Below are 144179 nucleotides of genomic sequence, written 5' to 3'. Positions count from 1 at the left end.
AGAACAACCACCTCTGGCCGTAACAACGGCCTTGATACGCCTGGGCATTGAGTCAAACAGAGCTTGGATGGCGTGTACAGGTACAGCTGCCTATGCAGCTTCAACACGATACCACAGTTCATCAAGAGTAGTGACTGGCGTGTTGTGACGAGCCAGTTGTTCGGCCACCATTGACCAGACGTTTTCAATTGGTAAGAGATCTGGAGAATGTGCTGGTCAGGGCAGTACTCGAACATTTTCTGTATCCAGAAAGGCCCGTACAGGACCTGCAACATGCGGTCGTGCATTATCCTGCTGAAATGTTGAGTTTCGCAGGGATGGAATGAAGGGCAGAGCCACGGGTTGTAACACATCTGAAATGTAAAGTCCACTGTTCAAAGTGCCGTCAATGCGAACAAGAGGTGACCGAGACGTGTAATCAATGGCGTCCCATACTATCACACCGGGTGATACGCCAGTATGGCGATGACGAATACACGCTTCCAACGTGCGTTCACCGCGATGTCGCCAAACACGGATGCGACTATCATGATGCTGTAAACAGAACCTGGATTCATCCGAAAAAATGACGTTTTGCCATTCGTGCAACCAGGTTCGTCGTTGAGTACACCATCGCAGGCGCTCCTGTCTGTGACAAAGCGTCAAGGATAACCGCTGCCATTGTCTCCGAGCTGATATTCCATGCTGCTGCAAACGTCGTTCAACTGTTCGTGCAGATGGTTGTTGCCTTGCAAACGTCGCCATCTGTTGACTCAGGGATCGATACGTGGCTGCACGATCCGTTACAGCCATGTGGATAAGATGCCTGTCATCTCAACTGCTAGTGATACAAGGCTGTTGGGATCCAGCACGACGTTCCGTATTACCCTTCTGAAGCCACCTATTCCATATTCTGCTAACAGTCATTGGATCTTGACCAACGCGACCAGCAATGTCGCAATACGATAAACCGCAATCGCGATGGGCTACAATCCGACCTTTATCAAAGTTGGAAACGTGATGGTACGCATTTCTCCTCCTTACACGAGGCATCACAACAACGTTTCACCAGGCAACGCCGGTCAACTGCTGTTTGTTTATCAGAAATCGGTTGCAAACTTTCCTCATGGTAGCACGTTGTAGGTGTCGCCGCCGGCCCCAACCTTGTGTGAATGCTCTGAAAACCTAATTATTTGCATATCACAGCATCTTCGTCCTATCCGTTAAATTTCGTGTCTGTAACACGTCACCTTCGTGGTGTGGCAATTTTAATGGCCAGTAGTGTATTTGCGGCACCCTTCGGTTACGTGACTGCAGAATAGGTACTGAGAATTCTCATTCTTCTCTTCTTTGACTTCCACTCTTTTTTTAAGTTTGTGTCGGTACATCGCTAGATGGCCTCCTTTTGTACAAACAACCACTTGTAACGCAACCTAAATTTTTGTGCTGATTTTTCATAAATTTTTCATGGTTTACGAGAGAAATTTCTGATGCCCAACGTTACCCTTGTATCAAAGGAAGCCATGACACACAAAAAGTGACGTCTTGCAACATTTAAATGAATATAGCTACACAATAATTATTAATAGCTCTAAACCGTTTATTAATTGTTATTTTCTGAAAGAAATGACCGACGCTATCTCAGGTTCAAGAGTTTACCTTCAATAGAATAAAATAAATGCAGCTATGTAGGTGATCCACTTTGGATTTCTTTTCGACGGACAATGTGTCCTTGTGTATCCGAGCCATGTGCAAAGCGGGTGTAAAGACAAGCTGAAAATTGTGAATTAGTGCTATCAGTGCTAATATCCGTAAGTGGTAGCAGAAGAGAGTTCCTGCAATAATATTGATCTCAACGTTAGGTGCGGCTACCATTGGCTTAATGATGGCGACGAGCAAAATGGCTTGTTACAAAAATAGTCACTCATAACGAGGCATGAAGAAATCATTCAGGCATGAAGACCTCTTTTATCTGCGATCTCGCCTCAGCAGCAGCAACACACCGTCTACCAGTAGCGTTTGAGAGCTCCGTCAGTGTTTCAAAACATGTGAAGCAGTTTGAAAAACTGACGTTAACTTACTGCTTTAAATTGTCATTGCTCTTAAATAGCTCTTGCTTCCACTGTTCGAGTAAGTTGGAGTAATAATTTGAGTATATAAAAGCTCTCATTTGAAGATTACAATTACACCAAACACTCTTCGCCTTAAACATCACAATAATATGGCAATGAACGCTCCCTCAGAGCCAAGGAACCATGAATAAATTTAATGGTCGTTTTTCTTACTTAAATTTGCTGAGAATACGTTTCAGTTAAAGGAAATTTTAATGGGAGATTTTTTAAAGTGATTGTTAACATAATAACTTTTTTGAGCACATTGCACATTAGAATTTTGTATTAGTTCCGAGAGTGCTGTAATTAAAGAGAAGTCTGATGATCCATCTCGTGTCTGAGTTTAGGGAAAGTTTAATATAGAATATGTAAATATGTCAATAAAAATAAAATATTTTCTGTAAGACAGAGAACTCAAATAAATTCAAATTCAAAATTTAATTACATTCATGCGTTCTTCACCTTTCCTTCGGAAACGTTGAATAACATTTGCTCCATCAGAGCTGACTGTCAACCTTCGTAGTTTTAGTTCGATTTGCAGGACATTCCTCACGGTAAGTGACCACCGCACTTGTCAAGTCTCTCTGAGGCCATGTACTGTTGCAGAAGCTGATTGGAACCTCAGTGCAGTACGGTGTAAGGTAGGCAGCGACGATTAAAGCATTGTTCTATGGCAGATAAAACTATCCAAACAATTCTTAATTTTGATATAACTTTTGATAGGACAAAGTGTTCTATTAAATTAGGAAAGAACATTAAGAACATCAGTCAAATCTTCAGTAAATATTTTGAAGCGAAAAAGGCAATAGAGGTTTAGTTTTATTAAGTACAGAAATACGTATACGCTCAACTGGGCGAATAAAACTGGAAGCTACGCGCCAGTGACACGCACACGGCAGGGCAAGCAGCTAATTATTTGTGATGGTTATTTGGCCAACCTTAGCAGCAAAAAACCGTTGGACACACTGACCAAGTCTGGCTGCGCAAGGCCAAGTTTCGTGCCAACTCACTCCAAACCAGGGTAAAATTCTTCACTTAATACAATTATTTTAATGAGTGTGGGAATACGCGCACAGGTGTGTAAGCTATCGTCTTTTCGTAGTCAAAAACAGAAACAGTACTACAAAAGATGAATTTGGTTGCTCTTACATGAACTTGAAATACTAAATTCCCAGTTACGAAAACACATGGGAATTTAGGAAGCAATACACATCGAACCCATGAACTTGCTCTAAAACATGAATAAATAGTGAAGCATATACAGCGCTGACACACCATTGTGCCAACTGAAGAAAGTCGTGCCGACAGAAAAATGACGAACAAAGTACTAGAAGAAACAGTGCTAAAAGAAATGTCATACTTTACTGAGTAGCTCGAAGAAGGGTCGAGAAAAGCCGAGATGTGCTGAAACAGATAGAGCCTTGGACCGCGTGCGTGCAACACAACACGCATGAGTAAAGTTTTGCACAACAGGAATGATCGTGGTTTACACGCTCACGATGGTGGAAACAAGAACGCGCAGGCAAGACAAGATGGCGGTACGCTGGTGCATATGGTCCACGGCTGCAGTATGTGACATAATTCAAACTGTGAAGGGGTGAAAGATGACAGTCAACATGTCTCCCATGGTCTGCGAAACTAAATATTGCTTTAGACCGGAGACAATGTGATTTTATGTCCCTTCATTGTGATGGCATCGGAAAACACTGGTTGAAGAGTGAACAAAGCGTTGAATGGTTCCACCATATTTCACCTTGATGGGGCAAGACATGGGCGCCCAGAGACAAGTTGTCTGCGAGCTGTCCAGGTGCCACAGCTGATGGGGCGTCTTAGTGACCCTGTTCTTGAGGAGCCCGACACAGTTGACCGTGATAAGTGGAGGTGGGGCACGCATGTGGTGAAGGACTTGTGCACAGCGCCGAGTGACCTCTACTTTAGCAGGTCTATACATCATGACATTTCAGATGAAATCTGGTTGGATAACACGTCCGGCGTATCAAGGTTATTTAGTGAACAAGCATACAATGCTGTAAAAAAAGAAGGAAATAAAAGAAACTTAAGTTGGCAAGAAAGGGATTTTTGGGCTCCAAACCTTTACTCAGAAGAAAGTGTGGTTGTGAATGTTTACAGTCTGTAGAACTTGATAAATTGGAAGCATAAAAGTCCTATGGAAGAAAAACTATTATTTACAGGTCTGTTTTTGACTGTAAATCCAAATATAAATAGCTCTTTAAGGGGGGGTAGGACGTCAAACGGGCCGACTTGGAGCAGGAGAGGCACCACACGACATTTTAATTTCCACTGCCTATAATTTTACAAATAAATTCATAAACCTTTGACAACACGACCAGGAAGGATTCAGGATTCAATCTCATAGCAATGTAAGTTCAAAAGTATAACTAAATAATTTTTTTACGTGTGAAATTTCATCATTTTTTTAACTTACTATTAGCTGCATTTGTTGCTATAGGTACACTGTTCTTACAAGTAAGAGAGATTCTTCGATGAGTTTTGCACAGCATACAAACCATACTTACAGGTGTATAAAACTCTAGAATTTATTTAATTAATGAAAAAATGAATGAGTTGTTACATTTTACACTTCATGTTTAGAAAAAAACTCATATTTTATGGTTAATTATCTTAATTTTTAGCACAGTTTTTAATAGATTTGGAAAATTCTAGAGTTTCATACACCTGTAAGTATGGTTTGTACGCTGCGCAGAATTCATCGAAGGATCTCCCTTACTTATGAAGAAAAGTGTACCTATAGCAACGAATACAGCCAATAGCAAGTGAAAAATGATTACATTTCACATGTAAAAACAATATATTTTGTTATATTTTTGAACTTCCACTGCTATGAGCGTGAATCCTGAACCCTTCCTGGTCATGCTGACAAAGTTTTATGAATTTATTTGTAAAAGTATAGACAGTCGAAATTAGAATGTCCTTTGGTGCCTCTCCTGCTCCAAGTCGGCCAGTTTGACGTCCTACCCCTCTTAAGTTGAATAATAATGCTGCATTACCTTCTAATATACATGCAGAGTGGTACAGATGACATGTGACCAATTATTCTTGTTAGGACGTTGAAAGAGTTCCATTGGTTGCTACGGGGAAAACAAACCTCGAAAATTCACTGCTTAAGTCAGATTAGGAAGAAGATTGAAGATTTATTGCGTGAGGAGCCATTGCCAATTAGGGATGGCATAAAAACCAATTAAGGATGACGTAAGTTCTATTGTAATTGAAGGAGCAAGTGAGGTAAGGCCGAAGTTTCTCATAGACAATTGGTCTTAATTTTCTGCAGTTTTGCTGGAGTCTTTTGAGGCATTGCCATTTGTCTAGTATCACGATTTTCAGAGCATCACAAATGTTGTCTAAAACTGTTAGGTAAGAAGTGCCTTTGCATTTTCGGGGCATCATGATACAACATACATTTTAATTATTATACAGCTTTGAGTAAATATGATTGTAAGTAAATGTCTGTTGTAGCAAACTGGATTTTTATGTGTGTCATTTGCAACTGCCACTAGAGGAAAGGCTTGTAACGGTGTCTTTCCTAAAACAAAAGGATGGACGTGTGGGTACTTTGGAAGTTAAATACGTACGAGAATTAGATTGAGAGCAAAGGATGGGAGCAATTAATGTACAGAAACTTAGAGTAGAGACAGTGCTAGATTCTGATCAAAAGACAGAGAGATAATAATGTCTTTTCATGAGGGGTGCAGGGAACTAAGCCGCAATTAGGTGAATATGCCAAGAAATACATCGACAGCAGAACTGGAATGAACATCTCAGATAAGTCACGAAAATATCATGTTCATAGAAAACTCACTAAGGTGAAATTTCATTACAAAATCCATTATGGTAATTATACCATAATGGAATCCTTGTCTGGCAAAGAGAAGCAGACAGAGAGGCCTGGAAACTGTACTTATTTAATCAGCATGTAGAAATTTTGATAGAATTGATTCATAAGAGCTGTGGTCACAATAGAGTACACAAATGTATTGCTAAGCTGCAAGACACAGTCATTTTTGAAAACATGTGATTGCGTGTGCAATGGCAAATGACAGAATTTGATAAATGTCAGCAAATAAGGGCAGCTTCTGTACCGATTGAACGCCTCAGACAGAGTATACAAGTGGAGGCACATAGTGGATGTTTTTCGTCCATGCCAATGTCCAGAGGCAGGTGCGTCCACTTTTCTGTCAGACGTTTTCTTCAAACATGTGCAATCTACCCTATCAGATGGACAAATACTAAGGTATTGGTGGCAAAAATGTAGAAGGACTATTTCGTACAAAAAGGTTAAGTGCAGTCTTTACTGTCCGATAGTGGGTCACAGTTTACAGTGAACATATTTTAGGAACTGCTGGAAAGAAATAAGTTAGACATGTATAGGCAGCCCCAGTGGGTGCTTAATGAATGAGTTGAATGTTATGACGTATGTTCTATCATCAAAGAAACACTACTGGGCGAACTTTATTAGTCATTTGGGGAATTATGGCTTTAGGCCACTGGTTTTGTATCATGTGAATTAATATTTGGTAGAAAGCCCGTCAGTATTATTGACGAGGATGTTAATATCTTTATGAGGCTAGTACTAACTGGGGATGAGTCCGGCCCTCTTGGTTTAGTTTTTCCGTGATCTCCTTAAATCGCTTATGGCAAATGCCAGGAAGGTTCCTGCGGGAGCGCACGGCAGCTTTCTTTCTCCATCCCTTCCTAATCTGAGCTTCTGCTCCCTATTTAATAATGTCGTTATCGATAGGGTGTTAAACACTAATCTCCTCCTCCTTCTCGGGATGGGATAGAGAAATTGGCCACGGAGCTGATGCTGCTGAAAGCAAAGCAGAGGAAGAAAGTGCACTATGCCAAGGCTGTGCCATCCATTTTTAAGCCTGGCGTCTTTCTGTTGAGAAAAACAAAAGAGCCTTTGGGAAAGGTGTCAGACGAAATTAAAAAGTTTTTACTATTATATCATGGTCCATTCCTGGCAGCAAGTTCTCTACATACAAGTGTCTTTCGATTACTATATCTCAAATCAAAAACGGGTTTTGGGTTAGTAAATATCTTAAATTTAAAGAGGTGTATTCAGTAAATTCAGATTCCACCTCCGGTAGCTGAGTGGTCAGCGCGACAGAATGTCAATCCTAAGAGTCCGGGGTCGATTCCCGGCTTGGTCGGAGCTTTTCTCCGCTCAGAGACTGGGTGTTGCGTCGATTCGCAAGTCGCTGACGTGGCGTCAAATCGAAAGACTTGCACCCAGCGAACGGCCTACCCGACGGAAGGCCCTAGTCACACGACATTTACATTTAGTAAATGCAGAAACAAGCGTAGGGGTTTTTCTTGTCTTTAGGAAGCTTCTCAGTCGAGCGACTGTGCGCATTCCAGCTGTATAACACACTTCTTCCAATTCTTCTTTTCCTTGTTCTGCTGTCTTCTTTATTATATTCTCTCTAGAGTTTTCCTTTTTTTTTAGCCAGTGGATAGTTTTTGTTTTGGGAGTCTTTGGTGTTGCAATTACAAGGGGAAGCACGATAATTTTGAGTTTTTGAAACGAATTTACAGGCAAAAAATATGAAACCTTAAAGGTCATAGGCAAGAAGGGGTCCTAAGTTGGGGTCTGAATATACAAGTGGATAAGACAACCTAAGTGGTAAGTTAGAAAGAACACTGACGAATTTAGAGATTGTGGCATAGACAGACAGAGACCACTGGTGTACGTGAGTTGAAAACGCACTGGTTGGAGAGTCGAGATGAAGTTTCAGTTCAACATGAAAACCACAATAAAATGTGATAAGAGACAGAATATCACTAGTATTGATACAAATATTCATCAGTTAAATAAGGGCGTCATTAACGAGCAACTTTATAAATGATAATGATGGAATCTAGGAAAAGAGACTAAACAGCTACTAGCGCTAGGGCTATACGTACAATAGTGTTCAATCTTAGATGTGTAAGAGAATGGACTTACCAGCCTTGATCGCTAGTGCGGGAGACAATCGGATTTTGGTGTTGTTGCGAAGATAGGTGGACGAGCGCCAGCTAGAACAACACATTTTTGATTTACATACATTTAAGGAAGTAGATACATAGATGGAAGTAAGAACCTATAAAGTGTGATCCTCGTTAATTGAAAGTGTTTCCTTCCAAATGTTTGAAAGAGTACGGTATAGAAAGGTTATATTATTGGCCTTTTTTGATAGAGGTTTGGAAAAATTAGGGAAAGGCTCCCATCCTCCTTACAATACAGTCGAAGAGCATCGAGCCGATATAGTGGCAAAGCAGAGAAAGAAAGGAGACTGGATATAGGTCGCAACAAACCATGTCACGAAGATCGGCAATTGTTGGCCACAGAACAATCATTGGACGGCCTATGTTCTGAGATTTGTGAACATAGCCCACAGTTGAGAAAGAGACGAAGTTAATGGATAATGGGCAGTCGCGGCCATCGTCCGCAACAAGGAAGGAGAGGATGTGTCGAACAGGATAATCTCCTCTGTCTCGTATCTTTGGGTGGATCACAGCACCGACAGAAGCGACACTAATGGAAAGCCAAAAGTCCCTCCATAAGGGTCTCTAAATACCGTGAGAAGAAGTGTCATGAATGGGTTTTGTAAGAGCGAGAGAGAAATAAAAAGTGGGTTTCAAAGTGGAAAAAAGGGAGGGTCATTAGTGACGGAGCACGAACTCGATTTACGAAAAGATGTGAAAGGAAATCAGCCACGCTCTTTTCAAAGAAAACATTCCCGCATTTCCCGTGAGCAATTTATGAAAATCACGAAAAATCTTAATCTGGATGACCTGACGGGGATTTGAACCATCGTTACCCAGAATGAGAGTCCACTGAGCCAAACATTGTGCCATCTCGTTTGGCATTCAAATTGGAGGAAAGGAAAGGGTAGTGGGCATAAAGAAGTGTGTAGCACTGGTCTAGTAGTCGGGTCGGGTCGGGCCGGGCTGGGGTGGGGTGGGGTGGGGTGGGAGGGCGTGGGGTGGGGTGAGATGAGGTGAGTTGGTGTGTTAGGTTAGGTGAGCTTAGGTTAGGTTAGGTTAGAGAGGAACATATCCTCACCATATTCTTTGTTTAAGCTAATACTGTTTAATGCAAATGCATCTTAATTCGACAAACAGAGGATGTACGGCTGGATTACGGTGAGACGAACCAGTAGGCAGTGAAAGGTCTCAATATGGGCCAATTCACAATGTTTTACCCAAGTTAAATTCATTTTCCATACCATTAGCATGTCATACTTTTGGTGAATTTACAAAACCATGGCGGGATAAAGAATGACAGCCACAGTTTCATACATCTTCTGGAGTCATCTGATTTACACGCTTTTATGTAGGCTCATTGAGTATCTGTACTTCCTCAACCTTCCACACCCTTGTTCATGATGTGTTATTATTCATGCATAAGGCCGATGGGATCATAATTTTTTTCCGACTGTAGGTGATGATAATCTATATCCTAACTCTTCTAGTTTCTTTTCTTTTCTGTATGATCCTAGTGTGGATGTGAAGTGCGTGAGTGATACTGGCTAGTCAGACTGTCCATATTTCACGAATTGTCAAAGGTTCAGGTACCCATGATGCAAGGTAGTTCAGTTAGTTGTGACAGATGATGATGTGTGCCAGATCAGAACTCGAACCCGGATTTCCCACTTATCGCCAGCGCTCACCTTAACCATTTAGGCTACACGAACCAGCCTCCATGACCGACCCGACTTCCATATGTCCCAGTGTCCACAATCCTTATGCACATTTCGTGATTCCCGCACAGGGAGAGAGAAATACTGTATCGTCAATTTAGCCTGTTGAGGCATTGGTACATCATTGATGGCCTTGTAACTAGGCTGTTTAGGTGTAAGTAGGCTGTTTAGGTTTTTTGTATTGGTAACGCCACGTAGCGCTCTGTATGAAAATCACTGGGTGTGCTGTGTGCAGTCTGTGGCTGGTTAGCATTGTTGTAATATTCGCTATTGTAGTGTTGGGCAGTTGGATGAGAACAGCGTGTAGCTTTGCGCAGTTGGAGGTGAGCCGCCAGCAGTGGTGGATGTGGGAAGAGAGATGGCGGAGTTCTGAGAGCAGAGGATCTGGACGTGTGTCCATCAGAGACAGTAAATTTGTAAGACTGGATGTCATGAACTGATATATATATTATGACTTTTGAACACTATTAAGGTAAATACATTGTTTGTTCTCTATCAAAATGTTTCATTTGCTAACTATGCCTATCAGTAGTTAGTGACTTCAGTAGTTAGAATCTTTTATTTAGATTGGCAGTATTGGTTCTCGCTGTATTGCAGTAGTCGAGTAACGAAGATTTTTGTGAGGTAAATGATTCATGAAAGTTACAGGTTATTGTTAGTCACGGCCATTCTATTGTAGGGATTGTTTAAAGTCAGATTTCGTTGCGCTAAAAATATTGTGTGTCAGTTTAGTGTTGGTTTCAGCCTGTGTTTATACATCTACATCTACATACATACTCAGCAAGCCACTGTACGGTGCGTGGAGGGGGGTACACTGCACCACTGCTAGTCCTTTCCATTCCTGTTCCACTGGCAAACAGAATGAGGCATAATGATTATCTATATGCCTTCGTGTGAGCCCTTATTTCACCTATCTTACCTTCGGGACTTGCGCGAAATGTATGCTGGCGACAGTAGAATCGTTCTGCAGTCGGCATCAAATGCCATTTATCAAACTGTTCTTCAGAAAAGAACGTCACCTTCCCTCCATATGAGCAGCTGAAGCATCTCCATAATATACCGTGTTGTTCGAACCTTCCGATAATAAATCCAGCAACGCGCCTGTGAATTGCTTCGATGTCTTCCTTTAATCCGAGCTGGCGTGGATTCTAAACACACGAGCAGTACTTATGCACAGGCCGCACCGACGTCCGATATGCGGTCTCCTTTGAAGATGAACCACACATTACCTTAGTTCTCCCAAAAGCCGAAGTTGACCAACGCCCCCCCCCCCCCCCCCCATGACGATCTTCACATGGTCGTTCCTTTTCGTGTCGCTTAGCAGCGGTACACCTAGATACTGAAACGACGTGTGACTGTCAAAAGCAGGACACTACTAATGCTGTTTTCTAACATTGCGGGCTTGCTTTTCCTACTCTTTCGCATTAACTAGCATTGTTCTACGTTCAGAGCTAGCTCTTATTTATAACACCAGCTAGAAATTTTGTCCAAGTGATCTTGCACAGTCCTAGAATCACTCAACCTCGACGCCTTTCGTACACAACAGCATCATCAGCAAACAACCACAGATTGCTGCCCTCCGTGTCCACCAGATCATTTACGAATGCAGAAAACGATAGCGCTTCTATCACATTTCCCTGTGGTCCTCCTCACGATACCCTTGACTGTGGAGGTCAATGCACTGGGTTCTATTACTTAATAAGTCTACGAGACGCTCACATATCAGGAAACATATTCCATATGTTGGTATTTTCGTTAACAGTCTGCAGTGTGGCGCCGCGTCAAATGCTTTTCGGAATCTAGATTGCCGAGCGGTTCTAGGTGCTTCAGCCCGGAACCTCGCGGCTGCTACGGTCGCAGGTTTGAATCCTGCCTCGGACATGGATGTGTGTGATGTCCTTAGGTTAGTTAAGTTTAAGTAGTTCTAAGTCTAGGGAACTGATGATCTCAGATGCTAAGTCCCATAGTGCTTAGAGCCATTTGAACCATACAACTATTCTTTTGTAGTATGTTTCACTCCATTAAGTTAAATTCTGACAGTGTGAACATGTAAAAGTTCCGATGAGTGTCGTGCTAAACAACGACAATTTGCCCAAACATCAGATCTAAGAAAATATAACAGCACTTTATTCACAGTATTTCCTCAGGCAAGCTCCATCTCAGCGATTAATTGGGAAATATGTGATCATAAAATGTATTCTCCGTTGCGAATAACAACAACTTTTAGTTGTATATGGGAATAACGACAATGACAATTTGTGCCGGAGAGGATATCGAACCCAAATTTCACGCTTTAAGGGAGCGGTCGCTTTAATCGCTTTGCCCTGTCCATGCACAACTCATAACCACATCCAAACTTGCACGTGCTGTCGTTCCTGCGTCACAATCTGTACTCGTAAACACATTATGTAATCCCGTACAGGGACAGATATTTTAACCGAAAGATGTTACCCGGTATCGGTGGATAATTTCGATATTACAGTGTCTGTGTTGTTAAGCAGAACGATGGTCATGCATGTATGTCCAAAGGAACGTTTCATTGTTCTTGTTAACACAGGTACTGTGAGAGCGAACTATCTCATCTGTAGACGAAAGTTCACTCCCAGTGCCAAGCTTCTAGAGGACCACATGCATTACAGAACGCGGGAGATTGCGAAGTCCCACTTATGTGACAGGAACTTCGTCGCCAATATAAACTCTGCAACTCCAAAACAACAGGGAAGAAACTGAAAGACGTTGTACACCCGATTTAACATGGAGAGCATATGCTATAAATTGTTAACTTTTTGGCACCATTCCGTTTAGCGTACAATAAAATGGCGTAACACTACATGTGATAATTTACGATGCTGACCGGAATATTTTGATGTGTAACTATTCTGTTGTTCGATTTGCTCTGTTAGTTGCATTTCGAGTGACATCCATTCGGAAGCAATAGTTCGCAAAAAAAAGAAAAAAAAAAGAAAATAATCCCTATCTCTAAAGAGTACGAACGCTCCACAAATTGCTGGACGCACCCAGTTGGCACACTCTTTTTAACCACAGTAAAAAAATCGGCGTTATCTCTTATTGCCTGATAATCAACTGACAGCAACCATAGTACTCTGTCATAATACAATTATCTTAGCCACGTGACTAAAAAGCTCGTAATGCAGCTCAAAATTGAGTTTTCTGTGCGAATTAATACCTCATCTCTCATGTCTGATGCTGTAATTAAAAAAAGAATCTTCCTAAAGACTGATAGCTCTCAAGCTTAAGTTCAAATCTAAACTGAGTCGATCGCTGTTTGCGATTTTGTCGCACGAAATAGCATCAAAACTGTAATCCGAAAGAAAAGAATAAGTAGGATAATCACTACAAATCGTAAAACACATAAATTCAAAAAGTTGTTGAATAATTAATCATGCGTAACGTCCCATTTCAAATACGTTTTTCAGTTAATACGAATATTTTACAACACTATTCGTTGTCGACAGGATGTGTTTTTTCTCTCTTACACAGGGTATTTCACAGAGAAAATTATTTAACGTTAAAAGTTGTTGTATATCTTTGACAAAATTGACTATCGAAATGGGACCATCCTACATAAGCTGCGTCAAAACGTGCTTGTTCGTGCGCACCATCTGTGTCTCAGAAGCACAACATATGTGCTATGTTTAGCTTATGTTTGTCCAAACTCGATAGAGATTGTTCCCTCAGACTTGAAGAAATAGTTGAGGTGTAATGTAGAGCGTAGAGAACAACGAATTAGAATAATTCGAAAATCTGGATTTGGTACCTTGTCAGCCATGTAGTTTAGTCTGTTACTGAGTGACAACAATCTTCGTACCTGTAAAAAAAAGTACAGCCAGATGCGCCACGACAAGGACTGGTAGATAACAAGGCATTGACAGTAAACTCGTCTTCCCTCACTTTTGCTGCATAACCCTACTGATATTTTGAAAGAGCAGCATCGTAATTACTTCCCGTTCTCGTGGAAAAAGTAATGTTTCATCTATAAAAATTATAGTAAGTTCTTGAAAAACGTAGATCTGTTTTTCTTCTTATCCGTGAGATATCAATTAACCGTCCGTTAATTATTATTTAACACTCATCCGGTTTAATTTCTCTCCACTGTACACAGGCAAATGAGCTAACTTTTTTATGTCTTTACAGCCTCCCAGTACTGAACTTTATTTTCTCGGCAAACCTACGTAATTTTTGATCCGTCTCTGTGAAAATCTTGTAGTAGCGAGAATATCTGAAACCGACATGTGTCTTACAGGCTTTCTTCACATGGGCAAAATACTCTATCATACAAAAACTAGAAACGTTTTCCTGTAAAACTCACCATCAATGTTACTTGCCTCCAATTCCTTTCGATTTGGCGTTATCAGACCTCTTTTACCTTAATTTACTTCGATTTATCTGATCTTCATTGTGAGATAACATTTACAACTACTTACTGACAGTATAGATCCAAACAAAGGAACTTGTTGCAATAAACATGATATAGTCCATTCAGAGCCCAAGTTCTCTAAGAATGAAACTAATAATATCCAAGACTGCATGAACATATTTGCGAACCCACGACAATGTAAGAGTGTAGGTAGATCATTCCGTGAGTCACTGGTTTGTAGATAAATCTTTTTCTGTGTTCAGCGTTTGTCACTGACGACAGCTGAAGCTTAACTGCCATTCCACAGTATACTGAACCCCCCTAAAAAAAATTGTGAAAAATTCTTTCTCTGTTTGGTGGAAGGCAAGGAAAAATCACCTCCAGTAGAACTATGGATAGTGAGGCAGTTTACTGCCTCAATCAAAATTTTGATTGAGCACTACACTATTTAATATGATTGGAGATGTTCTGTTCATCTAGTTTCTACGATCTCTTGAAGGATTGTAACACAAAGAACGATTGATCTTTAGATCTAAACCTCTATGTTTTTTTAATGGCACGTCTGTTTTCCAATGAAGTTTGTATAAAACAAATATTCATTATTCCTTCTTTTGTTTCGAGAGTGAATTTAGTAAGACTTACAGTAACACTGAATGAAAAACTTTTTTATTTAATTTCGATGGCAAAGTGTTGAGCAGTATTGTGGCAGCGCTGTGTCGTTTGTAGGATGGCCCACTTAGATATTTCAGAGAGCCAGATAGCTGGAGGTAACAGCGATGAGCCCGTTTTGAAAGTTTAAAGTAAAATGTCTTAGATATTAAAATGGGATAAGATTGAAAACAGTAAAGAATGAATTAGATAGAGATTGTAAATCATCTTTGTATAAGGAAGGATACAGTTAACTAGAGAAATGCCAACTGAAATAAACGTATGGATGCCGTCGGGGAAGGTAAGCCAATAGCATACTTTAGCCATAGTGAGGCATATAGAACGTCACCTAATGGGATGCCAGAAGTGGCGGAGGGGGGGGGGGATGTGATGTGTATGGTACGTGAGTCCGCTGGTCTCGTAGTACGACGTTCTAAAAATTTAGCTTATCATAGGATGCCCGTCGTGGAAGACAATGTGCATGTTGCTAGTTGAGCGAGAAGGTGTAATTGAGCGATCTTTAAAAAACCGGTTCTGAGTTCCGTATGACACATGGAACGTTCGCAGCCATACCATACACATCAAAAAATGTTTTGTGTCACCCCGGTTCCCAGAACTCTTGACGATAATCGTTGACTGTGGATGAAGTATTGCCTGCCGATGTGGCCGAGGGGTTCCAGACACTTCAGTTTTGAACAGCGCGACCGCTAAGGTCGCAGGTTCGACTCCTGCCTCGGGCATGGATGTGTGTGATGTCCTTAAGTTAGTTAGGTTTAAGTAGTTCTAAGTCTAGGGGACTGATGACCTCAGATGTTAAGTCCCATAGTGCTCAGAGCCATTTGAACCATTTTTGATAAGTATCACAGACACAGTCCCTTTGACTATTCAGAGATGTCCCTCAAGCCGCCCAAAGATGTAAACAACCATGCATGAGCAGCGCCTATTAGACGGAGGGGGTCCGACAGCCTTTCAGTTCCAGCCATTTCACCAGGAACGATGTACACGGCTACTATTGTCTGTAGTTCAGCCGTGCCTAGACGGTCAATACCGCGGTTCGGTCGCGTGCCCATTGTTACTTTGTTCCAGGAAGGGCTCTCAACGAGGGAAGTATCCAAGTGTCTCGGAGTGACGCCAAAGCGATGTTTTTCTGACATGAAGGCGATACAGAGGGACAGGAAATGTCGATGACATGCCTCGCTCAGGCCGCCCATGGGTTACCTCTGCAGTGGATAACCGCTACATACCGAATAATGCTTTTCGTGTACCCACAGGACGTCGTGTTACGACTCAACCTGTGTGCAATAGGCTGCATGATGCATAACTCCACTCCCGACGTCCATGGCCAGGTCCATCTTTGCAACCACGACACCATGCAGCGCGGTGCAGATGGGCCAAACAACATGCCCAATGGACCGCTGAGAATTGGTATCACGTTGTCTTCACTTACGAATGTCGCATATGGCTTCAACCAAACAATCGACGGAGACGTGTTTGAGGCAACCCGGTCAGACTGAACGCCTTAGAGACACTATCCAGCGAGTGCAGCAGGATGGAGGTTCCCTGCTGTTTTGGGGTGGCATTAGAGGGGTGGGGCCGAGTACGCTGCTGCTGGTCACGGAACACGCCGTAACGGCTGTACGATACGTAAATGCCATCCTCCGACCGATAGTGCAACCATATCGGCAGCACATTGGCGAGGCATTCATTTTCATGGACGACAATTCGTACCCCCATGATGCACATCTTGTAATGACTTCCTTCAGGATAACGACGTCGCTCGACTAGAGTGGCCAGCATGTTCGCCGGACATGAATCCTACCGAACATGCCTGGGATAGTTTGAAAAGGGCTGTTTATGGACGACGTGAACCACCAACCACTGAGGGATCTACGCCGAATCGCCGTTGGGGAGTGGGACAGTCTGGACCAGCAGTGCCTTCACGAATTTGTGGATAGTATGCCACGACGAATAGAGGAATGCATCAATGCAAGATGACGTACTACTTTGTATTAGGGGTACAGGTGTGTACACTAATCTGAACCACCACCTCTGAAGGTTTCACTGTATGGTGGTACAACATGCAATGTGTGGTTTTCATGAGCAGTAAAAAGGGCGGAAATGATGTTTATGTTGATCTCTATTCCAATTTTCTGTGTAGGTCCCAGAACTCTCGGAACAGAGGTGATGCAAAACTATTTTTTTTGTGTGTAGTATTTGCTCACTGGCTACGAAATCTTACAGACTAAGTCGTGGCAATGGTCTAGATCCAATACTAAGGAACTCGCTGAAAAACCAGACGTGTTTACTTTCAACACCTCATTCGATAGGTATTGTTTTGTATTGTTTTGTGCATTCATGTTGGATTGCCCTAATGAGATAATGCAGCTGTTGATTGTACATCAAACGCATTTTTCAATGATTATAACAGTACTTCCGATGCTCCCACGAATATCCCAGTTTGTTATCCTTCTCCAAACTCAAAGCATAATGCCATTTCAGTATGCAGATAAAATGAAGTTCAAATAGGAGTTTGTGCGGATGCAACATGCAGCAGTCGCCGTGCCGATGATGCTGCTCGTTAACATCATCAAGAAGCGGATATCGTCCATCAGAATGGGAAGGAAGGCTAGTTCTCGGCGAGTTGACACTTAATGCATCAGTTTATTCATTTTATACATGGTAACCGACTTAAGATCTGAGAAATTCTAGCTGGCCGTTGTGGCCGAGCGGTTCTAGGCGCTTTAGTCTGGTACCGCGCGACCGCTACGGTCGCAGGTTCGAATCCTGCCTTGGGCATGGATGTGTGTGACGTCCTTAGGTTAGTTAGGTTTAAGTAGTTCTAAGTTCTAGGGGACTCATGACCTTAGAAGTTAAGTCCCATAGTGCTCATAGCGGAACCATTTTTGAGAAATTCTGTTTTCAGTAAAACAGCTCCTTCTAAATAAAACTCATTTTATTTCTTTGAAGGTCTCAGAAACTAAAATAGGCACTGTAACTGACACTATTTTCAAAAACATGAACACTGTGAACTTTCTACTTTTTCTTTAGTTTAGTGTACTGGTGTGCAAAAGTTAACTTTCGCATTATGCATCACTGCCAACTACCTTAACTCGATGAAACTTGTGCCATACATAGAAAGAACTGCTACGTTATAGTTCAGAAAGTAACAGAAAGAAATACGCAGTGAGACGAACAGAAACGACACTTTTGTTCGAAAACAATAATTTCATTGAAGTCGTCACATTAGAAAAGACGGAATAAGGTTCTTAACAAGGTGGAGCTCCTCCACCTACGCAGCTGGATGCTGTTGCACTTTGTCATCCAAAAAAGGAGTCACGTCTGAATAGACCCCTGAAAAGACGTACATGGGGAAGGGGTACAGTTCTGTAGTGAACGTGTGGGTGCTATTCTGTCATTCTGCGCATCGAATTAATCTGAGATGTACCCTTTACCCTGAGGTTCCTGCAAGATGCAATTCCACACCCATACTACTGCAGAAGTGAGACAGACGCTCCTAACGTTCTAAAGAGAAATGCTTGAATAACTTTCAGCAATAAATATCTGCTCGAGTCGTCCGCTGTAAGGAAATGACACAAAAATTCACAAAATTTCTTATTTAACTAGTGGGAGACTTGGTACTGGAGTAGTGCTATTTAGTGTAAATAAACATGAAACTAACGAAAATTATTTTTTTTTGCAAAATTTCTGAGAAATCACAATGGCACTTTTAGTTATGATCTTTTCGGAATGTGAACTTACTTCTTAAGAATAGAATTCACTAATGAAATTTCTATACAAAGTTTAAGATTGTTATTGATTTGGCAGAATGGCTTAGAGCCACGCCTACTCAACTTGAATAATTATCCGTTAGAATGTTGCTAGGTATGGTCGAGGCTGTCGCGTGTGAAATGCAGTAAAGTGTACTGTTCTGGAGGAAATATGGGACTCGCAAGAGCTTGGTTCAAATGGCTCTGAGCACTGCGGGACTTAACTGCTGAGGTCATCAGTCCCCTAGAACTTAGAACTACTTAAACCTAACTAACCTAAGGACATCACACACATCCATGTCCAAGGCAGGATTCGAACCTGCAACCGTAGCGCTCGCGCGGTTCCAGAGTGTAGTGCCTAGAACCGCTGGGCCACTTCGGCCGGCTCCCAAGAGCTGTAGCACACAATACCGTAAGCTGTGATGACTGCTGTCTGCACTGCTCACTGCTGACAAGTAAGATAACTCTCGTTCTATCTGGATTGACCTTCGCCAATCAAACTCTGCCTATGCCTTGATGAAGTCAAGGATTCCTATTCGCCCCTAGTCTAACTGTTGGCGTGGTACACCGGTCAGATAGCTAGTCCACCGCAAGTCCACTCAAAAATTCGCTCGCAGGCGTTTAACTATAACTCTGCCTGTTCACAGCGCACAATACGTGTGGTGGCCAACACAGTGAACAACGCTTAATCAATATAGAGTCGCACTATGATTCGCTCTCGACAGAGGTGCTCTCCCAGTGAAGTACTGAGGAAAGACTTGTTCCTCATTCTTTGAGTACACATACGAGCACACACGCTCTCGTTACGTGTTCCCGTTCCAAGAGCGAGTTCGTAATGGCCCCTCTCCACACCAGGCGTGAAGGGATTATCTTTCGGTCTCTTCCATTACTCCTTCAGCTCAAGGCATCAAGAATATCGTTTGCCAATGAGCATTGCTCTTCTAAAACGGAAGAATGACATTTCGTTTAAGACGACCAATCCAGAAATCTGTAGCATTGGCGTATGGCGTTTGCTGTCTCCCTGTGAAAATCTCTGAAACCGCGTGCTATGTTTGTAAAGGATGCATAGGCTGGGCTCTCCCACACAATGTAGCGGAATTTGTTTTTAAGCCGAACACGAGGTCGTTCTCCCTTTCACTCAGGCAAACGCTGTCTGCTCTACGGGCAGTCGCTGGCCGACGTAGATAGGTTGACTCGTCCTCTAAAGGGACTGGCCTCCTGGCATGCGGTTTGCCTCTCCTGAACTAAAAGCTTTTGTGACCGTCATGTCTTGAATGTGTGTGTGTACGCCAGCCTCGAGTATTTCAACCATTGTGTGCTTACTTGTTATTTGCATATCGTTTACATGAATTCATACAACATTGACTTTATCTTTTCGAGTTTGGGTTCAAATGAAGCATTTTGATGTGCCGAATATGATTCTGAGGGCGGAATATGTAAGCAATGAAGGTCAGGAGACCACAACGTCTTACACAGTGTCACAGTAACGTTGACCAGCCAGTGTACGGTGTTGAGAGATTTGGAGTTCAGTATGGGCTTGCTACATTATGCCTCCCGCACCGTAACTCCTAGACCACTGAAACAATGATGTTCGACAATTTTCCTATGTGCATTACGTGTTCCCTCCTCTCATCCTGTGAGACCTATTTAAAAAAATCCGCAATATTAGTAATCTCACGCTAATGGTGTATTGGAGCGAAATGCGGTTGGCATCCCTGCATACGCCTGTGTTCAAAGTGTAACTGCCATAAGTTATATTATTATATGTCTTTCAGTTATCGTTCAGCGCTGTACGCGGTGTATTCAAGTTCTAAGGCCTCCGATTTTTTTCCTCTGGACTGGAAAGAGATAGAAACTTGCGCGTTATTTTGAAATGAGGCCGCTTTCATTGTCAATACGTCCCAGAGATGGCAGCACCGTACGGCAGATGGAATTTTACCACCAGCGGCGAGAATGAGAACTGTTTTAAATACTTAAAATGGCGACGTTTTCCTTACTTGAACAGCGTGCAATCATTCGTTTTCTGAATTTGCGTGGTGTGTAACCAATTGAAATTCATCAACAGTTGAAGGAGACATGTGGTGATGGAGTTATGGATGTGTCGAAAGTGCGTTCATGGGTGCGACAGTTTAATGAAGGCAGAACATCGTGTGTCAACAAACTGAAAGAACCTTGGGCTCACACAAACCGGTCTGACAACATGATTGAGAAAGTGGAGAGAATTGTTTTGGGGGATCGCCGAATGACTGTTAAACAGATCGCCTCCAGAGTTGGCATTTCTGTGGGTTCTGTGCACACAATCCTACATGACGACCTGAAAATGCGAAAAATGTCATCCAGGTGGGTGCCACGAATGCTGACAGACGACCACATGGCTGCCCGTGTGGCATGTTGCCAAGCAATGTTGACGCGCAACGACAGCATGAATGGGACTTTCTTTTCATCGGTTGTGACAATGGATGAGACGTGGATGCCATTTTTCAATCCAGAAACAAAGCGCCAGTCACCTCAATCGAAGCACACAGATTCACCGCCACCAATAAATTTCGGTAATCCCCAGTGCTGAAAAAATGACGGTGTCCATGTTCTGGGACAGTGAGGGCGTAGTCCTTACCCATTGCGTTCCAAAGGGCACTACGGTAACAGGTGCATCCTGCCAAAATGTTTTGAAGAACGAATTCCTTCCTGCAATGCAACAAAAACGTCCGCGAAGGGCTGCGCATGTTCTGTTTCATCAAGACAACGCACCAGCACATCGAGCTAACGTTACGCAACAGTTTCTTCGTGATAACAACTTTGAAGTGATTCCTCATGCTCCCTACTCATCTGGCCTGGCTCCTAGTGACTTTTGGCCTTTTCCAACAATGAAAGACACTCTCCGTGGCCGCACATTCACCAGCTGTGCTGCTATTGCCTCAGAGATTTTCCAGTGGTCAAAACAGACTCCTAAAGAAGCCTTCGCCGCTGCCATGGAATCATGGTGTCAGCGTTATGAAAAATGATTTCGGGTGAGTACTTAATTAGAAAGAAAACGGAGGCCTTAGAACCTGAATGCATTTCGTATTGAGAAGAACGTTGCGCCCACAGTTTTCGAAGTTCCAGGTGGCAGAGCTAAATTTTGCTTGAGACTCAAGAAAATCTTTACAGAGACACACCAAAAGATGAAGAAAGTCTACGGTGATGAGTGCTTAAGCCGTAATCGGTATCAGGAAAGGTTCCCAAGTTTTAAAAATGACCAGACAAAAGCTAAAGATGACCCTCGTTCAGGACGGCCTTCGATGTCTACCTACAACGCTCATGTCAGGAACGTCAACGAAATTATGCGTGCCAATCGAAGACCGAATGTCCGAGAGATTGCCGCAGAATGTAACATTTCAACTTGATCACGTCATGAAATCCTGACGCAGCATCTTGGAAAGCATCGTCTTGCCGTAACGTTCGTCCCACGGCTCATTATCAAGACCAGAAACACCTTCGCCTCGCAGTCTGTGAAGAGCTTTTGGATCGCGCAAATGGTAACGAGATGTTCCTTAAGGGAATCGTACCACTGATGATAGGATGTGGGTCTACGGTTTTGATGTTGAGACCATGGCTCTATCTTCACAATGGGTCGGGAACGGTTCTCCAAGACCAAAAAGGTATCGTCAGGTCAGGTCAAAAGTCAAAGCTATGGTGATAGTTTTCTTTGACATTGAAGGATTAGCTCATCACGAATTCGTGCCACAGGGACAAACTATTAATCGTTGGTGCTATCGGGACGTGTTGCGACGCCTGCGAATGAATATTGGAAGGAAACGGCCTCAAATGTTTCGAGACAATTCATGCCTCTTGCATCACGATACACACCTGCACATTTATCCCTGTTGGTACGTGACTATTGCACAGAAAACGATATCGCTATGCTGCCTTATCCTATATACTTTCCAGACCTGGCACCTGCGGACTTTTTTTTTTAATTAACGTAGATGAAAACCCCACTGAAAGGACGAAGATTTGCAGCGACAGACGAGATAAAAGATAATTCGCAGACGGCGCTTCGAGTGATCCAGCAAGAGGCGTATCAAGACTGCTTCCGGAAGTGGAAACGGCGTTGGGAACGGAGTATCAATTGTGTAGGAGAGTGTTTCGAAAGAGACCATGTACAATAAGTAAAACATTAGTGTAGAAAAATTTTGTGGAGAAAGTTCCGGAATTTTCTAAACAGCCGTCATATGAGGGTACGTCCAGAATCACTACTCAGACTGAATCTGCATCTGAGAAGAACACGAAACCCTACCCCCTGTTGTTGTTGTTGTTGTGGTGTCCTGAGACTGGTTTGATGCAGCTACTCTATCCTGTGCAAGCTTCTTCATCTCCCACTACCTCTGGCAATCTACATCCTTCTGAGTCTGCTTAGTGTATTCATCTCTTGATCTCCCTCTATGATTTTTACCCTCCACACTGCCCTCCAATGCTAAATTGGTGATCCCTTGATGCCTCAGAACATGTCCTACCAACCGGTCCTTTCTTCTTGTCAAGTTGTGCCACCTTCTCATTAGTTATGTGATCTACCCATCTAATCTTCAGCAATCTTCTGTAGCACAACATTTCGAAAGCTTCTATTCTCTTCGTGTCCAAACTATTTATCGTCCATGTTTCACTTCCATACATGGCTACACTCCATACAAATACTTTCAGGAACGACTTCCTGACACTTAAATCTATACTCGATGTTAACAAATTTCTCTTATTCAGAAACGCTTTCCTTCCCATTGCCAGTCTACATTTTATATCCTCTCTACTTCGACCATCATCAGTTATTTTGCTCCCCAAATAGCAAAACTCTTTTACTACTTTAAGTGTCTCATTTCCTAATCTAATTGCCTCAGCATCACCCGACTTAATTCGACTACATTCCATTATCCTCGTTTTGCTTTTGTTGATGTTCATCTTATACCCTCCTTTCAAGACACTATCCGTTCCGTTCAACTGCTCTTCCAAGTCCTTTGCTGTCTCTGACAGAATTACAATGTCATCGGCGAACCTGAAAATTTTTATTTCTTCTCCATGGATTTTAATACCTACTCCGAACTTTTCTTTTGTTTCCTTTATTGCTTGCTCAATATACAGATTGAATAACATCGGGGACAGGCTACAACCCTGTCTCACTGCCTTCACAACCACTGCCTACCTTTCGTGCCCCTCGACTCTTATAACTGCCATCTGGTTTCTGTACAAATTGTAAATAGCCTTTCGCTCCCTGTATTTTACCCTGCCAACTCCAGAATTTGAAAGAGAGTATTCCAGTCAACATTGTCAAAACCTTTCTCTAAGTCTACAAATGCTAGAAACGTAGATTTGCCTTTCCTTAATCTTTCTTCTAAGATAAGTCGTAAGGTCAGTATTGCCTCGCGTGTTCCAATATTTCTACGGAATCCAAACTGATCTTCCCCGAGGTCGGCTTCTACCAGTTTTTCCTTTCGTCTGTAAAGAATTCGTGTTAGTATTTTGCAGCTGTGATTTATTAACCTGATAGTTCGTTAATTTTCACATCTGTCAATACCTGCTTTCTTTGGGATTCGAATTATGAGATTCTTCTTGAAGACTGAGGGTATCTCGACTGTCTCATATGTCTTGCTCACCAGATGGTAGAGTTTTGTCAGGACTGGCTTTCCCAAAGCCGTCAGTAGTTCTAATGGGATGTTGTCTACTCCAGGGATCGTGTTACGGCTCAGGTCTTTCAGTGCTCTGTCAAACTCTTCACGCAGTATCGTATCTCTCATTTCATCTTCATCTACATTCTCTTCCATTTCCATAATATTGTCCTCAAGTACATCGCCCTTGTATAGACCCTTTATATACTCCTTCCACCTTTCTGCTTTCCCTTCTTTGGTTAGAACTGGGTTTCCATCTGAGCTATTGATATTCATACAAGTGGTTCTCTTTTATCCAAGGGTCTCTTTAATTTTCCTGTAGGCAGTATCTATCTTACCCCTATTTGTCCTCTAGCCATCTCTGCTTAGCCGTTGTGCACTTCCTGTCGATCTCATTTTTGAGACGTTTGTATTCCTTTTTTCCTACCTCATTTACTGCATTTTTATGTTTTCTCCTTTCATCAATTAAATTCAATATTTCTTCTGTTACCCAAGGATTTATATTAGCCTTCGTCTTTTTACCTACTTGATCCTCTGTTGCCTTTACTACTTCATCCCTCAGAGCTACCCATTCTTCTTCTACTGTACTTCTTTCCCCCGTTGCTGTCAATTGTCCCTTATGCTCTCTATGAAACTCTTTACAACCTCTGGATCTTTCAATTTATCCAGCTCCCATTTCCTTAAATTCCCAACTTTAGGCAGTTTCTTCAGTTTTAATCTACAGTTCATAACCAATAGATTGTGGTCAGTCCACATCTTCCCCTGGAAATGTCTTACAATTTAAAACCTGGTTCCCAAACCTCTGTCTTACCATTATATAATCTATCTGAAATTTTGTAATATCTCCAGGGACCTTCCATGTATACAACCTTCTTTCATGATTCTTGAACCAAGTGTTAGCTATGATTAAGTTATGCTCTGTGCAAAATTCTACCAAACGGCTTCCTCTTTCATTTCTTACTCCCAATCCATATTCACCTACTATGTTCCCTCCTCTCCCTTTTCCTACTCTCGAATTCCAGTTACCCATGACTATTAAATTTTCGTTTGCCTTCACTACATGAATAATTTATTTTATCTCATCTTACATTTCATCAATTTCTTTATCATCTGCAGAGCTAGTTGGCATATAAACTTGTACTACTGTAGTAGGCGTGGGATTCGTGTCTATCTTGGCTACAATAATGCGTAAACTATGCTGTTTGTAGTAGCTTACCCGCACTCCTATTTTTTTATTCATTATTAAACCTACTCCTGCATTACCCCTATTTTATTTTGTATTTATAACCCTGTATTCACCTGACCAAAAGTCTTGTACCTCCTGCCACCGAACTTCACTAATTTCCACTATATCTAACTTTAACCTATCCATTTCCCTTTTTAAATTTTCTAACCTACCTGCCCTATTAAGGAATCTGACATTCAATGCTCCGATCTGTAGAACGCCAGTTTTCTTTCTCCTGATAACGACGTCCTCTTGAGTAGTCCCCACCCGGAGATCCGAATGGGGGACTATTTTACCTCCGGAATGTTTCACCCTAGAGGACGCCATCATCATTTAACCATAGAGTAAAGCTGCATGCCCTCGGGAAAAATTACGGCTGTTGTTTCCCCTGGCTTTCAGCCGTTCGCTGTACCAGCACAGCAAGGCCATTTTGGTTATTGTTACAGGGCCAGATCAGTTAATTTTCAAGACTGTTGCCCTTGCAACTACTGAAAAGGCTGCTGCCCCTCTTCAGGAACCACACGTTTGTTTGCCTCTCAACAGGTACCCATCCGTTGTGGTTGCGCCTACGGCACGGTCATCTGTATCGCTGAGGCACGGAAGCCTCCCCACCAATGGCAGGGTCCATGGTTCATGATGCAGACCATAAGCTCCCTCTGCCATCACAGACGATGCTGCTGGCGTACGGGTGTCAACGGAACACAACATACTGGTCATTGGGCAGAGAGATCACCCTCATGAAATCGTCGTGGCTCTGTGGAGCGTGAGATTGCGTGCCTTGTAGCTCTGTTATATGTGACTGGAATTGCACCCACTATTTTACATGGGTCCCCTCTTGCCTGTTGCTGAATGTAGCGGTCATCTGGCTGCTGTAGGTGACCATGGACGTTCACAACCTCTCCTTCAAACAGAAGTGTGTGTTATTCGGAACGCTCCCCATGCACGTAAAACAATTCTGTGAGCAATACTAAACTCGTGAGCTACACTCGTTACACTTCGTCTTGCTTCCAGTTTCGTTTGTTGTCTCCAGGCCAAGTTGCTACAAAGAACACCACCACATTGCACCGTAACCACTCACTGACACACACTACCTTTCCCCCTTCATCTCCCTCGCGTTATGGGGCCAGCACCATAGGGCGCTATAGTCACGTTGACCTCACGCCATGTGGCGTCCAGCTTTCTGTGCACGATTGTTGGAATTGTGGCAACAAGCTGCCGCGTTTTCATTCATTCCCATCGAGTAGTTAATATGCTAAATTAATGTATATGTCATCCTCAAGTTTGCAAGCAGGGTAGTCAGATTATCTTTTGATTTGCAGGCTTGCCGTTCTACACTTTTCCAAGTGTGAAGACTGGTTTTTTGGGTTGCTGCTTCTCCAGTGCATTGGGCGTGGCGGACATGGTGACAGTGTTCTTCCCTTGGAATGGCTTGTGCGGTAATTCCGGTGAGTGCGGTAATCGGAGGCTGTCGCCCCTCTAGAATAGATGTCTGATTGTTTGTGAGGGGGGGGGGGGGGAGGGGAATATACGTGGAAGGAGCGACGATGTCTCGGGTGAGAAACAGTAAAATATATCATCTTGGAAAAAGATTAAGTGCGAGAGATCAGACGGGAGCGACCGTTACATTATGAAGTTCGTGACATTACTCAGCCGTCTCATTAGTAGCACACAGGACGACTTACGATACTGACAACTCTAAAACGGTAACACTCTCAACAGAATCAGTTAAAAAAGAAGAAAGTTAGCCTGTTCCTTTAAGTGACATAGGGATGAGAAACAAATCCCAAAGAAACAAATGAAATTGTTCTATACTTCAAACACTATAAATTCCTCCCTTATAAGTGAAAGTATATTGTTTTTGACCTCAGTAACATCTTAGGTTAAGAAGGATTCCCGTTTCTCTTTTTATTGAGGAGAAAATATAATGCAACAATTACAACGAGTTAAAATATGTATTTTCATAATTTTGGCAACATGTTTATTCACTATACAAACATCACTGTCACATACAAACTCATAAATGATACTAGAGCGGTATTATTTATGTCTTTGAGACATTTTTACTGTTTGTAAGACTAAATTGTGTACTTATGATTAAAGAGTCACTTTGCGTGGTAATCTTAAATACAATATTACATTTGCGATATTTTCCATGAAGAACGTTTGAATAATTTAATTTTTAATAAATGTTTCCTTTCTGGTGAAGATAACAATACTGATAGTTTCATATTTTTAGATGTTCTCTTTTATTTACACCTAAGAAATAAATATTATACCTCACAAGTCAGTCAATCTGCGAAAGCAAATACAATTGTTACTATGAAGAAATACTGAAATGCTAACTTCTGAAATGATAAACACATTTAAAAAATGTTAATTAATTTTCACATTTGAATTAAATTATAGTACAGTATGTTGTACAATCATAAATAGGCAATTTGCAAGATTTAAATTTATTTTATGTCTGGTAACAATCTAATGGCTTTTATCTGAGTGTTACTGGAAGTCTAAAAGTATTTTTTGACTAACATGTACTCTTGCTTATTTCCTTACTTTGCCAACAAAAACTTTTAGTCTCAAAAGTCATAATAAAATTGTGGATTGCAGAAGGAATGTATTACGCTAGTGCGGATGGGCAATTACTATGCCCTCTTTAAACCTGCTGGCGTCATTTTCAATGCCACAAAATTAAACAGAAGGGAGAAACCTGAGTGGCATGTACCTATAGGTACAAGTAAAAAGGCAATCGAAATCAAGACTTCCTTAAAGCTTTTGACATTCGCTCTGAACTAAAAACTTGTGTACTGAAGTGTTGAAAATCAATGAAATCATTTAATTAGCTGATAGATGTAACCAACCTTCTTTCACACATTTGTGGATTTTGTCAGATATTCGTACGGTTGGTTCATTGAACGCGATGCAACGTCTGTTAAGCGACTGTTTTTGTTAAACCTAGGGCGTAGAGCTCAAATCCTGGAAGAATTAGTGTTCACAGGTCTGAAATTTATGTAATGCTACGTATATTTCTTTTACGATATGAAAGGGGCGATCAAAAAGTTTCCGTTTGAGGGCGTTGGTGCAGCGTATACGCAACGTAGCGCGACTCCGATGCCTTTAAATACCCCTTGACATGTAGGCAATGGAGTAGTGTGGCGTTCGTGACTTTCCGACATGCGTGCAATAAACGTGGAAACGTGAACTATGGCGACGTTATTAGTAAATGCGTACAGACAGGACCGACGGGAAGTTGTTCTTTTCTTGGCTTCCGAAGGACAAACACTGGTAGACATCCATCGGAGAATGAAGAATGTGCCTCGGACAGCATGTCTGTCGGAAAACACCCTTGTGGAATGATGCGCCAAGTTCCGTGCTCGTCGTCATTCGATCTAGGATTGCTTATCGATTTCAAGGAACTTGGTGTCTCCAACTTTAGGGAATGGTACTGCGCAACGCTGGAGAAATTACGGCTTACAATTAAGGCAAAATGACCGGGAAAAACGGCGACAAGAGCTGCTGTTGCGTTACGATAACACACATCTCCACATCGCAGTGTCGTAACACAGAAACAGTCAAGTGGGAGGCACTCTATCACCGGCCATAGAGTCCTGATCGCTTTCCATGCGATTATCGCGCCTTCTGTCCCTTAAAAAAGACATTGAAGGGTTGGCGGTTCCTGTCGGACGATGATATGCAGCAGGAAGTTTAGGACTACTTCACGCAGTAGGAGGACAAGGGCTTAACCAAACTGTTATCTTCAACCTGGTGCATGATCACCTCAGGGTTCACGGCGGTTTTGCCTGATTGGCATACCATTTCTGAGCTATACGGCCTTCGAACGGAAACTTTTTGATTGCTTCTTTAGTTACACCACTGAACATCAAAGAAAAGGGAGTATTGTAGAGCTCACAAAAATATCTCACTAATTCTGAATAAGGTAATTCAGAACAATAAACGCAAGAGTAACCCATTTTTCTGCGTTAGCATATTGGCGTAGGTAATTTCATTTTATGTAGTGAAAGACTTATAACTCCGATTATGAATGATAGCATAATTTTACGAGTGCTTCGTCCTTATTTATCAGTTTTTACAGTATCGTATCCCAGTCGAGAAGGAACAGTGGTAATCGAATTTTAAAGAGACTGGCTCAGCTACGATATTTGCAAAGCAGAAGAGATTCTCATAGCTTTTCTTACAATTATACTAAAAGAACATAATACTAGATTTTTAACAACAATTAACGAGCATTTACTCTAGTATTAGGGAATATGTCGGAAGTACGGATGTGCCAGTACCAGAGCAGTACATTTTTAAGCGTGCTCTTCTGTCACTGCTCGATACATTCATCTCGATCTGCTCACATCGCTGCTAACTTTTGCAGAAACAAAGCACTAATTTACAGAACCGTAACTGTTACAAAAATATTATTAATGGCAAAGACTGATAAGAATTGTTGCTTTTCACGTGTACTGATTAATATTCAGTCACTCAGCGACGACGACGTCCTTTTGACGTTACTGTATTCCTCCTAATAAATGCATCTGGACAGAAGACGACTATTTTCATACAGGTTTCGGCGGCGTTTTGCTACCTCGTTTGAAGTACACAGCGTCAGCATAATTCGGGATCATGTTTATGGGCCCGTATTCTGTTTCCTCTTCTTCTCTCTGCGCTCTTCCCATTTAATTTCGTGATTGTCAACAGAACCAAAAATGAGGAACACGAAATACGGTATAAATGAAATTGTCATCGCCACGTAGAAGACGTACTTCCACTGCTGCACTGTTTCCTGTAACAGAATTCCAAAACAAGTGCTCTTTAATGCCTCTCGATCAAACAAGATATTTAAGATAAATGTGCTAATCGCAACTGCCTAATCGCAATTGCATAAGATAACTGCTGCAGTTAAACAGAACAAGTATCATTCAAAGCAACAGGCACTTAAAGAAAAGAGTGTATAATAGCGAGAATTGTCAAGGAAAGGTCTGGAACAGTAAATAATGTGACATGGGTAACAAAATTAGAGTTAAACTTTTGCTTAGTTGTAGATGTGCTACATGCAGTTCTTGGTTGAGTTTTTCCTTATGATTTAGTTGCTCATCATCTGCTGTTTCATTCAAATTGTTGAATCAACATTTCTTAGGCATTCCACCAGATTAGATCTTGCATTCACTTTTATGTGTATGTAATGTGGTATGATTTTGTACTAAGATACAGTGTATAATAACGTATGCTGTATGGGTTTCATCACTTTGATTTTTAGGCGTAAGAAAAGCACAATGTCCCCCGTAGTTTCTCTTGATTTTACACATAACAACTTGTTATCTGGGCCCGCAGCGTACACGATGTCAATTTTTCTCTTTCAGGTGGTACAAGGTTAGCTGCAGATTGTTTTATTTGACTGATCTTGATTATACTGATTCAGAAATACTCCGTTTCGGCAGATCTGTCATTTTCAAATGGTCATGTTTGGCCTCCTCATACAGTTATCAAGGGCCGTCAAACCAACCTGTCTTGCATTTCTAAAATATTAATCTGCATACAAGCAAATTAATGCCATTTCACTGCAGTATTACACTGTCAAGCAAAGTAGGTAATCGAATGCTATGTACTGGCAGGTACATAATTGGGAGTAAGATGCATGCATTTCATTATTCTGCTCATTTCATCAGGAGACGAGCGGGAACTTTTGCTCTGTGAGGTGGCCAGCCACTCACAATAGCCCGAGGTGGGGGGTTATCCACTCACTGGGAACTGCGGACAGAGACCCGATTCTTGGCTGGAAGCTTTCTCTTTCGTTTCGGCGGAACCGTCATATTCAAATGTTCATGTTGAGAGCTATAATAGTGCAAGGCGGCAAGTCCTCACATCTCTTCAGACACTTATTAAGGACCAACAAACCAGCCTTTCTTGCATTTCTAAATTTTCGGGTCTCAGTTGCCAAGGCGACAGATGCTGGTGTTTCTACAATGACTGGGGGGCAGTTTTCTCGCGAAAGCCTCATGTACTGAGCAGGGATGTGCCAGCTTCGCGCCACAACTGTGCTGTTGTTTGGTATGTTTCAGGGAAATAATCGCTGAGCTCCATGGGATAACCGACAGAACAGCGCCCCACGCTGCGCCCAAATCATCACATTGTGTTGGTGCCTGTCACCAGGAAGATATCTGCACAAAGACCTTGCAGAGGCTGTGATAGGCTACACGGCTGATCACACGTTTACAGTCACCGCCGGGAATTGGCAGGAAGGAACAGTATTGATGCCTACGGGTTGACGGAGTACGGTAATGGGAGTCTCGACGAATTTCTTGTAAGGCCATAGTTGACGAAAGCTTTGTTTGTTCGCGATGACTGGCCGAGATCTGGCACAGCGGAGCGGTCTCTCTCTGGACGCGGGGCCCAAGAGAGTTGAGAGCTCGTTCCTGTCGGCCGCAGTAGTAGGTCGCAAACTTTGCCACCCTCGTTCTAGAGTAATTCAATTCGCAGTGTTAATTGTCGAGACACACGGAAAAAGTGATATAATTCGCAGTTTAAACTTTCCCAGACACATGGAAAAACGCTAAGTTCTTTGCTGCCCTCATTCTTCCGCGGTCTCCGAGGTAGGGCCCGTCAGCAGATGGTAGAGCCAGCATCAGCACGCCGCCTTGTGCCGTACTGCCGGCAACATACGCAGCTCCGGTCTGTAAGATTTCAGTTGATTTTTAGGCCGCCCAAAGTTCGAAATGAGGTTTCTTAGCGGTAGAACCTGTAGAACACTTAGCCTCCTCAGGTGATTTCGTGGTACTGCATCCGATTACCCACTTGTTTATCGACATTAACATTCTAACTGTTCCCTTTGACCACTTTTCTCATAGGGGAAAAGCACACTAGATTTCTGGTAGTGTCGTTTGTATTAAGTTATTTCGATCACGTCTATCAAGTGAGGACTATTTGCATGTTTGGTTTAATTTAACATACATGTTTGTTACTTGTAGAAATTCTTGATCAATTTTGTCTTCCATTCAAATAAAGTAAATTTAATTGTAAACTGTCAGGACAACATTTATCTACCAACAGTCATACTCACCAGAATACTTTCCCATAATCATTTTCGGAGTGGGAACTTTCATCAATTAATTTAATAAATAAATTATGAGAGATGCTAGCCATCCCACGTAGGATTTATATCAGGCCGTCATAAGACTGCGTTACATATCGTGTGCAGATTCAGTATAAACCCGCTTGGGTGTGATTTGCAACATCGTGATTCTGCCCCCTGACTTGGATATCATTTAATGCCCCCACGGTAGCAAACATGAGGCTAGTTTCCAGTTGTTATAGTACACTTGCCTGTATGTATTTTCGATGTAACATTACATCATAATGTACTTAAGTCTAGGTGCAATGACACCCGTAATGCATACTGGAGTGATTTTAATAACATGTCGTTTTTATATATCACACAGTTTCTTTTGTATAGAGGTTTTAGTGATTTTATATAGTCCTTTTTGAATGTTGTTTGACCGTTTTCACTCACAGGGTGCTTTATAATTACAGAGTAATTATATGGAAGAAATTCAGGAACGGTCTTTGCGTTTCAGATACCGCAAATGTGAAGTTATGCAAAGCTTAAGATTATCAATTGTTTATTATTTGTTGTGTAATTTTTGTTCATATTCTTTTTCTATTATTTCAAAAAAGTTTTCTAAGTAGGTTATATGTTTCAGATCTATATGTTCCTTAAGCATGTCGTTCGGATATTTTTTCGTATGTGTGTAAATTTCCAGTTCTTCTAAGATGTTCAAAGTATGACCTTTAGGTACTTTATGTAGAATTTTGCGAAGAATTGTCGATTTTTTTCTGTCTTAAGAATTTGTTCAAAAGAATGGCTCTGAGCACTATGAGACTTAACAGCTGAGGTCATCAGTCCCCTAGAACTTAGAACTACTTAAACCTAACTAACCTACGGACATCACACACATCCATGTCCGAAGCAGGATTCGAACCTGCGGCCGTAGCGGTCGTGCGGTTCCAGACTGTAGCGCCTAGTACCGCTCGGCCACCCTGCCGGCTAAGAATTTGTATTTTCAGATGTAAGTTTCTTGTATGTTCTTTTAATCTGATACCAAAGTTTCTTCCTGACAGTCCGACGTATTATTTAGTGCAGGAATTATTTTAAATGCACGGATAACAAAAAAAATAGGGACCTCATTCTTGCCTGATATTATTGTTGTTTGTGTGAATTGAAAATCATAAAGAAAAACTCAACTGTACGTAGCACATTTACAGTCAAAAAAAAAAGGGTAATACCATTCATACTCAATTATGCTACAACGTTCATACATAGATATGTTTGGCGTATCAGTCGAAACCTACGCACAACATGTAAAAAGACATTTGACAAACACTATAAACGGAAACTAACGACTGAAATTGTATCATCAGTAAAGCTCTACATGTGTGTAAAAATTCTTACCAATATAGAATTCGCAAATGAGAAAATAAACTTACTCAGTACAGGACTAAAATACAACTTGAAATCAGAGTTTTACAGCACATTTGTAAAACAACTCTACCTACAACAAAGCTAGCAACTGACATGGCAAAATTACCTGTACATGAACAAAACAAGCTAACAGTAGAAGTAGCAGAAGTCAGAGAAACAAAAATAAAATATAGGAAAATCTACAACAAACAGATTTACTTAACAAAATACTCTACCAAAAAATAGTGAACTATTAACAGAAAATGCAATAGAAATGAAATCAGATAAATCAGATAGTATAGTCATAAAAAATAACGACTATATAGATAAAGCAATAACTTTTATCAGTATACCATCACACAAATACAGCACAAACCAACCAATAAATATAAAGCACAAATAAAAAAGCAATAATGTAACGGAAAATTAGTTTTCAAGGACAGAACTGGAAAACGACTGACATGCAAAGATATAGTGCGGAGAAGTGGAAGGGGAACGTGACAAGCCAGTACAAGTGCGATCATACGCGCAGTAAAATAAATAGAGAAACAAGAAACAATCTATCATTACATCCATTATGGAACAGTAACTCATCTGTTGTGATAAAATGTTCAATAACAGTGTTACTTGTCACACAGACTAAATCTGTGCATACGGTCTCGTTCCAATTGCTGTTCACTCCATGTTTATCGAACTGGTTTTCATTTTTCAGTGCTTGAGCATTACTTTTTATCATGTGTGGTACAACACGAAGATAGCTCTGAATTTTCGTTTCCTTATAATGTTGCGTGAATTACTGAAAACTTGACATAGATCTGCAGTTCAAAGCAGTTATCAGCTGCTACTGGTATTCGCTTGCTCTAAGAAGATTTTTGGTGAGGTGTCTGGTGAGATTAGTCACGGCCTACTACAAAAATAAAGTTACTTAATGAAAGCCGTGGACTAGCTAAAGCAATAGAACTTGACTGATATCAACCAGAACTGACTGCTTTGTGCTCACTGCCGACTTAAGCCACGACACAGCTATTGATTTCCACCTCAAATCGATGTCGAACTGCTGCTTGAGTGTTCAGGCCGAAGATTCTCATATTTCGTTTCTTGCCTACGATAACATGGCGGCCACGAAGCGTCGCTTGAACGCAGTTTCCGATTCTACGGTTACACGACCCTATGAGATACAGTGGATCATATTTCTGGAGAACAAAATAAATTCTTCAAAAACTAGTGCAGTTTCGCTGTATCATTTCAAAACTCAAGGGAGATCCGAAAACTATCAGACTGGCCAGAAAACTGTTCAGTTAAGCTTTATCTATACTTTCTGCGGACGTGAAAAACAGCGTGATGAAATGCAGCAGGAACTTATAAAATATGTACTGTACTATCCAAAGTTTTAAATATACCGAGGTGACAGAAGGTCATAGGCCAGTGATATACACATACACAGGTGTGTATCGCATACACAAGGTATGAAACGGCAATGAATTCGTGGAGATGTCACTTTTACTCAAGTGATTCAAGTGACAAAGTTTTCGACTTGATTATGAACGCACGACGGGAAAGTGTTAGAGTTAGACGCATGGGACATTCTATTTCGAAAATCGTTACGGAATTAAATATTCCGAGATCCACAGCGTCAAAAGTGTGCTGAGTAAACCAAATACCTCTGACCCCGGAGGACGCAATGTTCAACGGTCATCACTTAACGAACGAGAGCAGCGGCGTTTGCGTGCAGCTGTCAGTGCTAACAGAAGAGGAACATTGCGTGAAACAGTCGCAGAAACCAATACTGGACGTACAATGAACGTGTCCCTTAGGAAATTGCTGCGACATTATCGATAGTAGGCATCGAGTGTGGCACAGGCCTCGCGGAGCCATAGACCGAAATTATCAACAAGGCACTGGAGTGGTGCCTCCATAATGTATGGGCTGTGTTTACGTCATCGGTCCACAGCTGTCGGCGATTGGTTTGATGAACATTCTGGAAAGTTAGAGCGAATGATTACTCATCCAGATTGCCCGAAATGGAGCCTTTGGGAAATTTATGGGGCATAGTGAAGGGGAACACATGCACAAAATCCAGGACCAGCAACACTTTCGCAACAATGGACAGCTGTACGGGCAGCACGGCTCAATATTTCTAAAGGGGACTTCCGACAACTTGTTGAGTCCATGCCAAATAGAGTTTCCGCACTACGCCGATCAAGAAGAGGACCGGCAGGATATTAGGAGGCATCCTATGAGTTTTTCTCCTCAGTGTAGTGTATGTTTACATCTTATAATAAAGGGCGATGAACAATCCAGACACCTATTAAACGAAGCTCAGACGTACCTCTGCCGATGATAAAAATTATGAATGAACCACGGAAATAGTGATATTAAATTGTCGATTTCACCTTAATTCTGAATCTAAGACAAAATACGTTTTTACATTATTCATATATGAAATGATTTAATGCTTACCAGCATTTATGCTGTCTACGTCACAGAAACACGTACCGAATTGCAAATGAAGCAGTAAATTTCTTCAGCATAACATTTAATACTGAGTTTTGAGGAAGATCATCGCCATGTCTGAATACTACGTGTAGACAACTTGAACACACATATGAGTAAGGTAACAAACTTCGGATTTGGGGTGTAGTGTTCCAAATACTTGTCAATTTTCTGTAGATGCCCAGTAGGCATACGACTCACTCGAAATATTTCTGGATCACTAAGTTTTCTGTTATCATTTGGAGCAACAAACCCATATAAGAGATTGTAAAATTTTGTAGCTTATGTGAAGGTAGGAATTATTTCGATTATGTGACCATCTTCTGGTGAAGTGTTGCAATATTTTACTAATCTGCTAGTTCCCTGCCTCAGACGCCGAGCCGGCCACGGTGGTCTAGCAGTTCTAGGCGCGCAGTCCGGAACCGCGCGACTGCTACGGTCGCAGGTTCGAATCCTGCCTCGGGAATGGATGTGTGTGATATCCTTAGGTTAGTTAGGTTTAAGTAGTTCTAAGTTCTAGGGGACTGTTGACCACAGATGTTAAGTCCCATAGTGCTCAGAGCCCTTTGAACCATTTTTTCAGACGCCGATACAGTAAGGCTACAGCCAGAAATAAATAAATAGTTCTTAATCGCGTACAGACCGATAGTGACTTTTTTTTGCCTGTCGACGACACGCCGGCCGATGCGAACGAGTGGAATTCACAGGCATCATGATGTGCTACGCACACAACCCAGAGTTCTCCATTGTTGTATTGTAGAGCTCAGTGGAAACAACACTATGTTAAATGTGACTCTGTCTATAAAAGCATAAGTGACATGTGGAAGTAGCGATCGTTGAAATGTTATTTAACACGTTTTTATTAGGTCGGTTTCTTGTCTACCTGTCTTTTCAGTACCAGGCAGTTTGTAAGTACTTACCCGGCCCGAAACAAAAGCGCTGGTGACAATCGGAGTGATGATCCCTGTGGAGTTTCCCAGAGTGAGATAAAGACCAGCCGCGCTTCCATAGGCGCGAGGGAACAGGTAGATGTGGTTGAGGTAGGAACCGCCGTAAATGGCACAGCGGAATACCATGGTGAAGACGAACAGCGTGATGATGGCTGGCACGTCGCAGTCGATGAAGGTCAGCGCCAGGAAGCAGATCGCAGGTCCAAAACAAGCTGCCAACATTTGAAGTGCACTGTTGTAATCAAGTACACTCTTATGTTATAACCCAATGCGATGCTCAACTTAAACTTAAATAATGCAAAGGACCATTAATCAGTCATTATGTTACATTTAATGAACTTAAGTGCATTAGTCAAAATCGATTAATTCAGAGCTAAATATAATGAAATTAAATTCACTCTCTCACTCAAAAGCTATAGAGCTGTACTCATGTACTCGTTCTGCACCTTACTCAAACATGCAAGAACAAGCATCAAGAAAATTAATTAAACGTAATTTTCTTACGTGAAATATACACAAATCTAAAGATTTTTTGCATCATCCCGGATCCCAGAACTTCTGGAGATATACGTTCACTGCGGATATTATATCACAGACACCTTCCATTTTACTATTCTGAGATGTCACTAAACCCACTGAAAGATGTAAACAACCATGCATGAGCAGCGCCTACTAGACAGAGGGGGTCCGACATCCCATTAGTCACACTCATTCCACCAGGAAAGAGGTACACGACTCGTGTTGTCTGTTGTTCAACCATGCCTAGACGGTCAATACCGTGGTTCGATCGCGTCCGCATTTTTACTTTGTGCTAGGAAGGGCTCTCAAATATGGAAGTGTCCAGGCGTCTCGGAGTGAACCAAAGCGATGTTGTTCGGACATGGAGAAGATACAGAGAGACAGGAAATGTCTATGACCGGCCTCGCTCAGGCCACCCAAGGGCTTCTACTGCAGTGGATGATCGGTACCTAATGATTACGGCTCGGAGGAACCCTGACAGCAACGCCACCATGTTGAATAATGCTTTTCGAGCTGGACAGGACGTCGTGTTACGACTGAAATTGTCCGCAATATGCTGCATGATGCGCAGCTTCACTCCTGACGTCCATTGCGAGGTCCATCTTTGCAACCACGATTCCATGAAGCGCGGTACAGATGGGCCCATCAACATGCCGAATGGACCGTTCAGGCTTGGCATCACCTTCTCTTCAGCGATAAGTGTCGCATATGGCTTCAATCAGACAATCATCGGAGACGTGTTTGGAGGCAACCCGGTCAGGCTGAACGCCTTAGACACACTGTCCAGCGAGTGTAGCAAGGTGGAGGTTCCCTGATGTTTTGGGGTGGCATTATGTGTGGCCGACATCCGCCGTTGGTGGTCGTGGAAGGCGCCGTAACGGCTGTACGATACGTAAATGCTGTCCTCCAACCGACTGTGCAACGATATCGGGAGCATATTGGCGAGGCATTCGTCTTCATGGACGACAGTTCGCGCCCCCATCGTGTACATGTTATAATGACTTCCTTCAGGATAAATACATCGCTCGACTACTATGGACAGCATGTTCTCTAAATGAACCCTATGGAACATGCCTGGGATAGGTTTAAAAGGGCTGTTAATGGACGACTTGACCCACCAACCACTCTGAGGGGTCTACGCCGAATCGCCGTTGAGGATTGGGACAGACTGGACCAACAGTGCCTTGATGAACTTGTGGATAGTATGCCATCACGAATACAGGCATGTATCAATGCAAGAGGACGTGCTACTGGGAATCAGAGGTGTCGGTGTGTACAGAAATCTGGATCACCACCTCTGAAGGTCTCGTTGTACGGTGGTATAAAATACAATGTGTGGTTTTCATGAGGAATGAAAAGGGCGGAAACGATGTTTATGTTGATCTCTATTCCAATTTTACGCACAGATTCCGGAACTCTCGGAACCGAGGTGATGTAAAACTTTTTTGATGTGTTTAGTTGACACACGTATATAAAACCAGTGTTGCTGATTAATAATCATGCATACACCCAGAAATGCATTCATTTATTCAAACTATAAACACACAACCACCTCACACAACCACGTCATAACAATTCCTTTTGATCCCTTCTGCATCATGGTTGCAGGAAGTCTGCGATATTAGCGAACAAAGAAACATGGCTTTCAGTGCAACGAAAAACCAGCAGAAGTTGCAAATTTTACTTTTTTATTTACGCGATGATTATTTTCGGGCCGGGACTCATTTTCAAATCATGGTAACAATCAAAAATGCTATTTCCGAAAACGCAAATACCATGTCAAAAATGTGAAAACGAACAGTTGCAGCGCATACCTACAATTATTCCAGCATGTTGAAAGTTCTTAAACGTGCCTTTGCCTGTAGAGACGTTATGAGGTTTACTGTGTTTCGTTGATCATCGTTTGTGGTTCCACTGTTTCATTTTTATTCAAAACAGCATTGCCATTGGCAAAAACTTTAATGAAATGTGCACCGAGACATCACGTCCACATTAACCCTAGCAATAGAAAGAGGGAGGAGGGCGAGGTGTGCTCTATGCCCACCTTTTATAAACATTTTAAAGTAGCCGCATACTTTATATTTTAATATTTAAAAAAAAAACTTTTTCTAGTAACTTCTTGTAGCAGGTTCTATAACTGTTTTAAATTTTTTCACTTAAAGTTAATTAAAAATCAAAGGCTCATTGAGGTGGTAGTAGATGTGACTTTTCACAGTGAATGTCATATTCACTATTTTCAGTTTCATCACCCTACTTACATATCAGTACCTCTGCAGAAAGTCTTAAGGGACCCCCACATTGGTAATATATGTTATCAAAAATGTGTTGATATTGATAGGTTTAAAAGCACTTAGTGGGCGAAAAATATGCCAGTGATGATGTTTTAACTGTTTAAAACGAAATATTTATCGCAATGAAAAAGAAGCATTTCAGTAGTTGTATGCATTGTACCAGTGTTAATACCAAATGCGCACAAATTTCGTCAATATTACGAGTATTTCTGAAGTGAAGAGGGTTGGACGATTTCACATGTTTACGTCACTTAAAACTCTTCAAGTCATCAGCGCAGTTGCAACAGCATTCAAGGATATGTTTGTAGAACAGAGCATACTATTCCATTTAGGCCAAGTCATCTATGCTGGAAATCCACTCCGTCAGCAACTGATGTGAAAGTGCAGTTTCAAGATCGAGTAGCTGCACCCACTGTCAGATTACGGTGTTAGAATACTATTTCACTTCCGGATGCCTATTGCTTGTATCAACTATCATTGCCTTGTCTGTTTAGCTCTGTAGTTTCCGTAGATAAGACTTAAAGACCTGATGGAAATATGAAGCCATAATCACAATCAATATAAAATGCTGGTAACCTGCTGAAATGAAGGAGTCCTAGATGTTAGTAAATCATTTACTGTTCTGACGCTTTTTGGGCAAAGTCCATCATCGGAGCGGCTAGTAAAAATTACAAAAAACGATACAAATAATAGTACATACAGCGACTTAGTATTTCAACTTGTTGAAATCGAGTAGAGCAACTAATCAAAACAAAATACACACCACTCCTTAGAAAAGAAGGTAGAGTGGATTCATGATGACGTCCATACAAAACTGACAAAGTTTTGTGAGAACATTAATATTTGTTGATTAACATCAGTCATACACAAATTGGGACAAGAAATAATATTTAGTCAATCTAGCTTGGGTCAGGCTACCAAGCGGTTCGGACGCTAGCATGAAGTGCGGAGAAGGACGCGGAAGTGTAACAATCATGGATTAGAGTAATTTGATTTCTTGAACGAATATTCGTTATTATGGCGAGCGTATCGAACTTCAGAGCAATGGCTATTTCATTCGTGTGAGTGGAACTGTGAGATGAATGAGAGGTAGGTAACTCACAGGCATTTTCCTTCGTAATTACAGCACAGTATGTTTAATGTTCATTTAAACTGTGACTAACTTGAACAGATCTCCTCGTGATTTTTATTTGTAAGGAATGATGTTCAGGAAGTGTAGGAGTTGCATAGGGCACGTGTCACTCGGCATACAGTTAGAAATGTTCATATTTGTGGTGCTTGTACCTTGGGTGCAAGTCTGTCCCCCAGTGCTGTCCTTAAAATGCAATCCAATGCCAAAGTTACGACAGCACGCTAATCAAAACAAACTTTTAATAACTTTACTGGAGGAGGCTTACGATATGCACCATCAACAGAATGTACATGACAATGTAGGATAACATCTGTATCAACCAAAGCTGCTACAGTGCCACAGGAAAATGCAGTTACTGCTGTTTGTGTACTTAACGTGATGTTGGTTAAGACGAGAAGATCGGCATTATCGTTTCGGGCATTTTTCACATAGCTAAACCTGGATTTATCTGTTAACACGGCACTACATCCACTTTTCCTGGTTCCACTCACAATGACGTGTCCCCATAGCCAAATCTCAGGTACGCCTCGTCGGAATGTTATCTGTGATCGCGTCTTTGCTTGCGAGAGGGAAGGGAATTAGCTGACTTCAGACCTTAGAACCCCAAATACACTGACAGAAAGAAAGTCACAAAGCCAAGAAGGAGTCATACGATATAAACAAAAGTTGGTAGGCGTGTTTCTACATCTGAAAGGTGATGTCTATTCAAATTTCGAGCCCGTCACCTAAGAGTGACGCTAGTGGAAAATCAGATTTGCTTTATATACGCACTGTAACGTTTGTGAGCGTTAGTTACTTTTGAACATGGACGTGGTGAGTTTTTGTTAGTCAAGAATACATTTAAGGCGACAAAGGCGCCATTATAAACATGTCACTGAGTTTGAATGGGGTGGTATAATAGAGCTACAAGAAGCTGGATGTTCCTCCTGCAATACTGCAGAAAGATTTGACAACACTGTAGCCACTGTACATGATTGCTGACAGCGGTGGTCAGGAGTATATTGTGGTGTCACCGCCAGACACCACACTTGCTAGGTGGTAGCCTTTAAATCGGCCGCGGTCCGTTAGTATACGTCGGACCCGCGTGTCGCCATTATCAGTGATTGCAGACCGAGCGCCACCACACGGCAGGTCTAGTATAGAGAAACTCCCTAGCACTCGCCCGAGTTGTACAGCCGACTTTGCTAGCGATGGTTAACTGTCTACATACGCTCTCATTTGCCGAGACGACAGTTTAGCATAGTCTTCAGCTACGTCATTTGCTACGACCTAGCAAGGCGCCATATTCATCAAGAATGTATTATGAACAGATAATGTTGTGAATCATGTACCGTCAAGAGCGACGTTCATCATTAATGGGTTAAAGTTAAGTATCAAACTAACTACGTCCGCTTTATGAATTCTAATTACTTGTCATTTTCCAGACCTCACGTCAGTATAGTTCTTCCCTCCTCACACCAGCCTGCGTGAGCTAAAACTCGTGCATTTCGGCCTCCATTCGTAACACGGTGTTGGCTCTTCTTCCAACATAACATATATATTGTCAGTTCATGAAAGGGCAGGGTGGAGGGCTCTTGTGTTTGCTAATTGCCGGACACTGTGGCCGTGAGATTCTAGGCGCTCCAGTCTAGAACTACGCGACCGCTACGGTCGCAGGTTCGAATCCTGCCTCAGGCATGGACGTGTGTGGTGTCCTTAGGTTAGTTAGGTTTAAGTAGTTCTAAGTTCTAGGGGCTGATGACCTCAGATGTTAAATCCCATAGTTCTCAGAGGCATTTGAACCATTTTGTTTACTAATTGAAGCTGATTCAGCCTCATTGCCAGTGATGGCCATGTTGGGCCCAATTGAGGGCCTGCAACCAACCTGTTTGCATGCTAGACACACCGGACCGACTGCAGCTGGAGTTATGGTCTGGGGTGGGATTTCGTATGACAGCAGAAGAACTCTCGTGGTTATCCTACGCACACTGTCCGAAAACACATGCGGCAATCTGATGATTCGACCTGTTGCGCTGCCATTCATGAACAACACTCTATGGGTGTTTTCCAAAAGAATAAGCTCGTCCACATACCGCTGTTGTAGTCCCACATGCTCTACAGAGTGTTGTGTTGCCTTGGCCTACTAGATCATCATATCTGTCTCCATTCCAGCACATATGGGACATCATCAGATGATAACTCCAGTGTCATCGACAAACAACATTAACCGTCCCTCTATCGACCAACCATGAGCAACAGACTTCGAACTCCGTCCCAAAAATTGACACCCGGCACCTGTCTAACACAATGCATCACGTGCGCAAATTTGCATTCAAAATTCTGTCGGTTCGTCGGGTTATTAATGTACGAGCATTTCACATTTGCAGTGGCTTAACTCACACTTACATTAACCAGTGATCTTCCAGTCTTAATCGCTTAAATACATTACCTATATAAATGTACTCGTATTCCCGAAATTTCATTACTCTAATTATTTTTTAGTGGTGCGATTTTTTCCGTCAGTGTATTTTAATAATAATTGGCTTTCAATAAGATGAAAAATTCACATAGAGTGTGATTTGAACTGAGCAGTATCGCCCTGCTAATGTGTTCCAGCATACTTTTCTGTTTTTCTAATCAGATGACAAAATGTCGTATACAACAGAATACAATTATTATTCACAGTAAATACGTAAACTCAGTCTACTTGTTTATAGGCGAATAATAAGTTACGTAAGACTGAAATCGAGGTACATAGTAAGGTCTTAAAACTTGGGATATACGACATATTGCACAGAAATAATTATGCATACTAAGGAACTATAGTTAAACAGAAAAGCACATATTTCGCGACAGATAAGGCAGATGACAGCAAAGGTATTGAGTTATAATAGTCTTGTATTCTTATACTTTCTTTCACTAGATTCTGTTGTACACTATCCGGACTAACTTTCGTAAATTTCAGCTTGGGGACTGGCGAGTTCTATTTGCAGTTGCTGTGACTGTTCTAATTATAGTTAAACTCTGATACGTAATAAAAGGAATAAAAATATCGTTTACTACGTTGTTCTGTAGCAAGGCATAATATGGTAAGATTGCTACTAAAGAATCACAGAATTGTTTTTGTACTTCCTGATTTATAGCAGTTTTATAGTGTTTGTTGTCAAATTATACAGGTAATCTTTTATACTGATTTCAGTTTTCTTCTTGGATTCGGATTGTTTGGTGGACTAATGAATACTTCTTTCTGCCTTGTCCATCGCCAAGGAACATGGTAGAACAATCGTTATAAAATTACAACGATTACAGTTTGGTCAAGGGCAGAATTTTAATCCATACAGTTTGCTTGTTTGCTGCACTCTCCAGACGAATTAATCAATGTCACAGAGGTAACGTATTTAAGGTGATTAGTGGATTGCAGTTGTTATGATCGGTTTCGTATTTCTTAATACTTTGGTTTTATATATACTGCTTTTCTATCTGTTTGTACGAGGTTAGCAGTTTGTTTTTCAATAAACTTGTTTCCACCTATACGGCTGTCTTAACTAAAACTCCTTTCACTTCAGGTGAGGTAGCACCAGTTTTTAGCATATCGTTTCACATCGGACTTGACTGTTTATTCAGACATTTCTGATATTTTGCGTAGAATTCTACTGAAAAGCTGGCGGAATATATCACTTCATTCCTAGAGCTCTTTCTAACGACGTAGAATACATTTTATCGCATTTCTCTCATCAGTTATGATGTATTTCCCGTTTTATAGCAGTTTCATTAGTCAAGTCTTCAGTATCTAATGATAACAGATCCTCTTCCAATAGTGTCACTATTTTTAATGGTTTCTGAAAATCTTCCACTAAGTTTATTTTAATGTCAGACATCAGTTCTGTTTGGTCGGAACGAAGTTTCTGGCCCAGTTGAAAAGTGAACGAATATTATGCTTGTGTGGCTGCCGCCACCGTACTACCACATGGCAGCCTAATGTTTGCTGTCGTGCTAATGAAATTAATTTTGCCACAGAACAAAACCTGCTTTGCGTTGTAGTGTCGCAATGAACAAGATGAACTAAGTTGATGGTTACATCTCCAGAACACTACGCAGAACAGACTGACCGGATCAGCTTGCGCAATATACATGGCAGTGGTGTGGGTTGCATATCTCTTAAGAAACTACGTATTTGCCTTCCACTTAAAGGTGTTATTACTGCGTCAGTAGTGACAATTAGGTCTTATTACGAAACTGAGCCTTTCGTATTCCTGTTTGCTCGCTCCCTAAAACCTCAAGTAAACGTACTCGAAGTCCAAAGTTACGAAGTTGTAAGATTTTTCTAATCGTGTTTTCCTGTTTAATGAATCGAGATGTGTAATCTCTGTAACGCCATTGTGTTGACGTACCTTGTGAACATTTACTTGTAGGCAAATTTACATGGTCTTATCACAAAAAGGTTCTAATTTATCATTGGATGACAATTCGCTCACATATTTGAAATCTTACGCTGCTTTGACAATCAGAAGCGAAGGATGTAACACACCACCTGCCATGAAGTGAAGGTACGCATCAGCCGAGTGTAGGAACGGCGTGTGCAGGCTGCCGCGGCATGTGTGTGGGTCTATCATGGCTTGGGAGTGTAATGGTTACCAGAGTCAGAAGACACTGATAATTGTGGAAAGAGGTTTTGCTGCAAACCATCAAGCAACTTGGTGTTTAGGTCTGTAGGTGAAACTTTGTGTTGCAGTAAAGAATGTTTATACTGGAGACAATGAGGGTAGCCAGTGGATGGAAGGAAGAAGCTCTTGGTCAGATAATATTTGCTGGATGATTCACGACATTTGGAGACATTGTGAGGGCGGTACTTGCCGTGGATGGTGCTTTGGGGAATGTGAGGCGTGGTGCGTCTTCTGTGGCTAAAAATTACAAGGTCCCAGACTGTGATTGTACACTATGGTTACAAGTCACGGGGTAGCGATATGCACATACCCAGATGGCGTTACAATCGCGCATACAAGGTTTAAAAGTGTGGTGCATTGGGGAAGCTGTCGTTTCTACCCAGGTGATTCGTGTGAAAAGGTTTCTGACGTGGTTGTGGCCACAGGACGGGAATTAACAGGCTTGGAATGCAGGATGGTAGTTTGAGTTAGACGCATGGGACATTTCATTTTGGAAATCGTTAGGGACTTCAGCATTCCGAGACTCATAGAGTGAAGGGTGTACCGAGAACACCAAGTTTCAGGCATTATTCCTCACCAAGGATAACGCAGCGACCGACGGCCTTCTGTTAACGGCCAAGAGCAGTGGCGCTTGCGTAGAATTGTCGATTGCAGTGTTCGAGTGTGGCGCAGGCCCCACGAAGCCATGGAACCAAGTTGTCGACAAGGCATTGTGCAAGACGATGGTTGCTCCATAATGATGTGAGCTGTGTTTACATGGAATGGACTGGGTCCTCTGTTCAACTGAACCGATCATTGAGTGGAAATGGTTGTATTCGGCTACTTGAACATAATTTACAGCCATTCACAGATTTTATATTCCCAAGCAACGACGTGCGCGCTGTCAAGAATATTTAGAGAAGAAATGGTCTGTAATGTTAAAGAATGAAATGAGTGTTGGATGTAACAATTACTTATGTGCTGCCTGGGATATTGAAGTAACTCCATGAAGACGGCTATTGCCTTATGGACCAGACTGGAAGGTACGATTTATACCTGGAGAATAGATTGTGTGTTTGACCCTATGGTAGACTGTCTACGGGTATTCAATGCCAAAAATCAGTATTTACAATATACGTCCCTGTACTCCGTGCCAACAGTTTCTATGTGGCGTAAATTAATGGACGGCTTAGGGCACAATTGCTGTGTTGCGTTTAACAGTATCCTGTAGCATGTCTACTGGGGCAATGAGAGTACATGAAACTGGACTGGTGAGTAAGTAACCTTCCAGATAAGGAAGACCAGAAGAAGATTATAAACTATGTTCTGGTTTCTAATAAACACTAGTCTGCATGGTATCAGATGAATGAAAACTAATATGTGATACTATCTCAACTTTTCATGCTGATTCCAAACTTGTTTTCAGTTTTTTCCTATCACGTACAGTGTCGCCGCATTTTGAATTCAAAGTTATACTGCTGTGCCAGTAGATTATGCGTATTGTTGGAGGGAAATTTCTCAGTACGACCCTGTGTACCTTTAGGTTGTTGCACCTATTGATGCTATTAGTTGTTGTGTGAACCTGAAAGTATATCTTGTCACACAGGCTTGGATTAACAGTTCTATATTGTGATTATTGAGTATATTTAGGGCAGTATTAATAAAATACTTCGCCTACTGTTGATAAGTACTACTATGTCAACACGCAAGTGGGCGAAGAATCTAAATACTTTCTGTTACTCTTGGGAATTATACAGTGACTAAACAGAATTTGTGTAAAAACCTTACCATGTTTATTCTAAAATGAAACTTGGTGCCCAGCACAAGGGATGGGCGCAAAAGATAGTTTACCGCTATTGTGTGGGAAGTTTAAGATTGTGGACAAAAGTAAAGAAAACATGCATGCCCTCTGGAGGAGGAGGAGGAGGAGATTAGTGTTTAACGTCCCGTCGACAACGAGGTCATTAGAGACGGAGCGCAAGCTCGGGTGAGGGAAGGATGGGGAAGGAAATCAGCCGTGCCCTTTCAAATGAACCATCCCGGCATTTGCCTGAAGCGATCTAGGGAAATCACGGAAAACCTAAATCAGGATGGCCGGAAACGGGATTGAACCGTCGTCCTCCCGAATGCGAGTCCAGTGTGCTAACCACTGCGCCACCTCGCTCGGTGCATGCCCTCTAATTCCAGCGGTGTGGAAGGAACCTAAAAATCACCTTAATGACTGTTACTTCTGCTTAGTTAATGTTCAGGGGTGCAGTTCGGAAAATAAGAGGCAAATTGTGTATCCAAGCATTGATTCAGCCATTAGGCCAGTCTGCACATGGAAAAGATCTCATTGCTCCTCTTCTTCCAGCTGTTATAGAGAACGTGGCAGAAGATGATGAAGAAAGTGAAGGTGATGCAGTTACCGAAGACGATAGTGATGTCCATCAGCCTGAATTCGAATTTACTCCCTAACTTTTCTCCCAGAGTGAATGCTCCGTACGAAATTTGAATTTGCCTAAGGAATCTGCGGACCTACTTGGCTTCCGGTTAAAAAGTAAGAACCTTCTGGAACCAGGAACACATTACTTGTGGTGCAGACAGAGGGAAAGAATTAATTCATTTATTCTCACAGAAAGAATTAACGCACTTCTATGGCACTGAACATGATCCTACACAGTGGAGACTTTTCTAGACTCGTCAATGAGGAGTTTCAAAGGCGTGTTACTGCTTATTGGATGCGTGTATGGGTTCATTCTTGTGGCCCATTCAGCTCAAATGAAAGGGACGTATGAGAACATGAAGATACTCTTAACAAGTATCCAGCATGAGGAATACACTTAGCTTACCTGCAGTGACATCAACGTTATCGGAATACTATTAGGACAACAAGATGGGTTTGCAAAACTGCCTTGCTTTGTATGCGAATGGGAAAGTCGGGCAAGGTGAAGTCATTGGAGTGTAAGAGTTTGGTCAGAGCAGATAAATTTTGTGCCTGTAACTAAAAGTACTCTGCACGAACCGCTTGTAGAACAAAAAAGTCATGCTTCTACCTCTACAAATAAAACTGAGCCTGATGAAGTAATTTGTAGAGGCTCTACCACAGGATGAACCCTGCATCAAGTACCTTTCCAAGAAATTTTCCTCCACCACACGAAACAAATTGAAAGGTGGAATTTTTTTTTTATTTCTCAAATCAAGAAATTGACGAAGGATGAAGATTCTGAGAAGACAATGAACAAAAGACAAAAAGGTGCCTGACCGCCTTCCGATCAGTTACTGAGAACTTTCTATTGGATAACAAAGTTCCTAATTACAAGGTCATTGTTGAAAAAAGTTGCAAAGTATCAAGAAGATGGGTTGTTAAATGAGCGTGGAAGTCCACTTTCTACACTCACGTATCGCCTACTTTCCGTAAATTTGGGACATTATATTGAAGAGCAGAGTGAACGTTTTCACAGAAACATTAAGAGGAGGTATCAGGGGCACTGGACAGCACCTATGTTGAGCGACTCTGTTGGATGTTGAAGTGGGACAGTCATCACATACAAAGATTTGGAAGGAAGTCAATGAAGAGTTTACTTCTTGTTTTTATAAATGGTATCAAGACACAAATTAGGGGAGTTCCGAGGAGTGTTTTCAAATATATTTTATTTTTTTAAATGTAGTTTGATTAAAAACTCACGTTGTGTGAAATGGTGTTAGAATGTATTTGTGGGCTCAGAAGTGAAAATCCTCAAAATATTACTTTTTATTTTGTGTAAAAACCTGACATGATGGACAATAACGGTAATTATTTCTAGAATCAGTATAAAAATTGTTTCAGGAATACCTACTTTCAACAAATAATCTGACAAAAAGTTTTAAAATGAAGACGTGTAATTTTCGAATGTGCAGCCGGATCTCGTGGCCATTCTGTCACGATATTTCGGCCGAGAGACATTCAGTCATCTTCAGGGTGAGTAGACAAGTACTGAAGAGCCCGCTTGCATTCAGGGTATTTACGCCGAATCTCGCACTTGCGAAGTTTGCTGGTGTCTTCGGTGCATGCGTCAGGCGACAACATGCGCGGGACAGCTGAGTTGTGTGTGCTGCCCACAATGGTGGGAGAGAGATATCATCATTTATTATCGACCGACCCCGTCGATTCCACTAAGACAGGATAATTTTAATTATATGATTCCAATTTTCATCCAGTTGAAAACCGTTAACATGATTTGTAAGATTATCGGCAAGACGTATATCTACCGATTCCTTGATTACTGAATCCCAAAGACTGGAAACCGGAACTAAAATATTTGTTCTACTGTATTCCGTTGAGTGTCCCATGAAAATACAGTGTTCTGCTACTGCTGATTTTAACGTTTGCCGAAGATGGCTGTATCCTTCGTGTTCCATACAACGCTCCTGGACGCTTCGTGTCGTCTGGCCTATATATGCAGCACCATACATAGGGAATATCGTAAATACCCGCTTCTTTCAGGTGTAAGTCTTGTTTAACTTATCCAAATAGGACCAAGCTATTTCCTGGTGGACGGAAGATAACCTTGACTTTATTTTTCCTAATCAGTCTGCCTGTTTTGGAAGACACATGCCTGGCATATGGAAGGAGCGTAGTTGATTTATAGTCGTCATCTGCGGTCTCAATGTGTTGCTTCTTGTTATTACAACTGTGCAAGTCCTTCTTTATTTGGCGTGAAGAATAGCCATTGTCCTTAAGAGGGGAAAAAGGGCTCCCCATTGATTAGTACTATTATTGAATGTATATCTATGTACTTTGATAAAAAAAGACCGACGATTTTCGGTCTATTTACAGTTCTATTTTACTTCGGTACAAAGGTCGAAGCACAGTGAGATTTTAGTGGAGTTCCAGCGTCTTGACGTATTTTGATAAATAAGACAGACAGTTTAGACTTGTAAATAACATTGTGGCAATTAATTTGAAGGTCTATTGTGCTTTGCAACAAGTGGGTACCAAGTTAAACGCCATCTTTGGACACCAATCAGGCTAACAGGACAATTTGGTCTCCTCTGGGGTACATACTGATTGGGTTTTCCGTTTTTAAAGCCTGTAACATACTCAATTGTAATTGCGCTACATATGTATATTGGTTTAGAAATTCTCTGACTTGTCTAATTGGGAAAAGGTGATATGGATGAGATGAATGAGTGGGGTGCGGTAGAGCGAGAGGGGTGGGGAATGATGAAGTCATGCATTTGCCTCTGCCACCGCATGTAGTTGAGCTGATGCTTACAGGTCATTTTATATGCAGAAAGCCTTTTGCATTCCTCCTATAGTTGGCGTTCACTTGCTGTTGATTCTGAAGAGAACAATCCTGTTACTGAGCTGTTCACAGTAACTCACTTTCTTCCCTAATAAAAAGGAGGAAGGTGCCCTGAAACTTCGTCCACTCCTCCGCCTTCATTGACAAGGCGGTTGTCAAACAAGGGTGACTGCTTATACCGAAAGTCACCGGCCGTGACTTATGACCTTTTGATTACTTGTTAAAGACCGTACCCATAAACAACACTGCACTGGTGGTAAAAGTGCCAATATTTCACGAAAACGAAATATAATTGCCTCTTAAGTTAAGTACAGTGTTACCACAGCTGTGCACTGAGAACGAGGCAAGACGAGTTACATAAAAAAGTACGAGACTGATTTTTGATCTACCAAAGTTTTTATTTTATTAAACAACAATAACAATATTGTCCCTTCAGAGTAGTTAACTTCGGCAACTATACACCGACGGAGTAGTTATTCCCAGTTTTGATAGCAGCGCTCAAAGGCTTCAGCTGATACGGCCTTTAACATGTCAGTTCAAATGTTTGTGAATTCCTAAGGGACCAAACTGCTGAGGTCATAGGTCCGTAGACTTACATACTACCTAAGCTAACTAATGCTAAGCACAAAACACACACACACACACACACACACACACACACACACACACACACACACACGCCCGGGCGAGGAATCGAACTTTCCGCCGGGAGGTGCCGCGCAATCCGTGACATGTCGCCTCAGACCGAGCGGCCACTCCAAACGGCCAACATGTCAGTCACATTCCTTTAATGTTCTCTACATTTCCAAAAATAATGTCCTTTTAAGACGTTTTTCAATTTGGTGAATAGAAGGAAGTCACTAGTACCCAGATCAGGTGAGCAGACGGACTGTGGAATAACAGTAATGCTTTTCGAGTTCCAAAATTCCGTGACAGAAGTGTCAGTGTGAAATGAGGCGTCGCCATGATGCAGCATCCACTTGTCTGCAATGTCTGGTCTCAGTTGGTCGCCTTACAAGAATATATTTGTAAGAAACCTGGTCGACAGATTGTTCTGGAGGTCTGATCCCACAAGAGCACACACGTTCGACGTCTTCGTCGGTTTTTGCAGTTGAAGGTCTGCCTGAGCGAGTTCACATAACGTGTTCTGGGTCTTCCAAAAATGATTTGTTTCAGCAGAAAACTTGTGCTCTTGATAAGGAATGTTCGCCACAGGCCTGTTTCAACGTTTCATGGGTCACACTCGCGGCTTCCCCAAGTTTAAACTCGATGGCATAACGTCGCTCTAAATTCCGTTATTCCATTTTCGTAACACGGGACAAGAACACACCTTCACTGATGGTGCTCTCAAAAACCAGGTGATGACTGTAGAGAGCTGAAACTCGAACTGAATCTGTAAGGGACGAACACACCGCTCTACAGCAGCAGCGGAACGCAGCATTGCCAGATCGCTCGCAGTGTTGGGAGTTTCATTATTTTTCGCACACACCTCGTAGGAAACTGAGAATCTCGTTGAGCCATCATTGAGCGAATAAACTGCGGTGGCAGTTAAGGGGAGAGTGAAAGTCAGAGATGACAAAATGCACGTTCATCCATCTGTCGTTCATTGATTGTGTCAGCAATTGCTAACCATGGATTCTCCGTCTGAAACGTTTAGCGGGGACAGTTCTAGCGAAAAACGCGACCCGTGAACTACACTTCAGGATTCCCTTCTCAGAGTGACTGCGGTCCTATCCGATAGGCTACTGGCTAGCGGACTGATTAGCGAACAGGAAGAGGCAGGCAGAGATAATTCGCCTGCCACCTGCGAACCCGCGTAATCCCCTCCACTGTCACACGGCAGGCGTCGACAATAATTAAATTACGCAACATTCATTGTTACAGTTTAGTTTTCTTTTTATTCTTACAAAGTTTAATGTGTTTACGTGTAGCGTGTGGCGCACCACACCTCCTGGAAAAAAAAGACATGCTTCGTGTACAGTTGATCTTTCTGGAACATTTACATACGACGGAAATTTTTATATTGTCGAGTTTACGAGAAACACGATTCGTGAAAAAAAAGTTCAGATTGACTAACATGTCAAGAAAATTCTTCATATCTCGGGAAAGGCCTATGACAACAACTTTTGATAGCGGCAAGTAACAGTAGCAGGAATGTAGCTTCCAAAGGTAACCGAAAAAATCGCTTTAGCATGGATCAATGTGAAGCATTCACTGAAAGTATGCACCATCACTAGTTATTGGTTAAGATATGCAATAACTGGCGAAAAGCAGCCAATTATGCAAATTAGTGGCCTGCGTGAAACTTCAAGAAACAAATGATTCTACAATCGTCAGATTTGTGAATGAGGCTATTAGAAACATTTTTTGAGGAAGATAAAAGGGTGTTGGTGTCTCTCTCAGAAGCTGCTTCCTACATGATAAAAGCAGGGAAAGCCATCCAAGCATTTCATCCTAGTTTGACTCATGTGACGTACATTGCTGACGGAGTACATCGCCTTGCTGAAAAAGTACGGTCCACTTTTAGCAATGTAAAAAGAAAATGATTTCATCCACGAAAAAAGTGTTTCTTAAGGCGCCTGCTAGCATCAAAACCTTACAACGGAAAACTGCCAACTGTGCCGTTACTTCCCGAACCAATGCTAAGTCGTTGGGATACGTGGGTTGAGGCTGTGTTTTAAAATGAACATTTCGAGGCCACCAGAGGCGTAGTAAAGGACTTCGACAGTGCCGAGGTTTTGGCAGTGTGTCAGTACAAGGAGTCATTTAATTATTCCAGTATTTAAAAAAAACGTTGCAGTGATTAGCACTCATTTTTCCTTTATACCTGCGAGTATGAAAAAGCTTTAAACTCTGGGTTTGGCATTAATTAATCTACTCAGCTAATCAATAAAATTAGTCTATTGAATTCATCATGCTGAAGGTATGCCCGGGAAAACTTAAAGAAAACTTTGAAAATATTTTTAACAATAAGCAAGGCTTTGGACCCTTGTACCAAATTGATAGTTTTATTAATGGAATGGGTGAACTTTTGCCAGAAAAAATAAGTGCCTACATAGCACCCAGATTCAAATATGCCTATGTGCCTCAATTGGAGCAGAACGGTCCTTTACAGCTCATAAAAATGTTTTGAGTGATTGAAAACACAATCTTACTACCGAACAGTATATGAGCGTTAAGCTTTAAAACAGAGGTAAAATCCAAAATAATTTATATAGGATACTTTAGTCCAATAACATTAATTAAAAGTTACTGTATGTTGCTTTTGAAATAAAATATGACGGAGTTCTTGTGCGTGCCCCTCCATATGCGATATATCTCTAAGTTGCACCTGTGCATATCGATTGTTTAGTGGCGGCTAACTCGCATCGTTTTCAGTTGTTACCGACAGTAGTAGAAAAAAAGGAATAGTATTTGAAACACAGTGTGCGTCTTATTTTTCATTTTTTTAAAAACTAGTATCAAGAGGGATCCTGCCCAAATTCTACCACAAAGGACAAGGATCACGAAATTAGCATTCTAAATGTCCTCGCAGTCGATATGCACACGTCCAACTTCGAGAAATATCGAATGCAGTAACTACTTTGTTTTTCATTATTTGATCTAGCATCACTTTCCATGCATATTTTAAGCATTTTTCATGTATTATTACATGCATATTTTGAGCTTCTTCTGTTGCATCTAATCCGGTCTCTAGTGTTCAGTTTGCATTCGTCACCGTTATCCGACCCTGTGCCTGATGTGATACGGAGTCACAACACACAACACAACACGATCACTTCGTTTTCACATAGTTGGCAATCTGGATAGCAGATGTTTCATTTATGTCTTATCGTCGAGGCAACCGTATCGTTATTTTCAACAAGATAACGCAAGACCGCATGTTGCCCGGGCCATCCTGATCTATCTCGGTACAGAGGGATTTGGACTGTTGTCCTGGCTAGCTTCTTCGCCAGATCTCTAACTCACTGGAAGCATCTTGTCATGGGTTGGTCATAGACGGATACGCTTCCACCAGTCGTCAATCCCGACGACTGAAGAGCACCATGAAATTACTCAGTCTGACTTGTTGCCCTTCTGGAATGGCTCCGTGGCGTGTTATTTTGAAAGATGCTACTGTCCAGTTATACGGAGTGTTTCACAATTGTTGCTACAGGTTTCAAATGCTTGCAGAAGAGAATTAGTAGACAGAGTTTTGATAGGGAACACATGTTCGAAAGTGCACCCTTTTGGATGCGAAATAAGTTTAAAGGTCAGATCACTTTCAAATATCCCACTCCAAGGTATGCACACGGTGGATATGAGCTGTGATCTTTTTTTTCTTTTTTTTTGCCGAGCCGGGAGTTGTACTCAGATTTCCAGCTTTACGCGAGATATCCCCTTAACAGCTTTTTAAGATATTTGTTTACCATTTAACAGTTTCACATAACAGAAAACAAACTCATCTGAAAAATAATGATATAAATTACAACGTTCGTAAATCTGCAAGACATTGTCCATCGAGTTTGTAGAATTCACATCATACTTCCTCTCTTCTTTTTCTTCTTTTTTTTTTTTTGTTCTGCCATGTGCTTTCATGTCAAAATACTACTATAAGCTTTACATACTGGAATCATGAGAAAATCCACGTACGTAAGCCTCTATTTAGGGTGACGTGGTCATCTTTTAAGTACGCCAGGTACTGTAAGTTGTCCGTTAATATAAGTCCAAAAATTATATGAAGTGCATGTGCCACGATCTACGTTGTTGCGTATCGCTTTGCTTCGGGAAACGTTTTCCACACTGATATCACGGCGTTAGAAACCTGCATATTATGTATGTCCGTTCTACTTATCAGTCCAATCATGTCCCTTACTGTGTGCCATATTTCGACAAATTTCGGGCGCTCAAAACGATGTTCGATTGTGTCCTCCGAATTACAATATCCACATGCGGCTGACGGTTTTAACTGGATGGAGCAAAACTAGGGGGTGTCGCTACTGTCTGGTTTATCACTTTGTATCCAGTCGATCTGGCACCTTCTGCTACCATTGTCATCGCTAAATTTTGCCACACGATTTTGCAGTTGTGCTGCGGTAGTCACAGCTACCATTTGTTAGGAATTGGTATCCCTTTCAGATATATGGCCATGTTACAAACTTTTCCTTTTCTGTGAGCTCTAGGGGATTCCACGACATGGGAAATATTTGGAGAATTCGTCGTCGGGTTCTCTTCTGCGTGACGAAGGACACTAACTTCAATGTCGAGAGTGCAGCGCGTCCGCCGAACACCAAAATCAGCCCTGATAGTTGCGCACGTAACAGTTTTTCGCAGCCGTTGTAATCGGACAAAAATGGTACGACATGTCATAATTGCAACAGGGGCTCATGACGGCACCCTTTTCTCAAAAATGGTTCAAATGGCTCTGAGCGCTATGGGACTTAACATCTGAGGTCATCAGTCCCTTAGAACATATAACTACTTAACCTAACTAACCAAAGGACACCACACACGTCCATGCCCGAGGCAGGATTCGAACCTGCAGTCGCGCGGTTACGGACTGAAGCGCCTAGAATCGCTCGGCCACCGCGGCCGGCTCCCTTTTCTCGTTTTCTTTGCGTAGCGTGAAGCGAAAGATTTGAAAGTCTTCCGACCTTCAAACTTATTTTGCATCCAAAAAGGTATACTTTCGAACATGGGATCCCAATCAAAATTCTATCTGCTAATTCCCCTCTAAAGTTCCCAGAAATCTGTAACATCATTTATGAAACATCTCGTATAACTAGGAAGTCTACTTACATACTGCGTCCCATGCTCTGAAGATGGTCATAATGTGCACTCCTCTCTGTGTTAATTTCTCAGTCAGAAAGCTGTAGATACTGCAGCTCATCCAACCAAATAGATAAGGCAGGGCTGAGATGAGGCCAGCCTGAAACATGGGTGAAACAGTGTCAAATAAGCGTTGTCACGAAAATCGATAATGCTCTCACTTCCGCCCAAAGTGTGGAGATACCCACCTCGTCGATGTCGTAGTGTAATATATTTTCCATGTAGGTTGGCAATTCAGACAGCAGGGTGTAATTGACCCACCCTCCTCCAATTCCAATTAGACAGTGCGTCCACATAGCAGGGCACGTCAGAATGGCGGGCCACGGGTTACGAATGATTTCATCCTGTTGAATTAAGAATACGTATAATTTTATCTCTATAGAGTACAGTATTTATTGGCTATACTACAATCTCCTAAAGCTTTGCTTGTAGAGAGAAGCTTCAATTGTTTAGCCATCTGAACTGCTTTTCCCACGCAGTTTTAACCTTTTAATCGAATAAAATATAACATTTAAAGAGTAAACTACATGTAAAGGATATTAAATAGCGCTATTACAACAACATCGTATTTACTTCCGTTGTTGGCTTAGCTGAACGTTCCTCTTCGTAGAAGTGGTTGGTGGAAATATCTCAGCCTCTATTTTCATCTGATTGCTGAAATTTCGGTTTTTTGCACTAGTCACGAGTTTTATGTTTCGTTTGCTGCCAATTTACATATTGAATGCCCGTTAACACCGTAAGTTGTCGAACTTAAATGTGCGAAGTTCTCTTCTTCATCCTTAGAAAGTCTGATTAACGGAAGTGATACACATGACTCACAAAAGAACTGGAAGCCTGTTCTTGAGTTTGTTTAGCTAGCAAGGAAACGCCAGAGAAACGCTCTGAAAACTCAAGTAGCTGCACTCCAGAATGCAGCAGTGTATCGCAGAGACCTTTGCTGTCAATATGCGAACGCTAACACTCAAATACGAGTCAACACGTCCTCATATTTATTTACTGCGAAGTAAGAGTGAAAATAAAATTGGACACATGTGGACGAAGACAGTAGAGTTCCGATAATCTTCCCTCCCCGTGTGCCATCTGCGAATGTAACAGCAGATGGGAAATGGAAGTAGAAAGGACACAGGGACAACATATACCCTCCGCCACACGCCGTGTAATGGCACGTGGTGCACATATGTACATGGACATCTACTGCTCATTTTTCTTGTGGTTGGGGGAAGGTGGTCTTTATGGCTCTTTGATGACTGTTGAACGTTTCTGAAGTGCTGTGATACTACACAAACAAACGCATCACAAAACTGTCTTCTCTTCTTTGAATCTGACCACTCTTTAGAGTGAAACCGATTTGATAAGTGCCGCAGAAAGATAAACGTTACTTGAGCTTTCAATAGACGAGGCTCCTTCAGTACAATCTAAGGTTTCTTTTAATAAACGTCTGCCTGTGGTTTACCTTCTCCAGTGCGCTGTGATCCTTCCACATCACTTCACGTAGTACACTCATTGAAGGAAACTGATTTGTGCAGTGAAGGTACTTTATCACGCTTAAATATGTCCAATTGCACCATGACTCGAAACTTCCGGCACGCACTGACACAAATCACCAAACCAAGAAGAAGAGGTGCAACATAAATGGAAGTTGGTAGATGTGTTTCTATAACTGAAAAATGCGATCTGTTCAAATTTCGAGCCAATCGTATAGCTGGTAGCGTCACTAGAGCATGTCAATCAGGTTTTCTGCAAATACACACAGTGACGAACGTGAGCTTTAGTTACCTTTGAGACCGGACGTAATGATTTGGTGTTAGTCAAGAACGCCTTTAATGTTTCACTGAGTTTGAAGGAGGTCGTACAATAGAGCTGCGAGAAGCTAAATGTTCCTTCTGTGGTACTACGGAAAGACTTTCGATGAATATAGCCACTGCCCAGGATTTCTGACAGCAGTGGTCACGGGAATGTACGGTCGTAAGGAGACAGGGCTCTGGATTGGGCACGTGCCACTACCAAGAGGGACCACCATCGTGTTCGGCGTATGGTTCTGTCGCATCTGCAGCAGCAATATGAGCAGCAGTTGGCACCACAACGACACAACGAACTGTTACAAATCACTTACACAGTATCACTTCCAGGCGCCCTGCAGTGTGCATTCCAGTGTCCCCAAACCACTCCATTTGCGACTTAAACGGTGCCAAGCAAATGCTCATTGGAGAGCGGGGAGGTCTGTTGTGTTTTGTGATGAAAGCTGCTTCTGCCTCGGTGTCAGTGATGGCTGTGTGATGGTGAGGAGGAGGCAAATTGAGGGCATACATCCAACCTGCCTGCGTGCTGGACTCAATGGGCCTACATGTGGAGTGCGATTTCATGTAGCAGCAGAAGTACTCTAGTGGTTATCCCACGCACCCTGACTGCAAAAATGTTCGTCAGTCTGGTAATTCTACCTGTTTGTGCTGCTTTCATGAGCAACATACGCTCTCCCATTTGACGCAGTTGTAACACAACATTCTCTACAGAGTGTTGACTTGTTGCCTTGGTCTGCTCGATCACCAGATCTGTCTCCAACCGAGTTCGTATGGGACATCATCGGACGACTACTGCAGCGTCATTCACAAATATCATTCACCGTCCCTGTATTGACGACTAAGAGTAACAGGCATGGAACTCCATCTCACAGACTGACATGCGGCACCCGTACAACAAAATGCATGCACTTTTGCATGCTTACATCCAACATGCTGGCGGTTACACCGGTTATTGATGTACCAACATTTCAGATTTGGAATGGCTTATTTTGCGATTACATTAACCTGCTATCTTGCAATGTTGATAGCTGAAACATGGTGCCTAGACAAACGTATTTCCGAAATTTCACTACTCTACATTACTTTTTGGTTTAGCGATTTCTTTTCCGTCCGTGTATTTTAGGGTGACTCGTGAGTAGGTTCAAAGATCTGAGGACCACACGTAACAAGCGCTGTTGTGTTGGAACCATCTTTCGAGCTGAGGTTACCTTTGCACTTTACCTTATTTAATCTTATATGTATGTACTTTGACGGGCAACTGCTGATCCCTACAACAAGCGCTGATGCTGTGCAGAAAACGTACGTCAGGAAAGAAGGTTCACTGAAATTTTAGGTTTGTAAGTAAAATTGCGCTTGATCCAAATGTGCACCATGGTAAAACTGGAAAGGAATAATTTCAAGTGAAATGTTATGTTATACAAATAGAAACATAGTAGATAGGTAAAGCAGAAAGTGAAGATGTGCCAGAAAGAATGTCAGAGGCAACACGTATATTAATGTCTTAATACAAGCAAGGACATACTGATGGTACATTTATGTCGGATGTGAATTAGCACTGGGGGTAACAGACATATGGTAATATGGTTTGATGAACCAATGTTTTCCACCACATTCTGTCGCTTGTCGGCTCTCCAGCTTCGTGAGAGCAGACATCAAGATTTATCTACTCTCTTTTAAGTGCCTGACAGTAGTTTTCCATGCGTTGCCTTGCTTTCTTTTTCATTGAGGTGACAATCAACACAGAGCCCAGTTTGGGTACCATATTTATGTGTGGGTGTGATGAATCCAGAAAGCTGCTTTCGGTATTTGGAGCGATGTTTTAGAGCGTCACCTCCTTGCACAGAAAGTAACCCAGCTGTAACGGCTAAAACCGCTAGGAAGCACCCTAAAAATATAATGTTGGACCTTTCTGAACAGCTATCAATACCATTCTTCTGCAAAACTACGTGTGCGTCTGGATGTCATTGCACTAGCTTTATTGTGTTTTAACCGTACACACATAAAGAGTGAGACAGTTGCTGCGAACTAACGCCTGATATGCATACGCTTCTACACGAAATGGTACGTTGAATTTACTCACTGCATAGTAAAATATTTAACTGGAGCGTAGGGCAGATCGTTTACATGCACGTTCTCATTTTAAAGAAATACTACGGGTATTTTATGGAAATACATATCGACACTCTAGAGATGAATAGAGACTGCACCTGGCGTAGGTGGAGAAAAATCACATGCGTTGATAGTCCCAACATACACGTTGTATCCAGCAAATGAAGGAACTGCAAGTTAAAGGGAATATACGTATTCACCCTCAGAATATATCGCGAACAAGTACGCGACGGAATGTTAATAACTGAACACTGAGCAGTACGTAGGAGGATTACAATATCCGCTATTACATTTCTTATACTGCGGCTGGTCCCGGCGGAGGTTCGAGTCCTCCCTAGGGCATGGATGTGTGTGTTTTTCCTCAGGGTAATTTAGGTTAAATAGTGTGTAAGCTTAGGGACTGATGACCTTAGCAGTTAAGTTCCATAAGATTTTACACACATTTGAACATTTTTTCAACATTTCTTATACTAAACTAATGAACCGTTATAGCTGCATTGATTGGAAATTTTTCTGCAAGATTATTTTAGATTACATGACGCACAAAAAAGGCAACACGCAGATCACTTAAAAGGACAGACGAAATCAAAAGTGATTCTTTAAAATACACTGTAAGAACATCGTTTGAGAGAGCTAGAGACAGTGTATTAGTAGTCCACAATTGGCACATACGGGCGACGGCTCTCCACTATTTAAAGTTTCTTTGCGTCTCGTCAGTTCAAAGAAAATAAATATTTTGTCAACGAATATTACTGTGAGCATCAAGAAGGTCATATTTTTTATGTAGACAGCAGAAGTATTTGGCAGATACACTGCACAAGAAAGTATCACGTATTCTCAACACTGTAATTGTCTCCCATAGGAACGGCACCTCTGACACACATTTCCCCCTTCTTCTGACGTCTCTGCAATGGAGGTCAGTACTGCGACACCCAGCTTTGAAATCACGTGGTGTCCTTATGGGTGGCTAAGGAAAGCAGTTCAGACATACCGCCGTTCAGAAATGTCCTTAGAACATAACAGGCGTCAATGGAAGCACTCATTCGCTTGGGGCTTTGATTCTCACACGTTACGCGGTCGAAAACGACAATTTGCAGTGTAATGAACAACAGTACAACCTTCTTGATGACGTTTGATGCTGCTGACACCCTTCGGACGATTCAACTCTTTTCTAAGGACATTGTGGGGCAGGATCCCTACTGAACGTGACTTGACCGCTTTGGAGTGTAGTGCAACCAAAATTTTTGCACTAGTATGCAGGGTACTGTATAAGGGATTATTATATACCATTCAACGAAATCTGAACGTGATGTAAATCAGAAAAGGATGTTTATGCTTTTTCAGCCCTCTTGACCCGCGCATTCCTGAGGCGTGATGAAGGATTGGTGCAACATTAACATGTGTGCGAAGAAAACTGCCAAGGACCTCTCCAAGACTCCACCGCCCTCCCAGTTTGGCAAGACACTTAGTGCCACCCACACGCATTGGTTGAGCACATTAAAAATGTACCTGTCAGAGACTTTGTCACCCAACTAGCTGATTGATGCCTTGCAACTGCTCTAACGTCTGAGACCACGCAACCCCACCTAAGACACCACTGAGCTAGATAGGTGACAAAATCTCGGACGAGTACATTTATAATGCGCTAATCAAAGGAGTGTGAATGGTACTGAGGGTGTTGTCAATGTGGCAGGTGTTACAGGAGCCCTTCGCTGCTTTATTCATGCTAATGCCAGCGATCGAACCATAATCAGGGCACAGGAAGACGTGAAACAGTAGAGCTAAAAGAGCATAAACAACCTTTGCTGCTTCACGTCACGTTCAAATTTCGTCGAATAGTTTTGAATGGTCCCCAGTTGTTCCGAACCTGTATACCAGAGCAAAATTGCGGTTTCACTACAGTCCAAAGAATGTTCAGTGGGGTTGAAGATCATTATATTCGTGGGGTGGAGTTCAATCGACAGGGGGTGTCAGCAGTGTCGAACGAACGTTGTTAAAACGTCGTTCTGTTGCCCATCGCACTGCAATCTATCGTTTTTGACCATGAGATGTTGGGAATCAACGTCACAAGGAGAGGCATGGTTCCATTAACGCCTTTTATCCCTCCTTCTCAGGGCTTTTCATGTCTATTGTGAGCGGCGGTTTGTCTAACATGTTTACCTCGGCCTTCCATGAGAAAATAGCGTTATTTCAACGTTAGGTGTCGGGATTCTAACCTCCATTGCGGAGACGTCAAAAGCAAAAGGGGAAGGAGGGGGAGGGGGTTTAATGTGCACAAGAGGCCGTGTGGCGCGTGCACGAAGCCATTAGATTAGGCAGAATTGTAGTGAAATTTGGTGCCAATGTCACATTATTAACCCACCTTACACATCTCATAAATTTCTAAGAAGTAATCTTTTCTTCTTTTTTTGGATGTATCCGCATCTAGCTGTTCCTAGCATCGCCAAGACCAAGGACGACGTCGCAGAGCGCCACGCTTTCGCACCATTACAGAGGAAGTGGAGGTTGTAGGCATATCTGAGCCAAATTTCAACTTATGCATTGCAGTGGGAGACGATTGCGGTGTTTCGAAAAAGTGTAATTTTTATTTTATCTTATTTTATTTCTATTTATTTATTTTTTGCACAGTGTATTACCATGTGCACTAATACAAAAACGTAAGTAAGATAAGCGTACTGAATAGCGAACACGGCTAACATTTTATGTATTATTACATTGCGAGAGCCGATGGACTGAGTCAAAATAGTGTCATGCGCATACTGCATCGTCACCGCCTTCACCCGTTTCATGTGTCGCTACATCAGCAATTACATGGTGATGACTTTAATCATCGAGTGCAATTCTGTCAATGGGAATTAACAGAGAATGCGTTGCAGTTGTACCTGTTTACCTATAAAGCGGGTTTCACAAACCACGGGGCAGTGAATCTACGGAACATCCATAACTGATCCGTGGACAATCCTCGCTGGCTCAGACAGGTAGAGCGACAGCAACCGTGGACTGTAAATGTATGGTGCGGAATCATTGGCGACCACCTCATTGGTACTCACTTCATTGTAGGGGCCCAAACAACTGCAAAATACATCGCGTTTCTACAGAATAATCTGCCAACGTTGCTCGAAGATGTCCCACTGGAAACGCGTAGACGTATGTGGTATCAGCATGATAGTGCACCAGCACATTCTGCAAGTAACATTAGGCTGACCCTTGACAGGGTGGCGTTTCATAGGACGTGGAAGACGCATAAATTGGCCAGCCCGTTCTCCTGATCTTACAAAAAAAAAAAAAAAAAAAAAGGCTCTGAGCACTATGGGACTTAACATCTGTGGTCATCAGTGCCCTAGAACTTAGAACTACTTAAACCTAACTAACCTAAGGACGTCTCAAACATCCATGCCCGAGGCAGGATTCGAACCTGCGACCGCAGCAGTCACGCGGATCCGGACTGAGCGCCTAGAACCGCGAGACCACCGCGGCCGGCTCCTGATCTTACACCTGTGGACTTCTTTCTGTGGGGTACGTTAAAGGAGAATGTGTACGGTGATGTGCCTACAACCCCAGAGAATATGAAACAACGTATTGTGGCAGCCTGCGGCGACATTACACCAGATGAACTGCGGCGTATACGACATTCATTACGCCAGAGATTGCAATTGTGTGCAGCAAATTATGGCCACCACATTGAACATCTATTGGTCTGACATGTCTGGACACACTCTATTCCACTCCGTAATTGAAACGGGAAACCACGTGTGTACGTGTACCTCACCCCTCATGGTAATGTACATGTGTGTCAGTGAAAAAGACCAATAAAAATGTGTTAGCATGTGGACGTAATGTGCTGTTCCTGTCTCTTCTGTACCTAAGGTCCATCACCGTTCCCTTTGGATCCCTACGTAATTCAGTGCTCTCCGATACACACGATCGAACAGCGGAGGAGTGGTACTCAAGCGTCAACTTTACGTTACAATATCTCCGGATGTAATTAACATTTTACAATGCAACAAACGTCACTGATTACGTATTTGCTTATATGTTAAGATGTGCTAACAAAACTAACGGGGTTCCATTTAAAAATTCGTAGGTTTGTGTTAAAAAACATACTTCCATGCATTTTTTATGGTTTGTATTAACCAATTATACTAGCCCCTCTCCTCACGTTCGGTCTGTGGAATCGATTCGTCAGTATTTGATGTGGTTTACGAAATATATCCAGCGGTAATGTTAGGTGACTCACCCTGTATATATGAGTTACAGAATGCCAATATAAAAAGACTCCTGCAACTAGCAAAATTTACTTAAAAACAATATCTGTACTAGTAATAATACAATCATCTCATGTCAAAGACCATGATGTGGTAAAGTGTAATATCCATCATATCAATTTTCTTTGTGAAAACATCCAGTTTTGACTTTCTTGAATCAGTGTAAAGCCAACTGCAGCTAAATACAGTGTATATTTGTATACATAGCTTGATAATGTACATTATAGAAACAGGTTTGATATGGATACCTACGGCAGTCCACTTTAAGTACCTAAAACGCAAGAAACTTTCGGTTTCATACACGTTTCGTTACCGATTTCTATTCATTTCATTTCATTTCCGCCAGCAGCATCAGCACAGCATCTAGCTAGCACTTGGTTCATTGCATAAAGTTCTTCTAACACCTCCATCTGATAACGTCTCCAGTGGTTCGAAAACATGTTTATGGTTGAATAAATAGAACCAAAAAATAAATAAAGCGACTGGTTGCGTGTATATTACCATATAAATCGCCAAAGAAGCTTTTGAAATGGCTACTAAAGAGAAATCCTAAAAAGTAAATAAATAGTTCGAATGACTGATGATAGAAATTGAGACAGACTAGGAAAAAGATTGCTGATATGAAACATCTTGAAGCATCTGGGAATCATCAATTTCGTAATGACACGAAATGTGGAGCGCAATAAGTATGGAATGAGACCAAAGTTAGAAAATAATCAGCAGGTTCAAATAGCGGTGGGCTACTGTAGCCATAAAGAGGCGAAGAGGCTTGCACAGAATAGACTAGTATGGAGAGCTGCATCGAAACCGTTTTACGAATGAAGACATCAACACCAGCGACTATTGCAGTTAAGCTCTGCATCGTGTTTACAGAAGACAAGTTACAGCTTGCTTCAAACACCGCGACAGCTGAGGGGAGCACAACATAACTTTCAGTAATCGGCAGACTTACTGATTACAAATATCACATGAGGAGTTGTGCTAGGTGAAGCTTTATTCATAAGACCATGGAGGACGCAGAGTTTAACCTGATTATCGAGGATTACATGCAAGGCCAATGGTTTTTTTATGTTTGCTTATTTGACTTTGCAGTTCCAGAGTTCTTAGGCAACTGAGAATACAATATCATTAAAACATAAATCTGCTAATGGTGGCCCATCCTGGGCAATGAAACTGCAACAAACCAGACGATATCCTCAATTTATATGAATAATCACTACCTGTACCAGTTCAGCTACTCAGAAATCAACCACACCATTGAAATGCAAAATTCAAGCATTAACTTCTAGTGTAAAAGAAAACTGATCACATGTATTGTTGATATAAAATACTTAATACGGTATTACAGAAGAGTCATGAAGATTAGATGAGTAAATCGAATAAGCAGTAGAGGAACTGAATGGAACTGGGGGGATTAAAGTGTTATGGCACAAATGAACAAAAAGAAGGTACCTGTTGATTGGACAGATCCTGAGCCATCAAAGCGAAGTCTATTTGGTTAAGAAAGGAAGCGTGTAAAGGGATGGGGAAGGGTATACTCCAGGGCTTGACTATAGCAAGCAGATTCAAGTGGATGCAGTTTGCAGTAATTATGTAGAGATGAAGAGGCTTGTACAGGATACTGGCATGGCAAGCTGAATTAAACCAGTTTTCAGACTGATGAACACAATTTCAACATTATTCTGAAATAAATGATTAAGTAATTTGCAAGAAAATTAATATCTACCGAATAAAAATCTATACAATGACAAGTGGGATGTCAGTGCATGAGGCTTTTCCGCTGCAGAATTATCAGAGATATACACAATTAGCCATTATATGGGGTAAATCGCTAACGAACTATGGTTTATAATTCACAAATAGATAACAGTACACACACTAACGTTAAAGTAAGCAGTGTTATTAATAAATAGTAATAATAAAACAAGTCTAATTTCATAAATTTTTTGTACATTCTAAGACAAAAAATGGATGCACAATGAAGGAGTTATCCGAATGGGATGGAAACCAGTAGATGTGATGGGCATTTAGCGACAAAAAAAAGGCTACAATTTCAGAAAAACTGGATGATTTAATCAAGAGAAAGAGCTTCACAAATTGAGTAAGTCAATAACTCGTTGGACCACCTCTGGCCTAAATGCAAGCAGTTATTCGGCTTGGCTTTAATTGATAGAGTTGTTGGAAGACCACCTGAAGGATATCGTGATAATTCAGTCCAATAGGCGTGTTACATCGTCAAAATCTGGAGATGGTTGGAGGGTCCTGTCCTTAAAGCTCCAAACGTTCTCAACTGGGGAGAGATCCAGCGACTTTAGTGTCAAGATAGGCATTGGCTAATAGGAAGACAAGCAGTAGGAACTCTCGCCGTATGCACTCGGGCATTAACTTGTAGAAATGTAGGCCCTGTATGACTTGCCGTGAAGGACAACTGAACGTGGCTTAGAGTGTCGTCGACGTACCCCTGTCCTCCAAGAGTGCTGCGAAAGACAATCTAAGGGGTCCTGCTATGAAAGGAAATGGCACTCAAGGCTATTACTACTGGTTGTTGTGCAGTGTGGATGGCGACAATCAGGTTGGTATTCCACAACAGTCCGGGGCGTCTCCAAATACGTCTTTCTTCATCCTGGATTCTCACTGATTGGAACAGAATTTATCTTCAGTGATGAGTCCCGCTTCGAATTGAATCCCGATGACCAACAAAGACTTGTGTGGGGACGCCTCGGACAGCAGTGGGATACCAACTTGCATGTCGCCCGTAACACAGCCCGAAAACAAGAGCTGATAGTCGGGGTATCATTTCCTGTCATAGCAGGGCCACTCTGGTTGTCATCTGCGGCGCCTTTACACTGCAGCGATACGTTGCAGTATACTGCGCCCCGTTTGTTGCCCTTCATGGCAAACCGTCCTGGGCTTACATTTCAGTAAGATAACATCCACCTGCACACGAAGAGCTTCTACAGCTCGTATTCGTGGCTGCCAAACCCTACCTTGGCCAGCAGGATCACTAGAACTTTCCTCAACTGAAAACGTTTGTAGCATTATGGGCGAGGTCCTCTAACCCGCTCAGGATTTTGACGATCTGATAGACTAATTGGACAGAATTTGTCACGATGTCCCTCAGGAGGACATCCACTAACTCTCTCAATCAATGCAAAGTGAATAACTGATTGCATAAGGACCAGACGTGTACCAACGCGTTAATGACTTGTTCAATTTGTGAAGGTGTTTCTCTTGAAAAAAATCATCCAACTATTCTGAAAGTGTAATCATTTATTTGTCCCTATATGTAAATCACACTCATCGATTTTTGTCCCATTCGGATAAATTCTTCGTAGCGCGTACTTTTTTCTATCTTAGAGCATATTTAATTCAGTAACTGACTCTGGGAACTTAATAATGCTAATTATCATAATTAAGAGCCAGTGCCACTAACAAGTAAATTTTGAGCCTGCCGAAAGAATCGGAATAAAAAAAAATCGTTTCACAAGATCAAATTTTATCTTTGTGTGCTGTTAATAGTAAATGATTTTCTTTTATTGAACGAGGGGGTGAGGGGTTGTAATTAGAACATTTGTTAGAACACCTGATAAAATAAGAACTAGTCCTTGGCACCGTTTTGAATGACACAGCTAGAGTCTTTGTTAGTGTTTGAATAGTTTAAATGTTGTGAAATAAATTGCTTACTGGTGCAGTGAGAGTGTTTCGTACCCAAATATAATATGCAGATAGCACTATATAAGGGTTGCTAGGAGCCAAAAAGAACACATCAGTGCTGTGGGTGTAATTTGGGTGGAAATAAAACTTCACACTGGATGTAGCGTGAATCCTGGTCGTAGATACATTTCGTGAGATTTTTGTTCCGTCGTTGGTATACTTTTTGCTGAAGGTCAAGCGATTGACAGAATTTCGTGTGTGATACCGTTCATGTACTTACTGTTTATACCAGGGCGGGCAATTGTCTACAGACATTAAAATGGTAATCCGCCTTCGTAATCGGGGTCGCTAACACACACGTGTGACTCGGAGATGAGCCGGTTCCAGTGCTGGCAGTCGATGATGTTTTCGCTGCCAGTATTTGGTCGGCAAGTGAGGGAGAGATGGTGGAGTAAAATTCTCGTCCCCTGTCTTTGCATCAATGCCTTGGATTACTTTCCAAACCTCTCCGCGATCGCTCGTGAAGTGAGGACTTATGACAAATTTTACGGTGATCCGTCCAACAGATGAGAACGATAAGCTCGGTGCCTCCTTGGTTCTATTTGAAAGGAGTAGGTTATGAGTGGCACCAGGTTTCACCCTCTCCCTTCTGGTATGATCACACAACGTAAACATGACACCACAGAATACAAAAGTATCCATTATAGAAACCTACACTCAACAAACACACTTCAGACAAAACTTCCATACCCCGAGAGGAATGGGGCCATTGTGCGCCGTGGAACACAATTAGGACGCTGAATGGTAACATGGAGTCTCTCAGACAACAATGCCCTGCGTCTCTCTCTCTCTCTCTGAAATAGTTTTGAACTCATAATATACGTCTTTAAAAATTTTCCGTAGTGTTTGGACTTTGAATATGGACTTAAGTTATTTTAGTGGATCTTTCGTCATTTTACCAGAACTGCAGCACATGCCTATTACTTTATTTATAGTTAATGTAGTTGCAGATAATAAATTACAGGCATATATTCCTGTGGCGTATATCAAAACGATCATATATTGTTCCACTAATATCGTAGGAAATTACCAGGTAGCTGGTTAATTCATACAAACATACAACTCTGTCACTGGCATCCGACTGCTTACCTCCTTTCCAAGCTCCTTCTTCTCTTTGGTTTCTGTCAGATCTCTACCAGTGTGAGTCAAAAGAAAGTCCTTTTCTTTCTCTGTGATCCTAGGGTGCGACTCAGGCTCATCGTAGACAAAGTACAAACATGGAATCACTAGAGCTATTGCGATGCCGCCGAAAATGTAGGAAATTACCAGGTAGCTCGTTAATTCATACAAACATACAACTCTGTCACTGGCATCCGACTGCTTACCTCCTTTTCAAGCTCCTTCTTCTCTTTGCTTTCTGTCAGCTCTCTACCAGTGTGAGTCAAAAGAAAGTCCTTTTCTTTCTCTGTGATCCTAGGGTGCGACTCAGGCTCATCGTAGACAAAGTACAAACATGGAATCACTAGAGCTATTGCGATGCCGCCGAAAATGTAGAATACAGAGTACCAGCCCAGGTTCTTCACAATGGTTCCAGACAATGCCATTGATATCACAGTGCCCAGGTATGACGCTGCAAATAGAAATAAATAAATTAATTTTAAATAGAATGTATTTAAAGTGAATATAGAAAATGATAGCACTGATAGAGTAGGTCATAAAAAGCATATTCCACATAGCAACCCGTGTCGCTGTTGTGCTTAGCGGGGCAGGCTCTATTGGGAAAGTTGTGTACGCGCTGACTATGCGGAACTATGTACACAATACACCCTCAACAAGCTCCCATTGTGTTACACGGGAAATGCATGTAAGCCATTCCACAATTGGGTGCGTGTGGCATGGATATGATTTGCACCCCTACCGCCTTCAGAAGTTTCACACCCTTAACCTAGACGATTTTCCACGTCGAGCTGAATTCTGCCTGAGCTTTTTGCAAAGGTATTTTATTCAACCGGACTTAGCGAACTGCGTACCTTTTCAAGGATGAAGCATCCTTTACACGAGAAGGTATGTTCAACAGCCACAATCAGCACGTGTGGGCAAGGGGGAAATACAGACGCCGCCTTTGTTCATGGTCACAAAGACCACTTTGCTGTCAACATTTGGGCCTGCTTAGTAAGCGACAATCTGGTCGGTTCATACATATTATACCTGCGACTGAACGCATACAGATACTTAATCTTTTTACGAGAAACTCTGCCGGAGTTGTTGGAGCATGTTCCACTAAGTGCGACAGCAAATGAGGTTCCAACACGATGGTGCACCTGCGCAGTTCGCATTCGCAGTGCGAACGCATTTGGATGAAACCTATGGAGAGAAGTGGATAGGGCGCGGTGGGCCGGAGGCATGGCCTGCAGGTTCCCCGACTTGACTCCCATTGGTTGTGTCTTCGGAGGTCACCCGAAATCTGTTGTCTGTGAAACACCCAGTGAGGCTGATGAAGAGCTGATAGTGCGCAGTGTCAACTTACGATGCAATTTAAACTTTGCCACGAGTGTTTGGAAGAGTGCGACAGTCACTCCAGCGTCGTTGCATTCAAGCAGTGTCGCACAATTTCGAGCACTTTTTGTAATTGCTTTTAAATGACGGTTATAACACTTCACCCCGACTTCTCATTTACCTTCAGGCCACAAAATCATTGAAAACGTAGCCCTGCAGACGTGCTGCCATGACGGTTCAAATGGCCTCTTCGCGGCGCGCGGCGCTGTTCAACGACGCCTAGTGTCGTATGCAAGGGGTTGCGGACATCGTTTGCTAAGTGAAATATGGTTGTTATGACACATTCTGCCACCCCATAATTTTTTTGCATTTGTTATATGTATATTCTTTTAAGAATACATTTTACACATAAGAGTTCAACACACATTAGAAAACTGACCAGTTGTGCTAAACTACTGACTAATATCTTCATTCCGTTGTTGCCATAAGCTTATCTGTTTTGTGCAAAATTGTAATTGGGACATTACATGGTCACAGGCGTAACATCTGTTCAATTTACATTGAAGTATTAACGTGACAATAAAACACAGCTGACTTGAATATGAACAATATAGGGCAAAGTTTTGATGTTGCGAGCTGTACTGATTATGTTCAGAAGAAAACAAAAAACATAACACTTCAAACGACTGGAGACAGGACGTTCATATTCACAGAACATGTATGTACGTCAGTATGTTTTGCAGAAATGATTAGCATTTAAACGGTGCCGGCCCGCGGGTTCAAGTCAACATCGATAACGAGGCGCAACACTACATACCAGATAAACGAGCCTGCGGCTCGAAGTTAATGGATCAGTGTGACCCGAGCAGAGGTGCAGGATGCCTCGCAGACATATGCCCCAACCATACTTTCAAATCAGTGAGTTTGAAATGGCGCATTATTGGCACGACGGTAATGTGATGCATCCACCCAGAAAACTGCTGCTAGTGTGGGTCGAAGTGTTTCGGCAGTGCAACGGGAATGCGCCTTGTGCGCGACGATGCCATCACGCAGTCGTTCAAGGTGTTCTGTTTTTTTCTGAACGTGAGTATATATAATTTCCTTTCAGAGTATGCTGATCCTATTACTTCAAACTTAATACTCATATACAACTGCTCACTGGACGAAACATCCGTATCCAAAGACAGGAAAACTGCACAGGTCACACCAATACTCAAGAAAGGCAATTACAGTAATCCACTAAATTCCAGGCCCATATCATTAACGTCGATATGCAGCGGTATTATGGAACGTATATTGTGTTCGAACATTATGAAGTACCTTGAAGAGAACGATCTGTTGACATACACTCAAGACGGATTTACAAAACATCGTTCTTGTGAAAAATAACTAGTTCTTTGCTCACACGAAGTGTTGAGTGCTACCGAAAAGGAATTTTTAATTGATTCCGTATTTCTAGATTTCCAGAAGGCATTTGACAACGTACCTTACTAGCGCCTTGTAATGAAATAGCGCGCTTATGGAATATCGTCTCATTTACGCGTTGGATACGTAGTTTACGGTCATAGATTGGTTGGTTTGTGGGATTAAAGGGACCAGACTACAGTGGTCATAGGTCCCTGGTCATAGATATCACAGTTCTCAGTCACTGACGGAAAGTCATCGAGTAAAACAAAAGTGATTTCTGGCATTCCACATGGTAGTGTTATAGTACGTCTGCTGTTCCTTATCTACATAAAGATTTAGGAAACAATCTGAGCAGACGCCTTAGATTGTTCACAGATGATTCTGTCGTTCATCGTCTAGTAAAGTAATCGGAAGATCAAAACAAATCACAAAACGACTTAGAAAATATATCTGTATGGTGCGGAAATTGGCAGTTGACGGTAAATAATGAAACGTGTGAGGTCATCCACATGAGTGCTAACAAGAATCTGTTGAGCTTCGATTACTCAATGAATCAATCAAATCTAAAGGCCGTAAATTCAACTATATACCTAGAAATTACAATTGCAAACAAGTTAATTTGGAAACGACACACGGAAAATGTTGTGGCGAAGGCGATTCAAAGACTGCGTTTTGTTGGCAAAACACTTAGAAGACGCAACAAGTCTACTAAAGAGACTGCCTGCCCTACGCTTGTCCGTCCTCTTCTGGAATACTGCTGCGCCGAGTGGGATCTTTACCAGATAGGATTAACGGAGTACATCGAGAAAGTTCAAAGAAAGCAGCACATTTTGTGTTATGGAGAAATAGGGGAGAGATGGCCATGGACATGATTCAGGATTTGGAGTTGACATCATTAAAACAAAGGCGCTTCTTTTGGCGGCGGGGCTTTCTCAAGAAATTCCAATCACCAAATTTCTCCTCCGAATGTGAAAATATTTTGTTAACTGTTTAGAGAGAAACGGCCTTCATTATAAAATAAGGGAAATCAGGGCTCGTATGGAAAGTTATAGGGATTCTATGTCAATGCGTTGCTTCTGTTCGCACACTACTGAAACTCTAACGATGGAGAAATCCGCTTTCCCGTGCCATGCTTTACCGTTATGATGGTAGGTCACACAGAGCGAGCCTAGCCGGTCTTGCAACAAATCTACATTGCCTTTATGTTACCCCAAGTGACGAGACGCTGTTGTCACCAGCTACCGGAGGCTGAGGCAATTTTCCACCACATCCTCTCACAGATTTTGCCCCACAGTAGTAGTGGCGAGCCAGCCGGTGTGACCGAGCGGTTCCAGGCGCTAACAACAAGTCAAACTCTGTCGAATTGACGCCACCACCAGTCACATCTTTCACAGTAGTTTCTCCCTGCACTTACCTCAACTCAAAAAGATATTGTTCGGGATATCGAAAAACGGGACTCAACTCTTTGTGGACAGTGTCATGAAGAGCCCTTGTCAGCATGTCATTTTCATTCTCGTGTCCCAAACACTGTCCACTAGCGAGTGTAGCAATCTTGTCATGGTGACTTTTGGATTCAGCTGGTCTACTCCTGCCTGCATAATCCTCGGGTCTCGATTCACAGTGTCCTCTAATGACTTGGCGTAATTCATAACCTCACTTTTCTGCTTCTAAAGAATACGCGTATTTCTATGCTGAAGATGTGTCTGGAGACATCCTAGCCTGACTGTCTCTCACCATGCAGCCTGACAACCAGGAGTGATGGTCTGGAGTGCCATTTCTTTTCGTAGCATGACCCGTTTTGTTGGCACCCTTACAACACAGCGGTGGACGATATTCTATTCTATGCCCCAATTGTTTGCCTTTCATGGCAAAAATGGGCTTACATTACAGCAAGATAATGCCCACCCACACAGAGCGAGAGTTTCTACTAATTATCTCCGTACTTGCCAAAACCTACCTCCACAATTGAGAACGTTTGGTTATTTATAGGGAGGGCTTTCGAACCAACTCGGGATTTTGACGATCGAAAGCTCCAGCTGGACAGAATTTGGCACAATATCTCTCAGGAGGATATCCTACAACTGTATTAGTCAATGCCGAACCGAATAACTGCTTGCATAAGGCAAGATGTGGGCCAACGCGTTATTGACTTGCTCAATTTGTGCAGCTCTTTTCCTTGAATAAATGATCCAACTTCTCTGAAATCATGATCATTTGTTTGTCTGTACATGTACAGCTCATCTACCGACTTGTGTCCCTTTCGAATAATACCTAAGTAGAATTTAGGTTATCTTCTTTTAGAATATACACTCCTGGAAATTGAAATAAGAACACCGTGAATTCATTGTCCCAGGAAGGGGAAACTTTATTGACACATTCCTGGGGTCAGATACATCACATGATCACACTGACAGAACCACAGGCACATAGACACAGGCAACAGAGCATGCACAATGTCGGCACTAGTACAGTGTATATCCACCTTTCGCAGCAATGCAGGCTGCTATTCTCCCATGGAGACGATCGTAGAGATGCTGGATGTAGTCCTGTGGAACGGCTTGCCATGCCATTTCCACCTGGCGCCTCAGTTGGACCAGCGTTCGTGCTGGACGTGCAGACCGCGTGAGACGACGCTTCATCCAGTCCCAAACATGCTCAATGGGGGACAGATCCGGAGATCTTGCTGGAAAGGGTAGTTGACTTACACCTTCTAGAGCACGTTGGGTGGCACGGGATAAATGCGGACGTGCATTGTCCTGTTGGAACAGCAAGTTCCCTTGCCGGTCTAGGAATGGTAGAACGATGGGTTCGATGACGGTTTGAATGTAACGTGCACTATTCAGTGTCCCCTCGACGATCACCAGAGGTGTACGGCCAGTGTAGGAGATCGCTCCCCACACCTTGATGCCGGGTGTTGGCCCTGTGTGCCTCGGTCGTATGCAGTCCTGATAGTGGCGCTCACCTGCACGGCGCCAAACACGCATACGACCATCATTGGCACCAAGGCAGAAGCGACTCTCATCGCTGAAGACGACACGTCTCCATTCGTCCCTCCATTCACGCCTGTCGCGACACCACTGGATGCGGGCTGCACGATGTTGGGGCGTGAGCGGAAGACGGCCTAACGGTGTGCGGGACCGTAGCCCAGCTTCATGGAGACGGTTGCGAATGGTCCTCGCCGATACCCCAGGAGCAACAGTGTCCCTAATTTGCTGGGAAGTGGCGGTGCGGTCCCCTACGGCACTGCGTAGGATCCTACGGTCTTGGCGTGCATCCGTGCGTCGCTGCGGTGCGGTCCCAGGTCGACGGGCACGTGCACCTTCCGCCGACCACTGGCGACAACATCGATGTACTGTGGAGACCTCACGCCCCACGTGTTGAGCAATTCGGCGGTAAGTCCACCCGGCCTCCCGCATGCCCACTTTACGCCCTCGCTCACAGTCCGTCAACTGCACATACGGTTCACGTCCACGCTGTCGCGGCATGCTACCAGTGTTAAAGACTGAGATGGAGCCCCGTATGCCACGGCAAACTGGCTGACACTGACGGCGGCGGTGCACAAATGCTGCGCAGCTAGCGCCATTCAACGGCCAACACCGCGGTTCCTGGTGTGTCCGCTGTGCCGTGCGTGTGATCATTGCTTGTACAGCCCTCTCGCAGTGTCCGGAGCAAGTATGGTGGGTCTGACACACCGGTGTCAATGTGTTCTTTTTTCCATTTCCAGTAGTGTATTTCAACTCGATACCTCCCACATAATATCGTAAATAAGAGTAATCACCGACACTTACAATATAAAATACCCATGTTACTTCCTCGATCTTAATGCATATGGCACCTTTCAAGCAGGTGCCTCTGTACTCTCACTTGTACTTTTCCGCTTTTCCCACTTTCTGTGCCTCCACGCTGACTACTCCTGGGATCAACTCTGGAATGCTTCTAAAAAGTCGCAAGCGTCCGATATTCACTCTTGTTGACCTCGCCAGCAATTGTAGCTGAACGTTGTCAATTGAAATAGTCTCTGTCACTTGGTAGAGTCCATGGTAAATCATGACAAAATTCTTTTTCTTGCGCTTTGGTGTGTAAGGGCTGGATTAGATCATGCACTGGCCTGCTCTATAATGCATTAAGTTCACCATACTTTTCAAAGCTTCCTCCTGTTTCCCTAGGACCTTTGTGTTTGCTTCTGCTACCACCTCCACACCTCTAACAGTACTCTCGCGAACGCGTCGTAGTTACACCGCTACTGGTCCCTCGAAGTTCAGTAGGCATGGTAATGAGAATGTACCCAAGACATTTGTCAGAATTAGTGTAAAGAATAACAGGCATAGTGGGTGAAATATCAGGTTTCAGATAAATATGACGAGGAGGAAGTGGTATTTAGTAATAGGAGTTGAATTAAGGGTGCATAGGTTGTAGCGGGTAGAGCGCGTGTGCTTGAATAAATACAGCAGTAGTATTGCACTGCTCATGAAACACCATATGCTCAATGGGTCTCTCGGGGATGTTGTTGTTGTGGTCTTCAGTCCTGAGACGGGTTTGATGCAGCTCTCCACGCTACCCTATCCTGTGCAAGCTGCTTCATCTCACAGTACCTACTGCAACCTACATCCTTCTGAATCTCCTTAAGTGTATTCATCTCTTGGGCTCCCTCTACGATTTTTACCCTCCATGCTGCCCTCCAATACTAAACTGGTGATTCCTTGATGCCTCAGAACATGTCCTATCAACCGATCCCTTCTTCTAGTCAGGTTGTGCAACAATCTCCTCTGCTCTCCAATTCTATTCAATATCTCCTCATTAGTTATGTGATCTACCCATCTAATCTTCAGCATTCTTCTGTAGCACAACATTTCGAAAGCTTCTATTCTCTTCTTGTCCAAACTATTTATCGACCATGTTTCACTTCCATATATGGCTACACTCCATACAAATACTTTCAGAAACGACTTCCTCACACTCAAATCTATACTCGATGTTAACAAATTTCTCTTCTTCAGAAACGCTTTCCTTGCCATTGCCAGTCTACATTTTATATCCTCTCTACTTCTACCATCATCAGTTATTTTGCTCCCCAAGTAGCAAAACTCCTTTACTACTTTAAGTGTCTCATTTCCTAATCTAATTCCCTCAGCGTCACCCGACTTAATTCGACTACATTCCGTTATCCTCGTTTTGCTTTTGTTGATGTTCATCTTATATCCTCCTTTCAAGACACTATCCATTCCGTTCAACTGCTCTTCCAGGTCCTTTGCTGTTTCTGGCAGAAGTACAATGTCATCGGCGAACCTCAAAGTTTTTATTTCTTCTCCATGTATTTTAATACCTATTCCGAATTTTTCTTTTGTTTCCTTCACTTCTTGCTCAGTATAGAGATTGAATAAAATTGGGGATAGGCTACAACCCCGTCTCACTCCCTTCCCAACCACTGCTTCCTTTTCATGCCCTTCGACTCTTATAACTGCCGTTTGGTTTCTGTACAAATTGTAAATAGCCTTTCGCTCCCTGTATTTTACCCCTGCCACCTTCAGAATTTGAAAGACCAAACACCAATGGTGAACGAGAGTTGAAGATTAACGCACCCCAGCCGAAAATACCTGGTATGGGGCCAGTGTGTTTTGGACAAGTGCGCTTTACTGGACAGCGCTCATCAGGGGATGAGGGGATGTATTTTCAGGTGCTGCCCCTCAGCTCGTAAAAACACTGCCGGAAAAAATTAGTGCATCATTTTACAGGTTACAACTTTACTCGAGATTTATTGTTACAACAGTGTACATGGAGTACATGAAATTATTACATGTACATATCAACAGCGCAAGCGGTTCTGAGGTACCAGGTATCGACCCATGCTAAAACAGCCGTATTAGCAAGTAGTGTAGCCTCCAGGGACTGCAATGCAGGCGCTGACTCCGACATCCAGGCGCTCAGTCCGGAACCGCGCGACTGTTACGGTCGCAGGTTCAAATCCTGCCTCGGGCATGGGTGTGTGTGATGTCCTTAGGTTAGTTCGGTTTAAGTAGTTCTAATTTCTAGGGGACTGATGACCACAGAAGTTGAGTCCCATAGTGCTCAGAGCCATTTTTTTGACTCTGATCCAGTCGAGCGAACAGATGGCGAATATTATCCTCGGATATGTTATTCGATTTCTGTTCGATCTCTTCACTTAATTCTTTAAGAGTTATTGGTTCATTATTAGCCTGAGTCATTTCTCGGCCCACCATATACCACAAGTGCTCGAATGGAGACAATTCCTGAGATCATGCTGGTCAGGAAAGTTGTTGCAGAGCACATTAAGTTTCATGGGCAATGTCCGAGCGAGCATTGCACATCATGTTCATGTTGTAAGAATGGGGAAAGTACGGGTCTAACAACTTTCTGCGCGTACCGCTCTGGTTGGCATCCCCTCTAGAAAAACCAAAGGTGAACGAGAGTTGAAGCTTAACGCAACGCAGCCGAAAAGACCTGGTGTGGGGCCAGTGTGTTTTGGACAAATGGGCTTTACTGGACAGCGCTCATCAGGTCTACGCCATACTCGCAAACGACTATCACTTACGTGCAGGCAAAATGTGCTTAAACCACTGAAGACCACGGCTCGCCATTCCATCTTGTGTATATCACAATATCCGTTTAAGTAAATTAGAATATAACGGCGCCGGTCGCAGTGGCCGAGCGGTTCTAGGCGCTTCAGTCTGGAACAGCGCGACCGCTGCGGTCGCAGGTTCAAATCCTGCCTCGGGCGTGGATGTGTGTGATGTCCTTAGGTTAGTTAGGTTTAAGTAGTTCTAAGTTCTAGGGGACTGATGACCTCAGATGTTAAGTCGCATAGTGCTCAGAGCCATTTACAACCAGTATAACGGCATAATAGGTAATGCTATGAAATGGTTCAGTTCCTACATACCTGATAGGAAATAAATGGTGTTATTAGGAAAGATACATGAATTAAGCTATCATCCATCATCCAACTGGGAACTAATTACGTCTGGCGTCCCACAAGGTTCCATCTTAGGGTCCTTGCTTTTTCTTGTGAATATCAATTACCTTCTATAAGTAATATTACCGGATGCCATGGTGTTTTTGTTTGCATGATACAAACATTGAAATAAATGGCAAATCAATTGTAGTTATAGATAGATCAAGTAAAGAAATTTTGATGGACATTAGAAAAAGGTTCCTAGCCAAGTCTTTGTCACTAAACTTTGAAAAAACACACTACTTGCAATTCAGAACTTGTAGGAGGTTTCCAGTATACGCCTAAAATATGACGACAAACAGATAGAAGAAGTTGACAGTGCTAAATTCTTGCGATTATAGATTGATAATAAATTCAGCTGGTGGGAGCACCACAGAACTGCTAAGGTGCCTAAATGCATCTCTATTTGCAATGCGAGTATTGTCAGACAAAAAATGTAAAAGCTCACATACTATCCTTATTTTCACTCCATAATGTCATACGTCATATGGTTTTTTTTTTTTTTTTTTTTTTTTTTTTTTTTTTTTTTTTTTTTTTTTGCAAAACGCAACGATTCAAGCTCAAGTAATCCGGATACAAAACATGTAATAAGAATTATTTGTGGTGCGATCTCAAGAACATCCTGCAGAGAACAGTTTGAAATCTAGAGATAGTAACTACTGCTCACCAACATATTTATTCCTTAGTGAAGTTTGACATTTAAATATATGTCTTTTACAAACCATCAGCTCAGTTCAAGGAATCAATACTAGAAAAAAGAGCAATCTTCACAAAGGTTTAATGTCACTTACTTCGGTCCAGAAAGGTGTCCATTATTTAAGAACACACATTTTCAATAACTTGCCAGCTGCCATAAAAAGTTCAACTACCAAAAAAATTCAGTGTTAAGAGGAGCCTAAAGAATTTATTATGGCCAACTCCACTTACTCCACTGATGAATTTCTTAGCAGAAATAACTTGTGTGTGTGTGTTTTACTAAATATATAAAATAATGCGAATATTAGTACAATCTGATCTCCGTACAAATTCAGTGCAGCAAAGTGATCATTGTAAGTATGTGTTGTAAAATGATTCTCCTATTCAGTGTTTATTACCTCATAAATGAAAATCTGTTTAAATGTTTTTTGACTCATTCCACATCCATGACGATCATACCGCTTAGCATCCTCATATTTGTTTTCATTGTCAATATTTATTGTGTATTCTTGTTATTCTGACATGTTCTACACCCTGAAGGATCTTCTCACTATGGATCACCTGGAACGAAACGTACATATAATCAAACCTAATCCTCTGACGTCACCAGTCGATCCCAGCACGTCGATGCTTTGGCGTGAGGGTTAGGACGGCTAGAGATGTGATCGCCTTGTCTCCCACTGCTAATAACTGGTTCGCAATAGTTCGTGTTGACATGCCCTGGCTCGTAAGCCCTTTTGTAAGTGCCGTGGTATCTGTACTATCTGCCTCTGCTGCCCTTACAAGACGACAATTAGGGCGGGCGCTGAGATCAATCTGTTGTAGAATTATGGAACATGTTTCGTGCTCAAGAATTATAGCGTTATTGGAAAAGGAAAATCTCGTCTAAAAACCAGCAGGGATTTCGCAACAGAGATCCTGCGAAACTCAGCTTGCTCTGTTCCTCCAAGAGACCCACAGCGCCGTAGACAATGGCGCTTAAGTTCATGTCGTCTCCCTTCACTTCAGGAAAGCATTTGACACCGTACCGCATTGCCATTTAGTGAAAAAAATACGAGGTTATTAATTATTGGAGCAGATTTGTGACCGGATTCAAGACTTCCTTGCAGACAGAACTCAGCACCTCGGAACAAAATCGACAGATGTAAAAATAGTTTCCGGTCAACACCAAGGCAGTGTGATAGGACGGTTACTGGTTACAATATATATATAAATGATCCAGTAGAAAGAGTCAGATGCTCTCGAATTCTGTTCGCAGATGATGCGGTTGTGTAGTACAAAGTAGCAACGTCAGAAGATTAACGATTTTCAGCATGACCTACAGAGAACTGATGAAAGGTGTAGGCTCTGACAATTGACCCTGAACGTAAGTAAATGTAACATATTGCGCATACATAGGAAAAGAAATCCACTACTGTATAGCTACATTATTGATGACAAATCGCTGCAAATAATATCTTCCGTAAAATATGATACCTTAAGTGGAATGACCACATAACGTAAATAGTGGAAAAACAGTTTCACACTCAGATTCATAGGAATTATCTTCAGGACATGTAACTCATTCACGAAGTAAGTGGCTTAAAATGCGCTTGTTCGACCGATTCTTGAGTATTGTTCATCTGTCTGGGACCCCAACCAGATACGACTGATAGAAGAGATAGTGAAGATCCAACGAAGAGCGGCACGTTCCGTCACAGGATCGTTTAGTCGGCATGAGAGCATTACGGAGATTCACAATAAACTTCATTGGCAGACATTATATGAGAAGCATTGTGCATCACGGCGGGGTTTGATATTCAAATTTCGAGAGAACACTTACCGGGAAGAGTCGGACAATTTATTACTTCCCCCCCCCCCCCCCCCCCCCCAAAAAAAAAAACGTCTCGCGTAATGACAATGAAGAGAAAATTCGAGAAATTGGAGCCAATCGTTCTTCCCATGCACTATTAGGAAGTGGAACATGGTTGGAGGGCTCAGAGGTACAAAAGGTACCCCCTGCCGCACACCATTAGGTGGTTTGCGGGGTACGATGTAGATGTGTTTGTGGACTCCCAGAACCTCGTACAAGGGTGTGAGAATGCTGCGTGACCACTGATACCAGCGTTGTTTCACAACCGACGCAGCACATCCAACTTGAGTAGCAGTTCTCCGTAAAAAACATCCCGCCCTTCAGAAAACCAAAGCCTGGCTCCTTTCAAACTGTAGGAGACCGGAGTGCATATCCATGGCATGGCTGCCTGCTTGCTTCACACGATTTATACATCTGGCCCTCTGGCTGTCAGCATTCCGTAATAAAGAATAGACAGAGATGACGCTCTAGCAGCTATCTGTTGGCGGATGACGCTGAAGCCATTATCAGCACATCCACTGTACCCAAGTGGTATATGCCACCATCGGATCATTTTCCGGCAGTGTGTTTGAAAAATGTCATGTTTACTACTGATAAAATTCCTTATTCAAACAGTCAGTACGGTCGACTGTCCATCATCAGGTGCGTTAAAGTATTCATAGCATCATATTAGGGGAAATAGAAAATCATTAACACCAGATGATAAAATCATTGTTATTGTTGTTGTCATATCGTAATATAAATTACAGCGCAAATCCACAAAAGAAAAACACTGTCTGAACAGGCTGTGAAGGTCCAGCGGTACCGACCGTCCCTCGTATCATCCTCAGCCCTTAGGTGGCATCGGATGCGGATACGGAGATGCATTTGTTCAACACACAGCTCTCCTAGCTGTTGTCAGTTTTCGCAATCGCTATCGTCAGTCTACAGGGTGAACGTTAATAAAACCGACAAACTCCAGGGACGGATTCCTGACTGGAAATAGAGACAAAAGATTCTATGAACATGTGTACGAACAGTGACGGTGTGCTTGCAACGACAACAAATCGCCCCGGAACACAGTACAGAGCTGCATCACACTCACGTCACAACCGATGTTTAAAATGATCTCCATGGGACTGCAGGTGATAGGGATGTCACTTAGGACACATGACCGTACTTTGGCTTACTCCGCGTTGGCGGGCGACTTGCATGGAGCTTGTATTAGCGTTCGTCTCAATATGCTGTAGAATCCGGTCCTCCAAATCTGGTGTAAGCACAGTCCGCCGCCTCCCTGCACGTTCGCCTGTCTAATAGGGACTATGATCACACAAAGGCCCTAAGAGGTCTTGAAATGTTGTGATGGGAGATGTGGTTGGTGTCTGTGAGGGTGCAGACGGCCCCTGTTGCCGAACGGTTCTAGACACTTTAGTCCGAAACCGCGCTGCTGCTACGGTCGCAAGTTCGAATCCTGCCTCGGTCATGGATGTGTGTGATGTCCTTAGTTTAGTTAGGTTTAAGTAGTTCTAAGTGTAGGGGCCTGATGACCTCAGATGTTAAGTCCCATAGTGCGCAGAGCCATTTAACCATTTTTTGCTAACGAATGGTGTCACCCTGTGTTGAATCGTAGCTCTGCACTAACGCTGATGTACAAGAACGAAGAGGGCGGGCTGCTGTGGCCGAGCGGTTCTAGGTGCTTCAGTCTGAAACCGCGCTGCCTTGGGCATGGATGTGTGTGATGTCCTTAGGTTAGTTATGTTTAAATAGTTCTAAGTCGAGGGGACTGATGACCTCAGATGTTAAGTCTCATAGTGCTTAGAGCCATTTGACCCATTTTTCTGTAAGGGTGCTATTTTGGTATAGCCATGCTGTCTCTCGACCATTTCCATCTGCTTGGCCGTACACAAACACCATCTCGGCTTGTTCCCGACGTAAATACCGGATCATTCTGCTGTGTACAGTGCGCTGCGTCAATCACATAGCCTGGAAGACACAAGGACCAAACGGCACGTGGTGTGTACCATTCGTCAGCGCCATCTACTGTGGCAACGATGCATTTCCGGAAACATGTCCACAGGACCTTTTTTTATCCATTTGAAGTCAGGAATCCGTTTCTGCAGTTTGTTGGTTTTAACGTTCTCCCCGTATTAAAAAATGTGCTAGGTAGTGCACTCATTCGTACTGCAACTGCAGTTGGCGTTAACGGTATTACGAAATCATAACAGTGTCTAATTCTTCATTTTATAATCTGAAGTTAATGATTTTCTATTTCGCCGAAAAGGAAGTTGTGATTATTTTTATGAAACTGATGATAGTCGACCGAAACTGGCTGTGTAAATGAAGAATTTTATTGGTAGCTCAAGGGGATAAGATTGGCATTTATGAAAGAAGAGAGGATAAGTTTTAAAGTTTAAGCCAGGCATGAGGAACCTTTGGTACTTGCTTAAGATCGCGGTTCACCTCATTACGTAACGCAACAGCAGCGCTCTTAACGCCTGAATCACAACTGTGGCGTCCGTGACGGTAATGTTTAGGGGTAACGCAACGATGACAATGGCACCTCTTTTCCTGTCACGCCATGCGAACAAAATATGTCTCAAGATACGATTTATTGATGGTACATTCTTTTTACGTCTACCCCTCAGCAGATGTTTACATTTATTTACGCGTCATGGACATTCCTCCTTTACTCACGACATTTGAAACCAATCGCGGGCCACATCTGCAGGGCTTGCCGGTTGACCACTCGTGGGTTAAGCGGACGTTCTCCAGATGTTAGGATCAGACACGTGACAACAGTGACTCTTATCAAGTATTCCTCTTTTGAAAATAATTTATGCCATATTCCTGTTGTTGAACACTTGAGTCGTTTCCATATAGTGATAGGACGTAAGGGGCTATTATGATAATGTGTAACATCGAGAATAGGACGACTACGTTGATGGAATTAGGTATAGATTTAAGGAGAATAATTTGTGAAAGACCAAGTACGTAATTCTGTGATATTACACAAGTCAAGCAAAAGTACTGTTGTAGGACCACTCTCGGAATTAGAAAAAGCGTGTCCCTATTGCAAAAAACCCTATTCCTGCTATCGAATAGACGGGCCAAAGTCTTGCACTGTAAAGGTGAATGGAACCCTTGGCGAGACAGCTTGAAGAGTAAATTTTGTAACAGTGGACTTAAGCATATACGACGTGGACAAATCTCAAAGTGTGAATGCACATCTAAAGAAAGTTTATCTGGCAAAATCAGATCGGGTGCATTACCAAAACACATGTATGAAAACCAGAAGTTTTCAGCACTGTCACATCGTGCAGCGCAGTGGAATGTACAGAGGATGTGTATCACACCACACTACTGTATCACGCATCGTGGCACACTCAGTAGACAGCTGTGGCATCAAACCCACATTAACCATTGAGGCATGTTTCAAATTCTCATTAGATTCCATTTTTATTTTGTAGACGTCCATTCCCTAACTCTCATCATTTACAGGCAGGACATCATTTCGTCATATTACAACAGCCTATCATACGAGAGTGGGATCCATTAAACTGCATTCATGTGTCTACTAACCGCGCAGAGCGCAACCATAACTGGTTTTGTCAGGTTCTTGTTGAGCGCTTCAATACACAAACGATGAATACGTCGGTATGCTTTTGGTGCTGGGTTCATTCGATAACGAAGCTGTTGGTGTTGCCGCTGCTGGTGCTGCACGGTACCCTCAAATGCACCATCGCGATAAGAATGTTTTTTCGTAGCGTGGAGCAACGCCTTCGTACGCAAGTGCTGGACAGAGGTCGTCCAAGGACTAAAGGTACTCCACATACCACGGACGCGATTCTAGAAACCGTTCAGTAATCACTGCGAAGTACCCGTGATATTGCAAGGCAGTTCCAGATATCTGGAAGGCACACTGTTGGAGTGTTGCACGATGAAGAACTGCCTCCATATCATTATATGTTAACTCAGAGCCATCGGCCTGAAGACCGCATTCGACGAGTACAGTTTTGTGCATAGCTTTTGAAGCGAGTGGAGCACAACGAACATTTTATAAATAACGTGATCCGGACTGACGGATCGAGCTTCACTCTTGAAGATACTTTCAACCTCCATAATTGCCATTATTGGTCGAAACGTAAACCACATGTCACCCGTGAAAGTAGATTTCAGGCAAGCTTTGGCAAAAACCTTTGGGCTGAAATCGTGAGTGGAGGGCTTTTGGGTCCTTATCTATTGCCGGACAAGTTGAATGCGCCCTTGTATCGTATGTTTCTTTGCAATACGTCGCCTGACGTATTAGAAAAAGTTCCACTAGGTATTCGGCAACAGCTACGGTTCCAGCATGATGGTACACCGCCACGCGTTGGAATGAATGTGCCCAACTCCTTAAGTGAAGCGTTTCCAGGGAAATGCTTTGGTTTTCGAGGTCCACTGTTATGCCTCCACGTTCTCCAGAGTTTAATCCACTAGATTTTTATTTGTAGGGCCACTTAAACGAACAAGTTTATATCACTTCACCCATGGATGTACACGTGTTCATGCCACTTCGACAGTGTTGGATGCCGGTGTGTTGCGTAATGCCCAGCAAAGTATGATCAAGTGAGTGGCGAAATGTTTGCATATTCGAGGTGGTAGCTTTGAACATCTTCTCTAAAGTGAACATTTCTCTGTGAAGATAAACCTGGATATCATATGTACAGACTGGATTTATTATGCGAACCGTAACATGCATTCTAGGGTAGCCTACCTACTGCGGGTTTTTGTACCATATTGATGTTACTGTATCCATTATTGTTTTCTATTGGTTTTATTTATGTTGTAAATTGATGGTATACATCTGTAAGAAGTTCGCATTTTATTTTAATATTTAGATAAAGTAACAGCAACAGAAAGAATTACAAAACGTACCACATTGTGGAGATGTAAATTGGATAAATTTTGATGCTGTAACTGAAAAAAAGTTTGGCAAGAACGCGACTCGAAACACCGGCGAGTCTGCTCATTCATTCCCCATGGCACTGCCTCATCTCACTGAACTAATGGGACAGTACTGGGACAGTTCACGCCACATCTCCTTGGTCACGCTGCACGCAGTGCGTTGCTACAACTTATTTCTTTTAAATCACCTTTCTCTTAAACCTATTGGTGGGACTGGGTTTTGCTAGCTAAACATTTGTCTTCAATTGGAATGAGGAATCGCACGCGGGCCGCCAAGTGCGCCACTCTTTTCTTCACCTTTAATACATCCAAGAACCAATGACTGAAATAACATAAAGGTTCAAGAATGGGGTCAAAATTCAGGGTGAAAGAATATCAACGATAAGATTCGCTCATGACATTGCTATAAGAAATTTCTGAGAATTTACTCTTGTAACATAGCATTGACTGGAAGTGAATCATAAAAAAAGTTTCCAATGTGGTGCTTGAAAATTAGGCGAACTGAAAACGAATGAGGAGGTTCTCCCCAATATAGATGAAGAAAACAACATATGGTACTGACAAGAAGAAGGGACACTGTGACAAAACTTATGTTAAAACATCACGGAATAACTTTTAAGGTACTAGAGGGAACAGTAGAAGGTAAGAACTTTGAGGGAAGACAGAGGTTGCAATACATCCAACAAATAACTGAGAAAGTACGAAGTGCTGCTCTGATGTGGTAGCTGCAATAGAAACTGTGGTGGCTCACATCAAACCAGTCAGTAGACTGATCACTAAAAAAAACGGAGTAAAATGAGAACAGTCGAAGGATTGATTTTTTTAGAAAACTCTGATTGCAAAACTGAATATATCTTTAGTGGCTGGACGGGAATCCATGAACCGTTTGGATGGACTAGTGTATCGATAGGGCAGATGTGGATGATCATTTCAAGTTGGCTGAGAGGAGGTTTTGATTACGTTTAGAGAAATATATGAGTTGAAAAATTCTTTTAGGGTGTTACAGTTAGGCAGGGACAGTTTTTTGGGAGTTGATTGGCGTCCCTATGGGACCCCTTTGGCACCCTTGCAACACAGCGGCATATTCTACGCCCTGTGTTCATGCAAACCATCGTGGGTTCACATTTCAACCCTCCTACCCACTTGGCCAGAAAAGTCCGCGGATATCTCCACAATGGAAAACGTTTGGATTATTATGATAAGGGCCAGCTCTGGTTTTCGACGATGTAATGCGCCAGTTGGGCAGAATTCGACATGATATCGTCAAGAGGCATCCAAAAACTCTTTCATTCAATGCCAAGCCGAATAACAGCTTGCATAAGGACCAGAGGTGGACCAAAGCGTTATTGACTTGCTCAATTTGTGAACCACTTTCTCTTAAATTAACCACGTAATTTTTCTGAAATTGTAATCGTTTGTTTGTCTGTAGACGTACATAACATCTACCGATTTCCATCCCATCTGGATAGTTCCTTCGTAGTTCGTCTTTTTTTTAATCTTAGAGTGTACGTTAGCTCATACGGAATTCTTTCGGGATTTATTATAACTGATGTGATAACAGTGAGGGAAAGTGCTACAGTATCTATACGTAAGTCACATGTTTTATTACGTTGTCTCATGGAAGTTGGCCTTCTTTGAAGAATATTTTCACTGCGTTTAGAAAGTCGAAATGAACTTTACCTGAGAAAATAGGTCCTCCTAGCCTTTGTCGCTCGTTTTCGGGGAACCATTTCCCAATTAGAACGTGCATTGATGGTACAATAACACCCTGAAAAGAATGGTAACGTGTTCAGTATTTTAGAAATGACTGCAGAACAGAAGTGTTATGTCGCACCTCAAAAGTACTTACTGAAAATGTTCCAACGAGTATTCGTGTTATCATGAAAACCACCGGGCTCGCACTGGCGCAGACGGGACCCAAGACCGTGAAAATACCTGCAGCGAGCAGTCCTAGGGTGAAAACCCAGCGGGCGCTGTACCGGGCAGCCAGGTAACCTGCCACTATGTTCACTCCTGCGTACCCGTAGTAGTAGGAGGACAGTATGTAGCCTTGCATCTCCTCATCCCACTCAAATTCTCCTCCCTGAAACACACAAAACATAACACAAAATCCATCAACAGCTGGAGTGAAAAGATGCCAGGTCAGTTCTAATATATTTTTTTGTAGTAACCTATAACGTCAGAACCGAAAGTTGATTCTGGTAATTTAAACCTGAACATTTACCACCAGCGATGTATTTAGTATCTTTGTGGCAGCACGATAATGAGTTAATATGATGTAGACATGCAAATGAAACAAAAACAGAAGAAAATTTATGGTTTAGTACTGTAAGTTAACGTTCTGAAGACAGTGATAGAAGAGTTTTGGAAGACATACCGTTACCTCACATTGGATAAGAACAAGCATTAAATGGGCCGCGACACTGTTGAAAGATCCCTCTCGGGATTCACCCCATGTGATGTAAGGAAATGATGGAAATCCTAGATCAGAATGTTCACACGAGTATGAAAAAACACTCCTCCCAATTATGATGATGGTGGTATTCGGGGTGCTGCACCAAAACAAAACTATTTAGAGATTAACGTAGTTAATAATGTTTAAAAAATCGTAAAAGTACATAAAAATATTTGTTAGAGTCTACAGATCATGGTGATCGCTCTCGCTCTCTAAAACGTATCATAAAGTAAGGAGAAGAGTCGGTGGGGAAGAAAGTAGACTACTACAGCTGACAAGTTTGGCTGAATAAAACTATGTATTTAATTGCAGAACAAATGTGTGCTCTAAAATTTAAAAAAGAATATGAATATACAGCTATGATTTACATGCGAAATGAGGCAAGAGTCTGGCCTTTAAAAAAGCAGAGCAACGAGATGAATACTAAATATGGGTCTGGTTAATGATCTGGTTAGTTTTGAGTCGATAACTTGGCCAGGAATAAGCAAACGTTGGAAGAAATGGAAGAAGGGTTTAAGTAGTTTAGAACAAAGAACCGGTGGAGTAATTGTTTGGTACGGTTGGAATGTACTTCGCAAGATATTTTATGGGGAGTGAATGAAATTGTTTGGTATGGATATTAGCAGGCAGCTTGGGAATTATAAAAGGTCTGTTTCTACATCAGTACTTCACAGGCCATCTTATGGTGTGTAGCGGCTCGTAATTTGTGTAGCACTGTCACTTCTGCTCTCTCCTGTTCCAATCGCGAATGGCCAATGGAAAGAATGACTGTTGCTGAGCCTGTGTGTGAGTTCCAATCTCTCTAATTTTACCTCCGAGACCTTCCTGAAAGATGTACGTGGAAGGCTGCAATCATTTGAGAACACACGTTCTCGGTATTTTAGCAGTAAATCACACTGTATGAACAGCGCTTCTCTTGATGGTTCTGCTGCTGGAATTGTATGAACTTCCAAGTTTTCATGCTTACTAATTGAGCCTGTTACGAAACGCCCAGACAAATGACGAATATTCAAGTATTGATTGAAGGGGGTTTTCTATGCTACCTCCATCGTGGGTCCGCTACACTTGTAGGGGATGAATGAATCTGCCTTAGATGGGATTATTTTCACGCAGTCTCTCCCGGATTTTTATTGGATGTGGCTTTTCCCAGTGATCCTTCTGTAATCGCACTATCATGCAGTAATGATTATTCATTCGCAATGCATTAAATTTGTTCATGTTGAGGGTAAACCAACAATCACTGCACCAGGCATCGATCCTCTTCAGCTTTTCAGACATTTCACTACAATTTTCTAGTGTTGCGACTGCTCTGTATACAGGATGTTACAAAGAGGTATGGCCACTCTTTCAGGAATCATTCCTCACACACAAAGAAAGAAAGTATGTTATGTGGACATGTGTCCGGAAGCACTTACTTTCCATGTTAGAGCTCATTTTATTACTTCTCTTCAAATCCCATTAATCATGGAATGGAAACACACAGAAACAGAACGTACCAGCGTGACTTCAAACACTTTGTTGCAGGAAATGTTCAAAATGTCCTCCGTTAGCGAGGATACATGCATCCACCCTCCGTCGCATGGAACCCCTGATCCGCTGATGCAGCCCTGGAGAATGGCGTATTGTATCACAGCCGTCCACAATACGAGCACGAAGAGTCTCTATATTTGGTACCGGGGTAGCGTAGACAAGAGCTTTCAAATGCCAACATAAATTAAAGTCAAGAAGGTTGAGGTCAGGAGAGCGTGGAGGCCAAGGAATTGGTCCGCCTCCACCAATCCATCGGTCACCGAATATGTTGCTGAGAAGCGTACGAACACTTCGACTGAAATGTGCTGGAGCTCCATCCTGCATGATCCACATACTGTGTCGTACTTGTAAAGGCACATGTTCTAGCAGCACAGGTAGAGTATCCAGTATGAAATCATGATAACGTGCTCCATTGAGCGTAGGTGGAAGAACATGGGGCCCAATCAAGACATCACCAACAATGCCTGCCCAAACGTTCACAGAAAATCTGTGTGGATGACGTGATTGCACAATTGCGTGCGGATTCTCGTCAGCCCACACATATTGATTGTAAAAATTTACAATGTGATCACGCTGGAATGAAGCCTCATCCGTAAAGAGAACATTTGCACTGAAATGAGGATTGACACATTGTTGGATGAACCATTCGCAGAAGTGTACCCGTGGAGGCCAATCAGCTGCTGATAGTGCCTGCACACGCTGTACATGGTACGGAAACAACTGGTTCTCCCGTAGCACTCTCCATACAGTGACGTGGTCAACGTTACCTTGTACAGCAGCAACTTCTCTGACGCTGACATTAGGGTTATCGTCAACTGCACGAAGATTTGCCTCGTCCATTGCAGGTGTCCTCGTCGTTCTAGGTCTTCCCCAGTCGCGAGTCATAGACTGGAATGTTCCGTGCTCCCTAAGACGCCGATCCATTGCTTCGAACGTCTTCCTGTCGGAACACCTTCGTTCTGGAAATCTATCTTGATACAAACGTACCGCGCCACGGCTATTGCCCCATGCTAATCCATACATCAAATGGGCATCTGCCAACTCCGCATTTGTAAACATTGCACTGACTGCAAAACCACGTTCGTGATGAACACTAACCTATTGATGCTACGTACCGATGTGCTTGATGCTAGTACTATAGAGCAATGAGTCGCATGTCAACACAAGCACCGAAATCAACATTACCTTCCTTCAATTGGGCCAACTGGCGATGAATCGAGGAAGTACAGTACATACTGACGAAACTAAAATGAGCTCTAACATGGAAATTGAGCGTTTCCGGACACGTGTCCACATAACATCTTTTCTTTGTTTGTGTGTGAGGAATGTTTCTTCAAAGTTTGGCCGTACTTTTTTGTAACACCCTGTATAATAGCAACATCCGCGAAAAGCTTCATAGAATTTCTTAAGTTATTCATTAAGTCATTTGTAGATGTTATATGGTCGTGCAGAGCTCCCTTGGGCACGCCCGAAGCTAGTTTTACGCCAGAAGGTATTTCTCTACTAAGAATAAAATACTGCGTTCAATTCTGCTAGGAGCTTTTCACTCCAGTCACAAGCCGGCCTGATATTCTATACGATCGTACTTTTTTCATTAGATGTCAGCACGGAAATGTGCTGAATGCCTTCGGAAAGTCAAGGAACAGGACATCAACTTGGGCGTTGGTGTCAACTGCCTTCTGGGTCTCGTGGACAACCGTTGTTTGTGAAATCCATTTGATTTCTACAGCGGAGAGCACAAAACGAGCTCCAGAATACAACATAAAGACGTCAGTGATGCAGACCTATAGTTCTGTACGTTTGTTCTACTCCCCTTCTTGAAAACGAAAATCTCCTCCGAATTTATGCAACCACTGGAAACGCGTCGCTTCTCCCGTGATTTACAGTATACTTCTGACAGAAGCGGAACAAGTTGATTCTCTTACTCTGTCTACAGTCGTGAAGGTACACAATAAGGTCGAGCCGCTTCTCGTCTGTTGAGCGATTTCACTAGATTTTCAGTACCGCTGTCATTTACTTTGATATCTGTCATTCTGACGTTCGTCTGACAATGTACGATCTTCCTCAGTGAAATACTTTTGATCCTCCTTTTCTATGCGAAAATGGTCACCTAGTGTGTGGACAAATTTGATCCGTTTACTGATTTAATGTAAGACCAAATATTCTGAGAATTCTCTGTTGGTTCGGTAGAGACAAGTTTTAGTTTCGGACTAGTAGAAAGCTTCACACTGGGCCCTCCTTACGATAACTTTTGACTTCTCTCAGTTTTTGTTTGTGTATGTGATTTTGGCTTCATTGAAATTAGCAGCGAAACTCTCTATGGTTTCGCAGCAGCTCTCTAACGTGGTTGTCGAACTGTGGTGTATATTTCCTGTCTGTCACAAATTTTTTGTACGTACCTGTTAAAGGTATAGTATATTGTACAATAATCTTGAACTTTGCTCATTTACGTTCAACATTTTTAGTCTCAGATGTGAATATTTCACGTTGACACTCAGGTAACATGAGATCTGTCTCTTGTCACAATTGTTAAGCACAAATACGAGGGTCGTTCAATAAGTAATCTCCATATTTTTTTTGCAAAGTCACTAACATATGTAGACAAACCTCCTTGTTGGTGCTACACATTTAATGTTTTTTCTGTGCGCCGGTGAAGATTCGAACCGTTCTGGCAGATGACAGAGCCGTAGTACGGCGTCAAAATAGCGCCGACCTAGGACTCACGTTTCAAGCAGCGAGCTGTTATTGAATTCTTGTGTGCAAAAAAAAAAGAGACCGCGGTGAACGTGGATAAGCGTTTGTGTGCATTGTATGTCGATGCTGCAACTGATAGGAGTAAAGTTGGGGGATGGGTGAAGAATGTTACAGCCCCAGAAAATGCAGAAACAGAGCTCCGTGAACAGCCACAGCCACTGCTCCAGACATGCTGAATCGTGCGGATGGTATTATTCGTGACGACCGGCGCATCACAACTCGACGACTGGCTCTACAGTTGTCGATCAGCATTGGAAGTGCGTCTACAAAGATCGAGACTCTCGGGAATTCAAAGAGGCGCTCACAATGAGTTCCACAAATGCTCATAGCGGACCACGATATTCAAAGAAATGCAACTTCATTTGAATTGTTGGAGCGTTTTCAGAGCGGCGGAGAGGCGTTTCTGTCACGGATCTCTACGCGGAACACACTTTGAACATAACGAGAATGTCAGTCATGCAGAGAAAACATGGCTACGCCTACAGGACAACAGCTTTTACCCACAGGGAAGACATGTTCTTCCACAGCGTTGGGGTACGGCCATAGGACGTGATGGAGACTGCGTAGAAAAATGGGATATGGACAGGACTTGTTGATTTATGTCGTCACAAAATTCTGACTCTTAACAATAAATAAGTTCTGAGAAAAAAAAGTGGGGTATTACTTATTGAATGGCTCTCGTATCTTCGTACCTTTCTTTATATTCCTTTTTACAGTCATATGCAATCAGGCAGCATCTGCCTTATGCTCACAGATATTCTGTTCTACGTTAATTGAACCGTAAAATTCGGGGTTCAGGACATCTGATATGTTACCTTCACGATTCGGTTGTCGGATTAACTGCTCAACGTAATCTTAAAATGAGGCTTTTCCAACAGTATCACGCTATTCTTTGTCCGTAGCATCCGCCATAATTTACGCGCTTATTTCTCCATATGTTTCCTCAAATATTCCGCCACTGCTGCCCCTGAGATAACGAGACTATGAACGCATCCGATTATTATGTTTGACTCCGCTCCCCGCTTGAACACTTCACCCAAATTAATTCCCATTCGGAATTTACACTAACCACAGTAAATTTTCGCATGTTATTTACAGCTGTAAACATGCTTGAACTACCACCATTACTGAATAGCTCCTAGCAGAACTGAACACAACGTGTCATTCTTAACAGAGGAATACGTTCAGGCGTAAAACTAGTTTCAGGCGAACCCGAGGGAGCTTTTTAGGACCATATAACACATTGAAATGACCTACTGAATAACGTAAGAACTTCTGTGAAGCTTTTCGTGGATGTTGCTATTATATACAGAGAAGTCGCAACGCTAGAAAATTATAGTGGAATGTCTGAAGAGCTACAGAGGATCGATCTTGGTGCAGTGATTGTCGTTTGATCCTCAACATAAAAACGTTTATTGCATTGCATACTGAGTGAAACTAGTTCTGGCATCTTTATAGACATTCCTGCCGTTAACTATCACCTTATAAACATGTTCTTTCTCCGACCTGCTGTGACGAATGCTGGTCCCAATAGTTAATGGGACTTAAATTCTTCCCTCTCTGAAATCGGAACATATCTTATTAGACGTGAGAACGTATTTGTCATCCTAAATACCGATATGAGCTCACCGCGTCCGTTACCCTAGCAGCCGCATCCTGCTTGTAATGTACGCCTAACTTATTCTGATAATTCTTCCTGGCAAGATCGAAAAATCCGCATCAAAGATAGTCCCAGAAACGTGTTAACATCTGATTCAAGCATTAAATCTGGGCGCAGACCAGAAGACCACCAGCGATTTCGAGAACGTTGCTTCAGAAGGGTAGCACTGCTTCTATAAGGCATGCGAGGCGAGCTGTTACCACGAAAGCAACCAGCCACTGAACCCGTTCGGCAGGCGTCATTCTTGCCGACGTGTGTCACGATGTGCATCTGGGTGCACCGAGTGAGCTCAGTGGCTGCCGGCAGAGCTTCCTCCACATTTCCGATGACACGTCCACCCACCATGCAAATAGCATGGGCAATGGCCTTCTTTCTCGACAAGCCAGCTTTTTTCCTAGGGGCTTCACTACCTGCAACCAGTGGCCAGCAAACCCACCATCCATACGTGTCCAAATATTTCAGAGGGATAGCACCGAGTCCCAGGAGACGAGACGTCCTGTACTGGCTGACACATGCTTCCGCCACTGTTCATCATTCACCGTGAGGTAAGCGACGATCTGACCAGGAAGAGTGTATCGGAAGGCGCTGGGACGTCAGGGTCTACTTTAGCTATCAGAAACGGAGCGAGAACGAATCAATTATTGTCGGTTGCATACTTCTAAAATCAAGGCGCCACTGTTACATCAGTGGTAATGGGCTTCCTTCGTTCCCGCTGTAATTCCGCGGATATGACAAGTCGAAAGTGTGGCGCTGTGAGAGTAAGGCTAGTCGTGACTTCGTGTTAGTACGGAAGATGAGTAACTGGTCTTGCTATTCTAAAGCAGCAATGACAATGTGAAATGACTGATTGTCTGACTCAGATGGTCGTTAACGAAGCTGTGTTTTGTGAGACTGTGGACGGTGTAAGACGGAAGTTTACTAATGCAGCAAAATACAGAACTGCAAATCTGTTCCTTTAGGTGGAGGTAGGTTACCGGGACCAAATTTCATGCTACAGTCCATGATTCCGACGAAAAACATACAAATTTCGTCAGTGCGAACAAAACTGTTGTGTTCTGGTTTATTTCACCTCCATCGTGAGAAACTATATGTGCTGCGTCGAACGAAAACCCGGCACACATTAACGTTGCTGTCATATCACTGCCACCAGAAAACGTGTTATTTCTTTATTCATTTGGTAATGGCAAATTGGGCTTATAGGCTAACAACGAGTTGTATTATTTATCATTTATTTCTGTAATTTATTTGAATAATTAACCACCATTTAGACTGTATTTCATCCTCATGTCATCTTTTCTGGTACTGTCATTACAGACTCGGCAACGCCTTGAAAATGTTAGGCATTCTCTGAATAGGCACTAGATATTAAAATAAATTTAGAGCCGTCTTCGAGAAATTGTATCTTTATAAATGTATGTATAAACAGAACAATATTCACTGCTAAACGATCAGTACTATATAATAGTTTTAAACACGACTTTTACTGAGCAACCGTGTACTAGTTTCAACATAGGATTATACAGACAATCGGTTGCAAATAACTCTTCGGTACAGTGACCAAGATTTCTACACCTACTAAGGCTGTCTTCATCAAAATGAAATTTTGGTAAATCCTATAAAATAATACACAGGGAATTAAGTATGACAGAAACACATTAACCTAGATGATAATTTTCATTAAGTATAAAGATTACTTAGAATTACATTGCTAAAAAGCAATGGTCAGAATTTAAAGCAGATATTCTCATGTCAAAAGTGAAATAAAACAATCCACCCTTTGGCAAGTGTACCCATCTAGGAGCAACATCGGGCTGATCGGTCCACTGGCTTACATTGCTGCCACGAAAACAATACAAGCTCGTCCGCCTATCAGGCACGGACAGTGACATTTACCCATTTGAAACATTATAACAGAAATAATTGGGAAAACGACAGTTAATTTAAAAAATATATAAAGAAGGAGGTTTAATGTCTTTTTGAAAATACACAGTAGTCAAGCAGATCAAACATAACTAAGAGCTTTACACAAATCACTATCATATAAAGGCAGAATGATATAGAAGAATTTTAGAGACAGCTGTAAAATCCAGAAAATATTTGCATGATGGTAACTTTAGTAGCACATATCTATGAGATTCGAAGAAAATGATATTTCGGAACCAGAAATAGGGAACCATAGTAAAAATAAAGGAATTAAAATTGCACAAGCAGTGGACTAAAACCACTGAAAAAAATTATTGTTACTTAGTTGTAACTGTTCACTTATGATAACTCCATCGTTCTTAGAAATATGCTTGAAAATCTCCAGCTCTTCCAGTACATCAAGCCTATGACCTTTCCTTTCTCTGCGTAAAATGGAAATTTCGTCAGCGCATTTCGGTTTGTGTCCGGAAATTAGCAGATGATCAGCAAAAGCAGAATTGTGTACATTAGTGCCTCTTTTTCCTAAAAAATGTTCCTTGTACCTGACACTAAAAGACCTTCCAGTTTGTCCTACATAATAAACGGGACAGGTATGACAAGTGATTTGATGCACTCTTGAAAGTGTATAGGAACAACTGTGGACTTGAGGTAGAGGATGAGATTTTTTGCAAGTTATTATTTGTGAAAAAGGTAACTTTGAATGTATATTTCTTTAATCAGAAGATGACAACTTTTATACGAAATAGAGCCCAAAAAATGAGATTATAGCCGTTATTAACTCCAATAATTTTTATTATATTCAGGCACACAAAGGTACAGAAACTGCATGATGAATGGCTGAACGGAAAAATGCTTTCTTATGGGAATGAGGATGCACTGACGTAGCGGGCACAATTTGATCTGTATTAGTGACTTTTCGAAAAATACCGAAAGAATGTCTGTCGTTGTCAATAACATACTGAGATTCAAGTAATTAAGCTGGCGGCGTTTCATTTTCTAATTCACAAGTAAAGCTGATTTTTTTCATGAAGACTATTAAAAGTTTCAAACAAATGCTGAATTCTTTCCCAGGAACTAGTATATATGAACAGAATGTCTCTACGTACCGAGCGTAAGGCAAAATATCAAGATCAGCAGCTGAAAAATTATCGAAGTATTTCTCTTCCGGCAACTTAATGAAAATATCTCTTCCTTTAGATATTTTTTTTTTTCAAAATTAACCTGTCGTTTTTTGAATCATTTCTATTACAATGTCTCAAATGGCACATGTCACTGACCGCGCCAGATAGGTCGAGCAAATTGTTTTCGTGGCAGCAATGGAAGCCACTAGCCTATCAGTCTGATGTTGTTCCTAGTGGGGCACACGTGCCAAAGGCTGGAAAGTTTTATTTCACTTTTGACTTGAGCATAGCTGCTCTAAATTCTGACTATCGCTTGTTAGCAATGTAACTTTAAGTAAGTAAACGTTGTACGTCGTAAAAATCGTCGCCTTGGTTAACGTGTTTTTTGTCATACTTAATTTTCTCTGTATTATTTTGCCGGCCTCGGTGGCCAACCGGTTCTAGGCGCTACAGTCTGGAACCGCGCGGCCGCTACGGTCGCAGGTTCGAATCCTGCCTCGGGCATGGATGTGTGTGATGTCCTTAGGTTAGTTAGGTTTAAGTAGTTCTACGTTCTAGGGGACTGATGACCCTAGATGTTAAGTCCCATAGTGCTCTGAACCATTCCGGCTGTACACCATCTCCTACCTTCCAAACTTAATAGAAGTGCTCCTGCAGACTTGAGGATCTAGTACTCCTGGATGGAAGGATAGTGTGGATATCTTCTGCAGTATTCTTTCGTCCAGGAGTGCTAGTTCCGCAAGTTCGCAGGAGGACTCTTGCTAAGTTTGGGAGGTAGGAGATGGTGTACAGGCGGAAGCAATTCTGTGGGGGCAGCTCTGAGTCGTGCCTGGATAGTTCTGTCGGTAGAGCAGCTGCCCACGAAAGACAAAGGTCCCAAGATTGGATCCCGGGCCAGCATACAGTTCCGATCTTCCAGGAAGTTTCAAATCAGCACGACTCTACTACAGAGTGAAAATTTGTTCTGAAAATGTTAACCACCGTTTACGTACTAATAATTAAAGTTCTTGTTACTACTTCTTGGATTTTACCCTTGTTTTCTTTTTCTCTTAGTTCGCTGTATGCATAACCTACTCTCTAAGTTAATTAATGGTCACTTTTATCACCTTTCCCATTGTATCCATTGTATCTAGAAATATTGGGCAGTATACATGTGTTATACAATTTAAGAACAGTAATAAAGCCATTAACTATAATCCCAACCCTCACCACAATCATCATCGTCTTCTGCCACAAATGGTGTGGTGAAACTGATTAAAACTGCTGTAAGGATATAATCCTTGATATGAATTTCTTCAAGTCTCACATCCATTGGATCCTTTACTGCAAAGCATACAAAACATAAATTTCTAACACTATCTTTTATTTAAACACATAAGTACTATATCAAATCCAAAATCAACAAAAACTTGATTCATGTTAATTGAATAAATGAACAAATAAATACAAAACAAGAGAAGCATATGCCACATCGAAAACTCAGTAATATCTATCGTGCACAAATTTAAACTGTCAATTCTTTGGTTTCATTTCAGGTATAAATTTTATCTGCGCTATTTGCACTTCGCCTGAACTATTCAATAAATTGTAGATGTCGTTACTACACTGCAGTTGCACATACCTCATTGTTTGACGAGCTTGTGTTTGCAGAGCCTGGCAGGGGACAAGTTTCATCCACAGTGTTTTCCTGAGGTATGGGTTTGACCATTCCTCCAATAGCCACCGACAGGGTCACCTTTAATATGTACTGGCTCAGGATTGCCAGTATACCCATAAATGCTATGGCAGCGCGAAGTGGGAACAGAGCTGCAACAGGTAACACATGCAAATCTAAAGGCAAAGTTGTTTTGCAATAGACCTCGACGCACTCAACATTGTGAAAAAAGTATTCAAACAACGTGATTCTTTTAATATTTTAATGAGTGTAACAAAACCATTATCAGCCGTCGGAAAAAAGTAATAAATAACTTTCCTTTTAGTCTACAATTGTATCTCTTTACGGTAATAAAATTTTTCGTAAGCCTAATTCTAGTGAAAGGCGCTCTTTGTAATTGTTAGTTATATTTATAAGCGATGACTAGCAAAAAGAAAGGGTTCTGAGCACTATGTGACTTAACATCTGAGGTCATCAGTCCCCTATACTTAGAACTACTTAAACCTCGCTAACCTAAGGACATCACACACATCCATGCCCGAGACAGGATTCGAACCTGCGAACATAGCGGTCGCGCGGTTCCAGACTGAAGCACCTAGAACCGCTCAGCCACACCGGCAAGCCGATGACTAGTAGGTTAGCAAAGAATCAGTAATTGAACCCAATGTAATTGTTGCATTGCTGCACTAGTTGGCGTGACAAGCTGGCTATGAATGTATTAGTGGGGAGAACACAGCACCATGTACGCTTGAATTTCTCCAAAAGCGAGGAAGCTCTGCGATTCCTAATGACTGACTGTCTGGCCTCTCTTCAGAAGTTCTAGAGAGGAATCTCACATGCAAGTAGAGCCTGGAGTTTTCTCTGTTTGTGAAGGGTTGAACTACATCACGCTCGTCTCCGTATTTTATTGGTCAATGCGCTTGACTGTTATGCGGAGGCCCAAAATCCGATTCCCCCGTACTGCCAGGGATTTTTCGTTGGTGTGAGAATTTGAACAGGGAGCGTTGAGTCTCATGATGCCAATTAAGGACCTACTTGACCGTGTAGTAGCGGCTACAGGTCACGAAAACTGACAACTCTTGGGAGAGCGGTGTCTAACCCTTAACCCTCCATCTAGTGATGCCAGTCGCGGAGGGTGACATGTCGGCTGGTCGGCTACTATTGGCCTGCAAGGGCATGTGGACGGAGTTTACGTTTTAAATTGTAATCCATCGCAGTAGCACAGATTCTTCTACTGATTTTCAATAGAGTGGGGCAACGGTCTTTCCGCAGTGGATACACCGGTTCCCGTGAGATCACCGAAGTTAAGCGCTGTCGGGCGTGATCGGCACTTGGATGGGTGACCATCCAGGCCGCCATGCACTGTTGCCACTTTTCGGGCTGCACTCAGTCTCGTGATGCCAATTGAGGAGCTACTCGACCGAATAGTAGCGGCTTCGGTCAAGAATACCATCATAACGCCCCTCCTATCTGCATCCTCCACTGAGGATGACATGGCGGTCGGTGGTCCCGGTAGGCCACTCGTGGCCTGACGACGGAGTCCTTTTTCAATAGAGTGAGTAGAAACCATGAAGTAGTGTGGGAGAAACAGATTCGTGATAATGTTCCCTGATGAAGTTTCATTGGAATGTGAGTATCATTTTAGACTTCTTGATACTTAGTGTAAAGTAATATTCGGACAAATGTAACACGGTTTTAAAAATCGGTGAATAAATAGATATAATTACTTGAAATTATGTGCCTTTACTATCTACCAAAATAGCACTGGGGACGAATATTACGGTGACATCTGTATGAAATGACATTGAACCTCGTTAAAATGGCCAGTTGCTGTCTTTGCCCCTGCCGATGGCAACTAAAACGATCTAAATATGATGCTAATACCATAATATAATCTACTGATACCGGCCCACTTCTTAAACATCCTGCAATACAGCTTTCATACGCTACAGTACCTTTGATGTATGCTGGATTTACAATCCGTCACCACCGTGAGTTAATCGCTCGTAACACATATATTAGCTCGCTACAGTTTCACTGAAATAGTTCAACACAAGAGTAATGCTTCTGTTGAACATACAACTAGATGCCGCTAGCCACACACCTGCTATTGTCTATGACAGGCGATGTTAGACAAATACGCGCAAAAATTCACACTTGCAGGAAAAACAGGTACAGATTAGAAATCACCAACCCATATGTTTATATAACTACTTGAAAAACCGAACTTTTTCAAAAATGTTCAAATGTATGTGAATTCCTGAGGGACCAAACTGCTTAGGTCATCGGTCCCTAGACTTACACACTACTTAAACTAACTGAAACGAATCTATGCTAAGAACAACACTCACATCCACGCCCGAGGGAGGACTCGAACCTCTGGCGGGAGAGGCCGCGCAGTCCGTGACACTCCGCGCGGCCGAACTTTTTTCTGAGTTCTACTTAATTCTTGTGTTTCAAGATAATTAGCGCATCGTTTACTGTACAGAACTAAGAGTGTATTAAAAAAATGTGGCTTTTATCATTTATTGAGTAATTTGTAGTTTACATAACAGTTTAAATGAAGTTTGCAACAGCAGCTTTCTATCAAAATATTGGTACTACTGCGTGTGGTTGTTTGATATATCAAAAATGGTTCAAATGGCTCTGAGCACTATGGGACTTAACAGCTGTGGTCATCAGTCCCCTAGAACTTAGAACTACTTAAACCTAACTAACCTAAGGACATCACACACATCCATGCCCGAGGCAGGATTCGAACCTGCGATCGTAGCAGTCTCGCGGTTCCCGACTGTGCGCCTAGAATCGCGAGACCACCGCGGCCGGCTTTGATATATCAGTCGTGTTTCTATTCAGCCAATTATTAAACATGACATGTACTCGCAGTTGCAGATACAGACAACCATCAGCTGTCTAATAGCGTGACGACAACGAAAATTTGTGGCAGACTAGGATTCGATCCCGAATTTGTCTCTTAACACGAGTGGTCTCCTTACAATTAGGCTACCCGAGTGCAGCTCTCAACCAGACCCGAACTTCCATATGTCGTCAACCATGTGTTTGCAACCTGCACTCATACATCCATTTTGTATATGTGTTATTCTGTATCTTTGTTGTTTGGAAGTACGATGAAACGTTTTTTCGGACATTCATGCATGCAATTACTGAAATAAAAGAAAGATTGTGAACTGGGGATAAAACTCAAGGTGAAAGTATATCTATGTTAACATTCACTGATGGCATTGCTGTACTCAGTGAAAGTGATGAAGAATGACAAGATCTGTTGAATGGATTATACAGAGTAACGAGAACACGCTATGGACAGTAAACCGAAGAAAGGCGGAAGAAACGAGGAGCAGCAAAAATAGAGGAACACGAAGTACAGGAAATGAAGGCATTTTGCTTCCGAGGATGCTAGGTAACTCTCGGCGGACGCAGTAAGTAGGGCACAGACTGGCAGTGACAAAGAGAATAATCCTGGCCAAAAGTAGTCAATTAGTACCAAATACAGGCTCCATTTTGGAAGACGATTTTGAGAATATGCATTAGGAACACAGCATTGTATGGACAGCAGTCAAGGATGGTGAGAAAGCAGAAAAATCTGAGAATGAAGCATTTGAGAGGTGGTGTAAAAGAATAATGTTAAAAATCGGATGGGCTGATATGGTAAGGAATGAGAAAGTTCTCCAGGGAACCAGCGAGAAAACGAAAAGATGGAAAATACTGACAAGAAGACAGGAGAGAATGGCAGGACATCTATTAAGGCATCAAGAAATAACCTCAGTGGTACTAGAGAGAGCAGCAGAGGGTAAAAATTGCAGAGAAAAACAGAGATGGTACATATATCCAGTAAATAACTGAGAAGGTTCGTGCAGATGCTATTCTGAGATGAAGAGGTTGGCACAAGAGAGGAAAACGTAGCGTACCGCATCACACCAGTAAAAAAACGGACAGGAGATAAGTTCTTAGGACTGACGGTTAGATACAGGTAGACATTGTCAGGATATGAACTACATACAACTACAGGAATATAGCGCACGAGAAATGACACTGATATATTGATATAAGGGGAGGAAAACAACTGTGAGCAATTTTTGCCATTATTTCTCTGGTCATAGAAGACGCACCGATCGCATTTTTTCAGCTACCTGTTGAGCCATACAATTGCACTTTTGTGAGGAATTCTGCCGTTTAATTTTCATAAAATATACATAAATACAAACAGTGTCAGAATCCTAGCTGAAATCATGTAATGTGAAAAGTAGTTGCATCATATCTGATGTAATTTCAGTAGTAGCTTCCCAATTTCGCTATTAACGGCTAAGTTTTGTACTTTTGTATTGTATTTAGAAGTGTAAAAGCTACTTAGGATGTCATGAAAAAGAAATTAACTAAACAAATTGGGAGTGCAACAAAAAATTACCGCTCTTTTGTTGTCATCCAGTGCTATATCCACTGTTTGAATTCCATTGTAATCTGGTCCCAGATCCGTTGCACTTTTAATATTGGATCACTGGATTAGTATTTCAAAACTTAAATTTTTTAAACTCATTTTTCAGGAATGACTTTTTTTCTGTTTATGAATATTAAATATCTCCACACCATCTTCATGAGCTCTCACATACCACTAAGATTTCCTCTCAACATGAGTTGTAACACGACTGGGACTGAATGAAGCATATCTCCGCCATAACTGGCGCGAGAGCAAGGATCATGCATACAATTAATTGTTTAACAGCAAAACTGATCTAAGAATACGTTGTCTTTTTGTAGAATTCAGTTATTATTTTGTATAAAATAAATTTTTAATTAATTATTGTTATTTCTTTACAGTCCGCAGCTCGCGGTCTCGTGGTAGCGTTCTCGCTTCCCGAGCACGGGGTCCCGGGTTCGATTACCGCCGGGGTTAGGGATTTTCACCGACCTCGAGATGACTGGATGTTGTTGTATCGTCTTCAGCCCCATTACCGTCGGAGGAAGGCAGTGGCAAACCACCTCCACTAGGACCTTGCCTAGTACAGCGGTGCGGGTCTCCCGCATCGTCCCCTACGCTCTGTCAAGGAGTATGGGACTTCATCACCATCATCATTTCTTTTATATTTAGTTTTGTATTCATAGACTCTGTTTGGGTGAGTACCGTAGCTGTAAATATGTTTTGAGTTTCAGTATAGTATTTATAAAAGCTCAAATAAAACATTTGATACATTAAAATAAAGTAGTAATGAAATAAAGTAGTAATTTACTCAGGCCAGAGCAATGAATTAAAGTTTGTAGCAAGGCCAGGATGCAAACTCAGGCCTCGAGCTTACTGAGAAGACACGCTAACCACTACATCACTGTGGCACCAGGGCAAACAGCGCTGATCGGAATACTCTAGCACGTCTCCCTCGAATCCCGGCCTTGGTACGAATTTTAATCCATTGCTTTGGCCTGTATTCATTATCATAGATAAAGTTGTGACTTACTATGTCTTTGGAACACATAATTTCATTTGATTAGGAGTTTATTCAGCGTAATAGTTAATAAAATATAAAAATACAATTTAAAAAACACACGTTACTACAAAACTGATTTGGATAACAGAAGCACACTCATATACAAGTTATGCGATAGCTCACCTCCCAAAAATAATAAATGAACTATCTGACACCCCACCTCCCGAAAATCATAAATTTTACTTACCGATGCACCATTCCAAGCAAGTAGTAAATTAACAGTTCCATACCACCATTAACATTAGATTGGCCAGTCTTGTGTAATATCCCTAGCATCTTTGGCTCATGCAATTGCTTTGCTATGGTGATTTGGGAAGACGTGGATGTCAGAAGGTTTACGATAGTTCCTCAGCTGTTTGTAAATAATGTACTACAAGGCTATGACCAGTCTGACCTATAGCTAAATGATAATTTTGGTTTATCATTCTTGGCTAATGGTCGAATTAGGCTTTTTTCAGTCGGTATGATACATATCACCAATAAGAGAGAGATGCCTGCAGAACTGGAATAATAATTTCAACAACGTCTTTAATTGAGCCTATGCTTGCTCCATCATTATCTACCGCCCAACAGGGGACCGTGGTAGCTTCCCGTACTGTGCTTGCAGAAACATGTTTCAAGAAAAATGCAGTTGCTGACAAAGCATTTCTTGTGAATGATAATTTGTCGCAATTTGGAAGTTTGTTATCTCGGACCATAACGAATTTTTCTATGCAAGGGAGGATTTTATTTTAGAAGAAGGATTTTTTTAAGATCGTTAATAAGTAGAGCTGTAGGTATTGATCAGAAGTTTACGCGGAGCTCTCTTTTAAATATCCAAACGGCGTAAGAGGACAACTGCGAGGTAAAACAATGGTTAAAACAGTGGACTGTTATTCCGGCGGTGGGCCCTAAATCTCTTCGGGTGCATATTGACAGGGTTCCCGTAAAAAAGGCTTCGTGTTTTATACTGCCTTCTTGTGTTAGTTGGTCAAATAAAGAACAAATTTATGAAATACGCATACTATTCCCTGTGCATTTCAGTAGGTACTAATGATAGTGTCGCTGATGTTTTCGATGGAAACGGCCGGTTCTGTTCATCTCTCATTCATTCACATGGCGTTGCCATCAGTTGTAGTGTTGTTTGGAACCGGCGACTGCAGCATCACAAATTCGGTAATTAGCAACATTGCAACCGATCATGAAGCGTTTACCTAATTTAAAAGGAAGCTAATTTGTCACTCGGATGCGAGATCGTGAATATTAGTGCGGAATGTTAACACGACTAATTACAAATTTATCGGACTATCACACTGTACAGAAGACGAAAACACTTCTTCCATTGCAGCCCGGTACACACATGTTCGCTTGCTCTGAGTAACAGAGATGACAGTGAAATGTGAGAGTTACGTTTTAAGTAAAACCTTTTATTGTTCGTGATTTTGACGAATGGTTATAAGAGATTCGAGTCTTGTTTATGTTTCTGGAATAAATTGGCCGAAAGGCTAAGATGAAATGCGGTCTTTTCCAGTGCAGTGGTATCAAATGCACTGCTAAACTAAACGGCTCCGTTCGATGAATGTGCGACACACCCTTGCTCCATGAGAGACTGTGGTGAGGACTGGGTCCAACCGAATACTTTAGCGCTTTTCTGACGATTAGTAATTCTCCTTTTAGCACTCTAATTACTATCCACAAACTTAAAAAAATATTGTACTGGCACATACAAGCTATTTAAATTACTGATATTCCTAGAAAGAATTTCTCGCCACTATCGACCGGATCAAATTGAAATAGAAAATTCTAGCTGATTGAAAATAATGTGAAAGTAAATGTGATACAACGTCCAAAGTAAACTGCAGATCAAAACGTCAATTTCTAACTTATAAAAAATGAGTACTGTTATTGGGACCTAAACAGATTGACAAATTATTTATTAAATTTATAATTTTAGATCATTGGTTCGTCAATTGATCCTCATCAAGCAGTGACATTGAAAATTTAAATAGCATCTCCTGCAGGAGTAATTTCCAGTAAGAGAATGTGTTTTGGCGCGGATACACAAACGAAATAGGTTGTGGTTACTGTTAAATGACTCGAGAATAAGTTAAAGGCTGTGCTTCTGCATTGCGTCAGTGAATTTGCAGCAGTACATTATGCACCTTAATATGGTATAGACGTACGAAAATAAAAAAAAACATTGTTAGCAAGAGAAACAAATATCCAATATGTATGGAATATTTTAAATTTTAAAGTGATCTATCTCTTGTTCAATTTAGAACTGAAGTACACCCATTGTTTATTGTTTCTTTGTGAGACAGAATACCTCTTCATGTGGAAACTGAATGATTGGTACGTGATACCCTTATCAAAGCCTAGATAAGTCTTCTAACAAACATACGTTGATTGCCGAATCCAGACAAATCTTGCCTCCACGCCATATTGATGTAAGACTTTATAAAAAAACTACTGATAAAATTGCGTCACAATTAAGTACTTAAAATCTAAACTTTCCTGTGTGGGAAACTGTTTTGTAGATTAAAACGAAGTTCTGGATCAGCTCTAGAAGGCGTTTTCTTGTCTTTCGTGGACAACTGGGCAACATTCATAACGACGTTCTTTGCAGGCAAGACTACTGATCTGACTCAAATTTCCAGCCCTTAGATATACACATTCCAAACTCATCAGATATTCTCGCGCATTCTTTCCTGAACTAGACCCCTTTGGAGAACGTACTTGGAGGTAAAAGGTTTCCTTACAGTCTAACGACTTTTTCCAGAACTAATCTTTCACTTCATAACATTGTGTTTATTCTTTTGGATCTCCCTAGAAGGTTATTATTACGTTTCTATGTTACTGAAGTGACGATGAAAGTAGAGATTTGCATTGGGCTATGTAGGTGTTATACTTGCCATCTCTCAATTAGCTACTGGAGTACATAAAGTCAGTTTGTCATTTATTAGTCTCTCATGTAGATCTATTCCAGATAAATCTTAGGTATGTGAGTAATGATGAAATTAATGCTACAATAATAGTGTATTTGCGAAAATAAAGATAAAAGTATCTCAGCTGAACAGAGAATTATCATGCACACTGGAATGTTAAGGAGGACGTTGTATGCCCAATGCCACCAATGTCAAATAATCAAATTTTGTGATCCATTATCTTGGAACCTTTTTAAGATACCAACTTACAATTTTCCATAATTATTGAATGGACCCTTCTAGATACACTGAACTAGAATTATTACTAAAATTGTATTGTGGGGCTTGTTTTCTTTTATTTTATTTTATTCAAACAGTCAATTTTTTGACAGAATTTTGTAAATAAGTAAACATGAAAACAAAACAACTCAGGATATTTTAATTATGCTAGTTCCATATGTATTAAATATCACACTCGGCATGCTGTGAAAATTTCATGTCTCTACCACCAGAACTTTTTTTAGAAAAAGGGTAATTTATTGCAAAAAATGTAGTTTAGGGATATCGAGGTTTAAAACTTTTTTTATTACAAATTCTTATACAGACTTATATTTCTGCGTCTTTTATGCAATAGAACTACCCTGGCCCATAGTCTGCCCCTTCGTCAGTGTCACAACAGCCCAGTGCTTCCCTCCTCCTCTTTCTTGCTTCTTTTGTCATTTGCTGAGCAGCTAATTGTGCTTCACGTACACGAAGCTCATCCAGTTCCCGCAGTCCTTTAGCTGTGTTCTGTTAAAATCTTACCCCTAACTTCTCCAGACCCTTAAGTCTTTCATAGTTCCCCACATTAAAAGTTAATAGAGCATCAGACACTGCTAACTTTAGAGTCATAAGGCCAACAAATACATTTTTAGGCACACGGCACCACACAACATTATTGAAGGACTCATTCACACTCTGGATCAGGATTTGCCAAATCTCTGTAAATAGGTTTGATTGCCAAAGGAAGAGAATGTTTATGTGCAAATTCTTGCAGGGTGCCAGAAAATTCAGCTTGCCTCTGTTTACACCAAGTATTTGGTGGAGGTGGACACATTTGTATGACATGGCTTTTCATCGACTGATATTCGATGAAAGAAAGTCTCACATATCTGTTACCCGCAAATTTGCGTTTCTTGAAGTCACTTTTACGCGTAGTCATTTTATTTACGTATAAGAAGCAATAGAAGTTAGCTTACTACAAAAATAGCTGATAATCACACTACTTTCGACGAAAACTAGTATCACAAACCATGGACTGATTTGGTTATTCGTAATTCCAACTTCTGAGACATAGCAGTAGGCACAAAACAAAGCAATTCACAGCCTTCTAGACTGTAGATATGACTGCTAAACTGTGGCAGTACATGTGTAGCCGCGAAATGTTACGGTCACGCGCCAGCATTCAAAATATTTTTTGAAGGTCTCACAATTGTCTGATTTTAATGTATCATATACCAAAATGTTCAGGGTAGTCCAAAGTACATTATGGAGTAAAAAATTGAAAATGTAAAACTTCAACGAATTTCACATACAACTCCAGAATCAGTTGTACTTTAGTTTTGAAGTTTAGAGTTAAGAAATTGAAAAAACTAAAATTAAATGCCAATTGCGAATGACTATGTCTGGTAGAAGACTATCGAAATTGGTCCATATTTCATGATAACAATGCTTTTATGATTGAGACATTTTCTTATTTCTGCATGGAAATTAGAATTTTGAACAACATTGATTTTGTTTAAGAACCTAAGGACTCTTTTCGCTGTAGGAAGGTGAATAATTTATTATATATGTAGGGCTTATTTCAGTACAAGTCTATTTTTGTTCATTTTGAGATACAGAGTCCCAAAGTTAAATGAGCGCTGAAAAATCTGCAGTTTAGATACCAGAAATATTCAAGCTTATGGCCTCTTGCTAGAGATGAACCTTTCTTTCTGTTTGTTTGGGTCATTAATGTCAGAAGCATTATATGCATAAAAGTGGAGGTAATTGAATTGTAGCCCTATTGAAATAAGCCCTCCATATTATTAAAGAAATCAAGGATATTTAAAAAGAAGGAAGATGTGTCAGAAAGCTATAGGTGAAGTCACTGATCCGGAAGATGTAGCTTGTTGCACAGTTACAACCACAACAGTCAAATTCCCAAGTCATTATATCTAGACAGTGTAATAAGTCGTACTCAGTATACAGAATGTTTCTTAATTAGACCGGAAATGTCGTGGACGCTATCCAGTACGGCATATATCGTAAGTAAATAATGTACCGCGATTTTTTAACAACATAAATGATTGAAAAGGTAGAAGTCCGTGATTGTCAGTTACAGGAAGATTCAACTGTATCATGATATGAAGAATTTAAGCAAACCGTATGATGTTTAGAGATATGCGGGGCAGGTCAGGACACAGTTGCATAACCGCAGGTTGTCAAAGCGCCGCTTCTAGTGTTCGGTGTTCGGTCAAAAGTTCCACGTAAAGTTTCATTATGTACACAATTTATCAGTGTCTTTTATTGTCCTTGAGAAAAGGAAGTGTAGTGTTTAATGTCCCGTCGTCGAAGGGTTCACTAGAGACGGAGCTCAGGATTGGACTGGTGAAAGAGAGGTAAGGAAAGCGGTCGTGCCCTTTCGAAGGATCATCCCGGAGTTTGCTTCAGGTGATTTAGGGAAAGTATGGAAAACCTAAGTCTGTAGTGCTGGACGCGAATTTGATCCGTTCTAGTGTTAACCACTGCGCTACCGCGCTCGGTTTTTCGTGAAGGATAGAAAGATATCTATAGTCGAACCCTCTAATCACTACCTTTTCGAATGAGTCACCAACATTCTGCGTAACATTCCCGTTATGTATCAAAACGTAGCTATCGTTCCCCAACACACCAAATTTCAGTCTTAAACGCTGATCTGTCCGTGATTTGCAATTACACCGTCCAGTCACATTAACGTGACCAACTGTCAAAAGCTTGAATAACCACCATTTGCAGCTCGGACGGCTGTCAGACGTGCTGGAGGAGGGTCAGTGATGTTCTGGAAGGTACGGACAGGGACATCGAGCGTTGTCGACTCCAGTGACACGGCCACTTGTGCTCGATTTCTCGGCTGGGGATCCATGGTGCCCAAAGACCGACTGAGGTGTCCCGGGGATTCTTGATTGGGTTTAAATCTGGCGGGCGTTGGTGACCAAGGGAGTACGGAAAAACCATCCTGGTGGTATTCGAACCACGTACGCACACTGCGAGTTGTGTGACATGTTGCATTGTCCTGCTGGTAGATGTCATTGTGACGAGGAAAAACTAACTGCATGTAGGGATGGATGTGGTCCTCAGAGATAGACGCACACTTGTGCTGATCCATTGTGCCTTACAGAATGACGAAACCACCCAGGGAATGCCACGAAAACATTTCCAAGGCCATAACTCTCCCTCTCTCCCTGCCCTAGAGCCTTTCGGCGATTGTTTCAGGGTGTTTACTTTCAGACATTTCGTGTCGTTGGAGTATAGAATGTGATTCATCTCAAAAGCCCGCCTGTCGCCACCTGGCATCCAGTAGCGATAATGGCGTCCAAACCCAGCCTCGTTGTCGATGAACAGCAGTCATCATGGGTGCATGAACTAGGCACCTGCTGGGGAGCCCTTATGCAGCAACGTTCGCTAAAAGGTAGTTGAGGAGACACTGTTGGTAGTCCCTTGGTTCGTCAGGGCGGTCAGTTGCTGAACAGTTGCACGTCTATTCATCCCCACACATCTCCGCTGCCGTCAGTCGGCCCTGTCATTTGTCGCCCATGATGCACCACAGTTGCCTCGGTGCCGGTTTTGGATAGAGCCGTTTTACCCTGCATGGTATTTTAACCATGGCCACATGCGAACAGCCTGCAAACTTAGCCGTTTCGGAAGCCAATGGTTCTACCCTTTTGGACGTCAGATATGTCGTTCCGTTCCCGCATTACAGAAACGACTGCGCAACTGTCCGCGTCCTGCCCCCATCCCCACCTCGATATACCCTCTACTGCTCGTGCTGCCATCTGTCGTCTGTGAGTGCTTGTTGCATGTTGATGTCCACTTAGGCGGTGGTCACGTATAACATTATAGCAAAATACCAAATGCGTTATTGCTCACCAGCTGACGTCGCCTTACTTCACTCAGATACTTTTTCGAATGCGTCATCACGTTTTACGGATACGCATTGAGGACAAAGGAACCTTTTTTGTGTGCAACTAGAAACTCTGTAGCGCTTTCTCTTGTTTTAAATGAACCATTTGCTCCATTACGACTACTGACACTACTTTTCCAGCACCGCGTTCTTGTTTCCTAACGTTCTTAGCAGTGGCAGCATCTCTTGCTACCCAAAATATGTTACAGTATTTCACTTCTGTACCCTTACGCCTGACTGAATTTACATTTTCTACTGTCTAAAAACCAAACTCAGCCCCAACAGACCATGAAGACCCAACGGTACCGACCGGCCGCCGCGTCATCCTCAGCCCATAGGCGTCACTGGATACGGATATGGAGGGGTGTGTGGTCAGCACACCACTCTCCCGGCCGTTGATAGTTTTCGCAATCGGAGTCGCTAGTTCTCGATCAAGTAGCTCCTTACTTGGCCTCACAAGTGTTGAGTGTAGTCCGCTTGCCAACAACTCTCGGAAGAGCCGGACGGTGACCCATCCAAACGCTAGCCACGTTCGACAGAGCTTAACTCGGGCGATGTGGCAGGAACCGGTGTTGTTACCACTGCGGCAAACACGTTGGCTTTCCACTTTTATTACAGTCATTAATATTACTGTTTACAATATCATAAATATCATTTTTACTGAAATGAGGTGGTGCAAGTTTTGTAAGTTTAAACTCTTGTCTGATTTAAGAGAGAGCCTACAGATTCTGAAGGTGAAAGAGACAAATAAATAAAATGTCTGCTATAACTTGTCGGCTTTAAAAAAGTGAAAATTATTATCTCTAAAATTTGCATTATTATCACTGAAACTGTGAATGAAACATTTACCTTTCAGCTTTCACTTGCTGCTAACGTAATCGATCCGAACTTTCCCTTATACATATGCTGTGAATAGCACCACCAAACCGCTAGCAAAATTTCTTTATTTATTACTCCGTTTCGGCTGTTGCAATCATCATATATCGAGTATTGCTACCGGCACTCAATCTTCTTTAGCAAGTTCGAAGTTTTTTATTATCTGGTGATGGCAGTAGCCGAAACGGCGTCAGAAATAAACGATATTTTGCTAAGCGAGCATAGTTTTATGCACAACGATCGCGGACTGTTACAGAAAATTTATTTCCTTTATTGATTTGCCTTGTATGGCGTCAGGGAGCGAAATTTCTAGTCCATTACATTCTTCCTTTGCTCCTTGCAGCTTGGTCGCTTCACTTGATACTGACACTATTTTTAGTATTATATTACTGTTCAGGACTAAGGTGATCAAGTAAAACATCTTACGTAGGGTTTACTCTCAGACAGCAAAAATTCTAAAACATAGAATTTTATTTAATTATTTTATAACATTCCAGATCATTATTTATGATAATGATAGAAGCTGTAGGAATGCTAGCACACCTGCGCACTAAGCAAGGAAACCTGAATTCAAGTCCCGGCTTTGGCAAAAATTTTGATTCATTTCTTTAGCTTCTATCACAACTGAAAACCGGTTGTTTCAGTGATAACCACCATCCCTAAATTGAATCCCAGAAACGGCTTTCTAACGTGCACGGCTCTCAATGTGGCTATGGAGGCATCAGTGACGTTGGGTCTAATCTGCAGTGAGAACAAATACCGTATTGATATCAATGACGGTCATTTGCAAATGTGTCGCTAATTATACCATCGGGCAACAACTTTCAGAAAGAAGTTCGTTCTTTTTGGTGAGAGCAGTCATAGCTCTCAGTGACTTTCGTGTCGTAGCCTTTCTTAATTTGATATCAATATTAATTAGAAGCTTATTCACAGACTGTCATGCAACATATTTCATAATGTTACTAGCAATACGTCCTGGTTTCGCATAGGTAGCATTAAGTATCTGCGGTCAGTAGGTTTGATTGGCGTAGCGTCTTTTGTTTGGGGGCAATGAATAAAATCCAGAGAGCCACGTTAAAAAAGTGAATGCCATCATTTTCATGTAACCTATGAGATGTAAGCAATGCAAGGCAGGAAAGTTATTTGGAGGCATGAATGTGTTCTGTATTGAACTGGCATTTGGAGTGACGTCTTACGCCAATGACGGGAGCACATCGTTTACAACCAATGTAAACAGTTTACGCGAATCATGGGCGTATGTGTGCGTGGGTGTTTCAATACGTATATGTGGCTGCCTGAAGTGGCACCAGTAAAAGAAAAAAAATAAGGAAAAAATTCACATGAGCTACAACATTAGCTCCTGTTACAACTCTCTTCTTGTAGAGCTTAGTAGGCACTGTGATGCGTTGTTCTTGCTCATTGCCGCAATTCTTTGCCGTGGGCTCTTTATGGCAGACTTCTTCTCCGTGCCACGCAGAGAATTGTGTTCACATGTGGGTCTAATTCAAGGAAAGCAGGAACTTGAAAAATGAGTCATCCCCTGCGCTGCTGAAAGAACTTACTGTATGTAAACGAAACAGAGTTACTGAAGTAGTTTTTCGGAAAACGTTTTGTTTGAGCATTAAAAAACCAAAACGTTTTCACTCTTTTTTATTTTCATGCTTTTTCGCTATGCTGTTGTTTTCAAACAACTGCGAGGAAAGTATCGGTTAAAATAGTTGATTACTTCAGTTATAGTCTCACATCACAGCCTGATATTAACGTGATTGTCATTCCGTTACTGATCATATTTATCACCATGCGTCAAAGTTTAGTAACTCACTGCCTGTTGTTCGAAGAACTCGCACTGAATGATGCGTGCGATTCGCGAATACTAAAGTGGTGAGCCCTTAATGTCTCAGAAAATGTCCTTCCAACCTTTTAGTCAAGTTGTGCCACAAATTCCTCTTCTCCCCAATTCTATTCAGTGCCTCCTCATTAGTTACGTGATCTACCCACCTAATCTTCAGCATTCTTCTGTAGCAAAGGATTTCTAAAGCGTCTATTCTCTTCTTGTCTAAACTATTTATCGTCCCTGTTTCACTTTCATACATGGCTACACTCCATATAAATAGTTTCATAAAAGACTTCCTGACACTTAAATCTATACTCGTTGTTAACAAATTTCTCTTCTTCAGAACGCTTTCCTTGCCATTACCAGTCTACATTTTATATCCTCTCTACTTCGACCATCATCAGTTATTTTGCTCTCCAAATAGCAAAACTCATTTACTGCTTTAAGTGAATCATTTCCTAATCTAATTCCCTCAGCATCACCCGACTTAATTCGATTACATTCCGTTATCTTCGTTTTGCTTTTGTTGTTGTTCATCTTATATCCTCTTTTCAATGTGAATTAGTGTATCCATTTGTAAAAAAAAACGGATCAAAATCGCTACAGCAGTTCCTGAGATTAACCTGCGCATGCAATCGGACGCAAGGAGGTGACTTGAATGTATATACGGAGAGATGTATACATCCCTATTTCCGCTTTAAAACAGGAATAGCGTGGGTCCGCTGTTACTTGTGGTCTCTGCAAGAAAGAATGTTAGTCTGAAGCCCCTGGTATGTGCTGTCTTATTGGCTCATAATAACTATTCCCGTTGAACACACGCTTCCCACATTTGTATGTATGTACGCCATTCGACAGGGCTGTTTTAGAAGCGTGTCATGGCGTGGGAGAGATTTTCTGTTTTTCTTTTCCCATTGCAGTCCAAAACATGTTAATCAAGACAAAAATCTGTCTCAGTATGAGTTTGTTTAACTTACTTACGGAATTACATACTCGCAAAGTCTGCTGCTATTGGCCGGCAAGACTGCTACACTGGCAGAACCAGCCAAGTTTCAGAGGGTTAAGACAGATACAGCCGCTGCTGCGAGATGGAAAGGAAAAGATTTGCTGCCAGACGACCGATACATACAAAGGATGTCTCCTCTTTAGTACAAAGGTCAAGATAGACTCAGAATTGCCAGCCATTATTGTCTCCAACTTTCTCATAGGCGTGCCTGAGAGTGGTAAGGATGAAGCGCCACTGCAGTCACCGACTCAAAGCGGACGGGATGCAAGTTAACTTTCGACAGGGGCTAATTGCACAGCTTTCACGTTTATAGCAAGCTACTTGCCTCTATAATGCACGTTGGCGGATCTACTAGTGCTCGTAATTATTTTTCCGTGTTCTTTCTCTAACTACTAACCTTTTTCGTAGTCACTGCCGTATCTGTAACTTAGTTCCATGATTATGCAGTTACTGTATTCATCCATCTATGCCAATATTACATTTTATAATTACAATCTCCACTACCATTTATTAAACATTCACATACATATCTCAGTGGATAATTCATATGTCGATGCCTTACGATAATAAACCAAATTGTTACAGCGATCGCTTGTTTCTTTTTTTGAATAAGAGGTCCCCTTCATTAATACAGAGTGTTTCAAAATGAGTGTAAATGTTTTAAGGCTTTGTAGCACATATTACATTCACCTTACAATTATAAATAATTTACCAAATGAAAGAGAAACAGAAACAGTTTTTCTTACAATTATTTAGTGTGAACACCGATCATACATCGAGTCGATAGGCGAGTTGTTCCGAAACCTTGACCAATGTGTCAGGAGTAACTGTTGCAAAAACACTGTTTCTTAAGTCGGAGACTTCAGGTGGGATCGCAGGCTTGTACCCATGATCGCGTCAGATGGTGTGTGAACGTGGAGGACATGCATAAAATGCGGTGTCAACCGGCCTCTTGCTCCCGATCCACCGGCCGGATACAACGCTGTCTAACCAGTCACGCACTGAGTTATGCCAGCAAGGCGGCGCACTGCCATGCCCCCAAATAAAGATGTGTTGTTCAGCTTCTTCCCATTCAGGCACGCACCATAGCTGTAGCACATCAAGATAAGAATTAATTCGCTGGAAAAGGAAGGTCCACAAACTTTCCGTGGGGATGTTTCTTGGGGCTAAGCGTGAAAGACTCGCACTCTTTCAACACGTTTTTCAGTCACTCTTTGTCATTTCGTACTCTTCCCATTGCGCACAGATATACAAACAAGTTTGAGTTGTTCTTACATTTGGTGTATTATTTACAATTGTAAGTTGAACGTAATAAATGTTACAACGCCTAAAAACTGGTACGTTCATTTTGAAACAGCTTGTGCCGTGGTAGTCGTATTTTCCTGACTAGACCGCTCCTATCAGTTTTCTTCTATAAGACGTTTCCGTTACGCTACATTGTTTTCTTTCTTAATTGTGCATGATCTTATGGGGAGCTTCCCTTTTCTATAGGTCACCAGGATTCGGACTCATAGCATGTGAGGGGTATACTAAACAGTTCAACCGATAACACACACTAACCACGCACGAATCAGTTAACGCTTAGAAACTGAGACTAGTACCAGCAAGATGGCCGAAAATCCAGGAGAGTGAACGTGTCGACTGGGTGTAACGTGAGCCCAAATCAGTAACAATAAACAAGGCCAAAATCGTCTAGCACAACATACCACTACAGTGAGTTCCAAAACAAAAGTTCAAGGCCCAAAAAAGCGAGATAACAGTTTCATTCGAGATTCAATCTAACGAGGTACGAAGCGTTGACCAAACTGCCTGGCCAGATATTTATTTCCTGTAGAGAACAGCCATCTTCAAGAAACACGTTTATCGTGGACTCTGGGCTCTCCGCTTTCGAAGGCGAAACGATGCGCTATACGAGTAACTTCGTCGTCATTTTCTGAGTCTGTCTCTGTACTGTTGGAGTGGTGGAACACTAGAGTGACCATTGCCTCTGATGCTTTTTGTGTTAATTTTGAGTAGTGCAGGTTACACCCATCCTGTCCATTCTGTTCCAACATCAATCAGAGGTGTTACCCAACAGTTCAGTGTCCATGTCACATTACCAAAAGCATTCAACAAAATGCTCCTCAGCATGCTCACTGGAACTGTTTCCTATTTAGCATATGTGGAACGTCTTTGAACGGCGTCGAACTCAGCGTACATTACTGGAAGCATGCCTTGATAACCTGTAGTAACAAGTGGAAGTAGGGGAAACCAGGCTGGCGACCCATAAAAGACTGTTTTAAACGTGAAGCAATTGCAAGAATTGATCAGAGTCCACCGATAAACGTTTCCTCCTGAATCGGTGGTCTGACAATATACTATAATCTCTCTCTCGCAGTTTCCGGCCGAGGACCCAAGTGCTTGTTCGCCCGACGCAATGGATCTCGGTAGACGGCAATATTTTCAACAAAACTAGGTAACAAATTATCGCTGTTTATCCCAGAAACGCAAGCCGCCTGCTCTTGTCCTTCGCATCTCACTAGAAAGTCTCCATCAATTCTCGCAGTGGAACCAGCTAAGGGACCGCCTACATCTGCTTCATATTGCTGCTGTAACACCTAGATGTAACTTATTTCCTGTGAGTATCCTATAATTAATGGAAATACGTCACATTTCAATGTTAATACGTTATCAAATATATGTGAATCCTGGTAGAATATAGAAAAGGAAATAATATCAATGTGACTGCAATCCTGTCTAACGTATTAGCACAGATCTTGGCGCAGCAGGGTCAGCCAGAAAATGATATGTTACAGGTTGAGCAAATATGATAACACCAGGTGTTCTATTATCTTTGAGATACGAGTGAATGTCTTGTCCACCTTATCACATATTTCAGTGTAAATCATATTAAATCACAGTAGCTTAAGCTCTAGTCATGATTATGTAGCAGCACTTGAGTGCACAATTCGTCATTGTTTATTCTGGTATACGTGCAATTATTTAACTGCATGGCTTCTGTACACACATGTAAAGACTCTTCTGGTGTCGTATATGTGGCTGCAGCCAACTGTGAAACTAAACTGTGTATAATTAAAGAACACAAACTGGTCAATCGCTGCTACATAGCAGATTCATCAAAGACCATACAGATCTGGATGCATCTTATAATGGTCATTAGTTAATGGGAAAAAGTTATTTGTCGCTATGTCCTGTGAGAAGTGATGTCTTTCAAGTTAACTTCATGTACTGCGACTCGACGGCAATAGCTTTCCTGCTAACAGTGTAACGGGAAGAAAAAAAAAGGGATCGAATGATACTGGTGATTTGAAGTCCCCACATAAGGATGTTCGGCAGCCGAACTGCATGACTTTAGGGTTGTTGCCACACTGGGCGATTTGCGTGTCAATGATGACGATGAGGACAACATAACACCTATTTCCTGCACAGAAAAAATCTCCGACCTAATCTGGAATCAAACATGGACCCACTACATGGCAGCCCTTCCGCTGACTTCTGATCTAAGACGGCGAACAATTATGACGCACTGTGCAATGTGATTCAGCTCAGCTGTTCAATACAGTATTTGCGGAAGCATAATTCCATTTTCAAACCAATGAATTGTCAGAAAGCCCTCACTAAAGGACGTATAGTCTGCTGATCAATGACCAGTGAGTTACTGCACCCAGAATACTCTGGCACGCGGCAACATCACAAGAAACCCACACTTATAGGTATAAATACTGGCCATCTGGACAATCTATGCATTGAATCGGCGAGTCGTTGAGCTGGCGTAATGTGGGCTCCCTCCATGTGGCCGTGACCACTGAGCTGTCATCCTGAACAGACCACCTCCCTGGGGCAGAGTGTCGAGGGAGCCCTGTGAGCCACTGAGTCATTGGGCTCTTGCTTGGTCCAAATGCCGCCAGCCAGATGTCGCAGTTAGTAGTCACACTCCAGATGTCTATGCTTCTATGACTCATCGCGGTTGGGTAGGACCCAACCACAACACTGACTGCTAACGGCCCCAGACACCTCACCATCGCCAGTACAATATATTTTGCTGAATAAAACTTCGCCCCATAGTCCACACCATACCACAGTGATATTAAAAGAAATTAATTCAGCCAAGGACATAGGAAAGTATCAACTACAGGACGTAAGGAAATACATAACATCTCATATTTAAACTGTGCCAGAAGCAATCAGTGATGAAGTTGATTCGCTAGCCAATTTATTCACAGTCAAAGATGTTTTCATGTACAAAAGAATCAATAATATCGTTACGGGTAAAAAGGATATGTAAACAAGATTTGGGCCTCTCAATATTAGAGAATTTGTACTACACATCTGATATATGCATTGTGGTTATGTGTTGACACTGTAAGACAGAAAACTAAGCTTAAGCGGACGCTGAAGAGGACATATGTTTCTGATAGTCGGCACTGACTCCAATTTAGATTCCATGTTATTGAAATGGTAGGATTGCATAGATCTCTCTCTAGAGACAGTGTGTTTCCTGGTTGTAACTGACAGTGTTTAGTTGTGCAGACCTCAGTAAATTTGTAGGAACTGTAAGTAGGATGTTTAGGTTTTTTTTTATTGGTAACGTCGCCGCCACGTAGCGCTCTGTATGAAAATCACTGGCTGTGCCGTGTGCAGTCTGTGGCTGGTTTGCATTGTTGTCTGCAATTGTAGTGTTGGGCAGCGGCAGCTGGATGTGAACAGCGCGTAGCGTTGCGCAGTTGGAGGTGAGCCGCCAGCAGTGGTGGACGTGGGAAGAGAGATGGCGGAGTTTTGAAATTTGCAAGAATTGGTGTCATGAACTGCTATATATATTATGACTATTAAGGTAAATACATTGTTTGTTCTCTATTAAAATCTTTCATTTGCTAACTGTGCCTATCAGTAGTTAGTGACTTTCGTAGTTTGAATCTTTTAGTTAGCTGGCAGTAGTGGCGCTCGCTGTATTGGAGTAGTTCGAGTAACGAAGATTTTTGTGAGGTAAGTGATTTGTGAAACATATAGATTAATGTTAGTCAGAGTCATTCTCTTGTAGGGATTACTGAAAGTCAGATTGCGTTGCGAAAAAAAATATTGTGTGTCAGTTTAAGCACAGTCATGTATAATTTTTCTAAGGGGACGTTTCATATGTTGACCCTTAGCCAAGGATACCTCACTGGAATCTTCTGATTTTTTCTTGTAGTTTGTGTAGTTAGAGTAGCCTTTGTTTATTGCTAGCGCGTAATCATAGTGAAAATTTCCTTTGTAGTTGCAGTCTTTCATTGTTGTACAGTAAAATAGTTGTGGCATGCATGTAGTTTTGCACGAAGTATTTCGCAGCTGCGCTTGCAATTAACTACATATTATTTTCAGTGCTATGTTAATGTGTTCTCTTATTTTTGCTCTTCAAATTGTGCTTTTATCTGTTATCGTGTGAAATATTGTGACAATAATGGCTTGTGAAAAACGTTAAACTAGGCTCCAAAGTAAACTGAGAAATAATAGTGACGACGAGCGTCGCTTATCAGCACCACTATGTAGTGAATTAACAGACATTCGAAGTAGTAATTTGGTAATTGTGCATAGGGAAATGGAGCGGGCGGCAAATAATGGTGTAAACAATGAAACAAGTAGTGAACAGGGAACAATTATCGATCGATCAGTCGGCAACAGCTCGCCTCAGGAATGCGAAATGACAGAACACAATATTGCAAATACTGTAGACTTAGGTTATGGGTCCTCACCGTTTTCTCAAATGAGTCAAGACACATTTTCTGCCTGTCATAATGTAAATGTTGCCGGTGAAAATGCACTGCCGAAAAGCATAGAAAAACAGATTCCAGACCCTAACACATTATTATTGCAATTAATGCAACAAATGGAACAAAATCAGAAACAAATGGGGCAAAATCTTCAAAAGTTAGACACAATGGAACAAAATCAGAGACAAACACAGCCAAAGCTTCAAACGTTAGACACAATGGAACAAAATCAGAGACAAACACAGCCAAAGCTTCAAAAGTTAGACACAATGGAACAAAATCTTCAAAAGTTAGACGCAATGGAACAAAAGCTTCAAAAGTTAGACTCAGTGGAACATACACTTGAACAAACACGTGAAGATTTAACTACTGAATTACATAAAATCGAATCGAAATGTCAAAAAGTCTGTAATGACGTAAAAACACAAATTTGTGAGCATTTCCAACCTATTTTTTCGCGGCATGAAAATGCATTACAGAATCACAAAGCAGCCATAAAAGAACTGCAAACTATTGTTCATGAAAATCATGAGACCTTGCAAGCTAAAATTGACTCAGTTGCATCTACCGATTCGGTTACGCAACTTGCAAAAACTCAAGCGAACTTAAAGGACACAGTAGATACTCTGAAAATTGGTTCAGAAAGACACATGGAGGACATTAGTTCATTATCAGAGAAAGTAGTTGAACTTTCGGATCAGCTAAATAATTTATCTACGAAGGTAGATGATAATCTGAATGACACAAAACCGGTAGTCTTTAATGACACAGAAGAGTTCGAACAAATTAGGAAATTCAAACAAAATCAGAATCAAATTAATACGCAACACCAAAGAGAAATCCGGGAAGTACAAGATCAGCTGACACAGGTAATACAAGAATTACGTATTTCAGAGGACACTCGCACTCCAATACGGGAAGAGGGACATAAGAATACGGAACTGCCACAAAATAATAACACAGGGCATTTTGGAGATTATGAAAGAAATTGGCAAAGTACACCGAATTCTGAGATGGAACCGCCGAAACGACGTAACAATGACCGACATGCGACCCGCCGACACGATGATTTTGACTATAAGCTGTTCATTACTACACGTAAATTCAAAACATTTAAGAATTCTGGCAACGAAATTCATCCACAAGCGTGGCTTCATCAATTCTCTCATTGTTTTCCTCCCAACTGGTCATTAGAGCACAGATTAGAATTTATGTGTGGCTACTTGGAGAATGAACCACCTGTAAGAATGCGATCGGTCATTCACGATTGCCACAGTGAAGGAGAATTTTACCATGTCTTCCTCTCAGCATATTGGTCTCAAGCCACACAAGACCGAGTAAAACATGACATCATAATGATGAAAAATTTCGAATAATCTGAATTTTCAAGTCTTGTGAAATATTTTGAAGACATGTTACATAAGAATCAGTATCTTTCAAACCCATACAGCCCGTCAGAACTCATCTGCATTTGCTTAATGAAATTGCCTGAACATTTACGACATATGATTTTGGCGGGACGTTGCAAAGATGACATTGAAGCTTTTCAGGGATTCTTACAAGAATTAGAAAATGACACAGACCGTAGCCGGATACGAAAACAGGAAAACAATCACTACAGGTCACATCCGTCACAATTCCGTGACGACAGAAACAATAACTGGACATGACAAGTCTATTCTTACAACGCAAATCGTGACCAAAACAGACACCACTCATATGAGAACCACTGGCAGAGTAATAGCTACAGAGAAAGATCGCATTTCCGTACTAATGATTATAACAGAGACAATCGTAGAAACAGACAATATGGGGGCCAAAACAATTACTATCAAGGCAGACAGAATAACTTCAGACGCAACGGTCCAGCGCGCAGTTACGATTCAGGGAGAAATTCTACACCACGTGGCCGACAAGAAATTAATTACAGAAATTACCGACATGACGACAGACGATATGATCGTAACGACAGACCTGAATTGCATCAGAACTGGCGGGATTCAAACAGAGCAGGGCCTTCTCGTCACGGTGAATTTGTAGAAGTTAGGTCTCCTAATCCTAATAACGACGCGCACCAACAAAGAAACAGACAATGACTCGCACCGGCAGGCAGCCACGTGCGCGTGGCTGGGCTTGAGAAAAATAACATAGACGCTAACCTTGAGAAAAATTTGAGCATTCTTTACCGATATACCATATACCACATGATAATTCTGTTGAAGCTGGAGCTCTGCATAGTAGGAAGAGGAAAGGTTTACACCACAGTTCACATGTAAAACCGTTCATTGAAAGATAATCTGCTATTGAACTTAGTCTTTGCTATAACATTTTTCACTTTACATTAGTAGTATGCTTTGTCAGAATCTGTTCACATGCAACAATGTTTTAAAGTTAACTATCCAGTCAAGAACCAAGAGAACTTTTTTTAACAGAAATTACGAATGCATTGTTATAGTGAACAGACGACACAGTGTTGTTATTTGTACATTCTTGCTTGTTAATTGCACGATTACGTAACGACTATAAGGCTTACATACTTACAACATATAGTGTTAATGAGATTTTAATGCAACATTTTGGTTTAGTTGAAAAGACGTTCTTTATTTGAAGTACTTTCTGTGAGATTAAAGATGACTTAGCATTTGGATTATTTGGTAGCTACACGATTATATCACGACGCTACTAATGTGTGACACAATTTACATTGTGTTTTTGCGATGTATCTGTTTATATCTGCACAGTTTTTCTGAATTATTCTGGAAAGTAAAACATGTTTTAGTGGTAACTTTTGTAGTATAGCTACAATTAGACAGCCTTTTCCATAGCACAGCAATACGTTACAGCACAGTACTTTCTTCATAACGGCAATAAGCGTAATAACTAAGATATTTATACGCAAAGCAATTCACTTCGTTTATTACGAGGTAAGTACATGGCTTCAGCAGAACTTTGCTTACAGAGGACGATAACTACGACACTTCCACATAATTATCTTACAACAAGACGCACAGTTTAGCGCTACAGTACACGTATTTGAGTGATTAATTTTGTACTTAAAACATTTATTTTTAAAGATATTTGAAGTACAATGATACAAAGGTTTCCCGTGATATATTTCATTTAATTGCTGTAATCTGTAACACCTGAGGATATAATTACATTAATCCTCAGGGGGGTACACGCCTATTTCGTGTACCATGTGTGTGGCAAGCACAAGGAGCCTTAGCTAATATGGTATTTTCTTATACAACTTTACACACCGGTACCATATTTCTCTAACACATTAATTACACAGCTATCTGATCATTTAACTGGGAGAGACAAACATTCATTTTACTACATCAGTGACAGATGTTTACGTAATTACGCAGTTGGATAACTTCACACTTACGAAATTTTATTTTGTCTGTACTTTGTGAACAGTTCATATTTTTTCGGAACCATTGTGATATTATGAGAGCTTTGAATGACATATTTGATATGGGATCATGATTTTTAAAGTACGTTTGAGTTAGATGACACTTTTGACATGAGCAGAGAATTTTTTTAGATTTTGAAATTATTGGAGGAAGCTACGACGATTTTGAGATTTGACTGAGGTGTTATGATGTTATTATTACGACGACGATGTGTATTATGCTGTTGCGGTATGTTTATGATCAATAAGCTGATGCTATATGAGGAATTTGATTATGCTACATATCTATTATGATGAGATATTGAAGAAGTGTCGACGAATATGTATATGTGTAATAAGGTAAGGAATAATGAGTAGTGGTTAGGGACTCTGGTTTGTGAAAAAGTATGTTGGAAACCGAGAATCGTACTTTAAGAGTTAAGAAATGTGTGTATATGCGTGAATGTATCACAATGCTGGCGAAAATTTTTTGGACACTATTATATTTAAAGGATTTTGTTTCTACAGATTTGTAACGCAAATTCTCAACCTGTGAAAATATTTGTATATGAGACTGTCACTGTAGCGGAAACTGCTGTCGTAATTTTTTCAGTAAGAAAGGTAAGTTACCACCTGCACGTAATGCGTTGTGGGCACCCAGCTGTGCGACAGTCGCCTGGGAAAAAAGCCATTAGTGTGTCCCTTTCAGAGGCACAGGTAAAAAAAAAAAGGGAAGCCATTATCCTCGCTATTGACATTCCATTGTAGAAAGCATCGTAAATACGACACCCTCAAACTTGAAAACATGATTACACTGTAGAGTTCTTAATTTATGACATTTACTGAAATGAAATGATATGATGATAAACATTTTATATCTATTGTCTTTCTAGCTGAGAGATTGCTCATTTTGTTTAATATCCAGTTTCTATCTGCACTGCAACATTGGTTAAAATAAAATTTAATAGATGTACTAATATCACTATTTTCTGTCTACATACCCAGTAAAGAATCATTTTATGATGTACTTTCTTGGAAAAGAGAGCACAAATAGACATTTCCCTTCACAGGAATTGCAAAAATAATTTTTTTTACGTTTTGGTAACTTATCTGCTAGCGTATGTTCTCGTGATGCATCACTCTAATGTTAAGATGTGACATAGGTATTAAACATTTTTACTGTAATATTTTTTTCTGCTTCAGATTTGTCATGTTTAGATATAAATTATTACATTTATTGCTGCTCGCTATGCTTACTTGCATTTTTTTGTCATTGCTGTTTGTATTAATTGTTTTGTGCCGCTGCATTGCCTCATCCCTTAGTTAAGCATCTGAGCTCAGTAGATTTAAGTTAGCTTAAGTGGGGGTAGCCTATATAACAGAATGAGTTGTGATGGATTTGAAGAAATGCACTGAGAGGTTATATGAGAAAAGTACAGAAAGCAGGTATAGATAGGACTTTTTGGAAATGATGAAGAACGAAGGGAGATCTCCGAGAAGTAAAGAAAGTTTTGTTTGCAAAATACTGCAGTAAAACAAACCCTGCCCTTTCCTAGTGTTATCCCACTATGTGTTTGTGTACCCTTGTGTATTTATGTTCTTCCTGTCTTTATATGTTTATCTGATAAGACTTATGTTGCAGAATTTTTCTAATACTAAGCTACATTCACTATGATGAGGAACACTGTTATCCTCAAATATAATTTGCATTAATAACATGTTATTTCCTTTGTAAAGATGTTTACACATTATTTATTCTGTTTTGTTCTAATGCTCATGTGTGAAGTTATTCTGATCTTTTATGTATGTACTTATGTCGTAATTTTTGTAACACTGATGTATTTGCTATTTCGATTCTTTTGTAAAGCCTGTACTACAACAAATGTTATCTGTATTGTTATGTTCTTTAATGATATATTTTGTACCTTTGTTATTGTATTCTTATGTTATAAAACTGTAATTGACACCAGTTCATCAAATTAAGTAACTTGTAAATTACATTTCACTGCACACGTTTCTGTTGGTCATAGTATATGCACAATATGTGAGAAGTAGGGACTGATAGTGTTTGCAAGTGTATTGATAATTCAGCAAGGGACTGGTTAACAGCATTGCTGGTTCTAAGTACAATTCCAAAAACTTTGTGAGTGGACAAGTGGTGGGTTATGGACTTGCTATATTATCCGCAAGACTCTTCAATGGTGATTGTGCGCCTGCACAGTCAAACAGATGGCTGCTGGCTATCTCTACAAGGACTACAGTGGGTCTACATCTTTGATGACTCCCCAATACCATTATTTCTACAAGGACTGCAGTGGGTCTGCACCTCTGGTGGCCCACCAATACCGTAATCTCTACCAGGACTACAATGGGTCTACTCTGTGTTGACCTACCTACCAATATTCTTCAAAACTTCGACTGACTCTGCTGTGGGTTTGCTCTGTTGTGGCCCATTACCTGTCTGCATGTCAAGAGTCAGCACTGTCTTTCCGTTGGAAGGACAACACTACTACTTCAAGACTGCATGGAAATCCACTACTTCTGTGTGCATTTTCTCTTACTACTCAGACTTTGAGAAAAACACTGCAATTTTACTTTGATGAATGATCAGGACTGTCTTTATGGACTGTGAGAAAATTTTAGCTTTTGACCAACATTTTATCGATAAGTGTGTGCATTTCATTTCTTTGTTATTGTAATTATGAAAATTTTTTTCAAATCTGTATTGGCCACTGCCCAAAACAATTTGTAAAATTTTTTGGGGGAGCATGGGGGCTATGTAAGTAAGATGTTTAGGTTTTTTTATTGGTAACGTCACCGCCACGTAGCGCTCTGTATGAAAATCACTGGCTGTGCCGTGTGCAGTCTGTGGCTGGTTTGCATTGTTGTCTGCCATTGTAGTGTTGGACAGCGGCAGCTGGATGTGAACAGCGCGTAGCGTTGCGCAGTTGGAGATGAGCCACCAGCAGTGGTGGACGTGGGGAGAGAGATGGCGGAGTTTTGAAATTTGCAAGAATTGGTGTCATGAACTGCTATATATATTATGACTATTAAGGTAAATACATTGTTTGTTCTCTATTGAAATCTTTCATTTGCTAACTGTGCCTATCAGTAGTTAGTGATGTCCGTAGTTTGAATCTTTTAGTTAGCTGGCAGTAGTGGCGCTCGGTCATGGATGTGTGTGATGTCCTTAGTTTAGTTAGGTTTAAATAATTCTACGTTCTAGGGGACTGATGACCTCCGATGTTAAGTCCCATAGTGCTCAGAGCCATTTGAACCATTTCTTTTCTGCAGTGTGGATAATAATTTTTTCTCCATCACCCTTTTGAGAATTTCGCTACAGGAACCATTAAACTAAATGACGGTCAGCAGTAGTATTCACTAAGAGAAATTTATGACAAGTGTCAGAGGCTTCTCCAGCACTATTTAGATGAAGCTGTAACCAGACGCCAACACCTGGAGAGGTTTTGTTTTGTTTCGTATGTTAGATCGAGGGTTGAAGTGATGGTAGCATTAGTATTTTTTTTTATTGTACAGGCCATATGGCTAATAGGTTTGGGGCTCACTGGCTCTCGTCTACTCCATTAAGATTGCATAATATGCTTTGCTGAATAAAACTTCAGTACTTGTATTCAAAACTAGACAGCCAAGTTTTCAATCCCTTTTTCTATAAAGACATAATCCTTGGTTTCGATCTGTTTACAAGTAAAGATACTAACGTCCTACAAAGAAGAAAATATTAGAATATTAAATAAAGGGCAAATTAGGAATAGATATTACTCTTCTTTACTGAAAGTTAACTCTCGAAAAGGTATACCAAAGATAGATTTTGTTTTTGGCGGTTAGCAGTTTCCTTAACTGATTAAATGGTAATGAAAATTAATACTAACTAAGACAGGAGAAAAGTAATAAACTGGAAGGTTTTTTAAGGAAAGGACCCATAAAACTACTATTGAGTCCTAACAGGACAAGATGAAATAATAAATCATATTAAAAGAGATTTACTTACGGGTATTGACACTATGAACAGTAAATAATATATCGCTGATTCGTTATTAAGCAAATCTTTGTAGATCAGAAACGAAACCCACATATCTTTTATAACATCATTTTTTTTCAATCACGAAAGAAGTCACAATACTAAATCAACAAGGAAGAAACTTTACTCCAAAATGCGCTATGCTTGCAAGAAATAACAGGGAACGTCACTAGTGGATTTCACGTTCTCACACTCTGCATCTGAGTTGAGATCAAAGAGGCTGAAATAAACGTTTAAAAAAGACAGTGCTAGTGTTTTTTAAGTTACAAACAAGAGGGAAACGTGAGTCATATTGTAATTTGTAAAGTCTTGTATGTTCTAATATGTTAGAATTGGCTGATAACAGAGTCGTTGAATCTGTAATCAGGGATTTTTCACGAACAAGGTAAGAGATAAAAAATTATTTACTCCTGTTCAGTAACGAGTTATCTGTCCGCTTCCGCTGCTGTTGATGAGTGTCTATCAGAAACTTAATTAGACTGATTTCACTAGCAGATTATTATTAGTCCTACAAACGAGAGGATACTGAACTACAAAGTGCTTGTTCTATCACCAACATATTATTAATGCAAACTTTACGGAAAGAACTAGAAGCTAACGATTTCTTAAGACATTAACCACAGGACCGATGCTATAGATTCAGTCAAACACACGTATTTGTGTTAATTAAAGGTAAAATTCTAGCTGAATTGAAGCTTCCGATGGTTTTATGGCCATCTACAACGCTTTCTCATAACAGCCGTAAAAATAGACAGTATTAACAATTTAATTACCCACTTTATGGTAGTAACATTCAGAGTAGCAGCAATTTAAGAACACAGAAAGATTGGAATAATTTTAAGAAAAACTAAGTCAGATGCTAATGTGCATAAAGTTGCTGTTACGTAGAACAAACGTAAAAAATAAATTATGTTTGGATGGAAGGAGCAGGTTTACAGTATGTAGCAGGACTTTACTTTCGCAAACCATCACAGAAGTTTTGGCGATTGTGGGATCCAGGATGTTTTATAACACGAAAAGCAGTCTGAGACACCAGTTTGCTTGCGAATGAGGTAATACTATTTTCTGTGAGAGCAGTAATCGTATATGCTAAATGCCATTAAATAGAGTGTGGAATTTCTCCCCAATATTACATTATTAAAGAAAATTATATTGGAGTTTAACATTACCGTATGTGTGTGGGTTTCAAAATTCAAATAATTATTCAACCTCCAACAAACTTTGAATAGGATGTAATTTACAAGGCATGGTAGCTCTAGCCATTTAAGGAAACTAGGGTTAAATCTCAAAAAAGAAGACAGAAATTTATTTATTGAGTTGTAATAGTACCAGTAGTTAAGCAAAGTTGTAAGTTCTGTCCAGGTTTGCTGGCGATATTAAGCAGCACGGCGAACCAGTGTCTGATCTAGCAGCGATACATTGTGCCAGCATACATAACAATGCTAAAATACTACAGTAGAAGGCGACACGAAGAAACCAGAACTTGAAAGAAACATTGGGTATTCAGAACTTTTTTCATAATTTTACCATCAACGGAACCATTTTCAGGCAAACAGTAAATTTGTAGCTTTGTACTATTTTTTTGAAGTGATTTGTTGTTTTACTGGCCCTAGTGGTGTAATGTTCCGATGCTGTTATTGTATAACTTGGTGGTCATGATTGTGTTAGGACTGTAAGGCTAAAGTTATAAAACTAATAAGGGTGTTGAGTCTTTATAAAAAGCCTTGGTTTTATTCTATTATTAAAAGTGGAGGAAGAACTTAAAAGTTTGACTGCACATCAAAACGAGTTAAAGTCAGAACAGGAAAACTTAAAGAGGGACCTGAAAAACGGATTGGATTATGCGAAGGACGATGTACAAATATTACCCACAGAATTCAGCCATAAATATGGAAATGTTGAAAGGAAAATCGGGAGCTTGAGACACTAACTGGGGAGACTGAAAAGGTTAAGGAGGCCCAGGAAATATGTCAGTCTCCTACTGAAATTCGTAATGGAACATGTAGCATAAAGTAATTAACAAATCCAAAATCAGATTTGGGACTTAAATAAAATCATGGATTAGAAAAGACACAGAGGTGCTTAACTGAAAAGATGAAGGAAGCTGATTTGCCGTTTTCAGAAGTCAGTATTTCATGAAAGAAGGGAAATGTGGAAAGGGAAGCTTTGTTTGAGTACAGAGGTTGTATAACTTCAATCTCAAGAAGCAAGGACGCGAGATGTTCTTATGATCATAATGATCGAACTGATTCTTAGATCCAAAGGTCATTGAGCAGAAGTGTAGACAGAAACCAAACCTGTAGATCAGGCATGAATAGCAGGACTGAATGGAAGAGTTGAAAGTTGGTATAAAAATAATGGGAATAACTTTCCTTGATTCAGGCAAAAGGAATTTGTTCATCCCAGTAGTTTCTTAAAACCTTTTCTGGAGAGTTACTTTTATCTTGGGGTCATAATAAGATTATACAGTTTATTGTTAGTCGTTTAGAAGAAGATGCTTTACAAGTAGAAATCCTGAATTTACGTAGGTTTCCTATAGTTGACTTCATTAAAGATTTTAAAGCCCAATACTAGTCGTAAAATGATCAACAGAAACTGACACTAGAATTATTATGTAGCTAAAAGTATAACGAGAATTGATATGGCTATAAGAATTTTGTACAGTATCACTTAGACCAAGCATTGTACTTTGACGAACCGGTGAATGACGTATAACTGATTGAAGTACTGATAATATGCCTGCCCGACCAAGTTAGAGAGCGTTTAGTAGGAGACACGTGGACTCAAGCTAACCTCTATTAGAACTGTTGGATTATCTGAAGTACCTGAATAAGGCTAATGAAAAACAGAAACCAGAATGTCGAACTGGGCTGAGACAAAACGGAACGAACGTAAGTCGAGTAATGGAAAAAGCAAATTCCAGAAGGAAGAACTCATTAACTGTAATGGATTTAGATATTCTTACTTCCCAAGACCTAAGTATAAGGAAGAACACGTGGGGATGGAATGTATATGTTACCAATAATCACGACCATAACAACAGAGGTAACTCTTATAACCGTCATCATAGTAACTATAAGCCGCTTCAATTTAGGAATGTAGTATCTAGTCAACCTAAAGACCGAATAGTTATACAACAAGCTACAGAAATTATTCAAGTCATTTCTGTGACTAGTGCTTCATAGAGTAATAACAGACGTAAGAATGCTTTTTTGAGGTACCAGGATCAGCAACTTTTAAGTGAAATGAATTGATTGGTTAGTCATGAATTATTGTTACACTTACCAAAAGAGCAGTTGTATGTTAATGCTAATAATAAACAAGTATGGGTTAAGTTGAATAAATGTCAATTATAAAGTGATGCTGAAGAAAACGTAAACAGTTGGAAAATAAAAATCGAATGGAATGTAGTTGTGGAGGAGGAAGTAAGAGATGGAGATGATAATAAAGAGAGTAGCGAATGAGAAAGACAAGTGAAGAAAAAGTGTTGTGAATGTGTTGGACTGACTAACGAAGAATACGGTCAGTTAGAAGTAGTTCTAAGAAATAATGAGGGAGCTTTCAATGTCTAGGCATATGTGGTTGAAGAAGTCGAATGCATACTGATTACCTCATTATCATTTTTAAACCCCCATATCGTGTTGCCTTGAATGTGCATGAAGAATGCAAAAGGGGAGATAAATTGTTTGGCCAGTTGAGGAGCTACTGAATGATCTGACAGTTCCTGTTGTAACCCAATCATAGCTGCACGGAAGCCTAATTGTATCATTAGCTTAATTATTGACGCTCAAATGTTAGACAGGATCATTGAGATTAAGAGGGATCGACTTCTTCCCATAGATAAGATTTTGGTTATGTTTCACAACGCTAAGTGTTTAAGTAGAACTGATCTTGTAAAAGAATGCTGGCAGGTTCCCCTTATGACAGATTCTCGGTAGCGTTCAACTTTCCTCTTTGACGGAAGGTGTCGGAAGGTGTAGCAGGTTTTAAGTGTTACCTTTCAGGCTCAATGTGTCTGTTGCTCGATTCATACGAGCACTGGATCTTGCTCTAGGACAGCAACTGTTAGAAAAAGTGTTTGCATAAGATGAAGATGTATTAATTGTGTCAAAACTTGAGATTGTCATATTGTACTTCTAGAAACGTTGTTACAGAGGCTAGCTGAGAAAGAAATAACAATTAATATCGCATTTTGAGTGCAGTGAAATAAAATTTCTTGGCCACTATGCAAGCCAGAAAGGCAACACAGCTGATCCTAAAAGGATAGAAGCTGTAAAAATTGTCCTCTACCCAGGAATAAAAAACAACTGAAATTGATTCTGCATTAACACTTTGTATAGAAGATATGTTCCACGTCTTGAGATGAACTGCTTTAATCTCAGTGAGCTATTGGAAGCTGAATCACAGTGGAAGTGGAAGCAAAAATGTCAGAAAGAATGGGATTTCTTAAAATGAGAGCTGAGTAATTCTAAAATTTAGACAACGAGTTTTATATGGCAGTTGCATTCGGGTATGGGGTCGGATCTCATGTGTTTCAAGAATATAACAAGCAATGAGAAATCTAACTAATGACCTTGGCTTTTCCTGGTAGAATGTTGATTTCATGTGAGCGAAATTAATCCACTACAGAAAAGAAGACCTCAGCAGTAATCGGGGCTGTTCAGAAATTTAAATATTTTTATCCTTACAAAGTAATAGTATATTCAGATCACTGGGAACTCAAATTTTTAATTACTAATAAACTGTTGCATAGCAGGCTGATTAGATGGGCATATTTCTTTACAATCCGAAAATAAGCTATGTAAAAGGGAAAGTTAATCGAATACTTGATGCAATGTCACATCTACAATTAGATATGTAAGGAGATATTAATGGTGTTGAAAGAATTCTATGTTTGTAGAGTTACCAACTGTATGAAAAGATATTGGAATGGTTATCAAAAACTTGGAAAAGATGCAAAACAGGGATAACTGGATCAATAAAGCTCTTTATACATTGCTGTTAACAGTAAGGAGTGATTCATGGAGACCCCAAATAGATTGCTATTAACAGCAGAGAATGAATCGTGGAAAGAAATGTGGGTATGCTACAAGGGTACTCTTTTTAATAAAAGTAAAATAAGGTTAGGACAACAGTGAAGTATATTTGTAAGTTAATGTATAGTATATTCATAGTGGGCTTGGTCATCTTGCGATACGAAAGTGTCTACATCCTGTTACAAATGTTTACGGTTGAAAAAATTAAAAGAATCAACTGAAGGGAGATACGAATGTGTGAACTGTATCAGGAGACAAAACACTGAATCTTTAAAATGAAAATTTAGTCTTATCCTAGAATACCTCCTCATTTATGGGACTTAGCCATGATAGACATTTTTGGATACTTGCCTTGAGGAACGGGGGGTGTGAACTACGAGGTTCATTCAAATGAAATCTACTCATTGCGTCTCCCTTTGCCTTAGACGTAAGGTGGCACCACGTAACTGCGCGTATGGTAGCGCCATCTATTAGTAGAGAGACTGACGCATGTGCACCGATTGATGTTGCATAGCGCCGGTGTGGTTTCACGGCAAAGCGAATGTGGTCAGACAAGTTATTGTGCGCTACCGAACATGCAGGCGAGTAAACAGGAACGAGTAGTGATTCTATTTGTGGCGGCAGAGGGAGCTGGAAGCCGTGAAATGTATCGACGGCTGAAGGCTGTGTACGGTGAGTACAGCCTGTGTCGTTCAAATATTGTGGAATGGCGCGAACGATTCCTTGAGGGGCACGAGTCACTGGAAGACGACGCCCGTCCTGGACAGGCTCACCGTGTCATCGCACTGGAAATGGTTGTGGACAACCGCAAAATCACCGTGGACGAGATCCAGCGGTTACTGGGTGTGGGCACCGCTCACACAAGAATGTATCAACACTTGAACTTCCAAAAAAATCTATGCGCAGTTGCTTCCCCATCAACGGCAGAAGTTTCGGTGGGGAACGCTGGAACATCCACCGTACAGTCCCGACCTTTCACCGTGTGAGTTTCACGTGTTAGGACCTCCAAAAAAAGCTATTCGAGGACATCGATTCGCAATGGACGACGTAGTGTGTGACTGGGTCCAGTTCTGGATCCGACAGCAGCATACCCGATTCTTCAAGGATGGAATCTACCGGCTAGTGTCTCGATGGGATAAAAGTGCCAACAGTTTAGGCGACTGTTTTCGAGTATGTGTACTGTGTATAACTACATTTTTGAGATAATAAAATCGTTACCGTTACTTTACACTAGTGACCGGGTTTCATTTGGATGCCCCTTATACAGGTTGTTACAAAAAGGTACGGCAAAACTTTCAAAAAACATTCCTCAAACACAAAGAAAGAAAATATGTTATGCGGACATGTGTCCGGAAACGCTTACTTTCCATGTTAGAGCTCATTGTATTACTTCTCTTCAAATCATATTAAACATGGATTGGAAACACAAAGCAGCAGAACGTACCAGCGTGACTTCTAACACTTTGTTACAGGAAATGTTCAAAATGTCCTCCGTTAGCGAGGATACATGCATCTACCCCCCGTCGCATGGAATCCCTGATGCGCTGATGTAGCCCTGGAGAATAGCGTATTGTATCACAGCCGTCCACAATACGAGCACGAAGATCTCTACGTTTGGTACCGGGGTTGCGTAGACAAAAGCTTTCAAATGCCCCCATAAATGAAAGTCAAGACGGTTCAGGTCAGGAGAGCTTTGAGGCCATGGAATTGGTCCGTCTCTACCAATCCATCGGTCACCGAATCTGCTGTTGAGAAGCGTACGAACACTTGGACTGAAATATGCAGGAGCTCCATTGTGCATGAACCATATGTGACGTACTTGTAAAGGCACATGTTCTAGCAGCACAGGTAGAGTATCCCGTATGAAATCATGATAACGTGCTCCATTGAGCGTAGGTGGAAGAACATGGAGCCCAATCAAGACATCACTAACAATGCCTGCCCAAACGTTCACAGAAAATCTGTGTTGATGACGTGATTGCACAATTGCGTGCGGATTCTCGTCAGCCCACACATGTTGATTGTACAAATTTACAATGCGATCACGCTGGAATGAAGCCTCATGATCTTAAGTGAAGTGAATTCAGGTAAGGAAATAGGAAAGTATCAGTTGCAGAATGTAAGGAAATTGATAACATCTCATATTCAGACTGAGACAATAAGGAAAGGAAATCGATTGGAAGTAATCACTGATGAAGTTGATTCGTTAGCCAATTTATTTTCTGAAGTCCACTGTCAGAGGTGTTTACATGTACAAGAGAATCGAATAATACTGTTAAGAGTAAAGAGGATGTATAAATAAGATTTTTATCTGTCATTATTAAAGAACTAGGTACTATACAATTGATAAATGCCTTGTGGTTATGTGTTAACGTCATAAGCTAGAAAAATAAGTTGAAGAGACGATGAAGAGGACACGAGTTGTTAGTAGTCGATACAGAGCAGGGTGCATGTGAAAGTGGGGTATCCCGATCAAGCGTACAACGTATTCTGAAGGTTGCAAAGTGGAAAGTTTCTGGTCTGACGAAGTGTAGTTAGAACTGAACGGCACTGTAAACCTCCACATCTGCATGTACTGGTGCCCTGAAAACCCGCACGTTCACGTGGACAAACATGTTAACCTACCAGATGTTAAAAGTGTTGTGTGGTCTGCCATCGCGCGGTTTGATTGGCTCATTCTTCTTTGAAGGAACCGTAACTTGTGAGCTGTATTATCATATGCTGCAATCATAGAGTTTACCTGCCGTCCGAGACGTGTTTGGAAATGAAAGATTTTACCAATAACAAGATGGCGCTCCGTCTCAGTACCACAGAGGTGTCAGAGCTTACTTGGATGAAAATCTACCTGGATGATGGATAGACCGAAGAGTAGCTGTTGAGTACCCACCACGGTCTGCAGACCTAACAATGTCTATGTAATCACTAATTAGAGGCCTTTGCACGTGAATTTGGAGGAGCTTAAGAAGTGAAGTTTATCAACAGAAGCCAGCTACACTGAAAGAGCTACGAGAAACCATCAAGGTGTCCTGTGAGGCTGTCACGCCGGCTACACTGACAGCCGTAGTTCAGCGGCACCGACGTTGTTTGGCTGCTAATTGAGGTCACTCTGAACACATAAATCGACCTTCCCTCAGTACAAGAATTGTTACGGTATGTCATTTTCTTCCATTAATATTGATTATCAAAGAGTAGCTGCTTTTTTCTTGAGCCCTCTGTAGATAATTCAATAAATAAATATGTCTTTAGTCAAACGTAGTTAATTCTAGTGATAACAACGGTGTCGGCGGCTAGTCCATAAGATTCAATAGGACCGAGACGGTGTAGCTCCTCATGTAATATTGAGGTCGCTGCAGTTTGAAAAACGATAAATTAGGGCCCGGTTAGCCTTCTATACATGCTGACAGGATGTCAAATTATTGATTGAAATTTTATGAATTTATGGAAGGTTTGGGAAGCTTTTAGAAAATACTGTTTCTCTGCATCAGGGTGAAAAAGCGTTCTCTGATGGTAGCAGTGACGAACTTTGCCGTACGGAGTGGAAAAGCGCGGAAATCAGCGTGGAGAGTACCTCTCCGCCAGCATAGGGACTCTTTTTCAAATTGTAGATGTACGGAAAAGTTTTGTCATGTAAAATAAATGAAATGCGTATTCGACTCCAGTTTTATAATAATTTCGTTCGCTATTCAGTGCTTATTATACCTTGAGCTATCGACCGTATTGATAGGCACTTCATCCGTTAAGCGCCGGCCAGAGTGGCCGAGCGGTTCTAGGCGCTACAGTCTGGAACCGCGCGACCAGTATAGTCGCAGGTTCGAATCCTGCCTCGGGTATGGATGTTTGTGATGTCCTTAGGTTAGTTAGGTTTAAGTAGTTCTAAGTTCTAGGGGACTGATGACCTCAGATGTTAAGTCCCATAGTGCTCAAACCCATTTGAACCATTTTTTATCCGTTAAGCATAAGTTACAGGAAAGTATGCATCTGTGTTAAAACGAGATTACTACTCACTGAGAAAAAAGATCCTACTAATAATCATTTATTCGTATCTTATTTACTATGCGAAACGAGGTACTTCCGAGAACTGGTTTAATATTACAGATGCTTAATGATTTGTACTTTTACACTTACGATGCTTTCAGTTGATTTAACCACAAAGCTTTGGATTTATCCAAACGTAAAAATTCTGACACGTCTCAAGCTGTAAATGAAAATAAAAGCTCGAAGCCCATTGAATGTTTATTCCCAAGACTCCTTAGGCAGTAAATGTTAAATGAAATGTTTCTCGGCTAAGGATAGCCTTACACTATAAGTTCCTTCATTACGATGGATATACGTACATACAGTTGAGTGGAAACTACAAGTTGTCTTTGTTCGCTTGTATAGGGCTGCTATTTCATGTACATTTGAACTCCATCACTGCTGTAAGAGACCAGTAACTAAATAGGAAACGGTTGCATGAAAGTACTCACTAAATGTTCTGCAGCGAGCAGAAGGGGATGACATGCTGGCAGACATGGTGAGAAACTGCTTGGAACTGATAGTAGCAGTTGTTCTTTAATTTATAGCACTATCTCCGGCGAGTGGCCAGCAAAGACGTACCATTTGGAAGCACGATTATTGAAACTAATCTTCGCATCAGATCTCAGACACACAGTATCGGTAGCTTATCTGCTCCTCTCCAACTACTCCTTGACTATTCAAAATCCCCATTGATTATACTGAATGAGAAGAATGTCTCTGCAGCTATTATCAGTAAAGTTTATTAGGTAATCACCGATTAAAGGCCTTTGCACGTGAATTTGGGGGACCTTCTGTACAGATTCCAGTGCTATTTCGCAATTCTGGCGACTGTCATAATTAGTTGTAAGGGACTGTGAAGGTCCTGGCTTGAACTTGTCGCAAAGGCATCTCAGTTTCGGCCCCATATATGACTACGATTCTCCACTTCTTTAGTTTCGTGAAAAACGGCAACGAGATAAATTGTTGGAATACCACCAGAAAATAGCAGTACAAACTTCACCAGTTGGATGATGGCAGTGGTATAGCTGTTTCGTTTTAGTGAGCCGTGTTGAACAATGTAGTGATCAAAACAATCTCGAGAATGACATCTGGTTTAATTCAAAGCAGCGTTTTTTTGTGGGTATGACTGTCTCTAACGACCTCGCTGTCGACAGGATGTTAAAACCCAATCCTTCTTTTCAGTTATGGACATGGCTTCGTATCCCAACCGTCTGTGATCATTTCACTAGTATAGTAACTTCTTGACCATAAACTGATCGAGATGCCGAAACACTCTTTTCGACAAGTGGAAGTCTGCAAAGCAGTAAATGTTTTGCTATATGATTCATATTGTAGCTTTTTTCTACTGAAATACACTGCCATCGGAGGTACCTCACCGCAAGTTCAGCGATTGGTTTTGTCGATTCTATTCTCGCCGGTAAGGGAGCAGTGCTACACATACCACCTCCACGCTAATCTGTTTTCGAACATCTTTTGCAAATGTGATCTGTTGTAAACTTAGAAGTTATAAAATGGTTGTCCTCTCTGTAATCTAGCAAAAGCTGTTTTAATTATGTGTTTCTTACTTTTTGTCCCTTCTTTTTTTGTTTGTAAACTTTATTTAGTAAGGAACATGTAGATGATTTATTGCTAGTGACACAATTCCGAAGCTAATACTTATCTGTGACGCAATGTGTTAGGTTTTTGTTGTACTGTACTTTGCAGTTAGTCATAGGAGATCGCCATACCAGTAAATAAGTTTATAATCTTATCCCAATTTAAACACATAACTTATAACGCAGTGAAAAAATTACTGCCTTCAGACACAAGACTCTTGCCCTAACCCTCACACGCCAAGTCGCGCACGTAGGCTCAGAGCCCCACCGGTAAGAATGCTTGACTAGGGTTGGGATAATCACATGCTATAGATGGATAGCCTCCAATGTTGCAAGTCCGGTGAGGTATGCCATCTGAAGATGTCACAGGTTCAACATTTGTCATCCCTTTTTGGGGTATTCCCCGACATATGCGGCCCATGTGCCTTATTTTAAAATATTTGCCTCAGCTTCATCCACTTCGCTTCGACTTGTTTTAAACTTTAATAGCAACCATCCTGTGTAAAGAACGTGAACGGTGCCGTGTGCTGATAACTGTGCGAGACACAGAGATGCCACGTACACGTGTGAGACTTCGTTATCAGGGCCTGACAGAGTGTGAATGAGACCACTCTGCGGATCTTCATTTGGTCGGCTGTTCGAATCATGCTATACCCAAATTTGAGGGGAATTCGTATGTGGCAATGGCCCGATATTGAACTACGAGAAAAAACGTGAGCAGGCATACTAGTTGCAAAAGCTTTCGTGGACCATGTCTGACCACTACAGGGATGGATTTGAGTATTGTGCAACATGAACATCGTAACTCCCTGTCATCTGCGCCTGCCATTCAAGAACAAATAACGGAGGCCATTCATCTACATCTACATCTATATGACAATTCTGCACTTCACACTCAAGTGCGTGGCAGAAGGTTTATGAACCGACCTACGGACTAATTCTCTACCGTTCCACTCTCGAAATGTGGGAGGGAGAAATGAAAGCCTACATCTTCCCGTAGGATCTCTGATTTATTTTATTACGATGATCATTTGTCCCTACGTAGGTGGGCACCCACAAATTATTTTCGATTTCGAGGAGAGAGTTCGTGATTGCAATTCCGTGAAAATGTCTTGAACGAAAATTGCCTTTGTTATAATGATTGCCAACGCAGCTCACGCATCATATCCGTGACATTCTCTCCCGCATTTCACGACAGCAAAAAACGAGCTGCCCTTCTTAAAAATTTTACGATAATCTCCATCAGCATGTCTGGTAAGGATCCCGCATTGCGCTGGAATATTTCAGAAGAGCACGGACAAGAGTAGTGTAGTCAGCCTCTCTTGTAGATCTATGCATCTTCTACGTGTTTTACCGATAAAATGCAGTCTTTGCTTCACTTCCTCAAGATATTTTCTATGTGATCGATCCAATTTATGTTTTTCGTAATAGTAATCAATATATTTAAGCGAACTGGCAATCTTTAGATTTGTGTGGTTTGTCGTGTAACCGAAATGTAACGGATTCCTCTCGGAACTCATGTGGGTGACCTGGCGCTTTTTTTATTTAGACAATTGCCACGTTTCACACAATACGGATATGTTGTGTAAATCATTTTCCTATTAGTTTTAGTCTTTTGAAGAGTTTACTAGACGGTAAACGACTGCATCGTCTGCAAACAGAGAGGGCTGCTCAATTTGTCTCCAAAACCATTTATATAGATTGGCAACAGCAGAGGGCTGCAGTCTGATATGGAGCTGAGTGGAAGGATGTTGGGCCACAGATTTTCTAACATGTTTATTTAATCAGTCTCTTTAATAGACCTGTGCATTTTTCCAATTTATTAAAACATAGAAAATGATGTAAGAAAATCTGAGCAGCTACCCACAAAATCAATTAAATTAATTTACAACGTAACTGTTGTTTTTCAGAAATGACGGAAAGAAATTGAAAAATTTATTTTTTGACACCAGCGTTAAGTTATTAAAAAAAATTAAAGATGCTTAGCACAGAGATCTTATCAGATCACAAGTCTATAAAATTAACCGACATACTCCACATTACTAGTTTCAAAAACGTGTTGAAAATAGCTAACAAGATAAATGTTTATTTCACACTTTAATATTGAAGCCATAGTCACAGTACATTTTTTTTTTCTTCCAAAAAGTGACGTATTCTCCAACTGATGTTTAACATTTGAAAAGGACAACGTAAATTTAATTTAAAGAAAAAATTTTTGACCTTGACCATGGCTTCACTACTGTAGTGTCAAATAAACATTTAACTTACATTTAGTCACACTCCTTACGACAATTATGTCTGAATGCACAATGTCTAACAGGTCGTTAACATCAGCCATCCACTATCACTTGGCTGTTTGCAGATAATTAGAAGGAAGACCTCTCTTTTCAAGCGAGAGAGTATAATATAGATAGGAGTCGTAGAGTCATGCAGTTTCTCTTTCCGCACTTCAGTGAGGATGGCGATCGCCACTAGAGAGATACACACTCCCAGTAAAGGCACTTATAGTACCCACACCTCTTTAGCTGGATCCACAATATAAACAACAGATACGTCAAGTTAACCCCTAACGTACGAACCACTGATGACCATTTTCATTTGTAACGCAGATAGACACGGTAAATAAACGTAAAAAAGTGAACATTGCGCATGAACCAACTAACTGCAAAAGAAACAACATATTTTTAATATACAGGGTGTTACAAAAAGGTACGGCCAAACTTTCAGGAAACATTCCTCACACACAACGAAAGAAAATATGTTATGTGGACATGTGTCCGGAAACGCTTGCCCATTTTAGAGCTCATTTTATTACTTCTCTTCAAATCACATTAATCATGGAATGGAAACACACAGCAACAGAACGTACCAGCGTGACTTCAAACACTTTGTTACGGGAAATGTTCAAAATGTCCTCCGTTAGCGAGGATACATGTATCCACCTTCCGTCGCATGGAATCCCTGATGTGCTGATGCAGCCCTGGAGAGTAGCGTATTGTATCACAGCCGTCCACAATACGAGCACGAAGAGTTTCTACATTTGGTACCGGGGTTGCGTAGACAAGAGCTTTCAAATGCCCCCATAAATGAAAGTCAAGAGGGCTAAGGTCAGGAGGGCGAGGAGACCATGGAATTGGTCCGCCTCTATCAACCCATCGGTCACCGAATCTGTTGTTGAGAAGCGTACGAACACTTCGATGGAAATGTGCAGGAGCTCCATCGTGCATGAACCACATGTTGTGTCGTACTTGTAAAGGCACATGTTCTAGCTTCCCAGGTAAAGTCCCGTATGAAATAATGGCGGTGAATCGAGGAGGTACAGTACATACTGACGAAAATAAAATGAGCTCTAACATGGAAATTAAGCGTTTCCGGACTCGTGTCCACATAATCTTTTCTTTATTTGTGTGTGAGGAATATTTCCTGAAAGTTTGGCCGTACCTTTTGGTAACATTTTGTCCCAGCTATCTTGTCCACCCAAAATATCTCTGGAACAATAATAGCTATTCGAAAACGACTAACACCGGTATCAATGTAGGGCTGGGGCCCATGAATGTACATATTTGGAAACATTCTAAAACGAAACCATATATGTTTTTAACACAAAATTATGCTATCTTAAATGGACCTCCTATATTTTTTCTTCAGCAATCCATAGCATGACAAAGCCCATACACGATGGCGTTGATTGCATCGCAATATTCCCATTACATCCCGAGTATTTAGAAGCGAAGTTGACGCTTGAAACACCCGACATGCGCTGCTAGCGCACGTCCTGAGGCTCAGGCGT

General features: G+C 41.4%; 2 protein-coding genes and 1 pseudogene across 2 annotated transcripts; 1 reads left to right on the top strand and 2 right to left on the bottom strand.

Moving 5' to 3' along the window:
• Positions 1-27430: 27430 nt before the first annotated feature.
• On the bottom strand, positions 27431-57325 carry LOC126281642 (sialin-like). The gene is made up of 4 exons (XM_049980773.1): positions 57194-57325; positions 56976-57105; positions 37337-37578; positions 27431-30251 (listed from the first exon to the last, which is right to left on the bottom strand). The coding sequence occupies exons 1-4, from the start codon at positions 57299-57301 to the stop codon at positions 30096-30098; spliced, it is 636 nt and encodes a 211-aa protein (XP_049836730.1). The 5' UTR covers positions 57302-57325; the 3' UTR covers positions 27431-30095.
• A 9612-nt stretch (positions 57326-66937) lies between these two features.
• On the bottom strand, positions 66938-139303 carry LOC126282401 (putative inorganic phosphate cotransporter). The gene is made up of 6 exons (XM_049982059.1): positions 139244-139303; positions 100238-100422; positions 89023-89256; positions 88854-88941; positions 70218-70462; positions 66938-66958 (listed from the first exon to the last, which is right to left on the bottom strand). Exons 1-6 carry the CDS (start codon positions 139287-139289, stop codon positions 66938-66940), a joined length of 819 nt encoding a protein of 272 aa, XP_049838016.1. The 5' UTR covers positions 139290-139303.
• Positions 101524-101641, top strand: LOC126282706 (5S ribosomal RNA; annotated as a pseudogene).
• Positions 139304-144179: the final 4876 nt, after the last annotated feature.

The sequence above is a fragment of the Schistocerca gregaria genome, chromosome 7 (assembly GCF_023897955.1).
Source record: "Schistocerca gregaria isolate iqSchGreg1 chromosome 7, iqSchGreg1.2, whole genome shotgun sequence".
In the NCBI taxonomy this organism is placed as follows: domain Eukaryota; kingdom Metazoa; phylum Arthropoda; class Insecta; order Orthoptera; family Acrididae; genus Schistocerca; species Schistocerca gregaria.
Note: the sequence above shows the minus strand (reverse complement) of the source record. Positions and strands in the feature narration are given on the sequence as shown.

Coding starts and splice junctions, on each gene's coding strand:
- LOC126281642 (XM_049980773.1), bottom strand. CDS start 57,301: ATGTGGACGCACTGTCTAATTGGAATTGGAGGAGGGTGGGTCAATTAC. Junction 37,579..56,975: donor CAGAGCATGGGACGCAGTAT/GTAAGTAGACTT, acceptor AAATGTTGGCAG/CTTGTTTTGGACCTGCGATC. Junction 30,252..37,336: donor GCGCTTTTGTTTCGGGCCGG/GTAAGTACTTAC, acceptor ATTCTGTTACAG/GAAACAGTGCAGCAGTGGAA.
- LOC126282401 (XM_049982059.1), bottom strand. CDS start 139,289: ATGTCTGCCAGCATGTCATCCCCTTCTGCTCGCTGCAGAACATTTA. Junction 89,257..100,237: donor CAAGCTCGTCAAACAATGAG/GTATGTGCAACT, acceptor TGTGTGTTTCAG/GGAGGAGAATTTGAGTGGGA. Junction 70,463..88,853: donor AGGAGGACCTATTTTCTCAG/GTAAAGTTCATT, acceptor TTCTATTTGCAG/CGTCATACCTGGGCACTGTG.